The sequence below is a fragment of the Sesamum indicum genome, linkage group LG2 (assembly GCF_026168435.1).
Source record: "Sesamum indicum cultivar Baizhima isolate 11 linkage group LG2, ASM2616843v1, whole genome shotgun sequence".
Classification (NCBI taxonomy): Eukaryota; Viridiplantae; Streptophyta; class Magnoliopsida; order Lamiales; family Pedaliaceae; genus Sesamum; species Sesamum indicum.
The window spans coordinates 23,047,541-23,172,673 of NC_142658.1; the positions used below are offsets into that span (position 1 = coordinate 23,047,541).

The window sequence follows — 125,133 nt, forward strand, 5'->3', positions numbered from 1 at the left end:
AGTAACCAGGTTTGTCTTTTTAAGAAAATTCAGAATTATATCTCCCGTATCTCATCCTTTGTGTTTTAGACCTGCAGGCAATAGTAAGCAAATAATAAAAAACGTAAACCTTTGGAAACCCCCTTTTCAAGCTTTCCTCGTTTAAGGACCTGAATTCACTTTTCATGTCCAAACTCTTTATATCTTTCCAATCCTATTAGGTAGGTGGGTCTATGTGTGCGTATGCATTCTTGGATTGGAGAATGTATGGGTAGGAACAAGTTCAATCTTGTCTTTATTTAATCTATATTTCTATCTAAATACTCTATGTGTATATTTTCTGAGGGGTTAAAAATTATCATGATGTGTTTTTATATTGATAAAATTAAATTTATCTGAAAAGATGATACCAGATTAGTTTTCTCCTCATTCTTTTTACAAACATCTTATATATTTAATCATGTCCTCCCTCTTCTTTCATTTTACTTTTCTTGTTGAAGATTTTATTTTTTTTTTTGTTTCTTTGTTTTAACGAGAAGAAAAATAAAGAAGTTATTAGTAATGCCTAATTGCTATAAATTGTTTGAATTGTTTTGTTATAAATATTTTCATTTACACTTAGAATATATTTTTTGGACTTGAATATTTGAGTTAGGCCGTGAATAATATTATTTGTAACTGATATGATAAATTTATATATATATATATATTTGAGAACAAATAAAAAAAATAAAAATAATTGGGTTTATTGAGTTAGACTCGCCTAATGGATTTTGTATCGGGGCGAGACAAGTGGATTCCAAATCCACCTCATTGCCACCCCTATTAATGATTCAATAACTGAATTAAAATAGTCGGAATATATTTAATTTTTTATGCACAATTTAATAAATATTTTAAAAAAGTTTAACCACCAAGGAGAGTGATTAATTAATTAAGTTTTTCAGAGGAAACAAGGGGGAAATTATTTTTTAAATGCACAGAAAAAAAGAAGAATTATGAAAATGGTACTATTAGATATAGGCAGAACTGGGATTCGAAATCCCGGTTCTGGCAAAATGTAAGAGAAAACAAAAATGCGACAAAACTGGGACTCGGTTTTGAAATGGGATTTCAAAATTGGCCAACTGCAATAGATCTCAGATTTGAAATTCCATTATGTACAAAGTTGATTATAATTATATTATGTAATTTTACTTAAAATAATTATATCAACTAATAATAAAAATTTGACAACAACCATATTGTGTGACTTTATTTGCACCAAGCATTTTTAAAATAATTATTATTAGAATATATTTTTATAAAAAATAATTTTAATTTAATATTTTTTATTAATATTGTGTACAAAAAATTGACAAAATTTGTGTTTATTTATATATATTGTGCATAAAAATTAACAATAATTATATTGTGTGACTCGAAATAACTACACGAGGTAATATTTTGTACTCGATATTAATAAAAATATTAAACTAAAATTAATTTTTTAATTAAAAATATCTTTTAATAATAATTATTTTTTGAAAAACGGGTTGGTGTGGTTGCTTCCAATAAGCCACGTAATATAATTATTGCCAATTTTTTGTCAATGAATATTAATAAACATACCGTTTTTATAATTGACAAAATAATATTGCGTGTTTATTAATATTTTGTACCAAAAAAAATGGCAACAATCATATTACATGACTTACTCGAAGCAGCAGCGCCAACCTATTTTTTTAAAAAATTAATTATAATTAGAATATATTTTTTAATTAAAAAATTAATCTTAATTTAATATTTTTATTAATATTGTGTATAAAATATTAGCTGCATAATTATTTCAAGTAAAGTCACAGAATATGATTATTGCCGATCTTAATGTACACGACATTAATAAAATTGTAATATTATTTTTGTCAATTTTTTATTATTAGTTGATATAATTATTTTAAGTAAAATTACATAATATAATTATGATCAATTTTTTGTACACAATGGGATTTCAAATCCCATATCAAAACTAGGATTTGAAATCCTAGTTCTGTAGCATGTTTTTTTTTTTAACATTGTGTCAGAATTGGAAATGGGATTTGGAATTTCGGTTATGTAGAGGTTTTTTTTTTTTTTTTTTTAAAAAAAAAAAATAGGATTCAAATTTCAGTGCTGCCTGTATTAGGATTCAAATTCAAGGCTAGTGATTATTGTGTATTGAAGTTGGAGAAAGTTCCAAGAAAACTTTAAAACTGAGCTATCGCTTCCTGAAGTTTCTACTGTCCCCTCGCAAATCGCAATTGTGTCTCTTTAAACGTTCTCCATGATTCGTAGCGAAGATTTCCAAGTCGCGACACGTGTCTTCATATCCATTGTCATCGACATGAATATCCCAAATTACCCCTGGAGCTCAGACTCCTCAGCTCCATTATAAATTCCTTCTCCTATTCTTAGATTGTAACGCCAGAAAGAGAATAAACCCAGAAGAATTGAAGTGCTCAAACAAAAATCAGAAAAAGTAAAAATCCTCAACACCAGAAATGGCAACATCACAGGTAACTTACTTGAGTTTATTTGTTCACTTAATTATCTTTTCGTGTTGATGTTTAATTTTTGTTTTTCTTCTGATTTAGGTTGAGGTGCAGGGTAGTGAGATGCAATTGGAGCACCTAGGCTTTGTGAGGATTCTGGCGATAAACGCTGCCGTCTTAGTGTCGAATCTCTACATCTATGCCAAGCAGAATTCCGGTCCCCTCAAATCCACTGTTGAAAAGGTCGAAGACGCCGTTACGACCGTTGTAAGCCCTGTTTATGAGAGATTCAAAGGCATTCCTACTGATATCCTTGTTTTTCTTGACAAGAAGGTAAATTTACTTCTTTTTTACCTCCACAGTTTCGTGGTAGCTGTTCTAGCAATTTCAACTTATTAATGCATTTTTTTTATACCTTGCTACTGCCGTCTTTAGGATATCTCCAAGATCCATATCTTGTTGATCGGGCTTCTGGTTCTTAGTCATGAGTTAGAGTTTCTCAATTAACTGGATCTTTTAGGGGGTGAATGATTTTATAGCGAAAATATTCATGCAGTATGTTGCATGTTTTAGTTCCTCTGCTACATTTTATGCTCTACTGCCAGTGGTATGTTTGGTCTTTGGTTTAGATCCGTTATAGGTCTTTTTTTCTTTTTTACTTTTGTGGTCATTGATCCAATCTAGGCCTTCTGTTAACGGTGTAATGATATTATGCTGCTCCAACTTGTGGTGGCGGCCTTGAGTTGTGAAGGAATTATCAATTTTTCTGTGCGTCTGATTAGAAACAATTGATTTAATTTTTGGCACTAATACTTGCTGATTTTTTGTATCCGTCTTGATCACTCTGCTGATGTTCACGTTGGGTCTTATTTGAAATTGTTTTCTTATTGTAGGTGGATGAGGCAACCTACAAATTCGATGAGCGGGCTCCACCGGCAGCGAAGAATGCAGCATCCAAGGCACACTCAATAGTGATGAAAGCATCAAAGGTATTACAAGACTTGGCAGAGGAAGCTAAAGTTGATGGTCCACTTGCTGCCATTTCTCATGCTGTTGAAATCTCCAAGCATTTTTCTGTGGACAAACTGGCTTTTTTGTGGTACAAAGCTAATCAGTATCCTGCTTTGCATGGAGTGTTTCAGATGGCTGTTCCCACCGCTGCTTACTGGTCAGACAAATACAATAAGTTGGTTAAAGACATGAGTTCGAAAGGTTATAGTTTCTTCAACTATGTTCCATTGATTCCAGTGGAAGAAATGGCCAAGGCATATAAGCAGGTGGAGGCAGCTGCCGGTAAGAAGGCAGATACAGGCAGCTCCAGTGAGAGTGAATCAAACAAGGAGTAGGACAGTGTCCTTTGCTGTGTAGTGTGCTTTGGTGTGAAGATAAGGTGTGTGCTGAGGTGAAGTAGGCCTCTCTGGAGATATGGGTGTTGTATGCTACTTGTAAATGAATCTCGAACAGGCGTGTAGTGTGATGCATGCTTCCATGCTTTATGTACATCCCTATGGTGTCAGTTGATGGTTCAGTATTTTACAGTTGGAGGACGTCTATTTTCTTGTTCTAATCAGTCATTTGGCCCATAAATGAACTAATCAGAATATGTTTAAGATAGGCACGAAGCTCAGAACCAATAAAAAAAGAATTGCGTTTGGAAAATAAATATTAACTTTAGCTACTTTGGGATTTGCATTCAATTTCGATTTGGCGATTTTCCGATGATTGTAGTTCATACGACTTTTATCTATTTTATACGTTAGTTGAGTTTTTACTAATTTAAATTTCTTGTGAATCTTTTATTTTACAAATTATCACATTACATTCAAAATAATTCTAGCAAAAAGTTAATTTAGAGTTGTCACTATAAAAATAAATTTTGAAAACTCCAACAAATTTGATAAAAGCATCAATCTGTAAAAAATTGTAAATAAAAAACATGTACAAAAATAATAGTAAAACATCCACCCAAATCCAATGATTTACATTAGGTCAAAACCCGGTTAGAGTAGTGTGAGTGCAGGAGTACCCATTGGTTGATTGATGGTTGTGATTTGAATGAATGGAAGGAAAATAAGGAGAGAGGTGAGTTTGGTGGGCAGAGGGTGTAAGCTGGTTTTCAATGTGTCATTACAGCAGAAGCGAACTAAAAAACTTACGACCAATATTCACAAGCGGAAACAGACAAAACAAAACCTCACCCACATTCTTCATTTTCTTTTTATACGCTAGAATCAAACATGAAAACTATTTTTGATGCCCTGCTTATTTCATCGTTCCTACTATCCTTCTTATTTCATATTTTGTGAATTCACTTTTGGAGTAAAGTTCCTTTGGTTTATCTCTCTTCATGCGGTATCCCTCTTTTCTCTGGCCGCTTTTCTATATTTCTTTCCCTTTATCATCCAACTTACACCCCTATTAATGCATATGCCAAAGCCTCTAACGCATTAATAGTAAGAGTCTGTCTATTCTATTCTCTTAATTTTCTTCCTCCACAGGCTCACACGCCTAAACCCCCCCATGGGCCGTTGCCTCTGCTACTCCACCAAGAACCACAATCTGATCCTCCCACTTCTGTTCACCAGCTCTAGTTGCACCACCATCGCTGAACAAAAGAAGATAAATATATAACTCAAGTTTGAAAACTTGGGGCATGTGGTTCTCCGTAGCCTCCTGATTCTTCGAGTTTCATCCTTTTGGTATAGGATTGTCAAGTAGTTGGTTTGGAGTAAGACTGCACCAGCCTTGTCACCGGTTCCAGAATTAACCCATCAACCATCCAGTTCAGTCAGGTCTGAGTCGTAGTATATTGTTTGTATAGACGATTGTTCATACCCCATCACAGAAATACTTTTTCGGTCATCATCACCATTCCACCAACAAAGGCACAATAACAGCTTATTTTAGTTATCAACTGCTGAGCAAAAATTCCTAATGTTTTGATTTCCAGTGCTCAAATTTGTCCTCCGAAATACTTTTCACTCTCCCAAGGAATTTTATTGAACTAAAAAGCCTATACAACATCTACTCCTAAACAAGTTACAAACTCTCAAAGTATATCAACTGATGTACTTGAGACACACACATGTTGATGCACATCTAGCTGTATACAGAAAGCATTAGAAAATGTGAGAAACTAACCGATTATTTGGAGGAAGAAGCATTAGCATGATCCTGGAGGAGGTCATCTGAGAATCCCAGAATATCTGGCATTGTGGCGCTCAAAGGTCCAGAAGCCATATGGACGTAGGGGAAAGCTCCACATTTCCTTAGTCTTTCCTGTACCAGTCTTTCAGTTCGTACAAATGCTCTTGAATCCCCTGTCTCTCTCCCTTGGATCCTCCATCAATTCTAGTATCAAATTCTCCCCAAACTCCATCATGAACCCCATTTGTAAAAATCACAAATAATAATTCAATTTAACCATAAAAAAAGAGGATCAACATGAAAAAAAGAAAAAAAAAGAGTAATCTAACAGAACATAACGAACTAAACAATGTAATAAATTAGATCGATAATAAAATCCTTGTTCGCTTTTCTTCTAGACTCAACTTTTTACTTTGAGGTTCTTATACTTAAATTCTAGGTGATATTAACATACATACATACTCCTTTACTAAAGACCCAAATCATCCAACAATTATGTTGTTAGAATAAATGAAATGGGCTTATCTTTTAGGCCCAATTAGAGTAGAGGTGGAACTGGGAATGCAGGTGTTGAAGTCACGGATTGATGCCCCTACCTGACATATGAAAAATTTGGGCATATCATATGTTACCGCCTTGAAATTAGATTTGTCGACACCACATAATAATAATTAGTGGATAAATTGGTCTTGTTGACTTTTTTCTCATTGACAAATTTAAGGCTGCCTGCCTGCCTGCTTGCCTGCTCCTATCAATCAGAGACATATATATAATTTTGCAATTCATAGGGAAGTAGTTGCCAAACACACTATCCAAATGAAAGAGAAAGGTAGAAGAGTAGCTGAATTATTTATGGTGAGACGTGAATGGGCATTAAATATTTGAAGAGGTTTTTCCAGCAGAGGTAATAAATGACCTAAGGTACAAAGGCGTCAACATTGGCCTAACCCCCACAAAACTGATTGAACAATACATGGCCCCATACTTTTTCATTTCTCAACCTAATTAATCTATATCTTAATTCCAAACGCTATATAAGAAAGGTAATCAACCTGCAGAATTCTGCAAGTTAGGCATTCGCCAGTCCAAAAAATTCACATCTCAAAGGAAATTTGCAAAAATCCTTAATGGTGGGTCCATTGCGTTAGGATGAAGCATCACTGATAATTGTATTTGAGGGGTAGGGGACAGATTAGTGATGAATTATTTGCCGTAAATGAAGAAAAACTCAAAGAGATGGGAAATAAGCATTGTTGCGCCCAGAATGGATGGATCACTCACTGTCCTTCACATTCTCAACCAAAAATTAGTTGCACCTCCAACCGACAAAACAAGGGGATGTGGGGGTTTAAATAGGTGTATGGGGTCGACCACAATGAGGGGCAGAGGGCTATATTTTGTTGTGTGACTACTAGGTTTGAATTTGTGGAGGTGATGTTGTTGTTGTAATAATGATAATAACAATTAATGTGCAGTGGATGCTTTTCCGTTGTTGGTTTCTTTAGGAGAATGGGGGGCATAAAGTAGGTCTGAGTCTGAGACAACTTCCACTCTTCCTTCCTTTACCCTCTTCCCAATCAATTCTTTTTTGTGCTTTGGTCAATCTCTTTACTACCTCACACATTTTGACTAACCCAAAAAAGGAACAGTAACTTGCCTGGGAATTACTTGCTACATACCTACCTCTAGCCTAGGATCCTCTCTGTCCCCCTCCATCCCCTCATCCAATTCCACTACTTTTTCACAAAATATTGTAGATTCAAATGAGCTTTCTTCTTTTCAGTCTTTACCCTAAAGTTAAGGCAGATTTCAAGCGAGGTGAAAGTGGATGTGGTTGCTTATAATTCTGAATGAATTTCACATTAATCCTCTCTTCACCTAATAATTTCCACTCCCCACTCCCAATTAATAATCAATCTGTCTCACTTTGTTTCCAAGAAAGAAATTCAATAACTCTACTCTGCCAAGGCAGACAGAGCTGACCCTCACCCACATTTCATGCTGTCTTTCAAAACATCAACAATCCCCTTATCATTTGGTCCCCCCTTTCCCTTCATTTACATTAATCAATAACAACTCACCATCATTATACATGTTTGTTTGTATGTATGTTCTTCCACCCCAATTCATTAAGCATTTCAAAATTAATATTTTGTATAATTTTGAGATATTGAAATTTTGATTTCTTACCCCTCTCTCTCTCTGGTTAAAGCCCCACTAAACTACCTTATATACTACTAGTACAGACAGACTACAGAGAGCGAGAGACAGTAAAAAGTTTTTTTTAAAAAAAAAAAAAAAAATCTCTCAGCTCGCATCACGTTTAACATTCCCTATACAAAAACTGACCATAACTAATACATTTTTAACTCACTTTTTCCCACTCCCACAAAATTTTGCCTCAAATCTTCCTCTTTTTTTCATTTCCACCCCTCAACTTCTCTCCCCCACTAGACTCCCGTGCCGTTACCGTCACATTCACAGTCCACCATCTCGCCGTTAACTTTCCTCCATTGCTTCTTCACCGTTGACATTACCGCCGCCGTTCAGGATATTGTTACCCTCATTTTCTCCATCCTCATCTGCCCACCTCTCCGCCGGTGTGCACTCCACCTTATGCCGGAGTTTCCAATCCAGCGCCTGACAAGCCCGCGAGCAATAATTCACCGCTCCACACACTGAACACCGACGAAATTCATGCCTCCTTGTCTCCGGCCTCCCGCATCCCGAATGAGAACATAATCGGAGCCCCGGACCCGGAATACCCCCGTTTCGACCCGAAAACCACTCTGATAAGAATCGGTTCGCGGGGTGAGCTTCCGGAGCAGGCACATTACAGCCGAAATCACTCAACAAAGGGCACCCGCCTCCCGCCGCGTGACGGTGGGTGTTACACGTCAGCCACGACCTGGGCACAACTGCCGATGGATTAGCGGCTAATACAATTGCCAGCTCACGCGCGTTGGCTTGGACTAAGAATCGGCGACCCTCGGCTATATTTTGCTTGACGCCGTAGCCGTCTTGCAGGCAGTGGCCGAGCTCACGAAGCGCATCGACGTGGCCGAGAAACGCGGCGCGTGCGCATAAGGCGACTCCGGCGCGGAGATCCTTGTCACTCTTAGTGCCGCCGCTGCCGTTGAACTGAATAACGGCGAGGGAGTAGAGCGCCGAAGCGTGTGAGCTAATCGCGGCCTTCGCCATTAAGGATGCCCCGCTTCCTCGGTTTTGCAAACAGTAGAATCGAATCTGTCCAGTAAATAATAGAAAATCTCAGTGATTAATTCTCAAGTTGTGTATTAAGCTTTGCATGTATGCCTACAATGCACACATGCATCGATTCTCATCTTTTGCTACCACAAGGAGCAACGATCAATATAACGGACGACATGAGAAAATTTCTAAAATTACTAACCATGCCGAGAGTGTAGCAGGCTTCCACATTTCCGGAATCGGCGCAGAGTTTCAGGAATCGGTGAGAGGACTCGGACCAGTTTTGGGCTTTGACCGCCAACATTTTCTGAGAGGCTCTTGATAAAACAAGAGAATGGAGGCCTAATCCGTTTAATCTTTTGCACCTGTTCACCCAGAATAAGCGAACAAACATTAGATTCAGATATGTATAAACCTGAAAAATGAAAATTTGAATCAATTTTTCCAAAAGATTACTCTTTTTTTTTTTTTCTGCATTAAAAGACAAAACAGATTAAAAAGTATCATCTTTCAGGGCATAAACCGATGGAACTAATAAATTAGCGAAAATAGTTGTCAATACAGTTCCCCTTAATGCGACAGTTTATGGGCTCAGTTTTCTTAAAAAAGCAGATTACCTTAATTTGAGTAAGAAAGAACTGTCAAAAATGAAATAAACAAGGGATTTACAAGATGTACAAACTTTTTCTCTCAGGAAAGAACATTTTATGGAAATTTCGTGAAATAAAATCTATTTCACAAAAAGAAGACGACCCAAAATAGGGGGGGGGGGAATTCCATACGTGATGAGGACATTGATGAAATCGGCAGGGCAGGCAGCGGTGGAGCTGAGCTTGCAGAGAATAGAGAGGAGAAGATCATCAGGCAAAGCGTCAAAGAAATCACATTCTCCGGCAACCACCGGGGAGGTTTTCAGCCTTTTCCGGCAGGCGAGGTTGTCTCCGGCGAGTTCCACTTTCCTTCTCTTCACCATTCCGATGTTGTCGTCCACACACCTATTCATCAGTTTAGGATAACACAGGCCTCTCCTGGTTCTCATATTACGTACTCTACAGTTGTTTGTGTGATTGTTCTTTTTTCTCTGCGCCCGTTTAACAGATAAATGAGAAAGGGGGGGCCTTATATATATATATATATATATACACACACACACACACATAGGGGGGAGAGAGAGAGAGTGAGGAGAAGGCAACAGCAACAGCGACATGAAGTGTAAAATAAAAAAAAAAAAAAAAGCAAAAGTTGGGGGGGTTAAGTGAAATTAGAAGAAGGGGTTACAGATCTGTGTGTATTTATTAGTTACCTAAATAAAGAAGGTGGTGAAACGGCGTTGACCAGATCCTCCACCTCCGCCTTTCTGTGTACTACTTGTCTCTCATCCCAATCAACAACCTTTCTGCTCGAAAGCTCAGGAAAATACAATAATAATAGTTTGAGAAGATGAAATAATAGTAAGGCGGTGAGTAGAGTAGAGTAGAGTAGGTCTTCCAAACTCTTCTTCTCATCCCATGCAATTCTATTACAGACACACACTTTAATGTGTTTAAATGCATATGCAGCAGAATTGCAACCAAACAACCTTTTATTCCATAAACCAAAGGTTTGTTTGAGAATCAGTTGTAAAAAACCAACTTCAGTTAATCAAGAATTGGGGTAGTTAGTTGATGTGAGGAGGACGCGTTGTGGTTGAGAGTGGGGAAATTGTGTTGAGTAAGTAACAAATTCAGGTAGCAAATTCTGGGCTTCTCTGAAAGGTCAAACCACTGATTCAGCACTAACACAGGTTCAGTTACTCAATGTTTGTTTTTACTTGCCATTTTTTCCACTTTTTTCGGATTCCTTTTCTGCCCTTCTCCATTGCTTCCACCACACCCCATCCACTCTAATACTAATACTAATACAACCATTTTTACATTCTTATCCCAAATCCAATTTTATTCTTTATAACTATATAATCTTACTTACTTTGTAATTCATTATTTTTTTTCAATTGTACGAAAAATATATTGCACTTGTCATATAAATCTTGATTATAATTTCATAATAAACTTAAACCCCCACCATCACCTTCACAGTCACACACCTCCCTCTTTTTTTATTTTTTGTAAACTAAATGTATATAACAAATATTATCTTTTTTAATTTGTGAATGAAAATATGTATCCATTTTGTATAATAAAAATAGTTATAAAGGAGAATAATGAATGAGCAGCAGTTTGTGGTTGAGGGGATTGAATGTGAATTTGATGAAGATGGATCATCAGAAACGATTCATTCATTCTTCAATAATTTGGTTTTGGTAGTGACATCACACACTCACACACATGCAATTAGTGGGAAAATGTTTAGTAAATTGGAATTGAGGATAGAGCAATAATTAAGACAATCTTTTATTTTGAATATGAATAAATACAATACTTTCAATTATTTGCGATTTCTGTAGAGACTGTTGATCAAGTTTTCGTATTAAACGCAAATGTATGAATTTATTGTGGAATTACATATTCTCTTCATCCCATATAAATGGACACTCACATTCTGAATCACCACAATTACATACACATTATTTAAAGTTTATATATATAAAAACAAAAATCAATTTTTGTAAGTCAGACTACTAACTCATCACATAATCATACTTTATACAATAAATTTTTAGAAAAATTTTGTATCATGATTACAGAGAATTAAATCTAGCTATATGTTTTTAAAATATCAACAAGTTCCAATATAATAATCTCTTTAAGTTAATATCAACTCTTATATATGTAGCATTAGAAACATATAACTTTCAAAATATTCTAAATTTTACCTTTAAAAGCTATGAGAATTTATAGTTTATATAGAAAAATAATTACACATTAAATACTTTTATAAAATACTACTCAACAACAGAAGACAATCTTTTCTTGTAAAAAGAAATATAAAGATAAAGATATTATTGTGTGAAAGTTGTTTGGTCGATTGTCAATTATATATATATATACCAAAATTTTTTTCCTTATAATATAAAGATTCAGAAGTTTTAATTTAGAATATAATTATTAAAAGCATCCACGAAAAGTTCCACTTGATTTTTGGTAAGCTGAATATAAGTTTGTGGTTGTGGTTGTGGTCGCCCATTAATCTATCCACCTTCCTCACATTTAATACCACAATATATTCATATAAACCATTCCCAAAAAATATACTTTTTCTATTTTATTTTTTTAAAGTCAAACCCACAAGAAAAGAGCTTTTGCTTTCATGTTATTTTGTTTTTTGGGGGGTTATAAATAATTAAAAATTTGAATACACAATTAATTATCTTAAGCCGTGTTTGTGGTGGGCATGAAAACATAACAATAATAAACGGCGTGAAGAAAAATAATCGCGGTGGCGTGAGATAGCTGAAAACGCCGGCTTGATGTCACGTCGCCGTTAAATTAACAATTCCGGTCACATCAAGGAGAGACGTGCTTCACTCTATAACATTATTTGCATGCCACTCACATTTACTTTGCCCGCCCCGGATTTTTTTTAAGCTCATCTACAAATACGCAGCTTTCATTCAATTTTCCAAACTGGTTGCGTGAATGATTTTAATTTAAACCCCGGTTATATATTTATTAAACATAGATTTGACTCAATCAACCACCACATATTATGTTCTTTTGTTTACTTAAAATATATTAATTGAATATATATATATATATATATAATATTTGAAATTTATAGAATAATTTTTCTCCATGTCTAAAAATATGATATATATATATAATCATTATTGATTTGCATAAAAATAGGTTAACCCAAATAGGTCCAAACAATCCAAAAAGAATAAAGAAATGAGAGGTGCGTAACATCCTAGGAGACCTACATCATGAGGAATGTATGCTGAAAAATTACTAGGCTCAACCCAAGAGGGAACACAGTTCGATCCAAGAAGGAGGCTTCGTACAAGGCCTACTGAACCTCAACCCCACCTTCTAAACCCAGCCTATAAAAAGCGAAGTGCGCCAAAATGCTGCAATCCTTTACCTCGAAAGGACTCCTTGAAGAAGTAGAAGTCCTCATTTGAAAGAAGTGCAGGTCAAGTTAAGGAGGAGATAAGACTGTGCCTTATCTCCAGATTTTTGCCTTCTTTTTCGGAAATGCAACGCATAAACAGAGTCACTACGAAAAGGGACCCTTCCTTATAAATACAGGCAGCATCCTCCCAACAGACAAACTTTCAAGCAGTTGGAAACTGCCTTGCTATTTCACATCAACTCTCTCAACTCGTGCTTTTGCCATATTTTATTCACGAAATCCTTATTTTTATTTTTATTTCTCATTTCAGTACCCCTCAACAGGGGCAATTTCAGTCCTCCAAAAAGCATACTTTCAGTCCTCCAGCGGGCATATCTTCTGCCCAACAATAAGGACACTTTCAGCCTGATGAGAGCGACACCTTCAATCCCTCTACGGGAACTCCCTCCATAATTTGAAAAATCACTCTCTATTCTTGCTTTAGCATTTAAATTGTACACTTAGCACAATTTCTATCACGAAATTGCTTACTCAATCACGATTTCTCCATACATTTCATTTCTTACGATTATTTTTCTTCTAAATTGAATACTAACTTGACCGTCGAAGTGTTAATACTTTTTTTGCAGGTCCCCTTTCAGGATTTGTATTCGTTTCGACCTAAGATTTGAGTATAGTGCATATTAATTGGACCTGTGCACTTTTTGAACACAACAGTTATTTATAAAAGTATTGTTCAGTATATACTTCGATATTGAGTTTTATATAAGTTTACATATTATATATAATAAGACTATCACTAAAATATGGCATATCTTTATATAATTCCAAACTTATAAAAATATTATAAAATTTATAAATTTTCGTGCAGGGCATGGGTTCATGCTAGATTCATTATACATTTTTTCAATGATAGGAAGATATATTAATTAATTTCCAAATTATGATTGAGGGAAATGATTAAATATTATATAACTATGTATATACAATGTAGGTATATATAGTTCTTGCGGGGGTCGACCTAATTACCTTATAATTATATAGGTCTTTTTGTTCCCTTTAATTTAATTTGTATGCTTAGATTAAACTTTATTAATGATTATGAGTTCCAAACAAAGCAATCTCAAACGTAAGTATAGGAAATAAATAAATAAAAAGTGATCAAGTTGAAATTAATTAATAAAATTGCTAAAACTAACAACTGCAAAATCCATGAATAAAGCTTGGTCTAATTAATACAATCTAAGTGTCCTAATTCTCCTAACATATATATATATATGTATATAATAATGAGAGGTAATTTTGGTTTTGGTGTGAATGAATGTAAGCTAGTCTCACATGCACCGGCATTGTCCCAACTAGACGAAAAACCGTTGAGAAACGTTTATCATCATCTGATTGTGCCGTTTCTTATTTGGTTAAATATGTTTTCGTGGCATTCATATTACTCACTATAAACAACATATGAAATTTAACAATGGTAGAGTTAAATATTTTTAGAAATTTAGGTATTGGTCTCATTTACACTAGATGAAATATAAACATGGATAAGTTGGGAAATGACATGGGTCTCAAGGACCACTCATGTCGTACCACCTGGGACCCATGTGTCCAAACCATGTTCAACTTCTTCTACAATGCATGAATAATAATAATTCAGTCGTAGCTAGGCCTATCAACTTATCATATCACTATTAATTAAAACACTTGTACATTTCTGTATTTAATATATTTTATGTTTATAAATCTATATATATACATATTATTATCATCGATTCATAAATTAATTATTTTAATGAATGAGGCCAATAAAATTCAAATTAAGAATTGAAGAAAACTAATAGAAAAAAAATGCACTTCAAATATGTACATGCCAATCTCAAGCTCTGAATTCTCTTATTCTAATTATTGACAAGTCCTTGTACAATGATTTGAAGGTACGTATATATACTTGTATATATTATACTGATCAGGACATGTAATTTATATATATATATATATAGGAGGTAGGTGTAAAAATCTCTACAACCATGCATATATATATATAATTGGCTAGAGATGCTTGATCCAACTCCAATATCTCTTTCATCCACAAAAACCAAAATATAAATCTCTCTTTCAAAAATATTTGTGATTTCGTAGTCAATTAGGAAACGTTTCAGATTATCAAAAATTGGAAAGCAAGTATATATATACCAAGTATTTTAACATTACTTAATAAAGTTTTAAAATGACATATAGTACGTAATTATGGTTGTAGTATGAATTGTAGGTACGTATGTATAGTGAAGCAATGAAGGATATATGTGGAGGTAGCAAGCTTAGCTTCTGAAATTAATTAAAAGGTATGAAGATAACTTTCCAGAATGGTCGGCAATAACAATTATTATATATGTACACAGCAACATGATGTTGATGGTGATTCTGACGACTTTTTGAGAAATTAAGATATATTAATGATGTTGACCACGTTTATGTATGTGGTGAATTATCGTATAACTTAGGCATCTTATTCTTGATTTGTTTTGGTAGTTGGTTCCTTTGCTTAAAAGGAGGGGAGTTGTACACTACTTATATACTTCTCCCTCCATTCATCCATATACATCTCTTTCACTCAATCAAAAACACACACATATAATTTGCATTCTGGTTTTGAAATTAAAAAAGGGGTTGTGTTTTTGGGACTAAAAGTCCGAAAATCATCATATTTTTTAAATTAAAAAGACGTGATTAAGTAGATTTACACAAGGTCATAATCCTGTTTATAAGCAGTAAAAGAAATTGATTAGAGGTAATTGCAAAATTACAGTAGTGATTAGATATTTAGGCGTGGTTAAGATGTTGGAAAGCAGGTTGGTGGGGTCACTGAATACGAGGGTAGTTCCCATTTGCGTGTACGTGCATGCATATGCATATGCATATTGTTGTTATGGAGGAAAGTATATATGGGGTTGCAAGCATTGGGTATTGGGTATTATTGGGTGATGTGATCTCTCTCACTTTACTACTGCAGATGGATCAAGTGAATGTCACACCTCCATTTCCATTCTCCTTAATACCTTGAACATGAGTATGTGCAGCAGGAAAGGAATAGAATAGAGAAGATCCTAAGCGCTAGTAGCTATTAATTGGTCCTGATGAACACTGTTGATCACACGCTTTTAAGACAAAATTCTGATTGATTTACTGAAAAACACATGTATCTACGACAACAGCATGCGAAATTGTTAGGTGGATTATGGGGTGCATGGGCGTGTAAGCAAGGTGAGTGAGGTTGCTTTATGCCTGCCTCTTCAGGGACAAATGTTAATTCGCCTTTACGTGTATGGTAAGTGAAGTTCCAACAAATTAACCCCGGCCCTATTTTGGTCCTTTCATTATATATATATATATATAATCATTTTCTTCTTTCGTTTCAAATTTGTGATGGCTCATGCATGCATGCATGGATGTCTAATATATATATAGATTTTTATAATTAATTAAGACAGCTAGGTTTGGATGATCATCAATTGTTGTAAGCAAGCAAGAGATAAGGTTGAAGATGAGGAGTTGGTGGAATACATATCTATCTCTAGTCTCTCTCTCTAAATATATATATATATATATATATATAGACACACACACAAGATGATGATGATGATGATCCTTTCACCTATTTATATGTGGACCGATACTTTCTAGCAAGTGGATATTAATTGTTACATGACTACGTACTTTTACTTGTTAAGGAAACACGAAAAGATATTTCAAATTCACTAATTAAATTAGTTATATAAAATAGGGAAAAAAATATAAGAATTTCCTTATGATATTGTAAATGAGCAAATTATCTCCTTATGAAAAAATAAATAGCAATTTACCTCTTATAATTTTTAAAATACAACAATTTATCTCTTTATGATTTTTAAAAATCAAGCAATTTAGCTCCCTGTATAAGGAGGTAAATTGCTTATTTTCAATATCACAAAGAGTAAATTGCTATTCACCTTATAAAATAGGAAGGAAAAGAAAAAGGCTGATTAGCTTTAGTTAGCACATTACTGAAAAAACTTGGAAATAAAAAAAAAAAAAAAAAAGTTGAAAAACTTGGATATAGATTTGAATGAAAGGAAAAAGGAGAAAAGGGGAAAAGAGTATTTCTTATTGAGAAAGAAAGCAATTGCAGCCAAACAATTATCATCATTTCTGGCAAAAGTTGTGGTACAGAATTACCCGAAAAGGCAATTTTTAAGATTAAGGTATGCAAGATATGTTTATCTTTTATAGAAATCTAAGGCTGTAACGTTATGATGATATATATTTCAGCATTTGAAGTTTCAGTAATTTTTTTATGTGTACGTACAACTACAAACATAATATTTTTAAATAATAATAATATGAATACATTAATTAATTAATTAGGATAACATAATAACAATTAATAAAAAAGTGGTGCATGGATTAGAGTTGGCGCCGTCTACCTATTTTTAATATCTAGTTGATACTTAATTTGTTTCTGCTATATCTTAATTAAAACCATAAGTATTATTGTGTTTTTTGCATTTTCTGTGGTTGGCAATAAACAGTACTGGTGCCCTTGACTTTAGGCCAAAATTACAAAGTAGATAATATATATGTGAATGTTTTGGTATTATATATGTAGGGAGGGAGGGAGGGAGGTAGGTTGCGTAAAATTCTGTCATTCTCATTCTCATTCTCATTCCAATTGAGTGGAGCAGTTAAAGCAATTATAATTAATAGTTAATCGGGATTTGTGAGGATTTAGCGTAACGAACCATAAATCACACTATATATGCACAAAAACACAAGTAGATGATTGTTGCTTAACGTTTTTAGGAACCCTAAACCTTCTTCTTCTTTGTTTTTTTAAAATCAGCTGGACCTGGGGAGTGATGCAGAATCCCAGTGAGTGGAACCAAATTCCTGCACCTGCCCCTAAACCTTTGAGTATTTCTCAAGCTATCTTAACATTCTCTTTTAATTTCTTCCTGAAGAGGGGTCGGGTGGACTCGTCTTTCTCTATCCATCATATTACTCAAACTCACCCACCTACTATTTCATGCTTAATATTTTCTTTTCCAAAACCTAAATTTTCCTTTTATAACAATTTATTTTCATCATTTATCTTTAACAATATTAAATTTATTTCTTTTATCTATCAATTTGTGATTCTTTTGTTCTTTTGATGATGGATGTTAATACTTCATCTTTATGATTTAAATATAATATAAATAAATATTTTTTCAATAAACCTAAACTCTTATACTATTTTAGACGAGTATTAGCTATGAGATATAAAATAAATAGAAATATTGACTAAATTTGATCTTGAAAAGTTATGTACGGGTAAAATTATCTAAACTTAAGTCAAATTACTAAAATAAACAATTTGAAAGTTATCAAACTAAAATTAAAATATATAAATTTAAACGACTAAAATGAATAACAAACAAACTTAAAGAACTAAACAAATAATTTTTTCTATTTGTTTTACACTGCTAAAGATAAACGTACCAATCCCTCTTGTAAAACTATTATGGCCCAAACCAAATGGTTGGGCCTTACTCAATGGACGGCCGAATCTACTTAGGCCCAGAGACCCGCTATCCACCAACCCGGCATTGAAAGGTTCAACCCGGTTGCCTTATACTTAATCCACCTCTTCACTTCTAAACCCTAATTTCCCTTTCACCTTCTCTCTTCCATTTGCTCTTCTCCTCTCGTCTTCAAACGACTCTTTGGGTTCTTTCCCAGCCCTTTGTCTTCTGTGCTTCTTACCTTCTCCAGAAAATGGCCGTTAATGAACCCTCCTTGGCTAGCCTCTTTAAATGGCTGGTTCTTGTCGGTTTATGGTTAACAAAATAACAAGTAAGTATTCTGTCTTCTTCTTCCCTTCTCTGAAACTCGAAAGCCTTTGTGGCAAACCCTAAAAGCCTCTGTGGCATTTCCTTTGTGGTAACCCTCAAAGCCTTCTGTGGCATTTTTTTGGTGGATTTCTGAGGAACCTTTGTGGTTCGAAAGCCTCTGTGGCTTTTGTGTGATTTGTGCAACCTTGAGTAAGATTATGGCCTTGGGTCTTAGGCCTCTGAGCCGATAACTGCAAGTGTTTTATGTTCCCCTTTATACCCTTATGTTACATTTCCCCAATTTAGTTATTGTAAGTTTATTTCTGTTATATAGGGCCATTGTAATTGGTTATAGAAAGGTTTGTAATAATTTTTAAAGTTTATGTAATTTCTTGTATTGTAATGCTGCCGGAGATCGATCCACTCCTCACACCTGTTGTTAATTAATGAAATTCAGCACTTTGTTCTCAGAATTTAAACTACTTGTATTAATTAGTTAAATCTGTTTATCTTTTTATTATTACAAAATTAAGAAAGACACACATTCGGAAGGGTGGAGGGAGAAAAGATTAAGAAATAATGAATGTGTACATCAGCAAAACCGGGATCCAATTACAGATGAATAATTGGACAGGTGAAAAAGTGTGACAACAATTTATAATATATATATTATGTTGGTGAACAACAGTTGCATTAAGCATAATTAATGTATAATTAGAGAAATAATATGTACGTAGATGGTTATTAACAGCAGGTCAGATGTCGTTGTTAAGAATAAGAGCTCTTTCTTATCGACATGAAAATTAAAATAAGGGTAGCTGTTCAACAAAGATTAATATGCGACGTTCAATGTGAACAGTAGTGTAGTGATTTAGGAAAGATGGATGTAATTAATTAGTTTTGAGGTGCAGGTGATTGATGCAAGAAATTAAATTTTAATAGAATTAATTAGGGGCGTCCAAAAGAGCGACATGCTCAAAGTTGGTCGATTAGGTGGTTCTTATTTCTCGCATGAATTCAATTAAGACAAACATTGTGATGTTAGGCCGGCCGGCCGGTATCTAATTGTGAAGCCGAGTGATTTCTATTACACAATTTCAACATTTCTTGTGATGCACTCATCAACAAATTAATACTAGCTAGTTATTAATTAATATTGCCGGTTCCTTAATAATTCTTGTCAAATTTGAATTTCTTTTCACAATTTGTCTTAAAAATTGAGGGGGATTGATGTTGATGCCTCAAAATTTAGTACAAGCACTCCAGAATTTATTTTATGAGCAGAATACAGTTGAATTTGGAAAGTAAATAGTATGTATGTATATATATAGTGTCTTTAATTTGAGAGTGTAGATGTGTAAGGATGGCAGTGGGTAGCTAGTATGTGAAAAAACACATAAGCAGTAATATTATAATTATTAGGTGCTGCTGAGATAAACACAAGCAGATAAACAAAATGATTGTTTCAGTTGGGGCCAACAATTTTTTGCCAAATTACAAACCTAAGTAATTTTAATACATATGCTACGTATTGCACTATATACCTACATACATACATATCTTTAATTGTATCTAGTAATTTCAGAAAAGCAATCGATTGTGTTTTGGGCATTCTCTTCCAATCCATAGACATGAATTATTATGTCAAAAGACTGCGCCCCTTGCCTTGTTGACCCAGCAACCAGGGTCTGGTCAGGGACGACATTCACTTTATTCTTTCTCTTGTCCGTAACCATCGACTTTTTGATTGCTACCTTAATTTCAGGTGGAGCACATGAGTACGTAGGATTGTATATATGACCAAACACATGCCTGGTTCGAAAAAGTAAAGCAGGGAATGAATCTTGGGTTGGCTCTCTAGTCTCTAGCATAATCATATATATAGGGTAACACCTCAACCCTCCATCATTCATCTAACATCATCTGCCTAACTGCTCAAACGGATCTCAACTACAAGTTCATATATTATTAATGTTTGGTTGGTCTCAAACCATTTCATTTATTACTACTCTCGTCTCCAACCCTACTCTATTCCATTAGACCCACTTAATATCCATATGTCTCTACACCCAATCAAAAATCATGAATTTCCAGCCATATTGTCACCCCTGCTATGCTCTAACGAAATTAAACCACCTGCTCCACAACACGACAAGCATTTCAAATGGACTTGGCCTCACATACTCCAACCACAACATAATTTGGGCCAGGCCCAACCTAAGCACCAAAAGTTTAAGTTACAAAAATATGTACAGGGCCCAACACTCACCCTTTCATTTCTCAGTTTCTCTCAATACTTGGAATTTGAACATGTTCAACTAATTTGAATGATTACTTAGCTTTCTGTCTTTTGTGTATTTAATTTGTGTATAGAAACATGGGATCATGAAACATTCGGTAGATCAAGCCGACAATCGAAAATTTTATTTGGACTAGTAACATAAGAACTCATATCTAGGTCTAGGCCCCATTCAACCAAAAGAGAATAATTAATTTGTTGGGCTTATATAGCTTTTTTACTTGTGTTGGGCCCAAATTATACTAGAGTTGCCCAACTGTTTGATACCCGCAATCCTTATGGCATCATACACCATCCCGCATCCTAGCAAAATTCACTGTTGGGATTGGTAACCGGCGGAATCTCAAAATGCCATAGCCTTCCCTCAGCCTTCACCAAATTCCTCTTACACAAGAACATTTCTGCATACGTCTTCTCCACCTTGCGGTCCACGTCGTGCAAGAACACGTGCGTCACACCCGAACCTTTCCGGTTCCTCGCCATAACCGCTGCTGAATATATGGCGGCCATCCTTCCCGGCGCCTCCGGGAAGTACCCGCGCGGAGCATCGATCATTATCAAATCCCATTCTGTATCATACACCTTATCCGATAGCATGTTTAGTGCTAACCTGCACCACCAGCGCTAATATATTAATAATCACGATTGACTACTCCGAGCTAGCTGTATTATTGTATTACAGTATTATTTGGTTTGTTGAATGCAGTTAATAAGTTGAACTTGCTGAAAAAATTTACATACAATCACATTTAATATAGTAATTAATATATAGTTTCTTACCAAAATTTGTTATGTAATAAGAATTTTCGCGTACTAGCTAGAGTAGTATTTTATGGTGATTTTTGTTTTATTAGAAAAGCGGCAGTCGAAATTGCGATTCTCTTCTCTTGTATAAAGACATACTATACAAATAATAATAATAGAGGAATTAGTAAAGATAGATAGACACACCTGCATTTACTATTGCCACGGAGGAAGGAGTTGGTCGGCGAACAGAGGGGTTCAGTTCGGTAGTGTTGGAGCAGTTCGTCAGCCTCTGAGAGTTGAGTTCTATATGCCACCGTTTCGGCTTCAAGGGCAGGGGCGTCTTTTAGCACCGCCTGGTACCACTTGGGATCCTCTTCCAGGAATAACGTCCTGCCACGTGGATTGAGTGCCGCCCACATTAGGGAATCATGCCCCAGCCCGAACACCAGGAAATTGCATGGCGCAGTGGCTTTGAGAACGTCGAATGAGACCGTGACCTCGCCCAACGATTGCTGCGGCACCACCTGTGATGTCGCATAGTGCCGAATAGCTTCCATCTGGATCGTCGTCCCTTCTTCAACAGAACCCGCCCTACCCAATCCCCCACCGCCGATGCAGAAGAGAGGGTTAGAATTTGGAGTTCTGAGGAAGGAAGCAATGAGAAACGCTCCGCCGAACAAACACACCACCAGGAGGCCCAGACGCCATGGATTCTCTGAGTTGAAGTTTTTGCGTAGCATTTTTCTCCACTAAATAATTAATGTAATGATATTATTATATGTCCTTCTCGGACGAGGAAAATTGTTTGTATAGAATCGATCTGTACTGTGTGTTCAGTAAGTGATGATGATAAAAAAAGAAAAAAAACACAAGGAAGTGGTAAAGAGGTGGATAAATTAAAAGCATATGTAATTACACTTGTGTCGATTCTGTCTCAGATTTGTTGTCTGTGTCTTCTTGTTTTGCGGTTTGTTGTGGTTGACAATGGGTACCATTATCCGCCACTGAAAATTGATTGGCAGTCTGTACTGTACCCCTAAAATAGTGGAATTCGTGTTCGTACGTAGATTGATATATATACATATAGTATGTAGGTAGGTAATAATTTTGTTTATTCTTTATCCTTAACTTAATTGGGTTAAGAATTTTGTTAATGGTATTTCTATATATTGTAATTATTTGTAAGATATGAACTTCACTTTTTTCATGTACTCGTCCTTCAGTCTTTATTTATTTTATTTTCATATTAAACCTAGAAAATAAATTTCTTTAAAATCAGGGCTTGGGATATACATTTCCTCTTTAATTTTTTTGTGCACATACATCGAATATGTCACATACAAGTAGAGTGAGAACATTATTGTGACATCTTATTTAATTTTTAAATCTTAAATTAACTAATAGAATGATGAAGCAATAAAGTAGTTTTAATTTTAGAAGAGGGTTTTAATTTAGTGAAGAAAATCCTCTCACAAGAGTTGGATTAATATAAATAAAAATGAGTAGGGAGGGGCATGAGTATGACTCTGATTGAAAGCCCAAAGTGTTCCTCAGCCCATATCTACGAGCGGAGCACAATAAAGGGAGAGTGTAGTAATGGGCCCCCAATATTATAGCCTGCGTATTTACCATCCACACTCCCCACTGTTGACTGTTTGACTTTTTTGCTAGCGATATATATATAAAGGGAAAGCCTTTTGTTCAATCGCCAAACTCTCGTCTTCCATTCCACCCTCCCGCCCCCGCATTTTGCCCTACTGTTAAATCTCTCGCCTCTGGCCAAACTCTTGGAGCGGTGCAAAAGGAGTTTTTCATTCGTTTGCCATGTCTCAGGTAATTTTTTCATTAGTCGCATGTTCCATTTATTACTTTTGCTTCGGTTTTTCCCTAATTTTTATCCGAGTTCAATTTTACTATGTTGTTCAGTCGCGAGACTCCGAATTGTTGCTAGTCACCTCTGCAAGTTTCTGAAATGATCGGGAGTTCTGTAGTCCCTTTTTCAAACAAAACTGCTATGTATCCCCCCCCCCCTAATTGTGTTGATTAAGAGACAAGTTAGATCTATGCGCTGAAATTGTTATATATTTCAGGTTGATAACAGAAACTCTTCAGCAGCTAAACGTGCACGAACGGATGGTATGCTAGTAACCACTATTGAAATACCTAGTTTTGGTTCTTATGAATTGTGTAAATTCTGTTTGTGTGCTAAATATGCAATGAAAAAGTTGGAATATGGTATTTACAGTTTTGTTCTTATAGTGAATAATTGCATAAATATGGTTGGGTAACATTGTCCCCGGCACCAGGATTCCTGTGATAGTACTTGGTATGTGGGCCTAATGAGGCACACAATGACATCAATTGTGCATTTATTAAGATTGTTCTTAATTCTATTCAGTATAATCCATTCAATGTGGAGGATACAAACAGTTTAGTACACATGTCTAAGATGTACTATTTTTGCAACGGTTACTGGGCATCTGAAAGATGTCAAGTCTTCTCATGTAAGGAGCAAGAGACTGTGGGGTGCTGCACATGCGGTTAACTTATCTGCATGACAGAAGATTTGCACATTTAAAAGATGTTGGGTATTAGTATGTTCCCATTGCATTCTGTGCAGGTGAAATTGACTTTGTTCCTAATGTGTTCCTAACATATCTGACACGTCATAAATATTCATAAATGCTTGGTATCACTATATTATTGAATTTGAATACTTCAAAGTTTAAGTTTTCTTCGCAAAATAGTTGCTGATGGTCATAATGTAGTTAATTTACACCTTATGTGTCAAATAGTCTACGTACAATGGAATAGGTTGTGTGCCTCTGAGATTGTACTCTCAAATAGTGACAGCTTACTGCATAGGAGTTATTTATAGCTTTTGAATGAAACTTGTGATGTTCTAGATGAAATTGTTGTGTACTCGTTGAAATTTTTTAATACCATATGAGTGCCAAACATGTATTTGCATATCCCTAAATGTATTCAGGCAGCAATATAATACTTTCCTATGATGTGATAATGCTCCTGCATGACGGTTCCGCTGGAATTGTTATCTTGTCATACTATGTGTACTTCATCTTGATATTCTTTTTGCATGTCTGCTTATAAACACTTGGTCATTTGTGTCACATGTCAAAGAGACAAATTGGGTAACCCCTTAATGCATCTTTTGTGTGTGTGTGTGTGTGAACCTCAATTGCACATATCCTACATCGATAATCAATAGCTTGATACCATCTTCAGATGTATCAGGGCAGCAATCAATTTGAACAATTTATTATCTTGCTGGATTGTTATCATTCTGTCAGATTGTTATCCATTCCTGAACTATAGCCTTGTTTTTGGTATTTATTTAAGCTTGTGGATTTGTAGGTGGCCGCAGGGAAGATGACTGGACGTGCCCTAGCTGTGGCAATGTGAATTTCTCGTTTAGGACAACTTGTAACATGCGTAACTGCACTCAACCTAGGCCAGCTGACCACAATTCAGTAAGAATCTGGCATACTCAAAAGTCAAAACTGAAAATTAGGTTTTGCTGTTTTTTCTGGATGTGGATATAATTTTCATATATACTACCTCCTTTTCTTTTGCCTTTACCAAAATAAGAAAACCACATAAAAATTAAGTGCTTAAATTACCAAAAGTTTGGTTGTATATATTTATACTCATATCTTGCTTGTCAGGATACTAGTGTCATACATCAAATGGAGGCCATGGACAAATTAACTTCCTTAAATCTCTATCTAGCCTTCTATAGTTGACCTATTTTTTTATGTTTTTAGCAAATTATTATTATTTTTGTTTCAGTATGCCTTTATTTTCAGATGTCTTAATCAGCATGTTAAACTTATGTAGTATTTGACAATCTACTAACAAAAGTCACCTATATTTCAGAAGTCTGTTCTAAAGCCAGTGCAAGCACCTCAGGGCTACTTATCTGCAGCTCCCTATGTAGGATCTGGTGCACAGTCCTCCATGTATATGGGCGTGCCGCCTTATGGCTCTTCTGTGTTAAATGGGACATCTATGCCTCCATATGATGTTCCATTTTCTGGCGGCTCAGCATATCATTACAACTATGGAAGTCGTTTTTCTGGAGGCAGCCCATATCGACCCTTGCATTTATCAGGACCCCCTCCTTACACAGGTGGACCAATTATGCGAAATGGTATATTCTCTATCTTGATATTTATTTGGTCATTTGTTACCAATTATAATATCAACATCAGTACTTTCTTATCATGTCTGCTGCCAATTGTTGCGATACAACTTACTGATGTGGTATATTCTCGTATAGCATCTTCAAGTACAGTTGTTTGTTGTTGGTTCATATCCCGTATTTTTTCCACCTTTCAGGTGGGATGTATGGTGTGCCACCAATGATGGATCAATATGGCCTGGGTTTCCCTATGAGCCCTGCCATGGTAAGTTTGCATTGTGAAATATCTTTTGTCTATTTAATAGGAGTAGTAAAATTTATTTTGCTACATGATTTTTGTCATTAATGTTATTTTGCTACATGAGTTTTGTCATTAATGTTATTTTGCTACATGAGTTTTGTCATTAATGTTATTTTGGTACATGAGTAATTACTAATGACTCAATTAGTACTCGAGTTTCGCCCACCAATATCACTTTGGTACACAAGTAAGTACTAATGACTTAATTAGTACCTGAGTTTCACCATAAATGTCGTACCCAATTCATATATTTTCTGTATGTTTTTATATAATGGCCATTCTATCCTTAGATATTAAAATGAAAAATAATAAATTCACAAAGAATAATTTGCATCTCTATCAATGTATCTTGTTTTTATTTGAACCAATTGACTTTCATTTTCATATTTGGTTATCAAAATTATTATTTTTATTTTGATACTTTCTACTATCATTATCTCTCAATATATATAGAAAAACCGATTATTAAATAACTTATATTAATAGTGCCAAAGAATCAAAATTTTCATCGTCAAAGATAACTTTTTCCATTTAATAGAGATATCTAAATTTGATAGTGAAACTCAGATATAGACTCAGAAGTTTCTATTTTTGATTATAAATTTTCAAAATTTAGAATGCAAATCCAACCTCTCTATGGTTGCGATCCATTTTGTATTTTACTTCAAGATAATTAATTACTAAGTAATGAGTTTTCTTATAAATATTGATAAATAAAGTGAGTAGAAAAAAATAAATTAATGAAATATTATTATTTAGTATAATACTCAAATATAGAAAATCAAAGTCAGAAAATATTTTGATTACATTTTATTCATTTTTTTAGTATATTTATTATTTTTATTTATTATCTAAGAGTAAAATGGTCATTATATACAATGATAAATAGAAAAAATAAATAAAAAGCATCAATTGTGTACCAAATATTAATGGTAAAACTCGAGTACTAATTGTCATTTGTAATTACTCAGGTACCAAAGTTATATTAATTACAAAACTCCGATGTCAATATGAATTTACTCTTAATAAAACTCATGAAAGGTTTAAGATGCATCATCTTTGTCTTGCTTGTGTCTGAGACTTCAGTGCACACATAGATGTCTTCTAATAATAGTTATGTGGTCTACTAATTCTAATATATGGTAGATGTTTGAGGTGCTTGTCCTGGGTTAATAACCTGTATCCTCAGAAAAAAGTAATGCATTATCGTTCCTCATTATAAAGAATACATATCTTCAACCAACCTGGGAATGAACTTATGTAGTTATATTTGTTATTCTATGCTTGAGTGTCTTATGATTTTAACCTCCTACAGGGGCCAGGACCTGGTTTTTTCCCAGAGGGTAAATCTCAGAACAAATCTGGTGGTATGTGATGCCCATTGTCATTTCTGAACTGAACCGTGATTGTGTACAAATTACCAGTTGCTATTATGTTTTGTCAGATGGAGCTCGTGACAATGACTGGGCATGTCCCAAATGCGGCAATCTGAATTTTTCCTTCAGAACAGTTTGCAACATGAGGAAGTGCAATACAGCTAAGCCTGGATCTCAGGTTGAATTCCTATCTTTTGTTGTTCCACATAAATCTGTCAATGGTGTCATCTAATGAAGTTATTGGGATCTGCTGCTGCCGAATGCATTGTCTTCAATTGGTAGTTCAGGATTGAATATGTATTGATGTTATGCAAGTTTACCTGATCTAAGACTCTTTTGTTTCCAATGTATGTTCTGAAATTCTATTATGTTTAATGCAGGGTGGCAAATCAGGCAAGAATCCAAGTAAGTATTATTTCACAAATATAGTTTTCCATCATACCAGAGATAAAGAATGAAATTTCTTTCTTAATTACACAGTGTACTCATAATGTTGTGATTTAGGACCAGACATGCCAGAAGGAAGCTGGAAGTGTGAGAAATGCAACAACATCAACTATCCTTTTAGGACCAAGTGTAACAGACAAAATTGTGGGGCTGATAAACCTTCTGAGCCAAAGAAGTCTCCTCCAGAAGCAGCTGACACAAAAGATCAGGTCTGTAGTACAATGTGTTTACTTTGTATGGCTCTTTTCTTAAGACAGTTTGTTTCTTCTGCTCCACATATCTGTAAGAAACCAAATTCAATATACTCTCAAAGTTTCAATTTAAGAAATTACTTTTCATTTACTATTCTTTCTTTCGATTCTTGAAGTGCCTGTTTGTCAGTCTTCTACTTATTTTTGTTTGCGTCTTTAAATGTATTGATGAGAGTTGTCTACTGTTCCAGTGAGTACTAGGCATGTTTGAGAAGGTCCAGAGTTGTCGTCCAACATTGCTCAGTGTGGGTGTCTGAAAGTCAGTCATGTCATCTCCCTGTTGCTGCAGTTATCGAGTTATTCTGCCTTCTTACAATTCGTGTCGAGTTGTTGTACTAACTCTCCTGGTATCTTGTGGTCTTTATCCTTACAAATTATGTGCCAGATTACTCTGGCTAGATTATGAATCTGGTTGCTTTTGTCTAGGAATCTGTACTTTTGGTATCTCATATTTTAGTGGTATGACGTACATTTCTAGCTATATTTTTTGGTCTTCAATTATCTCTCTGCTCTTGAAGAGCCGCCTTCTAGAAATCGGTCTACAAGGTCCTAATACTTTAAGAGACCTCATTGCCAGGCTAAAAGGTGTCTGTCCATTTTTAGCGTTGCAATAGCTTTGGAAATTGTTTTGTGAACTTTCATGGTGGCTGCAGCCAATTTACAGAATTGTATGGTATAGAAGGCTGAAGGCCTACAGATAGGATGGTATCAGTGACAGTTTGGTTGTGCTTCGTAAGTCTTCATTTTGAAATTATATTGCTTCTCTGAGATCATCCTCAAAGGTATGTGCGTCGAGATGGTAGAGTCTTTGTTGCTTTTTCTTTCTCCATGTTATGGTGAAAAGGTGCAATATCTTAGATGCCGAGTCCTAACACAAGAACCTAGTGGTAACAGCAACATTTAGTTAAGCATTTGAAGTTTGTGTTAACTGAATCCTTAACTCGAGCATCATTTCATTGGAGCTCCAGGTCTTGCAACTTGATAATTATGTGAATTGATGCATAGATCACCTGCTACATCTTTTGATTTAAGATCACTGATGATGAAGCGATCTAAGTGTCATTGTGTATGGAGTATGTGGAAGTAGATTAGAAAGGTTGCTTTGTTTGATATGCTCTTCTTGGTGGCTTCAATTTGTAACTCTTCTTGATGATACCCTTTCACATTTATGGTTCTGGTAATGTTTGAGTACCAGAAAATCAAAGTTTCTTGGTTATGGTCTCTTCTATTTGGGCGACATGTCCATTGTTGCAAAGATTAGTTCTGAAGCCTTCTTGGAAAATTCTAGAGGAAGTGCCATTTTGCATATGTCTCAATGTGCATACTTTAATAGTTAGTAATTTATATTTGGTTAGCTTCCAAATTTGTTTGTTTATCCATTTAAAGTCTGGTCTTTGTCAAGATGTCATTTCTGGAATTATCCATTGGTTCAAGTAATGTTACTGTTCTGGTCTTTCATACTAAAAGCAATACCGTACAATAAAATCTAATGTATAATTATGTTAAAATGTATAGTGGTACAAGTATTAATATGACGAGCAATTACTGATCGTATCAAAATAGTTAAGACTCTGAATCTGCTAGCTACATGGTTTATACTCTGTAATTTTAGTAGGTTCGTTCTCTGTAGCAACTAGCAAGACATGAAGCTGGGTCGGGTATCTTCACTTTGGTATTTTCTCGAGTTGGAATCAAAGATAAATGTAAAAAGTAATTATGTGAGCGATATAGCTTCTACCTCTTGCTGTTTTCAACAGGGTAGGCCACATGTTATAGTGGGCACAATTAATTCCGTCTTGGCTGTATTGGGGTCACGTTCGGCTGTCAAAAAACTGGCACAGGTTGAAGGTGTGGCCCAAAATGAGCTGTGTAGGAGGTTTATAATGATGATGTAAGTCGTGCACCAACAGCTGCTATGGGCCACTTACCCTGCCTCAGTTTTCCCAGGTCGTATGAAAGCTACCAACATAAGTAACAAAAAGTGTCGACAACTGCCAAGACATGATTGTGTTGGACACCATACAGGAACATGCCGCTCAGATGCAAGTTTTTGGCAATGTTTATTATATATCTAAATGGTACGAGATGTGACTGGAAAATGCATCAAATATAAGTGCACTCTTCTTGAAATTTTGTGAAATGCCGGATCTCCACTTGCGGTTTTTGCTTAATGAGTTGACCTGCTTGTGGTTTTATCCAAATCGCTATCTTTTAACAGTTCTGAGCATGGGTATGGAAGAGGGTTCAGGGGTAGGCATAGAGCGCTCATCAAGTAACGTCCCGCATTTTCCACTCATCAACCCTTGTCTAACAAAGGAATCAAGTCAAGTCAATTGCTTATTGCAACTGGGTGCAGAGATTTTAAGTGCGCCAACCTGCCCCATGACTGTTATCCTCACGTGTTTCTATTACCCCCAGATGACTTCGTATGATGAGGAAATTCCGAGTCCCCACCAGTGACTTTTTCGTGCACGTATGATGAAATTGTTGAATCATATATTGACTGGAAGCAGCCAAGTGGATAGCATTTAATGGCTCCGTTTCAAGATACAAAGTATCTTAACTCTTAGCGCTGCGAGAATGCACGACGCGCATTGTATCAGCCAATCGAGGTATAATGATACGTTGAGGTCTTCATGTACATACATTGATTAATTATTTAAAACAAGTAAAAGATAATATCTCATCGATAGCATCCTTTTCAGGGAGTTCAATAATAAATGACCAACTATGATCTGAAAACAAAGATGCTCGCTACCAAATTGTTTGATTTGCTTGCATGCCAAAAAAAGCATGTCATGGCTTTATTAGCACCAAAAGAAACCAACGGTTAATAGGCAACTGCATGACCAAAAGAAACCTTCCGCAATGAGTCATCATCTACAGCTTTTGAAGTTTAAACACTAAACAACCGTTCGAATGTGTACGAGATCTATGACATTGTTCGAGAAAATAGATAGTTACTAACCTTAAGACATGATGCGGCCATGGACACAAACAGAATGGTCAATTTAGCATATTAGAATAGAAGTCGGCATCATAGGGTGTTTTAAAAAGCTGAATTTCCTGGAAGTTACTGTTTGTGGCCAATGATTGAACGCGGGAATAGGTTGAATGCTGTCCGCTCAGCCAGAATTCAGAGGAAGAGAGGGGAACACCTTCTGGGATCATATGAATCATAGGCTGATTAATGCTGGAGCCATTTTCATGCATTGGTTGGTGTAATGGGATGGATACTGGTTCACATGAATCCCAGGAATTGCTTGACAGAAGAGAGAGAGCACGTCGATACTCCGGTGCTGCATCTAGGGAGGAGATTAGGGATCCCTTGGAACCTAGAAAGCATATGAGAGATATTATAATGTCATTGAGTTCCACTGTAAGTGAAAGTAGCATAAATCTATCACAGTAGTCATATTTTCATTTAGGAAACAATGAAATATGAATCTGCGATATAAGTTTCAATTGAATAACTTGAAATCAAGTCCAGCTACATGAGTGCTCTTACTCCATAATGCTCTATCATCGGCTTATATAAATTTGCATCTTGAAGGCCACAAATAATTATGTAATCTTGTTCCATGAGATTATAGTTCATACCCTGTTCCTAAGTTAATTATTAAGATTATTTACATAAACTTCCCTTACCCACAGGCGTATAACAATCTCATAGATGATGAGCAAGGAGAATGGTGAAGACCATTAAGCCAAGACAGATTGTCGGCAACAAATCTACTGGCCATAGTCATCCTAATAGTAGCAATTTAAATTGTTACTGATGCTAAAATATTCATGATAACATTTAAGTATAACTTCTAAGCCACATTCATAACGCAAATAATTTACAATAAATTGTCCTTGAATAAAATATAAATGCGACCTTAAAGAAACTTTTTAATTAGTGAGCCTTTCTTCTACAGAGTGTGTGTAGTAACCCAGCAAATGCACTCCCACTGAACATGATATATGCAGCATGCGATGTACTATTGTGGTTGACCACTCAAGAAAAAGTTTGAGCTTTTTTCTTTTTGACTATCTTATCCACACAATTTTCAGCAAGTAATGTGCTCAAGTAGAACTAAATGGTTTATCATTGTATTAGAATGAATCCCAGAAGGAGAATATTGTTGGGAAATAAGACTAACCATAAGATAGCCTCTGAAATAGGAAAACTAACCTGGATTTGGAACCTCAGATGTGGGATTCTTGGATGCCAAGAGCCCATTGCCTGCAATCTGCATATTGATAACATGTGGCAGTTTTATTCCTGGCATATGCAACTGTTGGTCAGTACCTCCATCTCCATTAGATTTCGAAGGAAACCCTTTTGTAAGTGTGAATTTGGAGTTGCATGGGTTATCCCATGAAGAATTTGCAGGAGTTCTAGAATGAACAAGTGGAGAACTGTTCAACAGAAAACTCATCTGCTGGGTTCCACCTGTGCGGGTAACAAGAAATTTGACATGTATTATCAGTGGATCAAGCCAAGAATAAATGTTCGACAGATAAAATGCAAACATCCCGAGTTCTGAAACCATGTTCAACTTTTCACATGCTTATTTTCCATTTTATTTTGGATCTTCAAGATTGTTGGTAGTGTTCAATTTGGGATAGGAAATCAGGGGTAGTGCACAAAAGGCACAACATATGACGGCACAAAAGCAGTTTAGCTGAAAATAACAACTTGTTCTGTTGGACAATTGTGTTTCAAGACTTCCATAATTATCTTATGTTGGTTGCCCGTAAAGTTCTCAGGTCTTATCTTCCTCAATTGAGCATTATGCCTTCAGAACGCAATGTAAGAATCTAAATCATAAATTGTTTCTTGTGGAATCAGTCAAACTCCATTTTCATCGAACTGAAAATTTCTGGGAAAGGGACAACAGAGAAATTCTCGTAAGGTTCAGTAGTCATCTAATTTTTTGCATGTCAAGTCTAATTAGTGGTTATAGGAAAACAAAAGTTACTTACCCAGTATTTTACATGTATTTTCTCCCCTTTGGGTGGAAAGATATGAATACAAGGTTGTGCAAGGAAGCTAGTCAACCAAGATAGATTACAAAAAGTAACAAGCATGCTTCACATCCGTGATCTGTGACTATTCTAATTCTGATAATGGGAAATCCAGCAAGGTGCAAGCTGAAAACAGGAATAGATAAAAAGTAGGCGGAAGTAGATAATGTACCATAGAATGGCGATGGGAGCCTAGTTGAACTAAGCTGTATAGTTTCTTGCTGTGGCTTGCGGCGACGTGCGTTATGATCACAAAGTCTTCTTCGACAACTGCGTTTTTTTTCATCAAATTCCGACAAACCATGGAACCTTCACAAAGAAACAGAAGCATTCGTTCAAAATTTTCACACTAGCCACAAGGTATTTCCATGAAATGGAACAGGGCGCGGTCATAAGGATGTCATACTGGAAGTTATATGTGGACAGAGATATCTGTAATCAGAGTACAAATATGGATTCTCTGGTAGAAAGTTACCTGCTACACTGTTGGCAAAATCGACGTTCAAGGCCTCCAACAACCACCTTAGGACATTTCGAATGGCTATCACAAACTCTATGCTTTCGGTGATATTCTTTAGCTGTTGAAAGATCAATGTTGCATCCCTCAACCTGACAATGAACAGGGGCATTTTGACCAGATGATTTGGTTTTCTTGGGTGTTGATGGGGATGGCGTAGGCATCACAGAAAAGGATGTGCTCTTAATATTGCTTCCCCCACCGCTATTCTCAAAATATGTCCGCTTCCCAAGCTTCAAACCAATCAATGGTTCCATAGAGCCAATAGAAGCCTCAGGGGCTGGGGAAGTTGCAAAAATTTCAGCTCCTTTAGTTTCTATTTTCTTGCCAAAATTGCTAGAAGAGCCCTCAAATTTACTGAACATGAAGTTGGGGGTTTGCATCCCATCCCTGGTGGAAGAGTCAGTAGAAGCTGATATCGAACTCTTGGCTGAAGAACCATGCCCACCGTCAGAGCTGGAAGCGCCACTATTCCCACCACACCCTGACAGATTGAAGGATCCAGTATGAATTTCTCCATCATCAACAAGCATCCAGTCTGCTAATTGCAGTTTCTTGGGACTTTCAATTGGTTTGGAACCAAATGCAACAAAGTTCTCCCAATCCCACTTTGCATTCCAATCCATCTCAGAAAAATGGCTCATAGAACAAACTAGATCAATTATCGTTGTGAGCAGAGTGCATTATAAGCTGGACACTGGATCTGCGAACCATTAAATGGAAGGCCAGTAAGAATATGCTCAAGGAGAAGGAAACTGATGAGTAGCTGTACGTAAAGGAAAATACACAAGTAGCTTATGCAGCCAATTTTTCAAGTAATTATCAAGAAGTGTACCGTATTGATACAAGAATTAAGCACCCAAGAAGGAGCTATAGTAACCAATTTTCAGAGATGTTGGATGATGAACATATGTACCATGCCATCTATGATTGGAAGCAGAGTATTTCTTATTTTCGGTTGAGAGAGGGAGTAGAGAGTGAGATGAGACGGCACTCGCTATCTTCTCACCACTTTACTTCACCAGATGAGAAAAGGAAAAAAGATTTAGAGGACTTACTGCCCACTATTTAACCTCCTTTTTGAGTAAATAAAGTAAAAGTAAGTGCTCAGTTAATCTCCATGACATGAGATCCTCCTTTCTCTCTTTCCTTATTCGCAACCTTCTTGATGTTATACCAGCTCAGTTTATTCTGTTGCAAAATATACAAGTGTGACTGATTAGACCCAATAAACAAACTCGTAGCCAGAAAACCAATAGAAATATAAAAATGTGTACTATTCCATTCCCATACAAATATGGTAGCATTCTTGTATGTACGGGAAACAACAAGTCAGAAACCTCGCTTTCAATGCCTTTCCACACCCCCGAAACAACAAAACAAAATAAAATATAAAACCATATTTAAAAAGTTGTTTCTTCTAAAAAACCTAAATATACATACATATATATATATCATGATTCATGACTCCTCCTTCGGGAATGTTTACCAATAACATAATCTGCTGATATGATCTGAAGTAGTAAAAAACCGTATTCAGTTGCTACAGTAAACAAAAACATTTCACACGAAACACATTAGTTTTTGACTTCTGAAAAAACAATGGGGAAAGATAAAAAACGGTGGTTGATGGGGCAGTTATGGTCCCCCATCTAGGGTTTTTTTATTGGAATCAACAACCGAAAGCAGAAGGAAAAACTTTTCCCCACTGAACACAGAAAATGTTTTCCTTTTCCTAGGGAAACCATAAAACATTACCAAACCAATTTTATTATTATTATTATTATTTTAAAAAAAGAGGGGGGAAATGTAAATCAGATGCAAAAGCAGTAGAGAGGAAAGCATCTTTATTCCCCAATTTCCAAAGCGTAAAATTTCTTGCTATATTGTGCGCATACTCAGGAAGCATCAGCTAATAATCCGTTAGAAAAAATTGCTCTGCTGTTTATCCAAAAATAGCAAGTAGAAAAATCAGAAGTAATCATGAAGGCTGCTGGGCTAATCAATAACTAGGAGCAAATATATAGGTAGTTCATAAGGTGAATAAGATATATATATACATATATGATGATGATGATGATTGAAAAGAAAACTAAAAAACACAAACACAATCAAACAGGGAAGAGGAACAGGAAAATCCATTTATTTACTTGATAAGGAGAAAACAGGGAGCTGCTTGCTGCTTGCTGCTTGCTCTACTTGCTGCCTGCAGCTTGGATAGTGAAAAGGGAGGGGGGAATGAAGGAAGGGAAAGTGTGTTTGTTTTACTATTTGAAGAAAGTGAGAGAGAGTGGAAAGTGCCAAGTGAATGACCACCAAATCAAATTATAGTAATAAGCTGTTCCTGTTCGTGTTCGGGGGAGGAGTGTTACGCTGTGCTAGCGTCCAGGGGACATGTAAACTTACCTGCCCTGCCCATACCCAATTTTTCTATGCCTATTCCACCCCTCAAATATCAGATAAAAAAATTTAGTTATATATATGCCAAATCAATTATTTAAAAATATCGTGTTATAACTAAAAAATATATAAATATTTATGAAACAACTATTAATTATTCAAAAAGGAAATCAAATGCAATAAGTATATTCTATGTTTGGGTATATGTAACAAGAAGTTTTCCTATTATAACTAATTGATTTTTTTTATTGAAATACATTATATTTTTTAAATATTGATAAATTATTATAATAAATGAGTTTTTTCAATTTTATAATTTCATTCAATTTAATTATTTTTTTAAAAAATTTAACTGTCAAGAATTATAGTATGATTCTTTTAAAAAATAAGGAATATGCATTTAAGAGATAAAGAATTAAAACAAAATAAAAAATAAAAATGATGAACTAACGAAAGGAATTTGGTGTGTGTGGGTATATATATGGGATGACTATACTCTTCTTTTTTTAGATTTTGCGTAATTATATATAAATTTTTTGTGATTTAGAAAATTATATCTAGCACCCATGAAATTTGCTTTCGTCTAACAAATAAATTCCTCTGTTGATCAAATTAACTGAATTTATTGATATTAACAAAAAAGTCGAATGAAAATTGATATTACCCTTGATTGACTTATTACTAATTTATTGTAGGTCAAATATTTTTTTTTATGACTAAACTGCTCTTATAACAGTGAAAACATACCTCTTCATAAAGTTTAATCCGTGAAAATATATGAAGATAATTTGATCTTAAAAAGATTTATTTGATATGCAATAAGTCAGTAATAAGTCAATTAGGGTTCTATATTTTTTTATTAATATCAGTAAATTCAATGAATTTTGACTAACGAATAGATTTATTTATTAGATAAAAATAAATTTTAGAAATATTAAATATAATTTTTTAAATAATAAAAATTGATGTGTTACTATACTAAATCATATGAAAAGAGAGTGTAATTATTTGTATAGAGAGAGAGAGGGGGGGGGGAGAGAGTTTGAAGGTTTTTAACAGTTTAGATTAAACTTCACCCACTCTTACAAATAATATTAAAATAACAAGAGTTTTGATTTTTGAGTTTCAGAATTATATTATTTTATTTTTAATGTATGGGAGCAGGGGCATTTAGGTCCGGTGGGATGAGAGAGAGATGTAGGAGGGTTGGGGGTAAAGGACATGATTTGGGGGTGGCTGGCTGGGTGCTGGCTTCTGGCAAATGGCAGAAACAAGTGGAACAGTTGAAAAGAATGGACGCGTGTCCGCCCTCTCCCTTTTGTCTCTTTCCTTGTCATTTTTTCTTTAACAACCAACATTCATTATATTTATTATAATTTAAATATTTTTTTAACAAATATTCTTTGATAACGAACTGTTATGAAGGGATATCTGTAAAATGAAAATTAATTTTAAAAAATATTTATAATTATAACAAATGAATTCGTTGGTGTATATCATTTCTTTAACATCAATTCACCAAAAATCCCAAATATGATCATGCCATTTTGATTATTTTAGTTTAATTGATGTGGTAGGTCGCACTTTCTCCTCAAAGAGCATGACTTGACACGGGTGTGTAAACAAGTTGATGACCTTCAAAAGATATGGAGGAACTGGGCTTTAGCACTTTGAGTCTCTAATAATCAAATTAGTTGGAGGGTATAAGTCTATATATTAAAAGTGTATAGTAATAAATCAATAGTAAAGAATCCTAGAATTTCTTAATTCAATATATATTAATATTTTTCCCCAATGTACGCTATCTATCTGTGAGTCTTAAGATGATGCATGTGTTACTCATCTGGGAGTAGATTTTCCCTAACTCGAGACCCGCCCCGGATAGCCCCACTCCGCACCACCTCTCATCCCTCCCCGAATAGCCCCACTCCGCACCACCTCTCATCCCTCCCCGCCCCCCTTAAGAAAAATAATTTCATTAATGAATTAATTGAATAAATGGTAAATTTAAATGAAATTAGAAAAATTACTTTTTAGTTTTATTTTTAATTTTGTATCTTATATAAGTGTCTCAAATTATATAATACAAATAACCATCAGTTTAGATTTAGATAATTTTAATAAAACATAGTTTTCAATCTAAATTGAATTATATAAGACAAAGTATACGTTCATTTAAATACATTAACATAATTTTCTATCTAAAGTAAATTATATAAGACAAGTATACATTCATCTAAATTATTAATTTTCTCATCAAATAATAGCATTTTATAATTTACAATGAATTATATAATATAAGGAATACATTCAAGTTATTTTATTTTTTAATAAATAATATCAATTTGAATTTAAATACCTTAATATACATTCATCTAAATTATTAGTTTTCTCATCAACTAATTTTTATTTTTTGTATTTCTTATATAGAGTTAGATATATACAAAATAATTTAAGGATTTATATATAATACTATACTTTTTTATTATTAATATATTACATATGAATAAAAAATAAGAAAAGAATAAATTACATAAAACCCTCATGTGTTTTTAAAATTTAGCTAAAAACACTCTCTGTTAAAAAAATAGAAAAAAAAATTCCTATATTTTTCTAAATGATGCATACTCTCTCCTGCCGTTAGGTAAACCCTAATGGCGTTAATTTTTTGTTGAATTAATTGTTATACCTTTCTTATAACAATCATTGGTTTTCAATTGTAAAAAATAAATAGTTTAAATTATAAGTAATTTAAATATATTATTTATTTATATATATATATTTATACATACACTATATATAATATAATTAATATATATCTATAGCGGTGACGGAGCCAACTTACAAAGGGGCGAGTTCGAGTTCGCCACCACCTCGTGTCGCCCCTTTTTTGTAGCGGCCGTTGTCCTTTCCAGCCAGATTTTGGTGACGTGGTCGTCGGCCACTACATGTCGGCGACGAACAAGAAGTAAAGAAAAAAATTCTATTTTTTAAAAAATAAAGTAAAAATAATTTAATTTTTTGAAATTTAAATATTATTTATAATAAATAATATAATTTAAAATAATTAACAGTATTTTTTTAATATTTTGATATTTAATCAGTATTATTTATAAATAAATAAAATCTATTTAAATTAATAATATTTAATTGGGTTAATAATATATAATTATTATAAGTAACTTTTATGTTGCATATAGATTTTAGTTCGAAATTTGAATTTTAATATATAAATTTGCATTGTGTTTTTAAATTTAAAATTTTAATTTGTAAAAAATTCATATACTTTTAGGTGTTTTATATTAAATTAATATATTTTATTGTAATATATTTGGACTCAATAAATCCTTTAAATTAATTAAATATATTTAAATAAAGTAATCTAAAAAATACATTTAAATATAAAAAAATAATTATAATGGACATTATACACTTAAAGTAATTGCCAGAAAATGAGGCCCACTTGCACAGTAAGCGAGCATGACACATTCTCCGTTAGTTTATAAGAAAGATGACTTTTTTTGCTGTATTTTATAAAACACAGAGATCTTTTTACCTATAAAATTAACACAGAGATTTTTAGCTAAATTTTAAAAATATAGGGTTATGCAATTTACCCATAATAGAAAGTAGGAAAAAATATTTTTTTAGTCCGTTAAGTATGCCCAATTTTAATTTTAGTCCTATAAGTTTGCTCGTTTTTTATTAACTCCAATAACTTGCAAAATTAATTATATTTAGTCCTCCGATGGATTGAATTTATAATTTACGCAGGAAAAGTGATATGGTTGGGCACCTAGATGCATTTTTGTTGATTTATAATCCTATGTGGCTAAAATCATGAGGTGGAAGACAAGTTAGCCATCTTTTGGAGGGAAGAAATATGACTTTTCTCTCTAAAACACTTTTCATATCCAACAAAATATAATTTCTTCTTTCCATGCTTGCACAAACCCATTTCTCTCCTTTATCTTTCGACTCCAATGTCTTCTTCCATGGAAGGACCACTTTTTTGTTACTGTGGAAAGAAAGCAATGGTTCACACTTCTTGGACTAATCAAAATCCAAGAAGGAGGTTTCATTCCTATCAAGATTACAAGCATATATTTCAAGTTTGATGCCATCAACCAATTTCATATTAAATCTATATTGTCCAAACAAATATTTTCAGATTAATTTTTTTCTATCAACTATGTGAGCTCCAATAGAACACTAGAATTCAGATTTCTAGATCAAAATATGATATGCACATCAACCTCAAATCTCATCACATTGAATATGATATAGATGATGATGATGTATGTTTAGGGCCGCTACTCTCAGTCTCAGCCCACACAAATACATATATAATCAAACCAGGTGATTTATGTTGGGGCTTTGAATTGTCAATTGCTTTTTTTTTTTTCTCTCATCAACCTCACACCAAAACCCCCATTCAAATCACTAAATCAGGAATTTTGGGGAGTTGTCTTCTCTTGCCCTAATCTAAATACATAATGCATATAATTTTATTAAGAAAAAGTATTATATAATTTATTTAAGTTTTTATTCAATTACATGTCCACATAATTAAAATATGGCATATCATTACTCAAAAAATTATAAATTAATTATATTATAAACTTGCATAGTTTGCAGTGCACATATATATATATATATATATATATATGTATGTGTGTGTGTTGGTTGAGAATTGAGGTGGTGACGTTGCAATTTGCATGCATAAAATTAGATTATATGATTTGTTGACAGCCAATAACAAGTTTACATTTATTATTTGTTTTCTGAAATTAATGTTTGTAAGTTTATGTGAGTTAGGGTAGGAATGATGAATTAGGGGAAGCCCAAGAATTTGTTTACTTCCAAGTGTAATGTATATGCATGCATGGATCACATGAATACAATATGTGGCATGAGATGATTGGATGGTGACTGTGATGTTATCATTTTATGAAACCAAGTGGGCTTAGGAGTTGAGGCTGTTGCTATTTCAGTTTATCTTATGTTCAACATAAATAAACAGCCATGGCCCATTAAGTGCTTACTATCAGATTCAGATCCAAACTCCAAACTCACACCCTATTAAAATGTGTTGAACAGAATGCCAAATTCCAACCCCTCCCATCAGGGGATCGGACAATGACAAGCCTCATCCATTCTATTCTTGCTTCTCTCATCTCACCTCCTCCCTTTCTTGAAAAAAAACAAAACCCCTCTCTCATTAATTACTACATATGTATATGTATTTATTTAAACAATCTCATTAACTAATCACTTAATAGTTTTGGAATTAGAATGTTTATGTTGATTAGACATATGTGGTTAAGAAAAGGTGACTTCATCATTAAAATGGGAGGGATGATCACCACATCAACTACTACTCATTATTAATTAACCCCTGAGATTAATTAAGAAAGCTCTTGAAACGCGTTTATCCTCAATCTAATAAACTATAAGACAACCAAATAAAATGTAGTAAATTTCACATACCATATCAGTCAGTCAGTCAGTATAACATGAATTTTACTATTATTAATATCATATTATGGTGTGATGATAACAACATTCATTCATTAATTAATACATTATTAGGAATATATCATAAAAAATACATACTCTACCATTCAATCTTTCTTTTGATCGCTGCTTTTATTTTTCATTTTATGAAGCCTCATAATCATTCATTACTAATCAATAATTACAATATCATATGATCCACCAATACCTAATCGATAATTAATAATTAATTTGATATATAGTATTTTAGATTATATATGTTGTATGGGTAACTGGGCTGCTGCTTTTCTTCATCATCAATTTCCCATCCAAACTCTAATTAATATAGTAGTCATTGATCAATATTGGAGGCGTTCAATGTGAACACTACCCACCATTTCTTATTAGACCAAAACATTATTAATGCATAACAATTATTTATTTTATTCTAATTAAATATACTTTACATTTATCTCAAAAATCGTCTGCCTCAAACAAAATTTTTCTATTCTTATACAACATAATAAAAATGCTTACTAATTAAAATCCACATTCAGCAGTAATATATAAATATATATATATATGTGTGTGTGTGTGTGAAATAAAGAAATACAAATATTTCTTTCTTCTGCGGCGCCTATAATATATAGACAAAAAAGAAAAAAAATACATATATGTTGATATATATACAGGCACTATACATATATATAGGTGGGTGGGTGGGTGGTCATACATATTCAATTAACTTTATTTTAAAAATAAATAATATTTTTGAAAAAGGAATAAGGTTTGGCAAGTTCCCACATCAATCACGTCACGTGGATGAATCGCTATCACACAAGTTTCAGCAAACCCCACGGCCACCATTAAATTGTTCCCTCATGAGACGTAATTAATTAAAACGAAAAAAAAAAACAAACTTTATATATATATATATATATATGTATGTACGTACGTATAGGGCTTAATTATTATTTAAATAAGCAAAGTGATCGATTAAATGAATGTGGAAATGCTAGTCATGTTTTATTCCTGGCCATTCCCCCAAATTTAGCTGAAATGTTGCCACCAATAGTGCAATATATATTACAAAATATTTAATAATTAACTGTTAAGGGGAAAAAAATAAAGAGTAATTAAGAGTAGGTGCTAGATTGTCAATAAGAGCTAATTTAAATGCTCAAACCCTATTAAGTACATGGGATGTTGTTTGATGTATAGTAGAAGTTGATCTAATACATAGTATGAGTTGTTGAGTTAATCTACTGCATAATATGATTTATTAATATTGGATGTTGTCTATTATATAACATGATTTGTTGTCTATTATATAATAGGATTTGTTGTCTACTGTAATAGTATGTGTTATTGAGCAATATATGATTATTGTAATAGTTGATGTGGGATGTTGTCTGTTATATATCAGGAGTTGTTGTCTATTGTAATAGTAGGTGTTATTGAGTAGAATAAAATTATTATTATAAATATTTTTATTAAATATTAATATCGATATGAATAATATACTTATAATCAATTTATTTAAAAAAAAAAAACAAATAGGTGCTAGGTTGTACTTGGAATTGGAATTGGAGTTGGAGGGATTATTATATTATATTAAAACTAATTAGATGAGTAATGATGCAAATCAGTTCATCTCAGCTGTCACTCATCACCTTTCAAAGTGTCTGTCTAGCTAGCTACTACAATGTCTTAATCATGTATTTATTTTCTACTCATCTATATATTTTTGTCAAGCTACCCCTGTCCTTATTATTATTATCATTATTTAATAATAATAATAATATATAAGAAATTGTCCACCATATTTCTTTGTATAATTTGTTTGGAGGGTTATCAACAATTTAAGTTCATTAAAAAAAAAAAAAACTCACACAGACACACAGACACACACACAGAGACACACAATGATCTTTGCTTGTTATTCATTTGAGAAGAATGATGATAATGGGTTTGGGTGGGTAGTTTAGATGATGATGCAAGCTCACAATGAGCTACTTTGTGGTCTCAAAATCAATCCAATCTGAATTTATGAAGAGCTAATTAATTTATAGAAAAATTTTGAAAATATAAAATTCTACTCTTATTAATATATATGAAGGGGTCCTACTATATATAATTAATGAGGAGCACCCAAATTATATTAATGATGGATTTGTAGGGTACTTGGATGGATTTATAAAATTCTAAAGTATCTTATGAGATCATATATATTTGGTAACTTACAAATATTTTATAAAATTCACATGAAAAGTTGAGAAAAAGATTTGTTATATATAATCTCTGTACTGCAAATTTTCCTACTTGTGAATTTAATGAAATAAGAAAATATTATAAATGAATATTTGAATGTTTTTGTGGGTAAAAATCATTATTTGAATATCTAATTCCGAATGCATATTCTTTGATTTCTCAACTTTAAATCAGAAACTTAAGTTTTTATCTCCTTCAATATTGATTTGAGTCTTAAATAATATTAATTTATAGGTGTTTCAACTTATTTTTACATTAAACGCTATAATAAATTTAGAATATTTTATTTGAACTTTAGTATTTTTTGGTAGATAAATACTTCAATCTTCCACTATGATTGAGTTGTGCTTTGATTACGTTAATTCACGGACTCCACCTACATGAACTTGAGAATTAATATTAATACAGATGTAATTAAGTTAAATATTAGTATTAACGATTCATTTTCTAACTCTTTTTTTCTAAATTATTATATGTATATATATTTAAGTCCATGATCAGTTTACCACCTGATATATATATAAACTTTTTCAGGTATCAAAGTTAGCAAGGATAATTTTGTAATTTATGACTATATTTTCCAATGTTGTTGATTGCACCATATACTCTCTCTTCATTGATTACTTCCTACCTGCTCTACTTTCTCTCTTAATTAATTGCAATTAGTTTGTTGAAATGAACATGCATGTATGTATATATATACGATCATGATGAGTTTGAGTCACACAACATATGATATTTACGCCTTATTTACTTTACTGATCATAAGTTAAATAAAGTAATAAACCATTGGTCACTTACTTACTTTCTTTATGGAATTAATTTAATTTGCGGTTATTAATTCTATCCTATTATCTAATATACGTAAAATAATTTTAGAAAAATAGACAAGGGCTTGAAGAAGTCATTGATTGAAGATAAGCGATTGTGAGAGCGAGAGAGTGTGGCAGAACGACCCCATTAAGCCACGTGTCACTCAGATGGTCCTATACATTTGAACACGTAGCAATAGCATCCCCATTAAGGGGGATGGATGGATAATGGGCTGTGTAAGGCGGTCAACGTCATTGGTCCGTCTAACCGAACAACTGGTGGGCTGACGTGGGCCGTCGCTTTCAAAGCCCAGACCTACAACCAAAAACAATACTATTAAAAAAAAAAAAAACTTGAAAAAAGAAGTGGGCGTCGTAGTGATGGCCTAATCACTACCTTCATCACAACCATTGCCAATGCCCCATATCCCATACCCCACACCCCACACCCACCTTAATCCTTATATCTTTCTTACCATATTCACCATATTGCCACTACTTCTTGATGCTTCCCAATAGTGCCCCTCCACTTTTTTCTTCTTTATTTCAGAATTTTTGTTTTGCTTTTCTTTCATCTTCATGTTTTGTTTAATAAAGAAATGCCTATTCCTATTCATTAACACACCACACAACAATATATAGGTTTGTTGCTCTTCAAATCACATGCATGTTGAAAAAATAAATTAACAACTATCTACTTAATAATATATACTACATACATATTGAAATATAATGACCAATAACAATATTATTATAGACAGTCTTATTATTTTTTATATACAAATTATATTTGTTATTTAAATAATAATTATGCGAGCTTTATGGGGTGGTGTCTACAAATACAAACATAGTGGTGTAAGCCTCTAGACACCACTTTATATTCCATCTCAAAGAAACAAACATAACACCTTCAAGTATATATGGGGCCTCACTTTTTTCTTTTCTTTTTTTTTTTTTTGCCTTCTTTCTTACTTTCTTATATTCCCTCCCGGCTCTCCTCTCCTTTGCAACTTGCCTCTCAACACTTGATCCAATCAAACTTCTTCATCACCATGCAAATGTCAAAATTAATAAACAAAAAAACCCAACTAGAATTCTCATCTATGAATATTATTATTTTGTAAAGGGTAGTTGTGACTTTGAACACCAGATGCATACAAAAGAGAAGAATAGAGTTAACTTCTTGGCGTGTGGGACTTGTCCAGTGGATGTGAACACCAAGCAAAGTTGCAAAAGCAGTGATTTTTTTCTTTTTTTTTTCTTGGTGAGTGGGAGTATACCCTTTTCTGCCCTCTTCAATAAATTATTATTTCCCATCCTTTCTAATAGTTTATTCCTCCAATTATTAATGTTAAAATAATGTCTGAAAGTTTTATCTTTTCTTGCACCATTATTATTATTATTTCTTCTTTTTCTTTCTGGGTTTGGATGGAGATAGATGGATGGATGAAATGGGATAGAGATAATGGCCCTTTGCTAGCAGACATTTCTACCACCATATTCCCTTCATCTTGCTTTCACAGATTCTTGTTGCATAGTGTCCATATAGTTTTTTTTTTCCTCTAGATGCTTTCTCTCTCCCTCTCTTTCTTCTCATAGTGGGAACATTATTTACTGCAGCAATCATTAATCTTTCAAACATATTATTACCTCACTTGTCTACAATACCAATAGTTGGCTCATTTCAGAGTCAAACTCTAAAACCCATAATCCCACTTCTCCGAGTTAGTTTGATTTTCAAGAATTTAAGGCTAACTGACCATCTTCAAGACAAGTTTTTCTGCTGCAGATTCTTTGTTGGGGTTATGCTATTGTTTTTGCTTTAGATATGCTTGTGGGGGTGTTTATGATTTGATTTCTATTATTGGGAGAATCTTTGCTTGGTTAGTTTTGGAGCATTTCTCCGGCCGAGTTTTTGGTTGGTAGCTAACAGGATAGAAATCGAAATTCTGTTTTGTATTTGAAAAAAAGTTGGTATCTTGGTGATTCCTTGATTCTTCCTCTGGTGGGGGTGTTTGAGAATTCCTTATCTTCCTCAGTTCTTGGTCTTGGAGCTCCAAGTTTGAAGCAATTCGCTGGATAAGATAGCATCATTGTCCGTATTCTCCTACCATTCTCACTCATTTTTTTAGGTGGTTTGTTCATTTGCTTTCTCCAAGAACCATAGATGGGATTTGGTGTTGGTGGAAGTCTAGCTAGGCATTTTCTGTAGACTTGACGGCAGCGTCGGTGTAATAATATCCAATAAGAAGGTAAAAACGGAGTATAGCTGAATCTGGTACTGTTTGAGAAGTGTTCCTTGTTATTATCTTGGTTAGATGAATTTACTTCATGTAATTGGATTTGGCTTGAAGGTGGGCCATCTTCTTTTGTTGCTGTGTTGCTGGTTTCTATCCCTGATCTCTTTGAATTGGCTGAGTAATGGAGGAATCATGACCACCAAGGCTGGTTTGCTTGGTGATGGAGGGCAAATATGGATGAAGTTGTGGGATCAGATCTCAGATTGTGGTTGTAAGATCCACCATCACTATTCCCACTATATTGGCTCCAGGAAAGTGAGGAAAAACTGGTCGAGGAAGGTTTTGATAGCCTGGATAGTATTTTGGATTATAGCAGCTTTGTGGGTTTTTTGGTACATGAGTTCACAAGCTGTGGAGAAGAGGAAAGAGACACTTGCTAGCATGTGTGACGAGAGGGCCAGGATGTTGCAAGATCAGTTTAATGTTAGCATGAATCATATCCAGGCAATGTCTGTGATGATTTCAATCTTCCACCATGGAAAGAACCCATCTGCTATTGATCAGGTAAAACATCTCACTATCTGGCTATAATTATGTTTAAAAAGGAGTTAGAGACAGGGGGCTGCTGAAACTAATTGTTTCATCACATGGCTGTTATGGATGAATTTCCATTGTTTGGTTCATTAGGAGTTGGTATTGTTCTTCTTGTACGCTGTTAAGCTATCAACTCTCTCATATTATGCTGTTAGTATCCATTGTCCTCGTGTACTCACGTATTTATACTGTACCCAATTTATTTTTGATCAGAGGAGAGGGGTTTGTGAGATCAAGAATATGCATAGACCTCCTTGAACTCAGTGAAATTTCTTGTTATTTGATTGACTGATGTAGCATTTACAACCAGATTTTTTCTTCATATTCTAATTGCAAGTGCCTTTTTACCTTATTGTTTGCCTACAAAAACTTGCAGCGAACTTTTGCGAGGTATACAGAGAAAACATCATTTGAGAGACCTCTTACAAGTGGAGTGGCATATGCAGTGAGGGTGCTCCACACCGAAAGAGAGCAATTTGAGATTCAACAAGGATGGACTATTAAGAGAATGGATAATGTTGAACAAACCCCAGTTCACGATGATGAGTATGATCCAGCAGACCTCGAGACATCCCCCGTGCAGGAGGAATATGCCCCCGTCATCTTTGCACAGGATACTGTTGCTCATATAATATCTGTTGATGTGCTGTCAGGAAAGGTAAAGTTTTTATGCAGTGAGTCCCTATAGTTTGATATTTGTTAGTTTCTCCACCGATATGCTTTATAAATAGAAGTAGTTTTATTCATAACCAAATCACATAATGCCGACGCAGAAAGTAGGGTAATTTAAATGATTGGTCGTCATCATGTCTACTTTCATAAGGTCATTGCCGTGAATCTTGTGATTACATGTCACATATTTACTCTAATGTTTGAAGTTCAAGATAGATGTATGAGGAGGAGGAAATGTTGAATCCTTGTGCTAACAGGAAGATCGTGAGAATGTATTGCGTGCAAGAGAATCAGGAAAAGGTGTCCTAACTGCTCCATTCAGGTTACTGAAAACAAACCGCCTTGGAGTGATACTTACTTTTGCTGTCTACAAAAGAGATCTCTCCCCTAATGCACCCCCTGCTGAAAGGATCCAAGCAACTGCTGGGTATGTCGCCTGACCTCGAATTTATGTATCCTGGTAGCTCTGTGTTCGAGTTTTCTTCCCGTCTAGATTGAATGGATATATGGTTGATTAAGAACTTTTCTCTCTGCTTCTAATTCTTTGAATAGGTATCTTGGTGGTATATTCGATATTGAATCACTTGTAGAGAAACTGCTTCAACAGCTTGCTAGCAAACAAGCTATCCTTGTGAATGTATATGATACTACCAATATCTCCCACCCTATCAGCATGTATGGTTCGAACGACTCATTTGATGGGCTGCATCATGTCAGTCCTCTTAACTTTGGAGATCCATTCAGAAAGCATGAGATGCATTGCCGGTAACTTGAGCTCTTTTCAAAGTTTTTCTTTCTTACCATGACCTTCCAGGTTCCTGAGTACTTATTAGTTATAATTTGAAACTTATAAGTTTATACTTCTGTTCAGTTGGATTGCTTTGTTTATACTTGTTTCTCATTGGCCCCAAAAGATGAGCCTATACCAGCTGTTTGTAGCAGCCCCTTGTTGTAAATCTGTTAAGGGGATATCCTATTGATGCAGATTCAAGCAAAAGCCACCATGGCCATGGATTGCGATAACTACGTCAGTTGGCATCCTTATAATTTCGTTGCTAGTGGGGCAAATTTTCCATGCTACGGTGAACCGAATAGCCAAAGTTGAGGATGATTATCACGAGATGATGGAGCTTAAGAAACGTGCTGAGGCTGCTGATGTTGCAAAGTCGCGGGTACTTGTTTGTTTTTTGCTTTTTTAGGTTAAAGTGCTTTAAAGTCTTAGGTAGAAACGTAGTCACAACTGCGTCTAATGAATTTCTTTCTCCTGCAGTTCCTTGCTACTGTTTCCCATGAAATCAGAACCCCAATGAATGGTGTTCTTGGTGGGTGATTAAGTTAGATTTTTGTTCAATTTTCCGTAATCTAATGCCTAGTTGATGACATCACATTTGAAAGTGATCTGATAGTCTCTGTCATTTATTTTATCAGGAATGCTGCAGATGCTTATGGATACAGATCTAGATGAAACTCAACAAGATTATGTCAGAACTGCGAGGGAGAGTGGTAAAGCTTTAGTTTCGCTCATAAATGAGGTTTTGGACCAAGCGAAGATTGAATCTGGTAAACTTGAGCTCGAAGCTGTTAGCTTTGATTTGAGGGCAATTCTTGATGATGTTTTATCATTGTTTTCTGGAAAATCACAAGACAAAAAAGTGGAGGTAAATTGTATGTTTTGCCTTCTGGTTTCTTTTTTCCTTCCTGTTTTGTCAGTGACCTAAATTATATCTTGTTTATCTTTTATTTGCTTTCTCTGGGCGATTGCAAGAGCAGTTGGCAGTTTATGTCTCTAGTAAAGTCCCTGCTACACTGGTTGGTGACCCCGGAAGATTTCGGCAGATTGTTACCAATCTGGTGGGCAACTCAATCAAAGTGAGTTTTACCTAGAATTTGATACATCTGAACCATAGATTTTGGTTGGACGTCTTCATTTTGATTTGTTTATTATCTTTAGGTAATAAGTCACCTTGTCTAGTTGTTTCCTAAAAATCCTGCCTCCACTTGAAACATAGTGCAACTTATTAGCATGGGCATGGATAGTCTGGAAACAGTTCTGCAGGCGAATATGGTAGCAGAAGAGCCAATCGACTCCTATGCCTAAATTAAATATTTGATTCAATGTTCTTATGTGATTTATAGTTAAAGCTATTTCATGTTTGACACGGTATATATAAGAAAAGAATTTTATGTTTTTGCTTCTTTTGCTGAACTTTAATGTTTACTGGCTATATTTCTATCTGCAGTTCACAGATAAAGGACACATATTCGTGACTGTTCATCTCGTTGAAGAAGTGGTGGAACTGGAAGACCCAACTAGCTCTTTAAGTGGGTTGCCTGTAGTTGATAGAAGGCGAAGCTGGGCCGGATTTAGAACTTTCAATCAAGAGGCATCCACCCCTTCTTCAGTGTCGTCCTCAGCTGACCAAATCAATATAATTGTATCAGTTGAGGACACAGGTCAAGGCATCCCACTAGAAGCTCAATCCCGTGTTTTCAACCCCTTCATGCAAGTCGGCCCCTCCATCACCCGAACTCATGGTGGCACTGGTATTGGTTTAAGCATTAGCAAGTGCTTGGTCCACCTCATGAAAGGTGAAATCGGGGTGGCAAGTTTGCCACAGATTGGATCTACCTTCAGTTTCACTGCTGTTTTCACTAATGGCTGCTCCAATTTCAACGACCAGATTAGTCAGCAAGTCAATGATCAATCCAACTCTGTTTCTTCCGAATTCCAGGGAATGAGAGCTCTGCTTGTGGACCCCAGACCTGCCCGTGCTAAGGTCTCCAAATATCACATCCAGAGACTTGGAATCCACGTTGAAGTGGTTCCTGATTTGAGCTTTGGTGTCTCTAGCTTAGTCCCCAGAAATGCACCTATAAACATGGTTTTTATTGAAGAAGAAATCTGGGAAAAGGATCTAGGCATGTCCGTTCTATTGTTGAACAATTTAAGAACGGATTACAGGGTCTCTATTAAAACGTTGCTTCTATCCAATTCTACAAGTGCTGTCCGGTCTGGTTTTTCAGCTCCTGATGTTCCAACTCCGTTTGTTGTCATGAAACCACTGAGAGCAAGTATGCTTGCTGCATCCCTACAGCGTGCCATGGGTGTTGGGAGCCGAGGAAACTATCGCAACGGAGAGATTCATACTTCATTGTCCCTCAGCAATCTTATTCATGGTAGAAAAATTTTAGTCGTAGATGACAATCCCGTGAACCTCAGGGTGGCTGCTGGTGCTCTGAAAAAGTATGGTGCTGATGTGGTCCATGCCGACAGGGGGAAAGACGCCATCTCCTTGCTAACTCCACCACATCCTTTTGATGCTTGTTTCATGGATATTCAGATGCCAGAAATGGACGGGTAACACATATCTGGCTGATTGATTTTCTTTCAAACTTGAGGGTCCGGCCTTGCATGTTAAAGCAGCTTCTAGCTACATCATATCTTATTACGGATAGCTTTTTAGGATGCACTGCTCTTGTTATATTATTGCATTTGTGGTTACTGTTTTATGACAGTAGGAGATTGTGCAGGTTTGAAGCTACAAGGAGAATTAGGGACATTGAAGCCAGCATCAATAACGGTATCCAGGGTGGGGAACTCTCTGCGGAAACTTATGGAAATGTGTCAAACTGGCATGTGCCTATTTTGGCCATGACTGCTGACGTGATCCAGGCAACAAATGAAGAATGCTCGAAATGCGGGATGGATGGTTATGTGTCGAAACCATTTGAAGCTGAGCAACTTTATCGGGAGGTTTCACGTTTCTTTCAAACAGTGTCAGATGAGAATCAGTAGAAGAACATTGTGGTTGATGCCAGGAAAAGGCCTGTTCTTTGATGCACCACACCACAGAGTCTTTAAATGGGTTGTGGATATTTCCAAATTGTGAGTATCCTGCTAACATGATAATCTCTTGACACGTGCCACAACGCTTTTTGCATAGCATGATTGATGTGGGTGAAATTATGCAGGAAAGTGTTTTACTTCTTCTTCAGTGGAAAGGAGAATGATGTATATATAAAGTTGAGAAGATTCTTTGTGGACACTGTACAAGATTGGTGTAGCATTAAGTCTGTTTTTTCTCGGGAGAGTGTGCAGTCAGGTGTAGTTTAGATTGGATTCGATTGGACCCTGTTTGAAGTGAAGACAAGCTTCATTACTTGAAGCAAGAGATGGAGAGACGATATTTAGCAGCGAAGTCATAGGCGGGGGCGGGTTGGAGTTTGATTTGTACGTATGATAGGAATTAGATTAGATTAGATTAGAATATTACATGATGATGCACACAATGGAAAACCAATGTAGCATGTAGAAAATGTATGATAGTATATATATATATATATACATATATGTTTTGGAGGTTGAATAAAAAAAAGTTGATGAGGGTGGTACTGCAACTGCTGCTCATTATTATTATTATTATTCCAATTTAGTGTTTGGATGTGTTGTGGGGGTGGGAGATGTTATGTTGATTGTGTAATGAAATGAATCTTGATTCTTGAACAACTGCCTGCCTGCCTGCCTTCCTTCTTTTACCAACACAATGCTACAGCCAAACTAAGGCTTATTGCAGCATTCAATTCAAAGGGATACTCTGTATTTTGTTCACATATAACAAAGAGTGGGAGTCCCATTCATCTCAATTCTCATGCCCTGCTACTACTACTGCTGATACAAGTTACAACCCCCTCATTATACGCTGCATTGCTAAATATTATTTTACTCTCAATTTAATTTATTTATTAAATCTACATTGAAATTGATTATTCTAACCACTTCTTCCTTAATTAATACAAAAATCCACCTCATTGCTATGACAATAAAATATAAATAATATAAGAGAAATGAAAGAAGAACGACTATGCGTTGAAAAGACGCCACCGTCTGCTGTGACACCTCCCCCACCATTTCTTAAGTCTTAAGACCCGCCCTGCTTCCCTTCTTTCCCTTGCACCGCCCCAACCAAGCAACACCGCCTCCGCCCCCTACCCTCCCTCACTACTGTCGCCTCGGCGGCAATGGATCCAGACGCGGTCGCCAAGGCCTTCGTTGAGCATTACTATTCCACTTTCGACACCAACCGTCCGGGCCTTGCCAACCTCTACCAGGATTCATCTATGCTCTCATTCGAGGGCCTCAAAATCCAGGGATCCCAAAGTATTTCTGCAAAGCTCACCAGTTTGCCGTTTCAGCAGTGCCAGCATGCCATCACCACCGTCGATTGCCAGCCCTCCGGTCCTGCTGGCGGAATGCTTGTCTTTGTTTCTGGTAATCTTCAGCTTGCTGGCGAGCAGCATCCCCTCAAGTTTAGCCAGGCAAGCCTTGTTATTGTTGCTTTTCAACTGTGATTGAGCTTTTTTTACTTTTGTGTCTATATAGTTGGTTTACAGAAAATATCCACATGAAACAAAATTTTCGAATGAATCTGTCCTAAACGTGGGGAGAAGATTGTATAAGTTCCAAGTGACGGGATTAGATGTTTGTTTTTAGCATCCGTGCAAATTCTTCTCAAAACTCAATGGTTCTGTGAAAGTATTTCCGGATCTTGATGTTTGTTGTTTGACTTGGGATGTACGAGTAAATGCTTATCACAGTGAACGGGAATAGCCATATTCACAAAACACTTTTTGTTGTTCGGTTGATTGAGACTTCTTAACTGTTGCATCTATATGGTACGAGTAATTCATGTTAAATCTCCCATGAGTATCTAAATTGTTGCAGTTTCTTATGATTAGTTTGTTTGTTCGTTTGTTGTTGGCATTGAATTACTGATGGCGTCTATTGATTGTTTACAGATGTTCCATCTAATGCCAACGCCTCAGGGCAGCTTTTACGTGTTGAACGACATCTTCCGGCTCAACTATGCATGAAGAATGTATTGCTCCAAGGTGGTGTTGCTGTTGTTCCAAATGTTTGTTTTTGGTGTACGTTTAAGACAATTCCTTAGATATGAATACCAAAGATTGCTTTGCCATTGGACACATTTGTTTGTCTCTCTTTCGCTTGTGCTTTATTTATTAACATCTACGTCATGATGAGTGAATTTAATGTTCATGGCCTGCCTTGTTTTATATGTTGGTTTAAGCTTTTAATTAATTATGCCATTGCCAAACATTTCTGGACTGACGCCCTGCAGTCTGGAGTTGAGCGGATAAGAATTACAGATTTTTAGAGCTAGTTGATGTGATTCCTCAGCTCCTCGATGATTCATATGGTGTGGTACGAATATGACAATCATGTACAATTCTTGGTGTGAGTTACATCCGCACTTCTTTAGCCTTCTTCCATCAGTTGTAAAATGATAGCCAGATTAACAAGCAAATACGGTATAAAATTCTAGACGGCTACTGCTCCTCGTCGTCGCTCGTATCAAAACCCGGCAATTCCAAGTGGGGAAGATCTGGAATTTTGAGGCCGGGGAGATAGGTAGGTTCAGTAACCTGTTTTTGCATCTCAGATGCCTGTTTGATAACATCTTGAACAACATTAACACTACGGCGGCCTTTGAAAAATCCTCCAATGATTCCACCAACGGATCTGAGGGGGTTGCTCAATCCATCTTTTATTTTCAAAATGAGAGACACCTCAGACAGTTGCCAGGCTATGGTCAGTACAATCATGACAGTGAGGAGGCAGTGAGTCATGAGATTCTGCTTCTTTACCTCCTTCAGCTCTTTCACTATCTCTTCGTTGCCAACTCCATTTGATTCATCAATCGCCGAACATAATTTATCTTCTACGTTAGCCTCTGGTTTGGATTCTTCAGTAACATTTTTCTCTTCTTCTAATGACTCTAACTGGTAATATGCAAAAACGTAGAAATTCCAGTTTACTTGTATCAAAGTTCAAAAAGAACGGAACAACCTAACCAACTGTTATTTAGTCTATTGATATGAATGATACGGTACCTCAGACAGAAGTCTGGAGAGGAGCTGTCGCTGGTGGTGGCCACGGCCGCCGGTTTTTTCGTTATCATGTACACCCACCAAGCTTTCTTTGGATAACGATGCCTCCATGTCGGCTTTAATTTCTTCCTCCTCCATCAATTTTCTTATTGCTTTCTGTATTAACTCCAACTTTTTGTCTGATTCCATCTCTCTCTCTCTCCTCTCTCTCTCTATAGCTGCTTCTATCAATAAACACGAGAGGGCGGTATCCAATTCAGAAGCCCACATCATGCACTCCTGAGAGATGGAGCTGTTGACACGTCATACTCATAATTTTAGATTTATGCCTCTTGATTTTCAAGGGACTGTTTGTGGTCTTCCCAATGGTTGCAAGTATTTATTGTAATCCTTTAAATTCGGAGAGCTGATCGCGGACGCCTCTTGCGATTAGCTCAACGGATTGATATTGGCCGTAGATTCTTGGAGGGTCGGTCTCTTTCTTGACATCGCCGTTTTTGCAGTTTCACTGACATTTGCTTTAGGATATAATAATCAAATAAACACACTGACACTGACACGGCCCATATCAATATCCTAATTCTCCATATTGATTTCTCCAATTAAAATAAAGTTCCAATAATACAGTTTGTGTGTGCTAATTAAAAAGGTGCAAAGGAGCAAGAACGACAGGTCGAGTAGAAGACTTTGGGCAACGTCAATGTATGCCGTATCGTATGCGTATGATTTCCTTCACACTCTCAGTTTTTATACCCGAAACTGCCTTGGGCTTAGCCATGAATTTTAGCATGACATCCACCAGCGAAAAATACATAATCACTACATCCCTCTAGCTGGAACAAAGCAATTACAGAAGGAAGCAAACTTTTGAATGACCAGCAACTGCAACTACGTTAACTGGTAATCTCATCATTTTCCATATGGGAAAGTACGCCCTGATATGATGAAATGTGAGGAGCAGAAGAGGATGCTGTGTCTGACTCCGCACTTTCAAGCTCAGCCTGCCAGAATTATACATCAGTAGGAACAGATTACGAAGCTATAGGCATGAGATTTCCGTCACTATGAAGCTTTGATTACCTTGGCTTGACGATACTTTTCAAGAATGCGATGATATTGCTGACGTGCATCAGGAGATTCAACCATAGACAGCACCCTAGAGACAGCTTCATCAATAGCTGCATCCACTTTCTGCTTCCTGAACACCTTAAGGATGTCTTCGTCCTCACTTTCATCGATAGATTCTGAGTCATGTCGAAATCCTCGCAAACCAACTCCTCGTCTGCGCCACCTTAGTATAACCTTGTCCAGTATGCCAACTGCCCAGCAAACCTTACTATTCTTCCTCACCTGATAGCCCCTCACATGAGCCTGAATGACGAGAACAAGATATGAGTCTCATCTTCTGCCTTAACTGGTTTGTTCAACTTTAGTATTTAAATCCAATTAAAAAAGAAACCCAGACTTAAAGTTTAAATCAGTCTAAAGCAAGGTTCATGTTGCTGTCCATGCTCGTGTTAGAAAAACACACCTTATTTCAGGAAAGCAATGTACCAGCGGCAAATAGATAGCATGATTTAAGGTGCATTTTCTTTTTCATCAGTTACATAAGACATAGGTCGTACAAAAGAAATGCACATCCATCCACCGATTTTATCAGAGTTTTCTAGATTACTTGATAAGAGCCTTTTTTCTCCTTTGGTTTACCTAATAGATTTCTGGTTTGTGATCTCTCACATTTAGATTTCTTTACCTGGAAAATCATCTGACTCCTTAGTTTTTTGTCTAAAATCTTATCCTTGCGTCCAAACATATTGGTTATTCTGCTTATTAATGTCCTTATAAGACGGTAGACATAGAGAAGACGCTTTTTATGAGAAAACAACAAGGCTAGGTCAGAAAATGCGCCAGTTAATCAGTGGCATTATAGCCATCAAGTTTTCTCTTGATCACAAGGCAGAATGACATACCTGTATCTTTACAACTTTCTGGCGGAATGCAAGGAAGTCCTTCCTACCTTTCCAGCCTCTATATTTCTTCTGAATAGATAAAGCAGCTGAGTTATAGTCACGTACATTGCGGAACGCCAACTTTGAAGCCTCTGAAATCCTCCGAATGTTGTGTGCTAATATGCAGTATTCATCTCTAACAGCATCACCAATGGCAACTGCAGCTTCTCTCTGCTGCCTCTTCCGAAATGAATGAGCACGAAAGGCAGACTGTATACGTGCAGCAGCCTGAGCAGAATTCCGAACCGCAGCCAGTGTATGCTTAAGAAAAACCTGATCCTCATTGGAAGAGGAGCTTTCCTTTGATAAACTATTCACTGTTCTTTCTGCTTCGACGGCAGCAGATCCTTTAGATAGTTCACTTTCCTCCAGTGTGAGGGATGACAGGTGACTAGTTAGCGCAACTTCTGAAAGATAACCAGCAAGTCCCATATGGCCCCAGGTAGCAGCAATTGCTGCTGCTGTCTTACCAGTAGGGTCCTGTGAATTGGGATCTGTAACTGCTCCAGCTGATGCACCCGATGCTATCAGAGCAGCAACCATCTTTTCCCTGTCACAAAATAGCATTTGAAGTTGATATGTTCTGGCAAAATACATGAGTTTATCAGTGAACGGCTTTACCTATGGTGATACTAACAGGGAGCTGCAGATATTGGGTCCACTGTTTGGGAACTCAGGGAAGAAATTGAAGATAAAGATGGTGTTATAAAGCTGGTTGATCAGGGCAATATCAACAACTCTGCTGAATGTCCATCAGTTTCTGCTATATGTTTCTTCAGGTCCATGATTCTCAGAAATTCAAGAAAAGAACAAAAAAATGTAATCTTTGTGATTTCACACGAGTCCGCTTCAAATTTTATTGTTGTTTTGCAAAACTATAAAATAACAGTTTAACTGGACTTGGATGCAAGTACTAAAAGAGGCTTGAAGTAATTAGAAGCTGCGACTAGATTTCATTTTACCTTTTCCAACGGGAGGGTTTTGGATAAAACACAATCATGGAATGCCCACAGCTAAACACCCTCCCCTCATTCTCTTCCTAGACCATCAATGTGTAGCTAATGACTAAAAAACACTTCTACAGAATTAAGCTCGCCCAATACAACAAAAGAAACATGCTTCCAGGAATTAGAAAGAAAGCACTAGCAGGGTTTGCCGCTATAGATCAATGTCACTGTTATGTATAGCACTGTGGAGCCTTCTAGGGGCTGCGCCAAGCAACTTCATGTAATATGTTAAAAAGTATAATTATTCATTTGTTTTCCTGTAGTAGTCCAGTACCACTTGTAATAGGAAAGAAGTTGACTAAGAAGTTTGCAAAATTCAGAACTTCAGGTTGGAGACAAGGAATGTTATTTCCCCCTATATTTCAACCGAGTACAATCATATCAGCTTCTTTCGGAGATTGATTAGCCATCTAGTTACAATGTCTATTCCATCTGGGTCTTCCTTAGGCGCTTTTTTTACCGACTCAGTGAAATTGGCCATTGCAAGGTTGTTGACCAAATTCCCCAATCTTATTGCTTTTGTGCAGCCCACAAACTCATAGAAAAGTGAAAAATGAAGAAGTAGACAAGCTGATCACTGTTATATTCTATGGTAACATGTTAATGCAATGGGATAGAATTGCACACATTGATTAGCCTGTTCGTGATACCACGGCTTTCTGTTGAAGGAGATTAATGGCGTAGAACAATCAATTGCTCAAGATAGCAAATAAATTTAGTTGATAACATCTTCAAACTAGAAGATGCCAAACATCATACTGCAAGATACCACATGGAAATGAAATGTCCGAAGGAAGTTTCTGGAAAACAAAAATAAATATACCTCCCAAATCGTGCGGCCCAGTGAAGTGCAGTCCACCCATTAATGTCGCGGAAATTAATGCTTACTCCAGAATTCAGAACTGGTTTCAACGCCCATTCCAACCCCAATCCAGCGGCCATGTGTATGATACCTTGTTCTTTCTTTGATAAAGAGCAGCCTCTGAGGTTGTTCTTCTGTAATTTGCATGAAAGCCACACTTCCAACTTGTCCTTCAGAAGTTCTTGGAGAAGCCAATCAAGAGTGCTTGATGATGTTGAAGTGCCAACTAAAAGTGAATCAATGATTTGGCTCCATGAGTCCTCAGACATCCTTGATTTCCCCAACAAATTAATTCTTGATCTAGAGACATCTCCTTTTGGCAGGAGATCAGATAGTAGCATTTGCACAAATCTGACAAGCAACAAGAGTTCCTCGGAACTCTTATTAACCTCTGTTTTAGGTAGATTACTGTGTGTACAAACATTAGGCTTAGCACGATATTCAAACTCCCTAACTTCACTACAAGATTCCTGATTCCCAGAAGTGATGCAAATATTGACTTTTCCCTGAAAGTGAGGTGGAGAATGGCAGCAGAGGACACCTTCCTGAATAATCTGAACTGGAACTTCAGAGTCACCAATCATACAAGCCCATGCACACTCTGATGGATCAGAGAGGAAAGACCCAATAATGATGATCTGCAAGTTGAATTCAAACCTTGAATTTCTACATTTGGAAGTCAATATGAAACTAAAGAAACTCGAACAAATTTAACAATGAATTTGTTAATATTTGGTTGTGCTAACATAAGCAAAACAACGTACTTTTCTATTGTCTACTCCGAGCAAAAGGACATAAATCATGACAATTGTATCTATACAGGTCCACAGGATAAGCATAATCAAATCCTCGCTAATCTCAGCCAAGAATTTGCCAAGAAAACCCAAGATTTTAAATCCCAGGCAGGGACGATCAACATATAAAATTATGAAATATCTGCTACTAAATTTTATGACATATACCTTTGCACCCTCGGATGAATAACACCAATCTGGAGATATCTCACGGATAGTGAACTTCTGCTTTTGGGCACAGGTCAAACTTATGTTACTTTCAAGAGAAGTTCCCGAACCATCTTGGTCAAATAATGATGAATAGTAGTGTTGAGTGGTCCCATACGCATGTGGTACAGAAGAATATGCATGGTATTTCTGAGAATCTACATGTTGTAGACTTGAAAGAACTGCCAGAGTAAGATGGTTATCAGAGTTCTTGTCAAATCAAAGATTCGAAAAGTTATAAATGAAAAATAGCTAATAAGAAATCTTACTAGCATACTCTGCTCCAAGTTTTGTTTGCAACTCAAGATTTGGCAACTTCTGGGAGCTGTATAGCACCTCATTCCAAATGTCAACTTCTACTGCTGGGAGTTGATGACGTTGTTGAACTCCGTCACCTTTAAAGTCATGCCCCATGAGCACCCCCCATGCCGCTTTTGGTTTCGCTCCTAATTCTGTTAACACATCAAGTATTTGACATGAAAACAGGGAAAAAAAAAAAAGGAGCTCATTAATGGTATACCTGATTGTTCTGGAAGAAGATCTGGAACATTTGGTGTCTGACCAGATAATTCATAATCACATAGCACGTCTTCTAAATCATTTGAATCCTCATTCTCGACATAGAACGTCTTCATTTCTTCCACCTCCTCATCATTTAAACTCAGTTGCTGTTCAATTCTTCGCAATGCCCGACTTAAATCCGGCACTGATGAACTACTGACCTCATCAGTTCTCTCTATAATATCGAAATGATTTGGCACAGGATCCTTCATTTGACTAGAGCTAATCTCCACGGAGCTGGGACTTGATTGATTATGATTCAATTCATAAGATTCACCAATGTCAAAAGAAGAGTCTGGTTGTTGTGTTGGTAAAGAGTTATGACTAGGATTGACGGCAGATGAACAAAATGTTGAAAACTGAGACGTTGATCCAGCATTCTGCTTTCCCTGTAATACACGATTAAATTGCAGGAAAGCTCATGAAGTCATGGAATACTATACAAACAGACAAAGCCTATATATAAAGGATTGATTCGTTTGCATATACTGATTGCAATGAAATTTAGCTTGGACCACAAGTTGGTGAAACAGAAAACCTTTGTCTAAGAGATATTAAGGTAAGAACTTCAACATGAATGACAAGACTTTTGTTCCATCCAGGAAGTCAGTGCTACCTCTAGTCAGAGCCTTCAATATCTGATCAGCAGAATAATGAACGAGAAAACATATGCAAATGGGCAGTCAAAGTGATTGTGATCTGAATGATAGAAGGACAACATTATTATAACTGTAGTTAAAATATATCTGCTTTGCCCAAATTGAACTCAAGAATACTTACTGCGCCAATATCTCTGTAGTGAACAAGAACGATGTGCTCGTATTTCCTGGTACAACAAAAAATTTATTTAGAAGATAAAGGAAGAGGGGAGAGTGATTGAAACAGGTAAAATAATAGTTAAAAATTTAAAATTAACTTCAAGCCAATAGTCTATCTTGAAATAAGTCAGAACTGGACGCTTATATACAGCTGTATCCATAAGTTATTATCTTCTATTTTTAAGCAGTTTTAAATTTAAAGATATACAAAACCATGTAAACTTCAATGCTACACTGTAACATATATTTGAGTTACTGCTCAACCAAGAGCTAAGGCAAATACCGATATCAACTAAATCTACAAACTTACGGATCCAACATCCAATAGCTGCGCCTTTGAAAGTTAGAATTCTCCTCCCCATGGGCATAATAACAGTTTAGGGCTTCTACATTCCCAACCTAGTAATAAGAAGAATGTCAGGAAAAAGTTTCACATAAACTAGCATCCCATCCAGTAAATTCCATGGTTAACCATGTCTGCTTGCATAATGAATACGGGAAGATGACATGTTAAACATCAAACTTGAGATGCTGTTCTTCATTCAACAGCCAAAAAGACCTTGTAGGTTGGTTCCTCTTTAGATGATTGTTCTATGGATTACATAACAGTAAAAGTACATTAACACTTTTAAATCAATGCATGATTGTTGTGAACCAAATCGAGCTGGTGCAGACTAGTGATGGTATTTTTGAACATTTAATGTGCATATATTACGCACCAGAAATACCAAATCCAGAGGTTATGCTTTGATAAATTAGATTTCCAGATAAATTCTTACCAACATCAACAAATAGAGATGAGGAGGCCTTTCACAGAATGGTGATGGAAGAAGTTCGAAGGAAGATTAAGAATAAGAACAAGAACAAGAAACAGAAAACAAATGCAATAAGTTAAGTGAACCCAACAATCAGAATATCACCAACAACCTTAAGCCGTTCATGTGCTTCAGCAATAGTTCTCTGATCCCTCCTTCTACGCCACCTATGACCATCTTTGCGAAAAAATCTTAGTACTTGCTTGTTGAACAGATACAAAGATCCACCTGTTAAGCAATGGTTTGCTGAGATGGAAGATAACCGATGACCATTGGGACCATACAGGGGGGTTCCTCCCTGGTCCGATATATGTCAAATCCTTGAACACAGATCATATGAAGCACTCAATAAAAGAAAGAGAAGAAGCTAATATCAACATTACTAGGTGGTTTTTGAGGGATTTGGTGGGTGAGCTGGTGCTCCTCATAATTCTGTAAGATGAGAAACACTTCAACTGGCTTGAGCCACCGAGTTTGAGCTTCCCGAACAAGATGATTGATATCATATCCTGAAGAAAATTTGCATATAACAGAAGCAGTTGGATGAGTGAAGACAACATCATGGAATAATTAAGGCATTGTTTTGGATCTTAGATTCGATTGAGGAAACTTGTGAGAGAAATCAATTTCTATTGTTTTGTTTTAGAGGAAACTGCCAAGAAAATAATTGGACATATATGATGAACCAACATCCTAGCTAATCTTTCTAAGGTAATTTCATTGTTTTCATGATAACCAACTGCCCTGAACACTTTTATGCTACACAAATTGATGCTTCTTCTTTTGCTAGAAGGAAAAAATGAGATGAAAACCAGTTTCTAATAAGTATAATCTTTCATTTTATTTTTCTATACTAAACACGGTAAATTCAAAAGGTAAAAGAATGTATGACGAAGCACAAAACATATCCTAACTATCCAGCTGTAACAAAGTCTTGTGTTTTTCCAGGGAATCTTAACACCATTAAATCTGAAAGCGAGGCAAACAGCAGCGCTGAGCTGTATTACCTCAATCAAAACAAAAAGCAGCCCTGAGCTGGATTACCTCATTCAAAACAACAAGCAGCCGGAGCTGTATTACCTCATTCAAACAAACAAGCTACCTATTAAGATTGAGTAGACCTCAGGGGAAGCTTAAAACTTTTGAGATTATTATTCATCGGTAAATGCAGGGAACCTCGCATGATTAATTAGGAAATTAAACTCATAAATATGATTTAAGAAATGAAAATGGTAGAAGTAAGAGCTAGTTTGGGAAATTTAAAAAAAAAATAAAAATAAAGAGGAAGAAATGATGTGAACCTGATTGCATCATGGGAGCGCAGGGGCGGAGCAGTGAGCAGGAAAACTCGAGAGCGAAAGAATGGTGGTAGGGAAAACAGTAGTTAAGCAGCAGCGTGAGTGATGATGGGTAGGGAGGAGAAGATGGATGGATCTGAGGACGAGCAGAGCAGAGCAGAGTAGAGAAGAGTAGACAGCACACACATAGGCACAGCAGGTGCAGTGATCAAAACTCAAAAGTGAAATAGGCATAGCAGAGGTATAGCGTTGACTCACACTCAACCTCAACCCCTATTCATTTGGTTCATACTCAAAACTAATTTGTGGTCAATTATGCTTTCTAATTACATTACAACAACAATCTCATCTCACTTTGAAATAACTTTAATGTACGTCCTCCAATCTTCTTTTTTAATTCTTATAAATAAATAAATCAAGGATACAAAAGCCAAAGCAAAAGAAAATATTATAAATCTTTTAAGTTTTAAGATAATTAAACCATAAAATGAAAATTATAAATAGAATTGAAGATGTATTAATTACTGGATTTAGATCCAGGCTCTACCGCCCATGCACCCAATCTTAATTAATTATTAATTATAGAAGAAGATGAAAGAGTGGGTGGAGAGGAACAATTCATCATTACCCCTTCACCTTCACGTGCTTTCATATATGTTTGTGTAATGTAAAGAGGCGAGCATCTAAGTAACTTGATCCCCTCCCTCCCGCCCCACTCTCCATATCTCTTTTTAATTTCATCAATCCCACAACTACCTTCCTCCTACTTATATAATCCCCCTCTTCATCATCCCCGCATAATATTAATTCATTTCAACATATTTACGATCATGTCGGATTGGGGCCCCGTGTTTGTGAGTGTCTTACTCTTCGTATTGCTCTCGCCAGGACTGCTTTTCCAGCTGCCGGGGCACCGCCGTTGGGTGGAATTCGGGAATTTCCACACCAGTGGGGCTGCCGTCATGGTTCATGCTTTGTTTTTCTTTGCTCTCATTTGTGTTTTCATGATAGCAATTAGAGTTCATTTGTACCTTGGCTGAATCTTACAGTCTTTTCCTTAATTACGTAATCAATCATGGAATATTATTTGTTTCTTCTACTGCGCTACGTACGTACTGCACTCACTATGATCATACAATACCCTATCATGATCACCTAACGTCTGATTTAATTAATTATTTTAAGACCATGTATGATTTATATATTTTCTTCTTCATTGAAAGGCCATCAATCCATTTATAATTACAATATATATATATATATATATATTCCTTCCTAGATGTACACATGGCAAACGTTGTTTAAATAAGTGGGGGGAATTCCAGAATCAACGATTAAGACTATTCATTGCTCATTGTTAATTCTTAATTAATTCATCTGTTCCACAAAAGAAAAACTAATGCTAAATCTAATTCAACAAGTGTAAGATAAAATTTTCAATTTGTTGGGTTTTTATCCCATCCGAATCAGCCCATAATTACAAACACTAATGAACCATTATGAAAATTAAAAAATTAGTGGATTACAAAAACCCTTAAATAATTACATACCAATATTATAATAAATTTTTAATAATATAAAAAATGGATTACAAATCTAATAATATTAATATAAAATAAACCATGGAGCCAGATGTGGGAGAAGTTCACAGCCACTTAAGCCTGCAACAACACACGGTTGCCATATCCAACTCAAAGCCACAAAGGCCCCAACTATGCAAGTCACCAAAAGCTTCAACCGCTCAAGCCACAAAGGCTTCAAACACCCCACAAAAATTAGCCTTCGTCACAAAGACTCCAAACCACAAAAGTTTTTCATGGAGAACACTGTTTGGAGAAAGGGTGAGAATATTTTGTTTTGTTATCTGTTAGATTGATTATCATAATCATGGAGGAATATGTATTTATAGTGCGACAACATTAATGGCGGTGAATGATTAGGGCTGTGGAAGAAGAAAATTGAGGAAAGATGACAGAGAGAGAGAGAGAGAGAAGAAGAAGAAGAGTGAAAAGATGGGTTACTGCAGTAGATTAGGGAAATAAGAAGCCAAAAGGAGCGGGTCGGGTAAATGGGCTTGGGCAAATGGAGTGGGTTGAGTGAAGAGAGTGGGCCAAAGATGGTTGGACAATCATCCAAATGTATGTGGGCTTGGGCCTACAGTTTTGGTCTTGGGCCAAAAATAATTTCCAACATAATGGAGACTACTGCAGTAAAACATTTCGATGATCAGTTTGACTACTCTAATAGACGTGTATGTATATATATATATGCACGGGGGATTACGTATTTCTAGAAGATTATTGATGGATTGAAAATCAATCAATTCATTGATTTGGTGTGCATTCAGTAGTAGTACTGTAGTGAGATATATAGATGGCAAATCAAGGAACTAATTAAGAAGTTGGAATGCCTGAAAAAAATTCACTTTTATTAAACGTTCTGATCCCTACACACACCATGCACGCATCTGCGATGTCTAACCCTAACCCTAGTGATAGCAGATATGGACAAGCAACGGAGGATAAGGCTAGTGAGGATGGTGAATAGGCGGGAGATGAGGAACTTCACTCCATATTTGATTTCAAACAGTTCCTGGGGTTAGTGAAGCATGTCTTTGAACATGGGGACGCTGAAGCGTTTCAATTTTAGATCGTCTGCGAACTAAGTGGGAAGCCCGATCTCCAAGAATGATGAGCACATACTTGTGGACTTGGAGGTTGATGCAGCTGACCCCCAACAACCATATATGGCGGCCATGCAGGGTAATACCCCTACTTCTGTGAGGGTTTCTAGCCCTAAACCTCTGACAGTGGAAAGGGAAGGTCTGATGCGCTTACTCCGGCTATACATGATGGCAACAAGACAGTGGGTGGGTTGCTGACCCAAGAAATCTTTATTGACAACATATTATTACAAGAAATGAGGGACCGATTTGCCAAGGGGTTTCACAACTCTTTCAGAAGACGCTAAAGTACATTCCCCATTTGTGCAAAAAGGGGAAGTGAAGGTGCATCCAACGATTGAGATGGTGCGATTTGGATGAAAAAGATGGAGTACAACGGTGGTGGATTACTTTCTTGGATGCAAGCCATACTTCCCCCAACTTAATGCATATGTCTGATCTATTTAGGTAGATATCACAGAGGTGTCCACCACTTTCAACGGGTTTTAATTTTTCCAGTTCAAGACGGTAGGTGCTATGGAACAAATCATAGAGGGTTGTCCGTAGCTGTTCCAAGGTCAACCAATAGTCTTACGATGATGGGAACCGGGACTGTCTCTTAGGAAACATTGTCATATACATGTTGCAATATGGATCAAGCTCAAACATCTACTAGTGGAGCTGTGGACAGATGATGGACTTAGCATTGTGGAGAGTGTGGTGGGTAATCCATTGTACCTGGATGCTATTACACACATGTGTGCTCGAATAGATTATGAAAGAGTATGCGTCATGCTGGAGTATGATGCAAAATTGCTGAAATATTTGGTGGTAATGATACCAAATATTGACAAGGGACAACCAACTCCATGCAAAGTGGGATGTGGAATATGAATTGATTCCTAGCAAGTGCCTCAAATGTAAATCATCCGGGCACTCCCAAGTTAACTGCCCCTTAACCAAGGGACAAGGGAAACCCCTGTTAATGTCTATGTTGTAAAGAAAGCGCATGAGTTTCATTCAACAAGGAATGACCAAAGGAATAGTAACATACGGGTGACATAGATGACTCAAGTCAGAGCCATGTTGTAGTAGCCACTTAGGTAACCATTGTGCTCGTGGGGGCGGACAACCTGAATCATATACCGAACCCACTTATGTACTCCCTACACTTGGAGAAAGGGAAAGATATAGTGCTATACAATCATTTTCAACCTCTGCTGTTGGACGGAGAGTTGGGGGAGTCATCCAAGGGCCCTAATGAAAGCAACCCTAAGGAGGATATGTCGAGATTCCAGCCGCTACTTGGAATGTTAGAGTTCTGAATCGCAAGACCCATCAAATTGCGGTGGCAGAGCTCGTGAAGGAGTTTCGGATGAAGTTCTGTGGTTTACTAGAAACGAGAGTAGCTAACACTAATTTCCACCGTGTGCAGGCTGCTACATTGAATTGGGAATGGTTCACTAAGGTGGGAAACATTTAGGTTGTTGTGGATTCAAATGATGTTCTTATCGAAATTTTTATGGTGCATCGACAACTCATCCAGTGCCAAGTGATGGCCCTACAAATTAATTCCACATGTTTGATAAGGGTCACCTATGGGGATAATGAAGCAGGAGCGCAAAGGGATTCATGGCATAACATTTTGCAGATTGCCAAGGGCATTGATCAAACCCCATGGGTGCTCATAGGTGATTTTAATATAGTGCTAAATTAAAGTGAAATCAGATGAGATCATATAACGTCCACCTCAGTCATGAGTGAATTTCATGAATGTGTTATAGCAGCAGGCTTTACCACCCTACCCATGAGAGGTTGTTTGTATACATGGTTTAATCAAAGTGAAGCACCACGTGGACTGTGGAAGAGACTGGATAGGGTCATGGCCAATGAGACTTGGTTGAGCAAGTGGAGGAGAGCTACTATATCAGCTCGAACCCAAGAACTTCTAACCATTCACCGCTCATCTTGCAAGGGGAACAAGTATTGCATGGGCTAACCATTTTTCGATTTGATAACTACTCGGCGAAGCACCCTGAATTCTTATAAGAGGTGGGGCAAATATGACAACATAACATTCATGGTGCAATTATGTACGGGGTGGTAAAGAAGCTACAATTGCTAAAACGAACATTTCGAGCTTTGCGTAAGAAGAAGAGGGATCTTACCCAAAACATTCAAATGGCTGCAAAGTTGCTTGCCAAAGCGCATGAGCTAACACTTGTTGGAAGGTCTATGTAGATGCGGTGGGCCCGGAGCAAGCTATGCTTAAGCAATGTGCTAAACTACGTTGGCTAAAACATGGGGATCAATGCTCTAGGATTTTTTTTTTCAGGAGGGTACAATAGAAAAAAAACATGCAAAGGGTCTTTCATATTACAATTCCCCAAGGTGACCTCGTTACTGACAACATTGGGGGTGCAAGAGGAATTTGTGAACTTCTTTCAGACATTGCTAGGTGTTGAGGCTACGTATAGATATTAACCTACAGTACCTCGCACCCTGGGTTCAACATAGACTTACCATTGATGAGGCTGATGAACTAGTGAGGTAGATACAGAGGAGAGAGGTGTACGATGCCTTATTAAGTATTTCGGATGACAAAGCTCTAGGACTGGATGGATACTCAACTTGCTTCTTTGAATTGGCATGGCCTTGAATTGGTGAAAATATTACTGATGCAGCGTTGGACTTCTTTCGCACGGGCAGAATGCTGAAGCAGATTAATGCTACCTTGCTAGTGCTCATCCCCGAAGTACATAGCCCAAGTACTATGGAAGATTTTCGACCAATAGCCTGCTGCAATGTCCTCTATAAACTCATAGCCAAGATATTAGTGACACAAATACAAGGGGTTATGGGAGCATTGGTGCATGTTTCTCAAAATGCATTTGTTCTGGGAAGGAAAGTTGTTAACATATTACTGGCTCACAAATTACTTGTAGCTTACAATCAGAAGCAATTACCTCTTTGTTGCGCTGTTAAAGTGGACTTACGAAATGCCTATAATATGATAGAGTGGGACTTCTTACTAGCAACTTTTGAACTTTTTAACTTTCCTCCCAAGTTCATAGGTTGGATCAAAGAATGTGTAACCTTGACAACATTCTCCATTAATCTGAATGGGCTAGTACATGGTTTCTTCAAAGGAGCTAGAGGTCTACGGCAGGGGGATCCCTTATAGCCTTACTTATTTGTACTTGTCATGAAAGTTTTTCATACAATCTTCAAAGCCAGAATAGCCCAGATGACGTCTTCAGATATCATTGGAAGTGTTCCCATACGCAACTATAATGCTCTGCTTCGCCGATGATCTGTTTTTATTTTGTGAAGCTGAAGCAGGCTTGGTCATAGTGGTCCACCAGGTGCTGGAGCGATTTGCTTTGTTATTTGGGTTACAAGTCAATCTCCAAAACAGTCAAGTTATACTATCAAAGTCTACTGAATATATTAAGCCGCTGCTGCTTGATATACTTGGCTTCTAAGAGGGCGAGCTACCAGTAAAATATATAGGCCTTCCCTTGATGTCCACCAGATTAGCTATTGCTAATTGTCGACCTTTAATCCTGAAGTTAGATAAGAAAATTCAGGGGTGGGGTCAATTTCAGCTTTCATTTGTAGGGAGGCTGCAATTGATCAAGTCCGTCCTAATGACGATGCAACAGTGTTGGGTTTCAACGTTTTTATTACCCAAGGGTGTTGTGAAGGCTATTGAATCGAGACTTAAACAATTTCTCTAGAAAGGTAGCAATGCTATAGGACTTGCTAAGGTATCTTGGGTACACCGGCTTCTCGAGGAGGGTGGCTTGGGAATTCCTGACATTGCTGCTATGAATCGTGCCCTCATGCGTAAGCATCTCTTTGAACTGGTGGTCAACCCCTCTTCTATTTGGGTGCATTGGATTGCACATTACAAACTTAGGAATAAGTCACTTTGGACAATGAGTATGGCAATGAAAACTTGGAATTAGAGGAAGATTGTTAAGCTTAGAATGTTCTTGCTATAATTGATTGAATACAAAGTGAGTAATGGAAATAAGTTCCTATTGTAACATGACCCTTGGTCCTCAAAGGGTCCCCTACTTCACCAGTTTCCTCAAGCACCCCTGCTCACTGGTTTGCCAGAGGACTCACCACTCAACATGATTATAAGATCTGGAGAATGGCGCTGACCATCAGCTAGAAGGCACATAGCCGAGCTAATGAACTATATTGGATGCATGCCACCTATTCACTAGGGCGATGACCAGATTCTATGGAGGAACAACAGGTAATTTCATCACATCAGACGTATACAAGTTTTTTACACCATAGATGCCAAAGGTAGCGTGGAGTGCTCTACTACGAGGGCGCCTCAAAACTCCGAGATGTTCATTTGTCTTATGGCTTGCTATTCTTGGACGGCTAACCACTATGGATAAGCCTTAGATGCGGCGAGTACACCAAGATTGCATCCTCTATGATGCACATTACTTGGAAACCCATGACCACTTATTTTTTCACTATGCATTTTCCTCTGAGTGCTTGCAGATTGTAAGGAGGAAGGTCAAATTGCAATGGCTATTTAATGATTGGAGTAGGGGGATTCTTTGGGCTACAACGAGATGGAGAGGGAAGCCCTACATTAATGCTGCTTATAAGGCTCTACTAGCGGCTAAACGTTTGGAGAGAACGGAGTGTACGAAGGTTCCACCAAAAATCACAAACACCTATGCAAATTGCTAAACACATATTAGAACATGTGAAACAACGCATTCTTAGCGCAAATGTCCCTTTTAGTTTGCAGTTTTCAGTCCTATATAGACTTTGGAGGATCCCATGGACGGCAGAAACTAACTCGGTAGTTGCATATTAATTTTTATTTCATTAATGCAAATTACCTTTACCTAAAACAAAAGTTGAAAAAAAGCATGAGTACTGTTAATTCATGTGTGCTTGGAGTCTGATCATAAGTAGATGGCAAATAGCAATGATGATCAAGTTAATTCAAGTTAGAGATAATTATACCATCCTCTCCCGAGATTTTTTGTAACGATAAATATAATTTTTTTGTAATTTAAAAAATTATATTTAGTATACTTTAAAATTTATCTCTTTTCAACAAATGAATAGATTTAAAATTTATCAAATTTAATTATATTATAAAAAAATAAAGAAAAATTCATATTTAACCCTGATTGACTTATTACTAACTTATAAAACATATATTTTTTTCACTAAACGATCATTATACATTTTCCCACATTATAAGGATAATTGATTATAAAAGATTTGTTTAATCTGTTACAAGTCAAATTTAAATAAATATAATTTTTTTTTATTTTTTTTACCAATAGCAATTTTTGACTAATGAGAGATATATTTATTGGATAAAAATAAATATTATGGATACTAAATATAATTTTTATAAAAAATTTATATATAATTATATCGGAGATGAGGTAATTATCCCAAAATTACATACTTTGCAACAGCAATAATTGAGTTGGATCCGAAGTTGTCATAATCATCATATATTTATGACATAATTAAGAGTTATGCCATAATATATAATATTATTAACTAGTACTACAATTCACCAAAAACGTTTCACCCTCAAAGTCATTACGTGTTTTAATTGAAGAGTTAAAGACTTATATAAGATTCGTGTCAGCAATTGTGCCCCAATCAAGTGTGTGTGTGTGTGTGGGGTAATTAATAAAAATTGGGTTTGAATTTTATAGCTTTAACTGAAGAATTGACTAAATTTAGATTTATTTACTTAATCCAAAGTAGTCTAATTTGTTAACCACTCCAACTCCATCTCCACATCTCACCATTTATGTATACAACAAAATGTTACATGGAAACGTCAAAAAGCATTACGATAATTGGGAACTCAGTTGACGATGACGGAATAACCCGCAACTCAATCAAAATTGTCGGTGCAAATTAAATAGGGTTAGGGACTTGGGGGTGGTGGCGTCATGTTCAAGATGATTCTGCCACGTACTTACTATCCATCTATATATTATGTGGGTGCAGTACAGTTTGGATAGATCATTTGAGTTGTGTCATCCTCACCTCTCTCTCTCACACGCTACCTCCCTCTTTGCTTCCCTACAAAAAAAAAAATTGTTGTGTATTTATTCTTTGCTTCGCAGTAGTGATCATCTCGTAGTTTGGAATAATAATTAAAGAATCTCCCAGGCAGGCCAAATACTTTCACATTTATATATAGCCATATACGCACACAGTGAGTGAAGGCATACCACAGCAGCAAGTAGAAGAATTTCTAGAGAGAAAGTAACTAGTTTGAGAGAGAGAGAGAGAGAGAGATAGGAGGAGGTAGGTATAGGATCCGCAGGATGTCTGCAGATTGGGGACCGGTGGTGATAGCGGTGGTGCTGTTCGTGTTGCTCAGTCCGGGGCTGCTTTTCCAGTTACCTGGGCGTGGGCGGGTTGTGGAGTTCGGCAACATGCAGACAAGTGGGCTTTCTATTTTAGTCCACACAATCATTTATTTTGGGCTTATCACTATTTTCCTCATTGCCATTGGCGTCCACATCCACACTGGTTAACCTTCACTGCTTGCTTCCTAATTTGTTGTTTTGCTGGTTGTCATGAGCTGCTGATTCATTACCAGGTTTTTACATATGTGCTTACTGATTTTCATCTGTCTACCAGACTTGTTCAACTACTTTTCTTGTATCGGATTCCGACTACTACTCTTTTCCACTCAATCAATCAATGATTTAATGAATTGAAGCGTGATTAATTAATTATTGAGTGGTGGGTCTTCTATCTGCTAATATAACAGAGAGGAGGAATGGATAATGGAATGAGTTTGTGAGCTTGTTTTTCATTATCCAAGCCCAAGTTGGATCTCAACAAATTTCCTTATCTTTGTTCCGCCCAATCCCACCATGCACTTTTTCTTTATTTCTTTTTGTTCAACTACACACACACAAACGTCGTACAATATATTCTCTGCTTGTGAATGAATCTGTGTTATCATCAATCAGTCTTGTGAACAAGATTAATTCATTCTTCACAATATATATATATATATATATATATATATATGATGATGAATCATTTCCCACTGACCACTTTCCAAACTTCGTCTTACCATTTTCCAAAGAGGAAAAAAAAAAAAAAGAAACACAAAGGAAAGGGCCATTGAATATGAAAACAATGATTTATATGCGTTGGATGGATATGATACATTTTGAAATTGATGTGTAATAAACCACAAATTAAGGCAGAGAAATGGTTTGCAGTAGTTACACTCCTAAAGAAGAATCATACAAACTCTAATGGCAATACCAACGTATTCAGAATCAAAAGATATGTATGTGGCCACAGAAATTGATTTTGGTGCATGTTGGGTCTTCCCTTCTCCTTGACAAGAAAAAATAGCAGATCCGCTCTTCTTCTTTTCCATATCACCTGTTGGTGTAGTATCCTCAAAACACAGAGAGAAATATCCACAGTCGTGCAACCAGACAGAGCCCTAAGTATGTATGAATACATAATATATTGCAGGTTGCAGGTGCAGCACCAAAACAAGAAGCATGCTCATCCTGCTTATCCCACCTCCTGCAGCCATCTAAATCTTCATCATAAAAGCTTCCACGCTGCGATGCAATGCAACCCAAAACCAGGTCAACTCTTTCCTTACCACAACCTTCCAACTTCCACAAAAACAACCACCAAACACACAGCACAGGCAACAACCTTGTTTCAGTGACAGCGGAATTCAACATAGTCAACAATCCAGAGCAACCAAAACTCAACCAATCTATACCCCTCACCAATGTTTGATTCAACCTTCTTAATCAACAAACCACCAGTCACCCAGAAACATGTGTGTATTTCTCTATTCCCCTACAACTACTCACAATAAACCTTCAACCGAGACAATCTCCATTTGCATCATAAAAGCAGAACCAAGCTCCAAATTAACATCCATTACTCTACCAAAAGACATGCTTTTTAATTTTTCAATAGAAACATAATCCTGCAAAGAGGCACCTTTTCTTATCATGAATGATTAGTTCAACATTCAAATAACAAAATTCTATGATCCCCCCCCCCCCCAACAAACATCTCATAAACACAACAAGTTGACAAACAAAAAACTATTTTGCTAATTTATCGAGTCTTAAGCCAATCCATACGATTGACTATAATCCACAAAGGCATATATATTTACGAAAAGTACGATTAGATTTATGAGACAATAAACAGAAAAACCAAGTCTTGATTGAACAATCAACCCGACCTCCCAAAAACTCAATCTCAAAATCCTACCAGCATTAGGAAAAAGGAAAAAGAAAACCAGAAACAGAAAAAGAGCAGTTAAGAAAGTGAAATGACATAGATTCAATCGCAACAAAATGCAGTCTTGAACTAAAAAGACAAAAGGTAGGGCAGAATTCTTACAAGGAGCATCTTTTCTAGGCGGAGGCGCTGAATTACAGCACAGAATAGTTCTGCCAATCATGGAAATGCTGGAAACCACTCCCACAAAGTAGAAGAACATCGTCAAACCGAGAACCCAAGGCATCAAAAGAAAGCCGATAAAAAAAGTGAGCGATCCACACAGCATCAAAGCTAAAGATATTCCCAGAAGCAAAGAGGCGAAGCCCGCCGGTGTTATCTGCTGAAACGAGGGGGCAGAGGTCCTGGGGAGGTGGGTGGGCGGGGTTTGGTCGGAAAAATCAATGGGCGGCGATGGGGAACGTATAATATTCAAAACCAAAGCTGAGAGCTCGCAGAAAATCTTGGATTGGTAATCTTGTCGATTCCTCATAATTTTTGAAGAATTGTAAGTTAGGGGCGGGTGATTTGAAAAGAGGGTTGAGAAGATGGAGGGAAATGGATATACTCTAGTCTCTATATATTGGGAATGGATAAACAGAGTGAAGTGTTGAAATGATATGTAAAGTTGGTGGAGAGAGAGAGAGCCAAAAATTGAGAGCAATAAAAGGTAAAAGAAAAAATGAGAAGGGAAAGGGAAAGATAAAGGTGCCGACTGCTGAAGAGTGAGGAGAAGTGAAGACCCTCTTTCTATTTCTACTATTATTTGTTTGTTTGTTGTATTTGAAGGAATAATAGTTAGAGATGTTATGGTAGGACAAGCGAATGCTTAAGACTTAAAGAGTGGGTGTTGGTAGGTTTTGAGCTGTAGTTGTATTAAGTAAAAAGGAAAGGAAAGACTGATATGCATTGCGTGTAACAAAGAAAGAAACAAGTTCATGCACGCGCGCCTATATCTATAGAATAGTCAGATGTGAGAAAGCATCGATAGACTGGAAAGAGGTGGTGGTGGTGGTCTCAAAAAGAGCAACTTCATTCTTATTCTTGTGTAACGTTTACAGTGGATGGGGTGCAGACACAGTATCCATCAACGACTGACTTGCTGGTTTCATTGATTATTATTATTATTATTATTTATTGGTTTGAAGAAGATAAGAGAAAAAGTTGCAACACCAACACATAAATATCCAGTGCATTTAATTAGATTAATGTGGTCTAAACTCTTCGTTTGCATCACATTATTATATTGTATTTTCTCAGCTGAAAAGAGGTCAGGATGCAAACACGTTGTGTCCTCCCTCACCCACCTATATTATGTCAAGCAACCTGCCTGCCAAACACTAATATCATCATATATGAGACTCATCCTAACCTTTTCCATTTTAATATTATATACATACAAGTTTGTCCAGTTGGGCCGTCCATTTCTATTTGCATTGCTGCTATACCAATACCACCCATGAATAAGTAAGTGGGCTTGCTTCGTGTCTTGGGGCCTCTCATGTTTTGAGACAAACACACCCTTTTTTTCAAAAACCAAAAGGAAAAAAATGAAGGGAAATTCAATATTGTGGCATCAAACAAATGGATATCATTATTTCCAGGATTAATAATCTGTTGTTGTTTCCTCTTAAACGTCCCACCAGGATTCATTGTTATAATTAATAATGCTAAATAAATCAGTTGCTCTTCTCATAATTAAAGATGAAATAATGCTCTACTGATTTAAACTACTCATATTCTCTTCGAAAGTGAAGTGTCTATTTAATCTTATCGTAATATATAATTGGAAAAATGAGAATTCATGGTTAGGTGTCTGAGGTATAAAAAATTTGGCATGCTATTTGTGGAGAAAGGGGCGGTCACGTGTCACTGAGAAATGCTGACAATAGATACTAAGATTCAATGATTGTCCTTGTTGTCCACTACGTAGGCTCCCTCCTCTCCCTCCATTTCCTTTGCTCTGGAGCTCTCTCTTTCTACATGATAAAGCCCAAAAAGTAATAATTAATTAATAATTCCAAAGAGGGCGCTTAATAACCTGCATGTGTGCGTACAAATCTGTCATGCATCTTACTTGTGCCGCTCAACCATTGTAGTATATATACCAATCTTACTTCACTGCATTGTCTGCCTCTGTCTATTAATTTTGCCTTCTAATTTAGTTAGAACCAAACTATTGATCATCACAAGACCTACGTCTGTTTCTGTTGAGAAAAAAACAGAGTCCCCCTTGCCACCACCAAATCCACCGTTCTTGCTTTTTCCATTATATACATATATACACCATTAAGAAGATCGAGGAGGCCACCAGCTTTGAATATCTCCAAACCCATATATTTCCCATGGAAATCTAAGCTTGAAAGCAACCCCACTAGTTCACTCGAATGGTCCAGCTTCCAAACAACTCCGCCCCAGGTACGAAAAATTGGTATAAACCACCAAATCTTCCCATTAAACACAGAGCTAGGTCACACATGAAAAATACAAGCTTTTCATTTGCTCCTACTTATTGTTGTACAGTTGCACGTATAAGAAACCCACAAATATGCAATAATTGAATAGTGGTAAAAGGCTTAGGCAGCTCAACTTTGCTGAAATGAGCCAGCAGGCCATATCAGCAGCAATTCATTTGTACACAAGCTTCCTCCACTTAAGCTGTGTCACCAGTAGGAGGAAAATTAAAAACAAACATAAATATGTTGCTTTAAATTCATACCAACATTTGGGCATCAGGAATGATGTTAAGGTCCAGTATGACTTTCTTTGTCCTCCCACTTGTCATGCTTCCACCAATCTGCAACCGCAGTTGGAGAATAATCAGGTTACATTATTGCACTGCACGAATTTATTCAAACCTAATTAATTGAGCTGTTAGTTGTTTAAAGGTGGGAATTTTCAATCTCGGGTCACCTTCTCCTCAAGAACCCCCTTTTCTTCCACCAGCATCTTTTCCTGCATGCGCACAAAGGAATCAAGTAAGTACCCCTAGAATCAAGAGGTAATACATCATATTTCGCACTCTGCCATATTATTTTTGCACTTGTCTAATATTTTTTTTATGTCATTATCTCATCTGATACAACACTCATTTGGATAATCAAAATGCACTACCGCTTGGGTTGCATGGATGTTGCATTAATAGCCTTTTATCTTATTTTACATGCTGTCCTTTTAACGTTTTAGCTATCATTTCCTCTTCTAAGAAGAGTTTGCTACATTAAGATACTTTCTGAATTTGATAAAAAGGGTTCATAACTTTCGAGGTGGTAGTAGTAGTTTCAGGCAAGCTTCTCTGGTCTTCTTTACCACAACCTGATTATTTCAGAATCAGGTTATAGAGCCAAGGAAATTTTAACCAATCAAAAAACTTGTGGACAAGCCAAGATTGAGGAACACATCTACTCCTTTGCAGCAGTTCCTGAGACATTAGGATACTAAAGCAAAATACAACTTGTGGCATCAATCCTTCAAAAAGTAATGGAAAAAGTAAAACTGCATACCTTTTCATGAAGGCTTGATATAGAATCAAGAAGCAGATGTGTCTGCACAAAATGAGGGAGAGTTACTGACTTATGCAATAATCCATATACAAAAGATATCACAACCAATCTTACTGTGTACAGATAGAAAGCAATAAAGTAGGAGGCCTGTATACATACAATGACAATCCATGATACACATGGAAAAGGAAATAGGAAGAAGAACAAAAGAATTGATGCATGCAAGCAAAGAATTATTGTCTACCCTCCCTATATGTTTTAGGGTTGACAAGAAAGTTAGTGAAGAAACAGATCGTCTCTAATTTGAGCTTAACATCCTTAAACTACTGCAGTTATTTGAGCTCATAGTAGTCAGTGGTGCAAGGCACACAGTGGCGCCAAGGGCTCCTGGAGCCATGGCGCGTGGAGCACAGCGAGGCGCGCACCTCTTCAAAAGATGGCGCACATATAAGAAATAATGTATATATTTATATAATTAGTATTATTTTGACTAAATTAATGTATAAGGAGTTAAATAAGACGTATAAAACAACAAATTCGACATAACAAAACTTCATAAACTTAACAATACATATATAATTAAATTACTGAAATTTCATAGCATAGTTATATCATTAAAACATATGAAAAACTGGTAATTTTAATTTATATGTATACTTAATTAAGAAGTAAATAACATAATCATAGACTACTAGTCTACAAACAATTACATAATTAAATCAAAACAGTAACAATCTAAAGTTCTAAACACTAAACAGAGGAAAAAGAAAAAACCCAACAGGTCTAGTCACGCAGCAGCCGCTCAACTCAACAGTGAACGGCAGCGACAGACTACTATGGAAGAGAAGAATAAGAGAAGAACTGAAGAAGAAGATGCAACCTCAGAGGAAGAAGAGAACCGAATATTTATTTCTGCTGAAATTCCCTAATTTATTAGGGGTTTTTTTTATTGATGGGCCGGGCCACCCAGCCAGCAACCAGGCTGCTTAGGCCCGTCTTCATAAAGGCACGCCTGGAGCGGTCCATTAACTACTATGTTTGAGCTTTGCTTGATGAAAATTTCTATGCTTCCTCATGTAAACACCGAAAAGTACAAAGTGCTTAAACCAAATAGACGAAACACACACACACACACATAAGTGATAATAACACTGCATTCCTAAGGTTTGATGTAATTACATGTGGTTTGGAAAATTACATTTAGTGTTTCTGTCCAAGCCTTTCGTTATCAAACTATTCTTATACATTTTCACAAATGCTAACATTACCAATATTAGCAATTCCATAAACTTTGACTAATAGAAAAATCTATTTGTTATACATAAACAAATGTCCAGGACACTAAATATAATTTCCGAAATCATATGGGGTCCAAGTATAATTACACCAAACTTCAAGGGAGGGTGGTGTAATTATTCCACAAAAAAAGGATGCAGAGAGAACAAAGACAACCTAACAAAAGTGTAATTTCGGGCAGAATATGATTTGAAAGAAGGGTATCCTCTACGCTAAATTTGTTAGCGAGAAATTAAGCTCGGTTTCTAGGAGAGTAAATGGTGCCTCATAATCAGCTAGAGACCTACTGTTTCTGATGCCAGCAGAGTTTTCGAGCTCTTTCCAGGCTTTCCCTTTTTTACCCAATGGCAAAAGAGACTTCAGTTGACTTTGCAATGGAGTGTCGGGGGGATAAGATCAAGAGGCTCAATCCTTCGCAATCATCCCTCACAAGTTCTTACCCATGGGCTTCCACCAGAGCTTGCTTCCTTGTTTCTGACATCCTATGGGTCCGAGACTTACCATAATAACCAGCCAGACTGTATTCTCTATAGTCAAATACAGCTGACTTCTATCCTAATATACCTGCAACTGTTTCCAATTCCCTCTTATCCCTTCTTAAGATATTTCCTGATTTACTTGAGCAAAAATTTCAAGTCAATGAGACAAGTCCTATTTGTTGCTGCTCCTGAGGAAATTGTTGGAGCCTATGTCACCCATTTTCAGCAGATTCTGTATCAAAAAAATTTAGACGTTTCTGAACTTTCTGAAAAAGGTCAATAAGACTCCTTTAACTGTTAATTACATATTCAAGTTACACCAGATTCACTAAAAGAAAAAGAAATCCAGTAGCTCTATTTGAGATCACCTCAAATTTCACCAGCAAAATAGAAATCTGATATACTGACAAAATGAAGGAGGACGAGCGACACAATGAAGAAAGCAAATAGGAAAGTTCTAGCCGCTGGAGTCAATATGCCACAATCTCAGATACTAGAGGGGATGTGAAGAGAGGAAACCTTTGTCGTTCGTGTTTGCGTTAATGCGGCCTGAAGTTCGTTTTCCAGATGTAGAAGGTCAGTAACGCTAAGCTGGTCAACTAATGGTTCTTCAAGATCCCTGCAAAAGAGAAACTTACGTTACTCCAACCTGACAATGGCAAGTGAAGAAAGTAAGAGGCACAAAGGCACTACCTTTCAACAATTTGGAGGAGCTCTCCACATGAGACGGAACGTGAATGTTTGGAGCACTCGACCTGACATGGGAGCAGGACAGCATCCAATACTCTCAAACATAATTGCTTCAGGAATAAGATGCTCCACTTCTTTGTTTTAAACAGTAGAGTTCCAGAATACTGGTCTAACTAACTAAATAAGTATGTTAAAATGATAGAATTCTACAAGACAATCAATTCTAGAATAATGTTGGTAAGGGACTCTTATTATTTTGCAATCCATAACATTCAATATAAGCGTAATAATGACGATGACATCATTAGATTATCATTTAAATAGACATAAGTACATGCAATGTTTTTACAAAGTCTCATCTACATAAAAAGGAGATATTTTCAACCACCTCTATATGCTTTGATAAGATTGCAGAGATGGTTGCCCAGTAATGAGGAAATCATAATAATACTTTATGGCATCTTTCTACTATCCCCTTTGCCAAGAGTGCTGGGTAAAGAGTTCTCAAGTGAAAATGCAGTATCCCATGAATGGAGCCATCCAAGAAGGGTTTTTGTAACAACGCCTAGCAATATTGCATCAATTTTCTAATGCTTTGCAATATCTACAGTACCTCTACCTAGAGGAAGTCCACTTAGAATTTGACTATGAAGATAAACCCTAATTTGAAAATTCAGCATGACTCTAATGTTAGCTAATGTTGACCCTTGACGTTATATTGTTCTCAGCAGGCTTTGGCAATACAAACAAATGGTTATGTCATAATAAATTACCATCTTGTTTTTCTGTTATCCACCTAGGTATTGACCTGAAAAACAGGATTACTGCAGGTTCGCCTAGAGGATTCACTTACCAGTGACTCACATACCGCTGTAGAGGGGCTTGATTCTGCTTCAATATGACTATGATACCGTTCCAGGATCTCAGTCAGACTGAAATATTCAAAATGATTGATGTGTCATGCCCATATGAACAAAGAATTAGTGCACACCACAGATATGCAAGCGCATCAAAAGTTGCAAAAAGAAAACAATAGTTAAAGACAAAAAGCCAAACCCAAAAATAGGGATTTTGCAAAATGCAACTGAAGAGAACAATGAGAAAGACCAAGGGTTAACATGGATAGAAATCTCTTAAGGAATTATTGGTTGTTCTGTTTCTTACAGGTCTTACCTATGCCTTTTGGAACCTTAGACAGATAACAGACTTAACACCTTAAACCATGCATAAACTCGGATACACAATAATTATAGTGTGCCCTTTTTTTAAAGGATATGAGTTACGACTCTTCAGTTTTACTTTTTTAATTCATTTGTCAGTGAACTAAAGTGTTCTCGGAAGCAAGATATCACCATTCTGTTGGTGTGGTGATAGGTTGCGCCTTGCATGCGCCTGAGCGCCATTTCGGCCCTTGCCAAGGCTTGCATTGCTAGTCTAGGCTTAAGCCAAAAAATAAAACAAAATAAATAAATAAAGAATAAGAGTCCAAATTGCAAATGATTAAAAACCCTTTGGATTCTGGATGCATGATCCCTTTCTTCTTGAAAAGGTTCATAGTTCTCTTCTATTGTGTGGATACCCTTCTCTCTCTCCTTGTTTTGGTACCTCATCCCTACTTTTCTCTATGCTACTTGAACAACATCTTTTTATGTCTTTTTTCTTTCCTATTCTTTTCTTATTTCTTTGTTTTCTATTTGTAAATTACGTTGTATATCAAGATGCAAAGTGGGCTGAGCTGGGCTACAGAGCCCAGAACCGGATTGAACCAATGAAAAGGTTGGGTTGGCCCAGACCCGCTTGGGATCAGGCTAGCCCCAGGCATTTTAATACTTTTGGGACTCTAAAAATTTACCATTATTGGTATATTTCTAATTTCTAGAACTTTAATTCATTAATTTTTTTTTTCAAAATTTATTATAAATCCTTTTTGAATTTATTATCATCTAAGTTTATTATATAATTTTAACTATTATTGTTTCTAGTTATTTTTTTGTGTGATTTAATGTATCAAGGAAACTTCTATTTCATAAAAAAAAAAAAAAAAAGAAATAGGCAAGTTCGGGACTGGTATGGTCCTGGTCTGGGCCTCAATCTGGCCTATTGGGGCCCGTCTAAAAACCCAGGACCACCCTAGGACCGGTTATGAATAGTAGTGGACTGATCCTAGGCCGGCCTTTTTCGTGCTAGTTCAAGCCGGCCGACCGACTATGCAACTTGAGTTATATATTAGTAGGACTTAATGAATGCAAATGGGCAAATTACCCTTATATGATAAAAAAATAGCAATTACCTCCATGTGTTTTTAAAATGAAGTACATCCCTTTTTAAGGAAGTAGATTGATTCATTTTTAAAAAACACAGAGAGGGTAAATTACTACATTTTAAAAACACAGGTAGGAGATTGTTACTTTTTTCATATGGGAGTAATTTGCTCATCTGGAATATCATAAGGGGTTACTTGCGCTTTTCACTATTTTAAAATAAGCAATCTACTGTAATTAATTACTTATTGTTGTTGAAATTGTTATATTAAAATAAATGCTATATTTGGTCCCTTAAGTTTTCTTTTAGAATTGATTTTAGCATCCCTAAATTTTACTTTTTATCTCAATTTGGTCCCTCCGACCATTTTTCGAGCAAAAATATGATCGAATTTTGACCTTTTTGAGGGTAAAATGGTCGATGTAAGTTTGATTTTTTTATTCTAGTACCTTAAGTTTGTAAAATTATAAAATTAGTCTTTTTAGTCGATGTAAGTTTGATTTTTTTATTCTAGTCCCTTAAGTTTGTAAAATTATAAAATTAGTCATTTTAGAAAAAACTATTCTTATTTATATTTTTATGTAGTGAATATGATGTAATTATCTTGTGTGAATAATGAGAACATTGAACTCTTTTGAACATAATAATAACATATTGCTTAACTTAAAATAAAATAGTATCTTTGTTTTTTCATTTTCAAAAGTGACAAAAAAATCAAAATTGTGAATAAATTTTATAAAAAATACCTAATCTAAAAGTACAATACATAAATCTAAATCAATTTTTTATTCAAGAGTTAAAGATGAGTCTAAAAAAATTAATCTTTAACAATGTTCATTAAATATTAACAGATACAGTTTTGAAGAAAAAAGTTAGTGGAACATACATAATAACCAGATTATTCAGTGGAATTTAAACATATATAAAATTCATTTTGTGTCATGATACACTATGCGCCTTTAACAACTACGCAATTAGCAACAAGTGCATTTTTCTCAAAGATATTTAGTTAATAACACTAAGGGGAGACCAAGATTTTTCATCAACTTTTAGCCAATGTGGACTTTTCTGTGATAAATACACATGATGTGTCCAATTTGTTTAATGTAGGTATTAGTATGAGATTTGTGCTTCAAAACTTAATTAATTTTTATGCTTTTTGGCCAAACTCATAAATATTTTGCTTTCAATACATTATTCTCTCGATGTCTCTAATATGCCTTTATCTTAATCTTTTTTGACATATTTATCCTATATCTCTTAATTTGATAATGCTTAAAATAAGAAACAAGACCCCCACCCTAAGCATAATAAGTTTTTGAGTTTTTATGATTTGAGTACAACTAAGTTTCTCATATTGCACATGAGATAATTGAGTTTCAACCATCAATCTTACTTGTCAGATCAAGAGGATAGCTTGCACTAAAACTTCAGAGGAGCGTGAGCAAATTGGTGGCTGGCTGCAAATAGCTTTGTTTAAGGACTATATTTCATGCAAGACTATTTGTTGCTATTGGTGTTGTTGGATAACTATTTCATCAGGCAGAGAGTACCACTAGCTAAAAGTGTTGGAATATCCCCTGATGATGCTAGTTCGAGCTCTACTGCAGCCATATTCCTCCATCAATGCACTGAAGACACTGCAGGTGCTGAAGATGATCTATTAGATCAAGATAGATTAAACGTAGCTCAAAGTTGGGTTTTAGCTTATTACATTTTCTCTTGGTTTATTTACACTTTCTTTCCCATCATTTATTCGCGCTGTGATTGGTCCATGTCGTGTGACTGGGCACTTGCTGATTGGTTGATTCTTTGGCGGTGGTTTGTTAATTTAAACACCCTTCATCCTCCTAGATAGTTCTCTGTAACAGAATTAACAAAAGAGGAATGAAACTCATGGTGGATTCTCTGATGTTCTCTGTTTCGTATGGTATCAGAGTCATCGTCTTGAAGGTCTCTTCATACTTGTATTTGCCTTTAACGCACAAAATCGCTGTAATTGCGAAAGAAAATTATGGCAGATTCGTTGGTAATGGAGGCCGAACAATACGAGAAGGAAGTCCTCTATCTGCATCCTTCTGATAACTCCAGCTTTGTGCTAGCTTCTTCATCTTTCAACGGTTCTAATTACTTGATGTGGAGCAGAGTCGTTTATGTTGCACTAGGTTGCAAGATGAAGCTTGCGTTTATCGACGGAACCTTTCCTCGTCCTCCAGCAAGTTCTGCTCTGTTTGAAATAGAAGAGAGCAGACCTTTTGGTCACTTCGTGGCTCTGGAATTCGATCTCGAAGGACATCATGGAGGCTTTCATGTACATGAGTTCATCGCGAGAATTATAGCTAGAGATTCAAGCACGATACGTTCGCAGCAGTGCTCCTATGATCTACCAAATACAGGGAGAAATATCTTCCATTTCGCAAGGTGACATGACGTTGACTAGCTACTTAACGAAGGTGAAGAAACTCTGGAATGAACTGCTTTGTCTAGCTCCGTCATCGAAATGCACATGTGGTGGTTGCACATGTGGAGTGAACAAGGCCATTGGTGAGGTGTTCTCCTCAGTGCAGCTTATGCAGTTCCTCATGGGGCTTCACGAAAGCTTCGACAAAGAAAAAAGCCAACTGCTTATGATGGATCCGTTACCCGATCTAGAGAAAGCTTTCTCCATGATATTGTGGTGGAACAACAGCGTGCAGACTCAAATCGTTGATACTACTAATAATGCGGCGTACCAAGTATCCTTAAGAGACAACAAGAAGCAAGGGAATTATAGACAGACAAAGACGTAGAACATCCATTGACAAACGATTTGTGCTGTGTACACACTGCCACAAGTCAGGACATCTAAGAGAGACTTGTTTCCAACTTCATGGAACACCAGAATGGTATAAATGGCTAAACAATAAGAAACAGGTTGGGGGAAATTATAACTTTACTGGTAATTTGAAAGTAGCTGGTAATGTCTCAACAGTGAAAATAAATTTGAGTCGAAGTTGTTGATTTATTGGCTTAATTGTTAAAGCTGGTAAAAAGCAAGGAAACACCTTCAGATCCTATCTCCAACTTCGCGAACTACGTTCATACAGAAGAGCAATTTGTAGGTAACTCATTTGATTTAAGCGTGCTCAATGTTGGTGATTGGATAATTGATACGGGAGCAACAAGTCATGTGTGTGGTCATTTGTCGCGTTTTGACACATTCTGCTCCTTCACACACACACTTTATTCATTTGCCCGATGGAACGAAGAAGTAGGTCGCTTACATTGGAATAGTGAGAATATCAGATAAGTTAACGCTTAATTCAGTGTCTTATGTTCCAGATTTTTCTGTCCGTAAGTCAGATATGTTATGGGGGTTCCTTCACTTTTTCTTTCAACAAGTTTGGGTACATTTTGCAGGACCAAGTGACTAGAGCAATTGTGGCATAATGAATGCTGAATCTGTATATTGTGCATTGCTCTGTTTTCAAGCCGTTGGTCACTTTGATTGTGGTTGTTCCTAATTTGTGTACTGCCGTTGTCGATTATAATGACTCGTTGTGGCATAGAAGGCTCGGGCATACCTCTATGACAGCAATTAAACACATTCCGGAGTGTAGTATTTCAAAAGAATCTTTGGAATTGAAGTGTGATATCTGTCCAAAGGCCAAAGAGTGCAGAATTTCTTTTAAAGCAAGTGAATCACACACTGCGGCACCTTTCGATTTGGTTCACTTAGACGGTTGGGGACCGTATAAAACACATAGTACGACAGGGTGTCCCTATGTTTTGATAATTTTGGATGATTTTAGCAAATCATTATGGACTTATCTCATCAAATATAAGGATCAAGTAACCACGACACTTCACAATTTCTCAGTTATGGTTGAGACACAATTTGGGGTCAAAATAAAAGTACTTCGGTCTGACAATGGGTCTGAGTTTGTGAACTTGAATTGTCAAAATTTGTGTCAACATTTAGGAATCATACATCAAACTTCTTGCGTTTAAACTCCCCAACAAAATAGGAGGGTAGAACAGAAGCACAGACACTTGCTCAACGTTGCTAGAGCGCTTTTGTTCCAGGCATCACTCGCACTTAAAATCTTAGGAGGTTGCATATTAGCTGCTACGTACATTATCAAAATGGACATCCCCCCACATACACTCATCTTAAGACATTTAGATGTCTATGCTTTGCAACGAATCTCAATCCACACAAGTCGAAATTCCACAAAAGTGCTCACAAGTGCGTATTTCTTGGTTACTCGATGACGCAAAAAGGTTATAAAGTCTATGATTTAGTGGATCATATCCTTTTCACATCTAGGTATGTGATTTTTGATGAACTTATATTTCCCTTTGCTCAAAGGCCAGTCGACAGAATGCTTTGAATGTCCACTTCCCGCTCCCAGTAGACACTGATGACAACACTGAATCACTCACTGTGCCTTCACCTTCACATGTTACTAGCCCTGAGACTGCACCTATTGTTCAGCAAACTGATGTTTCTACTAGCTCACAGCAACCTACTCGAAGATTCACTAGAGTGAGCCTAAAACCCCTGTGGCTCAACGATTTTGTATGTCAACAAAGTTCATCAACTCTACACTGTAATTCTCTTACATACTCTTCTTTTGTGGCGTCCATTTCAGTGGTAAAGGAACCTTGCTCTTTTGTGGAGGTTGTCCAATCTCCAGAATGGAGAGCAGCCATGGACGCAGAGATTCGGGCATTGGAGACTAATTACACTTGGAAGCTTACATCGTTGCCAGCTGGAAAGCGAGCTATCGGATGCAAGTGGGTCTTCAAGGTAAAGTTACGAGCTGATGGTAGTGTGGAACGATACAAGGCGCATCTTGTTGCTAAAGAATATAATCAAATCGAAGGGATCAATTACACAGAAAGCTCTTCCCCTGTGGCGAAAGCAGTGACAGTACGCCTCTTTCTCACGCTTGCCGCTGCTAATGGTTGGGCTCTCCATAAACTTGACGTAAATAATACGTTTCTTTACGGCTATTTGGATGAGGACATCATATGATTCCTCCAGTTGGTTACTAGGTTGCATCAGGCCTTGTGTGCAAATTGGAAAGGTCTTTATACGGCTTGAAACAAGCCTCGCGTCAATGGAACGTGGAGCTAACACTGAAATTACAGGAATTCAGTTTCACACGCACATGACCACTGTTTGTTTCTTCTCCATACTGCTTGTGGTCTGGTTTCTCCCTTGGTATACGTCGATGATATTCTTCTCGCTGGACCCTGTGTTTATGAACTTCACAAGGTAAAAACTTACCTTCATGATCTTTTTACTATTAAAGATCTTGGGGAGGCACACTATTTTTTGGGCTTGGAGATAGCATGAAATGTTGATGGGATTTATTTGGCTCACACGAAGTATGTGCTAGATATCATAGCTGACACTGGTTTGTCGCATGCTAAGGCAACCCCTACGCCTCTTCCTTTGGGGCTTAAGTTGAGCTCAGATTCTGGTGTTTTGCTCTCAGCCCCTAATTCGTACAGGCGTCTAGTAGGTCAATTACTCTATCTCAGTTTCACTAGGCCTGACATTTCATACTCGGTGCAGCAATTGATCCAACATTTGAGTCGACCTTGTGATACACATTGGAAGGCACCTCTCCATATGGTTAAAAACCTTAAAGGTGGCAGCTCTCCATATGGTTAAAAACCTTAAAGGTTGTCCTACACTCGGTTTATTTTGCCTGCAGCTAATGCCTTAGACCTTCGAGGTTACTGTGATGCCGACTGGGCATCATGCTCTGATTCTAGACGTCCTTGACTGGATTTTGTGTCTTCCTTGGTAAGGCTCTCATTTCTTGGAAGACAAAGAAACAATCAACGGTGTCCCGTCCTTCAGCAGAAGCGGAATATCGCAGCTTAGCTGCTACTGTATGTGAGTTGCGATGGCTTTCGTACTTACTGGCTGATTTTGGTGTGACAGTTTCCTTGCCAATTACTCTCTTCTGTGACAATAATGCGGCCGTGCACATTTTAGCCAACCCTGTCTTTCACGAACGTATGAACATATTGAAATTGATTGTCATCTCGTTCGAGGTGCGTACAAAGATGGCTTTGTTGCCCCTGTTTTGATTCGGAGTTTTGCCCAGATCGTTGACATCTTCACCAAAGCTCTCCCTTTGCAGTTGTTTAGTTCCTTTCTCTCCAAGTTGGGACTTGTGCCTTTTGCCCCTAGTCCCACTTGTGGGCGGGTTGTTGGAATATCCCCTGATGACGCTAGTTCGAGCTGTACTGCAACCATATTCCTCCATCAATGCACTAAAGACACTGCAGGTGCTGCTGTTGCTAAAGATGATCTATTAGATCAAGGATAGATTAAACGTAGCTCAAAGTCGTGTTTTAGCTTATTACATTTTCTCTTGGTTTATTTACACTTTCTCCAGTCATTTATTCGCGCCGTGATTGGTCCACGTCGTGTGACTGGACACTTGCTGATTGGTTGATTCTTTAGCGGTGTTTTGTTAATTTAAACAGCCTTCATCCTCCTGGATAGTTCTCTGTTTCATTGTGTAATTTTGCTCTGTTATTGAACTGGATTCTTCACAAAAAGATGTCGGTCAAGGAGGTTTTTCAACTGCCTACATATAAGTTTAGATCACCTAAATACACATCAAGCAAAAACTTATCGAATTATAAACATGTACAATCATGTGCATACAAATTATGGAAACTAAACCAGTAGTCAAAAAGAGAAGCTATACACAAAATAATACACCTAGCAAATGTTGCAGTTGTATAACATATATCAATCTAGGGAATCATAACAATAACTTATAACCAAGATGCACAGTCGATGAAAATATTTACATATATACACATATATATATGGGGGAAGAGAGAGAGAGAGAGAGAGAGAGAGAGAGAGAGAAAGAGAGAGGAACGCAAGAGATTTCCAGTGCGTTCATGCTTCTCCATCTAGGATTTCAACTGCGTGTTCTACTAAGCACGTTGGCTATATTACGGAAACTGTGAACCACCACGTAACACCAAAAGCAGGCACCCAAAAACGGCACGTCTCACAGTCCTCTGGCGATATTTGTTGGCAAACAAACAAACCAAAACCAAACCCAAACCAAACCATTATTATATTGATTGATTAAATAATCAGAAAACGAATTGTCGTGCGAGGAGGGGAACACTCAACTAGATGCACTGCATACCGTAAACTTGTACGTAGTGAATTAACCTGAAAGGCAGCAAGTTTCTCGAATATCAAGACTCTCAGGGGTGGATAAAGCTGAATCTTTTTCCATGACATAATTAATTACCCACTGAATTCCATAATGGATAAAGCACATGGGATGGAACGGATATATACGAAAGGGACTGCAATTACGTAATACTGAAAGTTGAAGAAAAAGATAAAATCTTTTTTGCCAAGTTAGGCCCGGCGAAATTTCCTCAGGAGGGGCAATAACAAGAAAAGAGCAAGAAAAACAGGCAAATTACTGCCATCATGAAAACTAGAAAACAGAGGTAATTAGCAAACACGAGATCTGAAAAAAAGAATGAGAAAAATAAATAACGTACAAGGCAAAGAGGGTGAGGAAGCGTAGGAACCTGTTATTGCTGGAGAAGTGGTGAAGTTTTCCATGGCGGGAAATAATAAGGAGGGCGACATCCAGATCGCAGAGAACAGATAATTCTTTGGCTTTTTTGAGCAATCCTTTGCGTCGCTTGGAGAAAGTGACTTGCCTGGCGCTGTTGTCCTCGATTCGTTTCATCTCCAGCTTTCGCCTCCCCATATTTGTTATTGTGGTTTCCCCCAAATCCAAAATGAGATGCTTTTATTTTGATCTCTATTGTATGTATGTATGTAATCCTGTTTTAATTTATTATTTTAGGAAGAAGAATGGGATAAGTGTAATAAATGTTGATTTGTTGAATCTTTTTCTGGAAGGTGATTGACTAATTTAAACAAAGTTTAAAATGAAATTGGGAAGGAGGAAGGGGATAAGTGTACAAATTGGTGGGGCAAAGCCTGTGGTTGTGGCAAGAGCAAGAGGAGGAGGGTGTGTACGTGGCTGATCGCCGCCGACCTACCTACGTGGCAGAATCCTTCTTCTTTTGTTTTTCCTTATAAGGTTATAATACAATTTTCACCTAAAGTATGATGTAAAAAATATATTTACCCCAACTTTTCATGATATAGCCGGTACCTTTATCCTTAATTTCCTTTGGGTTTTAGCTTTTATGGAATTCTCCGCACTTGGGTTTTATCCTAACCATGTACGTAAACAAACCAAGTATGAATTGAAATTCATGTAATTAATGTGATGGTGTAATTAATTATTGTTTTCATTCAAAAAAAAAAAATTAACAAACTTTCACATAATTTTGTAAATATAATCTTAGTTATGTTTAAATTTAACCTGTGCGTAGCTTGAGTACATACTAGTATGTATGTATATATTGGAAGGAAATTATCGTAGTTTTTAGGTTTTATTTTTGGCCCATCTTCGCATGGTAAATGTTTGTCTTGATTTGTTTTGAAAATTTTGGTGGTGTTTTGAGATGTTTTGAAACAGTGTTTCATTTATTTTTTTATCAAAATAAGTTTACACTAATTATAGGCTCTATAACTAAAAAAATTATATACATACTCATACATATATATAAATATATATAAAAGAGATATGATTTAACAATGAATAGTAATTTTTGTCTCCTACAAAATAATATCAAATATACCATATTTATTTTATATTATTTTCAAAAATAAATCCAAACATACACTATGAGTGTTAAGTAGCAATGGATAAAGGTGTATGGTGTATCATATCAGCTGTACGTACTAGTTACTACTACTACTACGCTACGTATGGCATTTGGTTGCATCTCATATATGCCACACTCTTTTTTGTCCGTGTCAGGATATATATATATATTAATGATAACTTAATCATTGTTGGTGTTGGTAAATTAAGGTTAAACGCATATTAATTGGCCCAAACTGCCAAAATCTACATCATGAAAACTTATCTATCAGAGCTCTAATGAAAAAGTTATAGCTCATTTTAATCAGGAGCTCAAAAAGATTAGAGCCCCCAAAAGGATTGGAGATTATTTCAAGCTCTAAAAAGTTAGAGCTCATTTTACCAGTTATTTGCACCAATCAACAAAAAGCAAGAAGTCTTCCTTACTCCTATAAAAGGCTAAGTGAGGAACTAAAAAGGGGGACTCTACTCTTCTATGTCTCTTTATAAGTTTGGACTTTATTCATTATTATAAGGAAGGAAAAAATTATATGCCCTCATCAAGATTCCTCAAGTGTAAACAACTGAATATTCTTCTTCTTATTTTATTGGTGCAATTTTTATTTTTACCCGTATCAAAGAGTAACTTCATCAACATGAAGATGAAGATGATGATGATGGCAAATGACAAGTTACATCGATTTCATAGGTTTCACTTTTTTTGCCACTTGCTAGTACGTTAGCTCTATTCTCTTTGCAACTATATATATACACATTAAGTATTAGTCTCTTTCACATATTTCAGTAATTAAAATAAAATGACGATGAATAGTAAATTTCTAAAATAACAAGTATGGTAAAAAATCAAGAAAAAGAAAGTGCGAATTGATGATTCCTCTTCATGTTATCAACCTACTCATCATCATATATAACTGCGAAAGTAATTACAAACCAATTACTCCTTATTCCATGGTTACGTACCTATAACTCTCCACAGTTACTTTCAACCAACTAATTTCAACAACATTATATTAAAATGTTCCTAATTTTACCATTTATAACATATATATATGTGTGTATATGAATTGATTTTGTAAAATGTAATATAAATATGTTTGCGGGTATGAGGATTGAGGCCAGCCATGCACGGGCGGATATAGTTTTCCTTCCACCATCAATAATTAATATATATTGCAAAAATTCATATATAGCAGTGCAGGGTGGTGGGGTCAACTGAGATTCAAAATTTGTGGGTGTTCTGCATGCAATATATGAATATTTGATAAATATAATTTGATTTGAAGTGTATATATATAAATATATATATATATATATAGTACTACATGCATGTACATGATTTTTTGTCTCACTGCTAATAATATGATAAATTAAATTGACACACTACTAGAGGCTACTAGCTGCGTACCAACAAGGTGAAGCCGCCGCCGCCACCACCACCCATTATATATATATATATATATATATATATATATAACTTTAATTTGGGTTCTATAAAGCCCAATATAATTCTTCCATCTGATCAGGCCCAATCCCATGCAACCACCCTTTATTTACTTTTCTCCAACCACGTTAATTCTAGAGTTAAATACACTTTACACCTTTGAATGATATATTTTAACTCATTTTTACTCTTAAAATATGAAAGCTAATAAAAACACCATTCAAAAAATACTTTAGCATTAATAAGCTAAAATGCACTTCTCACTTACCCCTATAATTTTTTATTCTACTTCCTAAAATATATTTTATTAAAATATCTCTCCTAAACTATTTTTAGTGATTTAAAATTTTAATCACATTTTATTTTAAAAACAATACTTATAATTTATACTTTTGTATAAATATGAAACACAAAAAAATATTTATTAGCTCAATTGATAAGTGCACAATTTACCATATTTTGATAATGATTATACATTTTTTTTTTGAGCTAAAATACTCATAATCATATAAATTTATTGCATTTCCAATTTAAAAGATTTGATGAAGAGTAAAAATGGTAAATTTGAGCTAAAAAGGGCAATTGAAAGCATTTGAAGAAGGAATGAGTAAATTGTGTTAGATTTGTTGATCTAACTAGACACGCCCATGCTTAGTGGTGCACTAATGCGATTTATGTTGAAGAAAAAAGAAATGATTACTCTATAATCTTAAAAAGAATCCTTTGGGATATTTGACTGATGCAAATGAATAATTTACTAACTTTTTAGAGGCAATTATGTACCTAACCATTTTCTATGTCTATATTCGTAGGGTGTTTATAGTATAAATAGGAGGAGATCTCAACTTCATGGGACATCCATTATTCTATCCACTGTTCCACCTTTTGAATTCTCTTTAATTTTAATACATTGTCTAATTGTTAATGGAATTTCACTTCTTTTTAGTGTGTCTTCTATTAACATGTTAGGCTAATTTTTTTTTTTTTTTTTTCTGGTTAAGGCTAAGGTGATTGCTTAATTCTCAAATATTGTGGGATCTAATTTATACTTACTACTCTCGTTAAAATAAGTATTCATATTATTTTCTGCGGTCTTACTACAAACATCCGATTTATGAATAATGTGGCCACTTGTTCGTTATCAAGAAGGTTTGCTTTGCTAATTGCACTTTGCAAATCCCTTTTATTGTTTGTTTAGTTCAATAATTAGTTGTAACATAGCATAATTAATTGTGTCACAGTAGTTAATTATGTTATGGGGAATGCATGATCTAACTTAAATGAATCATCGTAGGAACTTGTTAGTTAGAATAGGACCTTTCTAATTCTTAATGTTGTTGATGGATTAAATCTTGTGAACGTTCACAGGGTTGTTCATTGATTAGGAATTTAGCCAACGGTTGTACCTTGGCTAACGGAAAGGTAAGGAAATGTGAGATCATTAGGTCGTACCAATAACCATAACTGGTTTATTTATTTAAACGAGTGTTATATTTGCCTTGATCATCAATCAATTGAATCAAGCATGAACCCGATCTGAACCAGAAAAGTCTTCTCTTATATTTCTCTTTTAATTTCATAATCTCTCTAGTTTAATTTAATTTTTATTCTCTTCACAATCAAACTCTTCCCCTCTATATCTTTAAGAAATTAACTCTACTCTCACTTCTACAAAAGTGTCCGTAGGAATTATTTTTTATGGTTTCGACACCCATCATCAATATATGCAAATATATTTTATAAAGTATATAAATTATGTTAAAAATTATATATAAATATGTGTCAATACATAATGCATATAATATTATAGAAAAAGTGTGTTACATAACGTATAAATTTTTATTCAGTTACATGTCCACATAATAAAAATATAGCATATCATTACTTTAAAAAACATAGAATATTATATATTAATTACATTATAGGTTTGCATATTTACAGTATATATATTCGATGTAATATTTTAAAATTGTATAGATAATTTGGTTTTAAAAAAAGTTCAATATATATAACAACCCATTCAAAAATTATGTAAATTTTTTACCAGTTGTGTAAAAGATATAAGGAATTGTAAATTTATGGATTTATATAGATTATATACTTAATATAAAAAATATAAATTTTGGAAGGTGTTTATTTTAAATAAAAAATTTCATTATAGTTTAGATTATATTTGAAAGAATGATAATAATAGAGATATTTGAGCGGTATAAATAATAAGGGTATTTTCATCATAAAAAAATAGTGTAGATCATGAGGGGCCATCTTGTTACATTTTATAATTTAGGGGTATAAATGTACTTTACACATAGTTTAGGAGTGCAAAGTGTATTTAACCCTTAATTCTATATCTAATATATATATATATATATATATATATATATTAGAGTAGTATCACATGGATGAGTTGCTGATTAATTAGTAATTGTACGTCCTTGGATGACCTAATTTTACTGATATCTAAAACCAAAAGAGGATCAATATATACTTTATATATAATTTGCTGCAATATTAATTCAGATCCAGGCCGCCCACTCTCAAATTATATATATATATATAAAATTTCAAACCTAAAATCAATTAACTAATATAATTCTTAATTTTTTCGGTCGAGAGAGAAATTAGTACGTCATCTAAATTAACAAACATTCTGTATTTACGTGTTTTTATCAACACATTGCATGCATGCAGGCCAGTGTACATGATTAATATGTATTCACATTGTTAATTAATGATATGAGCGCACAACAATTTATATATGTAACCTGGACTAAATATGTTTGATCACAATTGAAAAGCTGCATCTACAGACCACTATTAACTAGAACAAGAAAAGTAATTAAACCAGCTTATACCAGATCTAATTATTGGGCTAGCTAGTGCATATATATACACATATATTTTAGGATAATTACACGTCCTCCTCATATTTGGTGTAATTACACATAAACCCTATATAGTTTAAAAAATTATATTTAACTGCATGGAGAAATTAAATATTCATTTATGTAGGTAGTTTGCTCCCACATTACAAAAACTTGCCCCAGCTTTAATTAATTCAATTTAAACAAACATATTAATACAAGCTAGCTACGACATAATTAATTAATGCTATATTCATTTGGACAAAATGCTAGAAAATAAAATCTTTTAATTAATATTTTATTTTATATATGTATATATACCTAATTATCTCCATACATATATTTATATATATAGTATAATCCAATCAATTATTGAATCCGGCTGACATGATGCATTAATGTAGCTAGCTAACATTGAGTGTCGATCTATGTTCTTGAATTTCAATTTAACCAAAACTGCATGTATGAATAGAGTTAGACAGAGGCCATATAGTATTTTTAGTCTTATAAGTTAAGTTGACGTTATTTTTGATCTCATTTATTATGGGTTTAATATTTTTTAATTTTATAACTTATAAAAAATTAGTATTTTTGGTCCTTAAACACTTTTTCATCTACAATTTAACAATGTAAATTACGTGCCTTGCACGTTGCCATAAAGTATTTTAGGTAGAGAAAAAATTGATCTTTTTTCCAATAGAACATATGGGTGTTTAAATTATTTGATCTACTTGATTCACTTGTGAAAAACATGATTCTTAATGTTGATTCTATTTGGCTTTAACTTATAAAAATATGGAAATGTAGAATTCAATTTTTGTGGGAGAAGAGAAAAAATAGCTATTTTTTTTGCCCAAATTTTCTTCAAGAATTATTTTTTCTCCCCTCAAATGTAGTTATATTTTTTTCCCAAAAATGATCCCAAGTTGGAAAAATGAATTTGCTCTCAACCAAAAACACTTAACGATCACATGCTAGGCACGTGCTCTACACAGTTAAATTGTAGATAAAAAAGTGAATGAAGACAAAAAGTGTCAATTCTTGTAAGTTACGGGACTAAAAATGCTAATTCCGTAATTAATAGGATCAAAAGTGAAACATATTATTTCCCCTTAAACAGACAACAAATAATGATTGTTATAAGTATCTCGTAATCAAGTTTAATTTGTGCAAATAATTGAGAAATTAATCAGATGAGATGTAGACAACTAACTGAAAGAAAAAAATGAATTAAACCATGACATGATTTTACAGAGAGTCAATATATATATATATATATATATATATATATCTAAATGAATCCATTTATGAGGTACGCACAATTTATTGTAAGTGATGATAGTACTCTTGCATGTCCATCTTATAAATTAATATATATATATGTATAGGACCTTAAATTAATTAAGGATTAAATATTAGCTAGTGATAACTAACTTAGAAAGAGGTGTAAATTTGCATCTGACTGAGAATGTGCTCGAAATTGTCGGTAGATTTCTGGATTGGATGTGAGTGCATCCCTTCGTAGGTTGTCACTACAATCCCTTCATCCTTAGATAACCTCTGAATCTGCTTTTTAACATTGCAACCTTGGTGTGTGCACCTGTAATAGCTTCTGCATCAAACAATATTAACAAACAACATAATTATTTTTGTGTACTAGTACCCATTTTAATAATTACGTCTCTATATATATGTTTCCTAATTTGATCAGCTTCCAAATAATTAACTTACACAATTAAGCCATATATGTATAATTGAAGAGCTTGTATATACATAATTTAAAAGAGAGAAATTAATAGAGGAAAAAAATAATTAATAACCAACCTTGGGAATTTGTTGTTCTTCACTGCCTTTTGACCATATTTCCTCCATCTGTACCCATCATCAAGTATATCAACTTGGCTTCTGGTCTGAAAGGCGTACCTAGGTTTTTTGCAAGACTTCTTCTCCCCCTTCTTCTTGCCTAAATGGTTTGCATTGGAGTTGGAGCACGGATTTTCCATGGCAGTCGTCATCTCATTCTGTCCGCCTACGTACCTTCCATTATTATTAGGCTTCTCATCATGATCATCATAATTATCATAATTTTGTGCTTGAGAAGTCATCACCGTATTGTTGAATAGGGTATGATGAGAATTTTGTGGAGTTGAAGATGAAGAGTAGTGAAATATGGTAGGATGATTCTCATCCATCATCATCATCAGAAACAAAAACTAATTTAATTTTATAGAAATAATTACAAGAATTTTTGGGTTTGTGCGTGGTTATATATACATATATATGTATATAGAGAGAGAGAGAGAGACGAAAAAGAGAGAGACAGAGCTCGCTAGCCAGGTGGGGATATTATATATATATAGAAATTATTAATTATAATAATTAAAGATATTGGATCATTAATTAAAGTTGAAAGGCGGCTATATATATATATATGTATAGTAGTAATTTAATAATCTCTCCTCCTCAATATGCAGTGCTTTGAGTCGTAAACGGCACGCAAAGTCAAAAAGATTTTAAGTGATGATGATAAAAATGGTTGGTATTTTAGCACAATCAGATTTTGTGGGGTTGTGGGGCCCTAGAAAACATATTAATTAAGCTGCCCGTTCATCATTCTTATTTTGAATGTGATTAATTCCACATTCATCCTTAATTTCATACCAACTCATCCATAATAATTAATTTTTCCAAGATATATTCCATTTCTTTAACGAATTTTGTTTGCATGAAATTAAAGGATTTTTTTAAAACTGAATTATGAGAATATTATTTTTTAAAAAAAATTATTTGAACAAGTTTCCATGGATAATATAATAAAAATTACAACAGCTAGCTAGGAAAATTCCCTACACAATCTTGAGAAAAGAAAAAGAGGATTGAATTAATTTCTCCCCTTAGCTAATATATATATATATATATAGAGAGAGAGAGAGAGTGGTCGGTAGGGAAGGAAATTAATTTATAGGAATTGAGTGTTTGGAGTTGGAGGCGGCCAAGCACAGTATGGTCAACGGGAATCCATTTAATCAGATTCAGAGAGTCAAATATAAGCACAGGCTGCACTGCACGTGTTCCTCCTTTCTGCCCTCTTCAAATATTTTTTCCAATTCATCTGCAGCTGACCAAATTAACTTCCATTGCTTAAAAACACAATTTCAGATTATGTTCTGATATATATATATATATGTCTTAATTATATTTTTTTATTGATAATAATTGTAGTTAATTATATAAGTATGTATATATCCAAGACCAATATCGATCTTATTCGTATTATATATATATATATGTTGGTCTCCTATATATATGTATGTATGTATGTGTGTATTTTGTTCAACAACGTGCACTAGACTTTGTAATATTTAAATGCCATAATTGGAGAGGAATTCAAGGGATGTGGAAATAATGCAAGTAGTGCTACTATTCATAGTCCACATTGGTGGACTGTTGCTCATGCACTCAAACCCCTATGTTGATTTTTCTACATCAAAAGAGCTTGTCACAAATTTTAATCATCATATCCATCCATTAATCAACACATGAAACCAAAATAATTATACAACCACTTAATTATGACGCATTTTCAGTGCCTACATATATATATACACATTTCATATTTTTATTCATTTTCAGATGGATGTATATATGTTCAATTTCTCCTTTGAATTGACTAATCCCATAATTTCCAAAGGACGTCATTTTCCAACATAAGTTGATAGGAAATTTTGTTGCAAAGGACAAAAAAGAGTTCAAAGCCTATTCAATTCATTCATTGGCCTCAATTATATATAATTGACGTACGTTATTAAAAAATGCTCACAAGCACCTCCGTACGCCTCCATCGTCTCAATATATATATATAAACATTTAATATGTCCAAGTTATTATAAAATATATCAATCATTGTTGCATCGAGCATATAAAAAAAATCTTGATGTGAGATGATATTTTTTTTTTTATAAATTGTAATAAATGTAAAGAAGTAAGGTGAGAGAGAAATATGAAGTAATGGTAGTTAAGAGAAAAAAAATATAATTATGAAATTATTATAAAAATATTAAAATTACTAAGCTGATCAATTTTTTTTTAATAAAATAAAAGGGTAGATTTGGCAAAATATATATGCAGGCTGGAAATGAATTTTAATATCATGATGAAAATAACTATTTATAGTTGAAAATATAAAAATAAATCTCAGGCTGAAGTGCGGATATCTCGCTCTCTTTAAGGAGATTTAAGCTCACTACAGCAAGCTTCTCACTAGCCAGCAGTATCACTTTTGACTTATCTCCTCCAGTATACAACAATCCGACAACATCATACAACTCTAACTCACCTTAGATAAGTAGTAAAGTCCAAAATTCCACAAAACCAGAGTACCTTCGAACAGTTAATATAACTCTCTCTTTTAATTGTATGTAGTATATGTGTATATTTGTATCACAAAACAAGTAGAATGATCTCCTTTTATAGGTGTAGAAATCATCCACCATCTTAATGTGAAATAGTGGACAATTATGTAATAGAAAGTGGTGATAAATGGGTGGTAATATGTATGTATATGGTGTAGTAGTGTGATGATGGTATTGAAGAAATATTATTACAAACATTATGACCATAAACATCCAGCAACCTCAACTTCAATAAGAGGAATATGAAGAGATATACATTTTAATTTAAATATTAAAATGCAATATATATTAATATATACTAACAATCCCCCGCTCATTTTAAATTTAAAATTAAAGAGAGTATACTAGTTGAAGGGAGACTATTATGCATAATGAAGGTGTGCTCCGTATTGAACCTCCACTTAGTGAAACAGTAACCTCTACTCCAGAGTTAGAGTGGTCTCAAACTTGAACTATGATTGCTTAGGGGAAATAAAGTATCACTACTTACACATAATAATCAAGGTGCTAACATGAGTTTTATTAGCCAGCACATTACGATCATGTGCTATCTCGATTTTTATGAGTGGTTTTTAGAATAGTCCAATTCTCATAGGAAGCGGCCTACTTCCATACTCATAGGAAATAAGTGAATACTTGGATCAAAAGGAGTTGTAACATTCTTATAATCAATAAAATTGTACTTTTTCAAAATTTTATCAACATAATACGACTGGTCAAGGAAAATACCATCACATGTTTTGGTACTTTTCATACCCAATAAAATTTGCCTCACCAAGATCCTTCATGTCAAAGTGACTACTAAGCAATTTTTTGTCTCTTTAATAACATGCAAAGATCAACAAATCATCCACATAGAGGCCAACAATTACATGTGAATAATTATTCCAAGACTTATGATAGATGCACTTGTTACACTCATATGGTTTAAAATCATTTTCAATCATGCATGAATAAATTTTTTTATGCTATTGCTTGGGTGCCTGTTTTAAGCAATGTAGAATTTAGTTAATTTACACATCTTGCTTTCTTGATCTACTTTCACAAAACCCTCAGGTTGGTCCATATAAATTTCTTCATTTATATCCCATTCAAAAATGCAATTTTTACATCCATTTGATGGATATGCAAATCAAATATTGCAGTAATAACAATTAAAAGTTTAATGAATGTCACTCTAGTTATCGAAGAATACGTATAAAAAAAACTTTAGACCTTCAAGTTGCTCGAAACCTTTAGCAACTAGTCTATCTTTGAATTTGTTAATTGAACCATCCGACTTAATTTTTTCTTGAGGACCCATTTACACCCAATTGTTTTACAATCCGGTGGTAAAATCCACTAACTCCCAAGTTTTATTTGAAATTAGAGATTTTATCTCATCATTCACGGTTTCTTTCCAAAAAATTGAATCAGGTGATGAAAAAGCTTCTTTCAAAGTAAGATGTTCATTTTTAATATTGAAAATATAAAAATCAGGACCAAAATCTTTTTCTACTCTAGTTCTTTTACTTCTCCTTAGTTAAATATTATTTTTCTTATTTTCCAAAACTGAAGTGGAAGAGCTAGGTAAAAATAAAATATTCTTTTCAATAATTTGAACCCCACTATTTTTAAAATTAAATGGAAACTTTTCTTCAATAAATATAGCATCGCCTGATTTTTTAATCACATTATCTTCCAAATTTAAAAATCTGTAAGTTGTACTATTATAAGCATAACCAAGAAAAGCACAAGTTGTAACTTTTACTCCCAATTTAGGAATTTTAGGATCTGTTAACCTTACATAGGCTAAACAACCCCAAACTCTATGATATCCCAATTTTGGCTATAACCTCTCCACAATTAATTTAGTTTTATTATGTGGCACCCTATTCAACACATAACAAGCAGTTAAGATAGCTTCACCCCAAAGATTTGAAATGCACAAAATTCAATAAGCATGACATTTGTCAAATCAATCAATGTTCTATTTTTTCTTTCAACTACACCATTAGATGCAAGAGAATATGATGGAGTAACTTCATGAATTATTCCCAACGATATAACAAAATAATTAAATTCATCTGACTCATATTTTTGGCTCCTATCATTCTAATTCTTTTTATTTTCTTACTGAATAATTTTCAACTTCATGGAAATAATCTTTAAACTTTTCAAAAGCATTTCTTTTATTTTTTATCAACTAAACGTAAGTATATTTAGGAAAATCATCAATAAAAGTGATAAATTTATGATTTCCTCTATGAGTTAAAATTTCTATTATCTAAGGCGCGGATATAAAATTAATCTTCAGGCTAAGGTGCGGATATGTCGCTCTCTTTAAGGAGATTCAAGCTCACTACATCAAACTTTTCACTAGTCCAACAATATCACTTTTGACTTCTCCCTTCAGGATACAACAGCCCGACAAGGTACAACTCTAACTCACTCTGAACATGTATAGGGTCCTAAGCTCCAAAAAAAAAAAAAAAAGAACACTTTCCAACATATAATATGGCTCTCTCTTATAGTTACGTGTAGTATATGTGTATATTTGTATCACAACAAGTAGAATAGTCCTCTTTTACAGGTATAGAAATCATCTACCATCTTAATATGAATTAGCGGACAATTATGTAATAGAAAGTGGTGATAAATGTGTAGTAGTATGTATGAATATGGTGTAGCATTAGGATGATGGTATGGAGAAATACTATTACAAATATTATGATCATAAACATCCACAACATCAACTTCAATAGGAGGAATATGAAGAAACATACATTTTAATTTGGACAAAATGCATAAATCCCCCTATGTTTTAAAAAGTCGGCTAAAAACCCATTTCTGATTTAAAAATAGACTAAAATCTTTCTGTGTTTTGTAAAACTCAACAATAAATATCCCTTCCGTTAGTAATTAACGGAAGGTGCAAACTCACGTTCTTTGTGCATCTGGGGGTATTTTTTAACTGTTTTTGACTTTTTTCTTAGGTGTTTTTTTTACTAAAATGTCCTTTTTTATTTTTGTATTTTTTTATAATTTAAATTGAAATATTAATTTATATTTAATTTATTTAATATTAAATATTAAATTAAATTATATTTAAATTCAAGTAATTTTATAATTTTTAATTGTTAAATTTAAAATTATTTTTAATTAATTAAAAAATATATTTAATTACAATAATTATTATTATAATTATTTTTAATTAGCTAAAGTATTTAATTACTATAATTATTTAAAATATTCTTAATTAACTAAAATATATTTTAATTAATATAATTAAAATTAATTAAAAAAGCTATAGATATAATAGGAAGCTCTGTAAAGCATGCAACAAAGCCAACGAGAAGCTTGATGGAATCAAAACAAACCCAGCCAGCCTTTTAGGGTTTCTGTTGAGGTAGACTCATCTGAGTCTGAACCCGCTTCGAGAATCAGATCTCATTGGGAAGGAAAAAGAGGATTCTCTAAGTTTCCGGCGCCGCAAACTCATTTTTTGGCCACCAGTGGTACCATTCGAATTCTCTCTTTAAGAGAAATATTCATACCTTCAATTTGAGTTTTCGTCAACCGTAGAGATTGGGTTCAAGCCACGACCTCTGAATACGTTTGTTGTTGATTCGTCACTGTCCGGTCGAAGGCCTCAGACCACCACCATCAGACTCGTCTCTTCAAAGCGATTCTAACGAGACCGATCTCACTTATGTTGGTAAAGTATTTGTGGGGATGGTGGTGGTGGGGGGGGGCAGCGGGGGTGAGGTGAGGGGGTGGGGTGGGTTAATTAGTTTATATATATATATAACAATAATATATTTTTTTAATTTTAAATTATTTATATGTAATATAAGTTAAATAATTTGTTAAATTAGACCTTTTATTTTTTAAAATTTAACAGTTGAAATTAATTAATTAGATTTAATGATCAATTGATCAAAAAAGATTCAATGGTCATTAAAATAAGAAATAATATATATTAAGTAAAGGTATAATGGTTATTTCTTAAAAAAATTAACACCACTAGTTAGATTAACGGAGAGGGGGCGATTGAGCTATGTTTAATAAAATATAGGGAGATTTTTAATCTATTTTTAAAACATAAAGGGGTTTTTAGCCGACTTTTAAAATACAGAAGGTTTTATACTTTTTGTTTAATTTAAATATTAAAATGCAATAAATATTAGTATATATACTAACAATATATATATAGATGATATATATGGTTGAGTGAATACATGGTTTGATACTGTAACACCAATATATATATATGGGAAAACATTAGAGAAATTAAGTTGAAGGGTGCGATATATATGCATGTGATGTACGTCTTGCTTTTGATAAGTCCCAATGTGAGGCTACTGTATATATAATCACTCTTTTAAATTATTTCATGCATGTTTGTTCATTAATTAATTGCTGCTCAGCTTCAGTTGAATTCGCTCCATCGTAACTAGTCATGTATGTTTTGGTACAGTCTGATGTGATAACTAGAGATTAATTGAGAAATTTATATATATGAATCAAAATTATTGCAATTATAATTATTGGCTTAGCGTGTTATGATCAATTTATTAGTAGTAGCGTTGAAGGAAGGAGATTGAAATATAGGGTGTTCACATTTTATTTTATTTTTAAAAGAAACCTTTTCAGAATGGTGGTTGAAGTTTGTGATCTGAGTAGCTGGGTAGAATTTTCCATATTACTAACCTTTATTATAAGTTAAAGACCGAAGGAAAATTCCAATCTAACAGCTCACAGCTGTTGTGAAAGACCATATATAATCAATTAGTCAATCTCTCTAGAAACTCATATATTAGCGTGATTGCTTATTCAATAAACATATATATATATATATATATGTTTGAATAATTAGGACAGCAAGTGATGATGATGATGATAACCCTTTTAACAAGAAATTAAACTTATTGACGCGCCAAATTCATAAATTATATATAATAAAACATGTTAATTAGTAAATTAAACCTCATAATATGTAATATATCATTGTATGATTTACTTGTTTTAATGTGGCTGATGGTCTTGAATACCGTGTGGGCATTGGAGGAAGATTATTTGGGCCTTTGGGTAGGGGGAAAATGGGCAATGATCATTCATCACCATCTACTATTTTCAGTTCAACATCTTCCCAACGAGGATGACACGACTCATGTTTCTTCAACTCAATCAATTAATAATCCAATACTTTGGAAACTACCTACTTCCCATCCATTAAACTACAAACTAGCCCAACTAATTTTGTCCACCCAAGACAAACAAAATTCTCTTGCCCAAAATCAGTTACCTAGTACGTTGATGCTACTACCTACTGTCTACTAATACCATCATTTCACTCTCTACTTTCCCCCATCTTCATCATATGTATGTCAACTTCCCAAAGCAAAATCTGCACTCAACACAAATTTGTTTAAACCACTGAACTATATATTTCCCATTAAACTATTCAACTAACAATTTAATTTTTGTAACTGAAATTGGAGTGAAGAAAGGAAATGAAAATGTCTAAGATGGATCCCAAAACTCGTGCTTTATTTTTATTTCGATTAAAAATCTATTTAGCTCTTTTTTTCTTATCCTTGTTGTGCAAGGATTTTTTTGTTTTAAATAAAAATATTATCCAGGTTCTCTCTAAATCAAAAGGACATTTTATATTGATAGTGCTAGACCAGACTCACAAGTATGAGTTTGTTTGCTCGACCAGTTACTACGAATATCAAGTTTTAGAATCTCTTTGGAAATAAGCTTATTTGCCTGATATTTGTAAATGGTGAAGTTGTTGATGATATCTTTATTTAAACCGTCATCAAAGGTAATCGAATTGGGCTTAGAGGTGCATCAATCACTGCGACAAGGCCAAGGTTGGTCTGGAGGAACTCGGATATACAAAAGATCTCACACCAGTTTTCGAGGTTAGAAGGAAGGTCGATGACAAACTTATAATGTGGTCTAGTGGTTAGGTAATAAAAACCCTCACCCATTTTTTCAGAAGCAGTTAAAGAATATCGCAAAAAAAGAATTTCAAATCTAAGATTGAGTTTAAAATTCTCATTATTATGACAAAAATAATAATATAGTGAATTTTGTCGGGAGACAATTAGACAGGACAAATATCAAGATCATTCAAAAAATAAGCCCTTGAGCTCGGGGAACAAAAATCTAATGCCTCCTTCTAGCATGGATACATAAAATGCCCTGCACCTCTAAGGAGATACATGTAGCATGTTATGAGTTGTGGGATGATAACCTCGAACTCAAGAGGATTGTGAAACTTCGGCCTAATTTTGAGAGGGATGGCTTTTAAGGTTGGAGTAGATAAGAACCGAAGGGCTGATAACCTTGAGATTATGCATATCCAGGAGAACCTCGGGATTATCGTCTGGAGGAGGGGCCCCGACCTCAATAAGATTGGGATCCACCTACTTAATAGCAGGATTAGATCGAGGGAATGTACTAGAACCCTGTAGAATCTTCAGAAGAGGTTGAGGTTAAGGTCAAACTTGACCTAAAAGTGCTATGAGTACGTTTAGTGGCAACGGGAAAAGATATAGTAAAAGAGAGTTTGAGAAAGATTACCTCAAATACAGGATCGAGGTCGAGGTGGTAAAAAATCTGGGGGGTATCGATCCGATCTCCATGTGCTCTCAAATAGGGGGAAGGAATTTATGATGACATGAAATGTGAGGGGTAAGCTCTTAGTATTTATAGTATCTCGTTATGGAGATTCGTGATAGATTCAACGGATACAGTGGTGTAAGGCTAAAAAAAGTGGGCGGTCAAAATTAAAGACCACCACACTTTTTGTTAAGTGTTTCTTCAAATGCACTAAAAAAAGTGGGAGATTATGATAGGAGTAATAGTAAAAACCATCATAAAAGACCAAATTACCTTACAAAAAGTCAGACAGTCCCTAAATAGGCAAAGGGTTTATATCTTGTTGCGTGAGTTAGGTTCAAGTCCACCCACCTGATTCGGTGACCTGACTTGCTAGTCGTGGATCCTTAGTCCGTTCGATGGTCCTAGGTGACGTGTGGATCGTACAGACTCTAACATTTGAAAATTTATAAGTATGTTGGAAGCTCCATTTTTGTATGTATGCATTTATTACATTGAGATCAAGCTTTACAACCCCATAATTTCAGCATATATGAATTTTACCATTGGAGGGTTTTAAAGTATGTTTGGTTGGAGTAAAAAATTGGGGTATAAGAGAAGTAAAAGTAAAAAAAATGTATAAAAGATAGTTTGGTTAGGCGAAAGAGATGGAGGGGATGTATGTATATGAAACATCTCCGGAGTTCTATTTTCGTCCAAAATTTGACGAAAAAGTGAATACATAAAACCAAATATTTGAAATTTGTATCCCTTTAATCATATCAAACAATATAAAGAAAAAATATTATTTTTTTCTTTTCCCTCCCTCTCTCTCTTTTATTTTTTTCTTAATTGAATCACATGAACTCTTAATTTAAATTATCTCAACAAATCTAATATATATGTGAAAGCCAATCATTCCACTCAAAGATGTCAAATGGACCCATTCCGTGAAAGATATCAGGTCATCACAAATTTTGACCCTAATGTATATATGACTTAAACGACAATATTGTTTGCTTTAACTACGTGGAAACTAAACAAAGTTGGTAACTATATGTATATGATTATTTTTAAATTGCTTTTACCTTCGGACTAGTTGCTACCAATTCGGAACGGAAGCCCGTCTGTCCACGAGCAAAGCCAACTACCTCGAGAGCCACCCAGAAAACTAACGATGTCTTTCCAATCATCTGGTTCCACGTTTCAATAGACATTTCTTGCCCTCATTTCTAGCTGGTCCACGCCGGCTCACGCTACCCTCTTACATCCCCCCACGTGTCCTAAACCCCTCCCGCCCCGTAAAAATCTATCCGTTAACCCTAATCTCTCTGTCTCTCTGTCTCTCTCTCTCTCTCTCCCCCCCCACCCACTCCTCCAACGTCTCTTTTCCTGAAAAAATAGGAACAAAAAGATAAAAAGAAACCCCAACCAAAATTCATAAAACTTAGTAATTAATTAAAAAAAGAGATAAATGGGGAAGCTGATTTGTGATTCGACGGCATCCTCTCCGGTGATCCCCTGGCGTGACCCCACCGACACCCCATCTTCCGATCTAGTTGACCAAACCCTTATCCCACAGCCGCCTCTCCAGACCACCGCCGCCTCCTCCTCCTGGGAAAATGTGCCCGGATTGGAAGAGCAGCAAAAGAGGCATTTGGCGCGCCTCTACAATAAGGGTGTTCTTTGGAAGCATCCACAGGATAAGAATCAGAACACCGTCTTCAGGTTGATGCACGGGGGAGAGGTGGAGGCGGATGGAAACTGTCTGTTCACGGCGGCGCGTAAGTCCATGGGTGTGGAGGCGGCGGCGCGTGAGCTCAGGATGAGGACGGTGGGTAGGTTTGTGGCGGATCTTGGATCGGTGGACGAGGAGACCAAGGGTTTGATTGAATCGGCTATTAGGCATATGTACTCGCCGGATCTGAAGTCGGGTTGGGGCATCCATGTTGTACAGGAGGTTAAGCTTTTGGCAAAGAAGCAAGACCGTGAGGGTTTGGAGTCGGCCATTAATGAGCTCGTTCAACTCGGCATGCAGAGGTAAAAATCAAGATTCGTTTTAATTTCAATTTTAATCTGTTATGTCCTTCAGATCTGATACTGTGGGCGAGATTTATGAAAGAGAAGCGTTCCTCTGCTTCTTTAGAGTAAGGTTTTTATTTTTTCCTTGCTGGCATCTGGAAAAAAACGATTATACATTTCTTATGTTCTTACTCATGGAATATGCTCTTGCGTAAATGAGTTTAAAGATTTTTACTTGCTGAATTAGATTTTGGTTTTAGTGGTCGCTTCTGATTTTTGAGAGGATAATGCATTCTTGATTGAAGATTTGGTTAATTTTCGGGGTGGTATATGACATAATTTTTTAATCTGGGATAAATTTGCTATTTTTTTTTTATCATAACTAATGCAATTGGATTGCATTATAGAATTGTTACACGCCATTATCTTCAACTATACATGAGGATTGCTGGATTATTGCTACAGTCCCTTGTACTTTAAATTTGTGTTCATTTTCATTCACTTTTGCCCCTTTGGTGGATTTACTATTAGATGCTTTATGATGTAGGAATAATGAACAGTAAGGGTGTGTGGCGGTCTCTGTTTTGTAATACTTTCTCTTCTTCTCCCCCAAATCCCACGTTCAAACATAGCATATATGAATGTATTGAATATATGGCCAAATGTATCTTCTATTGCTGCCTTTGATTGCTTTCTGGAAAGAGGTTTTCATGTTTTCAGCATGAATATATGCATGTCTTTCTTGTTTCCTGATTCCTGCTTTTGTCCTTGATTTCTTGAAGAGAAATTGCTGCGGAGTCGATATACAAAGAAAGGTGTATAGCAGTGGATGATGGTCCGAGTTGGGCCAAGTACATGTCAGTTTCTGGTTCACTTGATGATGAATATGATATCATCAATTTGCAGTATACTGAGGAGGGTTTATTGACTGTAGATGAGAATAGAGATGGCCGAGCTGCTGCTTTTGGTGATGATATTGCAATAGAGTGTCTTGCAACTGAGTTCAAAAGAGAAATTTATGTGGTAAGTGGGTTTTGTCCTTTTATATTCGTGTTGTTTCATGTTTTTGGATTTGGTAACTTTGGTGCTGCATCACCTTCGTGTTTTGGCTCGGTCACATGCTGTTAATAATGGTGAATGCCTTCTGGTTATTATACATTTAGTCATCTTGAAAGTTATGGTCCTTCATAATGATATTCTTCCTGATGTCAATGAAACATCCATGTCCGAAGTATCCAAATCCAATCAATTCTCTTGTGGAGATAGGTTTAATATCTATATTTATTTGTGTATATTATCCTCATCTCACCCTCATTATTTCATTTCCAAGTAAATATCAGTAAGCAGACAATGAATTGACATGTATTTCCATTGCACTTTTCGGTCCTTACCTAAAGTATAGACTTTGACCAAAACTTCTTGACTTATTTTCTTATTAACTCAAGATAAATGAAGAAATATGTTGCTGAGTTTTGGCAATCATCATGATCTTGCACAGGTGCAAGCGCATGGATCAGATGCAATGGTTGATGAAGAAAATTGTGTTTTCTTCTTACCCCATCGTCCAAGGAGTGAAATCTGTGAACCTCCATTCTTTCTATTCATGAAAGGAACAGGTAAATTAGTTTTTTTCTGAAGTACTACCCAATTTTGCTGTCTGAAGGCCTGAAGGAGTACTTTCTTCATTTAGGAAATGCTTGTCTGTCAATTTGTATGTCCGTTTTTTCCCCCTCCACAGAAGATCTGAGTAAAACCAAGTATTTCCTACTCGCAGGATGGTGCTGTGCCGGCGCTGATCATTATGAGCCTCTTATTGCTCACTGCTCAATTCCTGTCTCCCAAGAGAAAGTGGCATTGGTACTCTAAGATAGACAATTTTGCAATTATTTTTGTGGGTTAGAGTTTGTAGAAGAGTAGGTATGCAAAAATTTTCCCTGAGAATTCCAAGTCCAAGGTTTTTATGGATTCCCTTTCTAGGATCCATGGAGTCATTTCAATTTTTGATTGAGGAAATGTGCATTTGCTTGTGATCCATTATTGAGTAGCAGGGAGGAAGCCCTGTTGTTAAATTTGGTAATTTTAGTTGGTAGGCCGGCTTCTGTTGTGTCATTCTTTGAGGTGAGAGTAGCTGTTTTTTCTGCTTTTCAACTGATTTGAACGGAGCACCTCTTGTTGTACGTGGTACTAATTGGATCCATCTGCCTGTTGAGAGATGGAAATCACCTTATTCTCATCTCATCTCTTTCTACTTTGTGACCTAGCTGTTGCTTCTTGAGTTTATGACAATATTGGTGGGTTATTTTCCGTTCTTCTTGTGTTTTGATCTGTGACATGAAAGATAGTTATTTCTCTAAGAAGTTGGAAAATATCGAGTCACATGAAAGCAATTGACTATGTGGACTCGTTTATTGTTCTTATATAACCTCCTAAGAAATGGACTGCGGCCAATTTCAGATGGCAAAAATTGTGAAGACTGTAAAGGGGAAGAAAGAGGAGCAGATTTGCACACATAAGGAGGGATTGGAAGTTTTTGCTGCAAGAATTAAAAGTTGGTTTAAGAATATAAACATTTTAGGAAACTAAAAGCAGCGTTCAAGTAACGAGTTGAGAATAGCGTTTTTCGAAAACAGTTCCAACAAACAAAAATTCGATTTTTAAAAAATATACATCCCGTATTAGTAGTGCACCAGGTTCAACGTAATTTATCCCAGGATAAAACGGTTGCAGTTCTTTCGATTTTAGCACTATACCAAAAAACATTTCGATCAAACACTCACAAGCTCGTTACTGAAACTAAATTCAAATCTATAAAATATTTTTATAAAGAAACCGAGAGAGATCTTCAAGAAACAGTGAGGAATTGTTCGAATTTTGTTTTTGGTTTCTCCGAACATGAGGAATGGCCTTTATATAGCCGTGGCCACACCTCATCTTAATACAACCAATAATGGCCTTAATTTTACCAAATGAAACAACCAATTTTGGTCAAAGAAAGAATTCTGTAACGGCAAAGTTATTAGGGGCCATAATGAGACGTAAGTTGATTCAAATCAAAATTCAATTCTATGGACGTCTGTAAAAGCAAGGCAATTGCAAGGGACATAATGAGGTGCTGTGAATGTTTCAAATCAAAATTCAATTATATGGATTTCAATTCAAATTCAACAAGAGGATAGTGCCAGAGAGTATTTTATCCATATGAAAGTTGAGGTCGGTCGACACAATGTTAAATCTTAAATGAGGTGATCTTGGGACATGACATGTACGTACGTCATATATGGTTCTTGGATCTTCATATGTCCAGTTCTTAGTCTGATTGTTTTCCACATTTTGTTGTGGTTCTGAAATTGCAAAAAAGCCAATGCGCATTGGCAGACTAGAACCCCATTTTCATCATATTCATAGGTTAGAACAACTTAGAAGGCACTCTTCAACTCAACAGCACATCACTTTTGCACTCGTTGCTTCTTGAAACGAAGGTTTAAAGTGGCAAAAAGAGCATCCTCCTCACACAATAAGTTGTCAAATAAAATGTGCATATCGGCGCAAACCCCGTTTTTATAAACATTAGGTTTGGCTCCAAATTAAGAATTTTTATTTCTCAAACTACAAACAAGAAAAGAAAATCTGAAATGAAAATGCTTTCTTGTTGGAGAAGTCCTATTTTAAAATCTGATATTCAGACTTTTTAAGACAATTCGTTCTTTGCTCTTCTTCAATTCCAAATTCCATTTATTCAATTAATTTCTTTTATCTAATTTCTTTCCTTTTTTTTTTTCTTTTTCCTTCTTCTCTTCTTCTTCTATTCTTTTGTAGTGGAACAAAAACACACACACACACACAAATATAAGAAAGTTATAAAATTAAGGGTGAATTACAACCACTTCCATTGAGATTTGACATAATTACAAATACCCCCTGATTTTAACGTCTTTCTAACAACGAGCGCATTTTGTTAGATTTTCATTCATTTTTTTTGTGGTGAACTGATCAAAATGTCCCTTTTAGATTATAATTATAGTTTTATTTATTTTTAGAATCTTTTTAAATATTTTTATGGACTAATATTCTCTATAGATTATTTATTTTACTGGCCCTCAATTTTTTTTAATATTTTTTATATTATTTAAAAAATTTCAACAAGGGTAAAATAGTGTTATTTATTTTATTATTTAGGGCCTACATAATTATTTTTCATGTGAGGGAGTATTTATAATTTTCAAATAGCGAAAATATATTCGTAATTATACCAAACCTCAAACGAGAAATTTTCATTAGATTTGAATACGTATGTATGATTAAATATCTTTTTTCTATTTTTGTGAATTATTTTTGTTTTATTTTTGCTGATATTAAGTTTTCTATTTCTCTTATATATAAATTCATTTTGGTATATTAGATATTTTTTTAGTTGGGAGTTGGTTTTAAAATACTTTTACGGATTTTTAGTAGAATTATGTCTAGAGTCACTGCGCATTTGACTTTAATTTTTAAAACTTGTCACTTCAAGATGCTAGGTGGATTAAGTTGGGTTAGCTCAGCTCAGAATCGAATTAAACTAATAAAAAAATAGATTGGATTGGCCAGGCCCGCTTGGAACGGAGTCGGTCCCAAATATTAAAATCTAGGACAATCTCAGCCCAGTGGCCCAAGACCACTTGATCTTGAGCCGGGCCTGGGCTGAGTCTGTTGAGCCCTTATTTTTTAATAATAATAATGCTTGATATATAGGTTTCATTTTATTATCCTAAACTAACTATTTTAACAACTTTTTTCTACTTTTGAAATTCTAAAAATTATTATCATTATTGTTCTATTTTTAAATTTTTAGTACTTTAATTTATTAATATTTTTTATTTTATTTTTTTAAGTTTATTATAAATCCCTTTTGAATTTATTATCATCTGAGTTCATTATATAATCTTAACTAATTATTTTTTTTAATTATGATTTTTTCTGTGATTTAATTAATCATTTATTTTATTTTATAATACTACCATAAATTTAAGTAATTGTTCAAAAGAAAATTTATATTTTATAAAAATATAAAAAAAAGCACATTCGGGCCTGATCCGGGCCTCAATCGAACCGATTCATGGGCTGGGTCTGGGTTTATAAATGGACCCAATTAGGACCCATTTAAAGGCCCAAGACCACCTCAAGTTCAGTTATGAACAATTGTGGGCTGGTTTAGATTGGGCTTTTTCGAGCTGGTCTGTGCCAGTTCTGACCGGCCCAGCCCATTTTGCACCTTGACTGTTACTCTTTGTAATTTAAAACCTTTTAGCTTTATATGTTTCTAAGATATTGTGTATTGGATTTCAATAATTTCGATAACTGTTGGAGTACAACACCTTCAACAGTCACAGCAGCAGCAACACAATGATCAGAATCAGCAGCAACAGAGCCTTGCAATTGCAGACGTTGAGGTTGACAATGTTGAGTTCCTTGATGCTGGATGAACCCTCGCATTTTGGAACCACGTTTTCTTTGTTCTGTTACTTATTTCTGACGTGTCCGCTGCGTCATTTATTTGTATTTCTATTGATCCACGTCTTTACCTACTTTTGGTTAGTTAGTTACATGGAGTTAGTTGGCTAAGCATTGTGTATATATAACTGGGTCGTCTTCTTAATTTCTCTGTAACAGAAATTATACATTTTTCTGCATCAATGGAAAGTTTATCTTCTCCGATGGCATACTTGCTGTTTTTCTCCTTTAATTGCAAAATCAACAATAACTTGTTATTTTTTTTATCAATCAAAGAGTTTTAACTATATACATTTTTTTTTATTAGTATCAACATCTTATTTTTGTTGTAAGTGTTAAAATCGTAAAATTGCCCAAAAACCTTAGTTTTTATTTTGATTTTGGAAGTGGCAATTTAAAAAAAAAATATTTTATAAAACTGGGAATAACAATTCAGTTTAGAAATAATTTAACAAAAAAAAAATAAAAATCGAGATGGAAATCGAAATGGAATGGTCACTCCCAGTTCCAACACATATATACCAAGAGAAGCTCATTTAAAGGAATTATAATCTCTGAGATAACTAACGGGCATATATATATGTATTGATTTCTGTAGGTTTCTGCATTTCCATAATAGAAAAGCAACAATTTCTGACGCAGAAGATATAATCCTTGAAACATTGCACAGAAAACATACAAAGCTATATGTATCATTTTCAACTGACAGCATTGTCATGTTACCCGAGTTTTGGGAGGCAGATGGAAAAGTCAATAGAAATGGCTTGAGTTGTTATTTGCAAATTTTCAAAGCATTCTCACTCCGAAAGCTTGTCAAAGAAAATTCAAGAGTGTGAAGTATAACTACTACTTTAATATTGATTGGGCTTTCATGCTTTTTGGAAAAAATGGGATCCTATACCTACTCTTTTTTTTTTTTTTAAAAAAAAAAAACTTTGAATTCAAGCGATACGTCAACAACTTTGCTTTAAAGGGGTCCCCATATGTCCTCAAGCTGGGCAACATCTCACAGAAACCGATCATCACGGCCACCTACCAATTTCCTATCATCAATTACTACTAATAATGCGCTAAAATATCTCAACAAAACCAATCACAAATATCTGCAAAGGTATGGAATTAAATGGTATTACACTGTAAATCCAATACCATCACAATTTCAGATTTGTGAGACTGTGGAGTAGAAATAAAGACATACATTTCCAGGAAGATTTGAGGAGAATGATTGGCACTTGGCACTTGGCACTTGGTAGATACAGACAGGATTATATATCTGCTTCCAAGAAAATAAAATACCAATTACATATGATGGGTTAGGTTGATGATGGACGAGGTAATCATCTGCTGGAGAGTCTATTCTTAAAATTGAAGAATCGACACTCTCTCTCTCTCTCAAAGCATTTTGCTACTGACTGCTAACAGAGGCCTGTAAAAAGTCATCTTCCCACCAAGAAAAAGGGGGATCCCCAAAGTGGCTTTAATCATGGATATCATTTCATCAACCCTTGATAAAATACCACTAATTCTTCACCACAATGCTTGTCTACTGCTCATATCAACCCCCACAAGAAAACAAGCACCAAAATCCACTCATCATTTCAAGAAAAGAAAACAACTTTTCTCTACAAGTATTGCTACTAACAATCTCAACACCTTTTTAAGCAGGTAAATGGGATAAGATAAGCAAGTGTTCAACTAATTATTGGTTACACTTTCACTCATCATTTTAAACGCTCAAATCTTACAGAGTTGGAATTGCAGTAGCAGTAGCATACAAATCCTAAAGACCACCATGTTTTATTCCCATCTCAGTCAATGTAAAATTCTTGATGACCAGTAACTGGTTATAGCCCATGAAACTAACAATTATTTTTTTTAACGGTTCAAATATTACAATAATATTGTTCATTTTGTGTTCATTTTGAAACGATCGATGGATCAAGACACCCCCCAACCCCGCTCCCTCTCCCCAATAAAAGAATATATATATAGGGAAAAAACTGAAGAAAAAGAAAGACACCTGATTTGGCATTTCTTCCAGCAGTAAATCATGAAACAAATCATTCTTCCCAGTAAAAACACGCAACGAATTAATATTGACGAAATCACAGTGAAAAGTGATAAGTTTGATACTTGTACATGTCCCCTTCATCAATCAAGAGGCCCCATTTCTCGGCTCTTCTCATGGAACGCAAGTCCTCCAAGCATCAGCAGAAGATACCTCAAGATGTGGCCACCAGTTTTTCACAAAAAAACATGGCACTCGACAAGCTAGAAGATGATAGTAAGAAGAGGCAATTAGCCCCCAAGAGGAGTTCAAACAAAGACAGGCACAAAAAGGTTGAAGGCAGAGGAAGAAGAATAAGGATTCCAGCACTTTCTGCAGCAAGAATATTTCAGTTGACTAGAGAATTAGGCCACAAAACTGATGGTGAAACCATCCAGTGGCTTTTGCAACAGGCTGAGCCATCAATTATTGCCGCGACGGGCACTGGAACTATTCCAGCTTCAGCTATAACAGCAGCGGGGGCCTCCGTTTCTGAACAGGGTAGCTCCGTTTCATCTGGTTTCTATTCTAGATTGGGTGAAACTGTGCCAGGAGTGGGACTCAGGCCTAATTTATCTATGATGGGCGAAGATATTCTTGGCAGATCCATGGGGGTATGGCCTTCTTTTAGTGGTTTTGGATCAGGGATTTTGCAGAATTCTAGTGTTTTGAGCTCAAATCCAGTTGCCAATCTATCACGTGTGAGTAAACATGGGTTTCAGGCGTTTGAGTTTCCAGGTTCAGTGAGTTCAGGCCAAATGCCAGGTTTGGAGCTTGGTCTTTCTCAGGAGGGGCAAATTGGAGGGCTAAATCTTCAAACATTTACCCAGTTTTATCAGCAGATAGGGCAGACTGGAGATTGTGGCGGTTCAACTAATCATCAGGAGCAAGATCACGGTAAGGAAAATTCTCAAGGATCAAGACAATGATGATAGGTTTGAAGATGGGTGTTTTGGGCTACTCTTGGATTGAACATGAGTAGCATTACAAGGAGTTGAAGGGTGCTTGCTTGAGGTTTGTTTTTGTTTCATATTATATAGTAGTACAATTGAGAAACGATGGAGTTGAGAGAATTATTCTGAACTCAGTGTTATGTCTATACACTTGGAGGCTCCATTTTGCTGCAAGATTTGCTTCTTGTTTTGCTGCACGGCTCTGTTGAAATGTCCAGAAACAGGTAAGAGAGGATTCGCAGATTTTGCACCTAATCAATCTTGTACGACTTTTTCCTTATATATTTCATGTTTCTTAAACGTGTCTTTGGTTTTTTCAGTTGCAGTGTGGAGTAAGTATAAGAGGGTGCAATGAAGACTCGTTGTGATTGTACTCGTTAATATCCAATTTTGAGGCGTGTTGTCAGTTTTGGGAACATAGTTTGGCTTGTATTTAATAATAGATGCACATGAATTTTTTAGTGAGGTTATGCCTTGTTTGTTAAAGCTTTGGAACTCGCTTGAAATAGAAGACCTACAGTTTATTACAACATGTTACATGGAACAAAAGATGACGACTTCGTTGTATATCAGTCGACTGATAGTTGATGCAGCAAATCTTTTCCATATCTGGAAATTTCTGATTTATTCTGTTTGTAATGTTTTTAGCATATTGGAAATGCGTTTGAGATTGATACAAATTGCATACCACAAACTTGAAAATATTACTGATAGATGGTGTCTTACCCTGTACAAGTGTAGATACACAGAGTAATCTAATTTAGATGCAGAGGAAGGGAGAGGGCAATATCATATTGGCATATTGCACACCACAGCACAGCTATATATATATATATATCTTTTGTTTCTCAACTAATTAAAGATAAATGCTTCTTCACATGAGTTGATAGCTGAAAGGGAATGATTAAAAAGTTGTTACCCATGAGAAATTGGTGGTTTAGATTTGATACAAGGTGTCAGAAAGATGTCAAGAAGCAGTAACATGCATCTGTTTCTCAAGTTATTATGTCAAGAAGCGTGAGCATGTATTTGATCATGAAGAAGCAATAAGGTTATGATATGAGCGACGCGGGCTGCACAGTCCACAGAAGAGCTGCAGCTTGAAGACGATGCTGAGCTGGACGCCACCATACCACGTGGTGCTGAACTGGACTTCCAGTACTTAAGTTTAAAGTCGTGGCGCTTCTATGTATTTTGCGTTTCTATTAGTTAAACGCGCTTTCTTCGTTATTCAGTTTAAGAGTTAGTTAGTAACAGTTTTGTTAGTTTCAACTTCTCTCTTCTTCTGGTATATAGCTTAATGTACATCTCTGCTCTTGAATGATGGAATACAAGTATCTGAAGAAGTGTTCTTCTTCCTTGAGCTTTGTGATGTTTATGGACTTCTTCTATGCAAACTTCAAAGTTTTACATGGTATCAGAGCCTTCATATGAAGGTCTCTGCATACGGCAACACACTACTAGATCTGCAATCAATCTGATATATTGGAGGAATCAACAAGAAATGGCAGACGTCCCATGCCAGGAGTAATGGAAGCAGGAGAAGCAGCGAGACAACCAATTCCTGAGGCATTGCAGTTACATGGATCAGATCATCCTGGAATGATCCTTGTAAGCACACAACTAACGAAGAACAACTACCTCACTTGGAGCTACGTAGTGAAATGAGCATTACGAGCAAAATTGAAGCTAGGTTTCATAGATGGCACGACTGTAAAACCTTGTGTAACTGATCCCCTTTTTGAGCAATGGATACGTGTAGACAACATGGTCACTACTTGGATCCTCAATTGCATTTCAAAGGAAATTGTTGGGAGCTTCATGTACGCAACATCTGCGAGGACTCTCTGGATGGATTTGGAGGAAAGGTACGGCAAATGTAATGGACCCCTACTGTATCAACTCCAACGACAGATAACGTTACTAACTCAAGGAAACAAATAGGTAGTTGAGTATTTTTCTAGGCTGCAAATGGTTTAAAATGAATTGGATTTATTAATGCCTACTCCTCAGTGCACATGCGGGTGCACTTGTGGAGCCTTCAGGGCTGCTATAGATCAGGCAATTTTCACAAGACTGACCCAGTTCCTCATGGGGCTGAACAAAACTTTTGATCACCTGCGTGATAAGCTTTTGGTGATGGACCCAATACCTATAGTCAATAAGGCGTATTCATGATTTTGAGAATAGAGAAGCAACGAGAAGTCAGTATGGATGGGGCAGACACTATGGAAACTGTTGCTATGCAGATCAGCAGGGGTGAAGAAGGACTTTGTGCCCAGACCTAGACAACATAGAACTTACATTGACAAGCGAGGTCTTCAGTGCAGTAATTGCAATCATGCTGGGCATATAAAGGACACATGCTTCAAACTCCATGGAACTCCAGATTGGTATAGGGATCTAGTGGAGGATCAAAGCTATCAACAACATAAGGGGAACAACCAAGAGACTTTGTTGCAGGAATTGATACGTTTGATGAAATGTGAAGATCATCCAACACAGATAGCAAAAGAACCCCTACAAGCCAACTTCGCATAACTTGAAAATTTTGCTGGTAAGAGTTGTGCATTTTTTGGCCTTCATAATTTGTTTTTAGATTCTTGGATAGTTGACACAGGAACAACTAACCACATGTGCATCAACAAAGATGCACTCTAATCCATCATACCCTCAACTCAACCAACTCTTTTGTACCTCCCAGATGGCACTACACAACCAGCAACTCATAAAGGAAATGTCATTCTACACTCTAATCTTACACTCACAGATGTCTTATATGTGCCTCATTTTCAATACAACTTGTTGTATGTTTCTAAACTTTGCTTACATTCATCCCTCGAAGTGAAATTTTACTTCTCTCACTGTCTCTTACAGAACCTGAAGACTAGCAAGATAATAGCTATAGGAAAGCTCCACAAAAATCTGTATATGATAGACAAGTCCTCTTTCAATCCAAATATCATAGCATCTGTGAACTCTATTCAGCATACTCCATGTACTAATTCTAGTTCCTGTAATAACACTTTGTGGCATAGGCGGCTGGGACACCCATCCTTGACTACTTTGAAACATATTAACAGCATGTATGATTCCCCCTCTTGAAAAACAAAGTAGATTGCTTTTCTCATCTTGTGAAATTCATACCAAACACACCTTTGAAATGCCACGTATTGATCTTTAGGGGCTTTACAAAACTTCAACACTTGATAGCTGCAACTATTTCCTCACAATTGTGGATGATTTTAGTAGGGGCACATGAACCATCCTTCTTCGTTAGAAAACACAAGCCTATCGTACTTTAGATTTGTTCCTTAAAATGGTACACACACAGTTTGATTGTAAAGTAAAATTGATCAACACAGACAATGGTACAGAATTTACAAACTTTGCCTGTAAAACTTTGTTCCATTCTCTTGGGATAATACATCAGAGATCTTGCCCCTACACACCACAACAAAACGGTGCGGTAGAGAGAAAACGTAGACATATCCTTGCTAGAGCCCTATCCTTTCAAGCTCACCTTCCTTCAAAATTCTGGGGGGAAGCTATACTTGTTGCTACATTCTTGATAAATAGGCTTCTTACTCGACTTCTGCATTGGAAATTCCCCTATGAGATACTTTTCCATAAAGCTTTGGCTGCCTCTTTTTGGATCTAACACCTCAATTCCAGATACAAATTTGCAGCACGAGCATACAAATGTGTGTTATTGCGTTACAGCCAATCACATAAGGCTTATAAAGTTTTAAACTTGTAAATTGATCTTATTTTCTACTCTAGGGATGTTGTGTTTCATGAAAATATTTTTCCTCTGCCCCTACTCATCCAGTGCCTGTTACTACTTCAAATGACTTATATTCTTCCAATAGTGATGACTATGACCACACCTCACAGCCTACCCCTATTTCTAATTCATTCTCCAATCCTCCAGATTCCCTGCAACCTCACACAACTCTTCTCAGCCTTTACTGATTTCATCTCCATCTCCCTCTTCTGCTTGTCATTCCTTTGATGTCCTTCCTCTACGTCGGTCTCTTTGAATTATTCACAAACTTGCTTGTCTTGACTATTATGTATGTCATTGTGACACTAATTCTCCTACTTGTTTACCATCCATTTATAGGCCTGTACATACTGCATTTGTTGCTCTCTTGTCTTCTGTTCAGGAGCCTAGGAACAATTCAGAAGCCAACAAAGATACTAAATGGGTTGAGGTCATGGCTAAAGAACTTGTTGTGCTTGAACACAAGGGCACTTGGACACTAGAACCTCTGCCCTCATGGAAGAAGGCAATTGGCTGTCGTTGGGTGTTCAAACTCAAGCTAAATCCAGATGGTAGTGTGTTGCGGCACAAGGCTCGCCTTGTCGCCAAGGGCTATAATCAAGTGGAGGGTGTGGATTACTTTGACAATTTCTCTCTTGTAGCCAAGGTTGTCATAGTGCGAGTTTTCTTGGTTGTTGAAGTGACAAAGGGCTAGTCTTTATAGCAATTAGACATGAACAACGCCTTCTTACACGGTTATCTTGACGAAGAGGTCTACATGACACCACCTGAAGGGTATCACTTGGCTATTCTTGGGTCGGTTTTGTAGGTTGAGACTCTCCCTTTTATGGATTGAAGTAGGCATCTCGCCAATGGAACATAGAACTCACTGAGGAATTGCAGTCCTTTGGCTTTGTCCAATGTCCCCATGATCATTGTCTCTTCCTCAAGATTACCTCTACCTGTTTTGTAGGCTTGTTAGTCTATGTTGATGACATCCTGTTGACAGGGGACTCTGCTGACGAGATTGCTGCCCTTAAGAACCATTTCCATTCCCTCTTCACCATCAAAGATTTGGGGCTTGTGAAGTATTTCTTGGGGCTTGAATTGGGTCGTTTCCCTCACAGTCTCTTGTTCCATAGCACAAATATCTCATTGATATCCCCCATGACACCAATCTTTTGAATGCCAAAGCTGCCTCGACTTCGCTACCGCCTGGGCTCAAACTCTCTGCAGACAGTGGTTCTCTTTTGGCTGATCCTGGCCCCTACAAACGCCTAGTGGTTCGCCTCTTATACCTTGGGTTCACTAGGCCTGATGTATCCTTTGCCGTCCAACAGCTATCTCAATTTCTCCAGCATCCTAGGAACTCACATTGGGAAGCTGCTATCCATGTTCTTCGTTATCTCAAGGGTTCCTCCACCTTGGGTCTATTTTTCTCTGCCACCAGTACACTCCACCCTTCTGTCCACACTGACGCTTCTTGCCCAAATTCTCGCCTTTTCATCACCGGTTACTGCGTCTTCTTGGGCTCTTCTCTCATGTCTTGAAAAACCAAGAAGCAAATGATCGTCTCTGCTCCTCTGCTAAGGCAGAATAACGCAGTATGGGGACTGTAGTCTATGAGCTTTTATGGCTCTCCTATCTCCTGCGCGCCCTCCACATTCCCTTATACACACCTATTCCTTTTTGGTGTGACAATCAGGCTACCATCCACATTGCTGACAATCGCGTCTTCCATGAGTGCAACAAGTACCTCGACATTGATTGTCACCTCGTCAGAGATCACTTCAAATCTGGTTTCATCCATCCCTTTTATGTTCTTGGTCGTGAGTAAATGGCCAACCTCTTCACTAAGTCCTCCTCTGCTGCTTATTTTGCTCGTATGGTTGTCAAGCTAGGCTTGGGTCCCAAGTTCCATCCTAAAGGGGGGATGTTATGATATCAGCAACGCAGGCTGCACAGTCCACAGAAGAGCTGCAGGTTGAAGACGATGCTGAGCTGGATGCCACCATATCACGTGGTGCTGAAGTGGACTTCCAGTACTTAAGTTTAAAGTTGTGGCGCTTCTATATATTTTGCGTTTCTATTAGTTAAAACGCGCTTTCTTCATTACTCAGTTTAAGAGTGAGTTAGTAAGAGTTTTGTTAGTTTCAACTTCTCTCTTGTTTGTGTATATAGCTTATTTTACATCTCTGATCTTGAATGATGGAATACAAGTATCTGAAGAAGTGTTGTTTTCTTCTTCCTTGAGCTTTGTGATGTTTATGGACTTGTTATCTGCAAACTTGAAAGTTTTACAAATACTAAAATCACAATTGTGTTTCAATTGATCTTTCAAATTCTTACGAGTAGCTGCCGGGCTTTAGTGCAAACATGCAGCTGACAGCAGTGGACATAAACTGAGGTTTGGAGACACATAACAATTGATGTTTGTTTTTTAATCAATCAACAATCAGAATACTCCTCCACACTACGATTAATCCTGTTGGTTCTTGCTGGGTCATTGTTGACAATGCATCTGACAAGTTGCAACTTTGATGGAGGTATGAGAATTTCCGGTTAGTACGTACGTTGGTTCAGCTTTGCTGATATTGAATTTAGCTGAATCAAGAAACTTTTTATACAGCTATAGCATCACTTCTTCTATAACTTTTGGTTTACTAACGACACACCAGGTGAGGTGGACACTGCAAATAAGGGGTACAACTTCTTACCTACCCATCTCAATTTATATAATTCCAAGGGGAAGAGCAATATATATGTTGTTTTATATGTTAATCACAATATTGTTTGTTGGAAGGTGTTTGTTCGTCAGAACCAATCCAAAACTTCAGTCTTGTTATACTTTGCACATAAGCTGTGAGAGACTCTCGCATTATGGATTATGAATGACATAACACAAGTTATGCGTCACACTGACAACATTGCTTATCTGGCTTGTTTGTTTTCTATTTTGCTTTTACTAAAGCACAAACTTCCTTTTTACTGATTTTCGATGACTCCAATACGGCATACGGGAGAAAAACAATACATAATGACGAAATCATGTGCTAGTTACATTACTATTTTTTGGCCACTTTTTTATTGAAAAATGGTTAGAGGGATAGGTCTGAAACCAAAGTTTTGGAATGCTAACATTAAAATGAATTTTAGGGATTAAAATAATTTTAAATATAAACTTAAAACAAACTATAATATTCACTTTTTAACTACTTCCTTTTTTTTTCTTTATATTAAAAAGAGTACTTTTGTATGAGTGTACATGTATCTTTCCATGATAGGATTAATCACTTCAGAGATTTCACTTCGTATTAATAAATTTTACCCACAGTATACTATGATAAAAAAATAAAAATACTTGAAAGTACATAATTTAAAAATAATTATTTAATATTAATATTAAAGTAAAATCAAATAGTTAGAAGTTACTTATATTAACTTGTTTTAAAACACCTCTAATTTAATAAGATTGATAACTTTTACTCATTTCCATGATACTTATTCTTTATTTCTTTTTAAGTTTGTATTAGTATTTAATTTTATATATTATTCTCACGCTATTTCATTTTAAAATTTATTGTGCCCTCATAAATTAAATTTTTCTTAAAGTATATAAAAATCTCTTCTAACAAATTAGTCGCTTAGAAGTATTATTTATCTATTTTATTTTTAATGTGATATTTTTATTATTGTCTAAGTAATTTAGAGGTATTAGGACTATTTAAATAGTCTTTTTGTTTGGTAGAATTTTATTCATCTATAACTAAGTCCGATTTAATATTTAAAAGATTACTTATGTAAGAATACGAGTGCCTTTATACAATGAGGAACAAACAGTTAGATTTCACAGTTTTAATACTAGTCGTTGTGGCATGTCGTTTCTTTGTGCATATAATAAACAGTCTTTTACGCTTTAAAATATAATATATAAAAGTAAAATATATAAATCAATACATTACAATAAAAAAAAAATTAATTTATCAGTTAACAAAAAAAATTTGAAAAGTTGATAAAGTTAATTATCTTATT

At 35.6% G+C, this 125,133-nt stretch overlaps 16 protein-coding genes across 31 annotated transcripts; 8 read left to right on the forward strand and 8 right to left on the reverse strand.

Moving 5' to 3' along the window:
• The first annotated feature begins 2,357 nt into the window (after nt 1–2,357).
• On the forward strand, nt 2,358–4,056 carry LOC105156705 (REF/SRPP-like protein At1g67360). Of its 2 annotated transcripts, none has more exons than XM_011072922.3 (3): nt 2,358–2,513; nt 2,592–2,822; nt 3,383–4,056. In XM_011072922.3, the coding sequence occupies exons 1-3, from the start codon at nt 2,499–2,501 to the stop codon at nt 3,833–3,835; spliced, it is 699 nt and encodes a 232-aa protein (XP_011071224.1). In that variant the 5' UTR covers nt 2,358–2,498; the 3' UTR covers nt 3,836–4,056. The 2 variants fall into 2 exon arrangements, with proteins under 2 accessions (XP_011071224.1, XP_011071225.1); XM_011072923.3 differs by having other exon boundaries at nt 2,385–2,513; nt 2,604–2,822.
• A 3,709-nt stretch (nt 4,057–7,765) lies between these two features.
• Nucleotides 7,766–10,397, reverse strand: LOC105156706 (HCP-like superfamily protein with MYND-type zinc finger). Its single transcript, XM_011072924.3, has 4 exons — nt 10,150–10,397; nt 9,629–9,927; nt 9,049–9,211; nt 7,766–8,882 (listed from the first exon to the last, which is right to left on the reverse strand). The coding sequence occupies exons 2-4, from the start codon at nt 9,883–9,885 to the stop codon at nt 8,136–8,138; spliced, it is 1,167 nt and encodes a 388-aa protein (XP_011071226.1). The 5' UTR covers nt 9,886–9,927; nt 10,150–10,397; the 3' UTR covers nt 7,766–8,135.
• A 9,894-nt stretch (nt 10,398–20,291) lies between these two features.
• LOC105156708 (arabinogalactan O-methyltransferase 1) lies at nt 20,292–22,589 on the reverse strand. The gene is made up of 2 exons (XM_011072925.3): nt 21,957–22,589; nt 20,292–21,615 (listed from the first exon to the last, which is right to left on the reverse strand). Exons 1-2 carry the CDS (start codon nt 22,490–22,492, stop codon nt 21,309–21,311), a joined length of 843 nt encoding a protein of 280 aa, XP_011071227.1. The 5' UTR covers nt 22,493–22,589; the 3' UTR covers nt 20,292–21,308.
• An 845-nt stretch (nt 22,590–23,434) lies between these two features.
• Nucleotides 23,435–28,772, forward strand: LOC105156709 (ranBP2-type zinc finger protein At1g67325). Its single transcript, XM_088877476.1, is given in 10 exon segments — nt 23,435–23,585; nt 23,843–23,888; nt 25,128–25,243; nt 25,650–25,923; nt 26,112–26,179; nt 27,531–27,582; nt 27,660–27,769; nt 27,972–27,996; nt 28,096–28,460; nt 28,462–28,772. Coding segments are annotated over 10 exon segments (1,104 nt in total). The 5' UTR covers nt 23,435–23,576; the 3' UTR covers nt 28,501–28,772.
• Nucleotides 28,773–30,958: 2,186 nt separating this feature from the next.
• LOC105156710 (squamosa promoter-binding-like protein 3) lies at nt 30,959–36,129 on the reverse strand. 3 transcript variants are annotated; one of them, XM_020691841.2, is made up of 6 exons: nt 35,970–36,129; nt 34,878–35,010; nt 33,778–34,522; nt 33,475–33,611; nt 32,467–32,727; nt 30,959–31,624 (listed from the first exon to the last, which is right to left on the reverse strand). In XM_020691841.2, the coding sequence occupies exons 3-6, from the start codon at nt 34,461–34,463 to the stop codon at nt 31,296–31,298; spliced, it is 1,413 nt and encodes a 470-aa protein (XP_020547500.1). In that variant the 5' UTR covers nt 34,464–34,522; nt 34,878–35,010; nt 35,970–36,129; the 3' UTR covers nt 30,959–31,295. The 3 variants fall into 3 exon arrangements, with proteins under 3 accessions (XP_020547500.1, XP_011071232.1, XP_020547501.1); XM_011072930.3 differs by lacking the exon at nt 34,878–35,010 and having other exon boundaries at nt 35,970–36,125; XM_020691842.2 differs by lacking the exons at nt 34,878–35,010; nt 35,970–36,129 and adding an exon at nt 34,655–34,871.
• Nucleotides 36,130–46,177: 10,048 nt separating this feature from the next.
• HK3 (histidine kinase 3) lies at nt 46,178–52,733 on the forward strand. The gene is made up of 11 exons (XM_011072931.3): nt 46,178–47,602; nt 48,009–48,290; nt 48,562–48,731; nt 48,857–49,069; nt 49,290–49,476; nt 49,575–49,626; nt 49,733–49,962; nt 50,075–50,173; nt 50,545–51,662; nt 51,836–52,190; nt 52,277–52,733. The coding sequence occupies exons 1-10, from the start codon at nt 47,117–47,119 to the stop codon at nt 52,098–52,100; spliced, it is 3,102 nt and encodes a 1,033-aa protein (XP_011071233.1). The 5' UTR covers nt 46,178–47,116; the 3' UTR covers nt 52,101–52,190; nt 52,277–52,733.
• Nucleotides 52,734–53,166: 433 nt separating this feature from the next.
• On the forward strand, nt 53,167–54,359 carry LOC105156712 (nuclear transport factor 2B). The gene is made up of 2 exons (XM_011072934.3): nt 53,167–53,620; nt 54,101–54,359. Exons 1-2 carry the CDS (start codon nt 53,324–53,326, stop codon nt 54,173–54,175), a joined length of 372 nt encoding a protein of 123 aa, XP_011071236.1. The 5' UTR covers nt 53,167–53,323; the 3' UTR covers nt 54,176–54,359.
• Nucleotides 54,360–54,522: 163 nt separating this feature from the next.
• Nucleotides 54,523–55,600, reverse strand: LOC105156713 (uncharacterized). The gene is made up of 2 exons (XM_011072935.3): nt 55,214–55,600; nt 54,523–55,102 (listed from the first exon to the last, which is right to left on the reverse strand). Exons 1-2 carry the CDS (start codon nt 55,481–55,483, stop codon nt 54,650–54,652), a joined length of 723 nt encoding a protein of 240 aa, XP_011071237.1. The 5' UTR covers nt 55,484–55,600; the 3' UTR covers nt 54,523–54,649.
• A 176-nt stretch (nt 55,601–55,776) lies between these two features.
• On the reverse strand, nt 55,777–64,124 carry LOC105156714 (calmodulin-binding transcription activator 4). 6 transcript variants are annotated; one of them, XM_011072936.3, is made up of 12 exons: nt 63,585–64,124; nt 62,667–62,792; nt 62,396–62,511; nt 61,779–61,867; nt 61,431–61,476; nt 60,610–61,039; nt 60,359–60,541; nt 60,051–60,271; nt 59,050–59,726; nt 57,181–57,769; nt 56,291–56,581; nt 55,777–56,211 (listed from the first exon to the last, which is right to left on the reverse strand). In XM_011072936.3, the coding sequence occupies exons 1-12, from the start codon at nt 63,595–63,597 to the stop codon at nt 56,104–56,106; spliced, it is 2,889 nt and encodes a 962-aa protein (XP_011071238.1). In that variant the 5' UTR covers nt 63,598–64,124; the 3' UTR covers nt 55,777–56,103. The 6 variants fall into 6 exon arrangements, with proteins under 6 accessions (XP_011071238.1, XP_088733706.1, XP_088733709.1 ...); XM_088877580.1 differs by having other exon boundaries at nt 62,396–62,581; XM_088877583.1 differs by lacking the exons at nt 62,396–62,511; nt 62,667–62,792; nt 63,585–64,124 and adding an exon at nt 61,267–61,288 and having other exon boundaries at nt 61,779–61,869.
• A 3-nt stretch (nt 64,125–64,127) lies between these two features.
• On the forward strand, nt 64,128–64,680 carry LOC105156716 (uncharacterized). The gene has a single exon (XM_011072937.3). It carries the CDS (start codon nt 64,412–64,414, stop codon nt 64,619–64,621), a length of 210 nt encoding a protein of 69 aa, XP_011071239.2. The 5' UTR covers nt 64,128–64,411; the 3' UTR covers nt 64,622–64,680.
• A 7,595-nt stretch (nt 64,681–72,275) lies between these two features.
• On the forward strand, nt 72,276–72,985 carry LOC105156717 (uncharacterized). Its single transcript, XM_011072938.3, has one exon. It carries the CDS (start codon nt 72,591–72,593, stop codon nt 72,801–72,803), a length of 213 nt encoding a protein of 70 aa, XP_011071240.1. The 5' UTR covers nt 72,276–72,590; the 3' UTR covers nt 72,804–72,985.
• A 419-nt stretch (nt 72,986–73,404) lies between these two features.
• LOC148789283 (uncharacterized) lies at nt 73,405–75,608 on the reverse strand. Of its 2 annotated transcripts, none has more exons than XM_088877587.1 (2): nt 74,671–75,608; nt 73,405–74,245 (listed from the first exon to the last, which is right to left on the reverse strand). In XM_088877587.1, coding segments are annotated over exons 1-2 (372 nt in total). In that variant the 5' UTR covers nt 75,041–75,608; the 3' UTR covers nt 73,405–74,243. The 2 variants fall into 2 exon arrangements, with proteins under 2 accessions (XP_088733713.1, XP_088733712.1); XM_088877586.1 differs by having other exon boundaries at nt 73,405–73,862; nt 74,671–75,604.
• A 678-nt stretch (nt 75,609–76,286) lies between these two features.
• On the reverse strand, nt 76,287–90,744 carry LOC105156718 (agamous-like MADS-box protein AGL70). 6 transcript variants are annotated; one of them, XM_088877584.1, is made up of 8 exons: nt 90,326–90,744; nt 81,369–81,447; nt 80,519–80,679; nt 80,345–80,444; nt 78,051–78,092; nt 77,461–77,502; nt 77,267–77,344; nt 76,287–76,526 (listed from the first exon to the last, which is right to left on the reverse strand). In XM_088877584.1, the coding sequence occupies exons 1-8, from the start codon at nt 90,538–90,540 to the stop codon at nt 76,473–76,475; spliced, it is 771 nt and encodes a 256-aa protein (XP_088733710.1). In that variant the 5' UTR covers nt 90,541–90,744; the 3' UTR covers nt 76,287–76,472. The 6 variants fall into 6 exon arrangements, with proteins under 6 accessions (XP_088733710.1, XP_020547792.1, XP_088733711.1 ...); XM_020692133.2 differs by having other exon boundaries at nt 80,519–80,688; XM_088877585.1 differs by having other exon boundaries at nt 90,356–90,734.
• Nucleotides 90,745–97,018: 6,274 nt separating this feature from the next.
• On the reverse strand, nt 97,019–98,144 carry LOC105156719 (putative WRKY transcription factor 75). The gene is made up of 2 exons (XM_011072940.3): nt 97,642–98,144; nt 97,019–97,429 (listed from the first exon to the last, which is right to left on the reverse strand). The coding sequence occupies exons 1-2, from the start codon at nt 98,016–98,018 to the stop codon at nt 97,252–97,254; spliced, it is 555 nt and encodes a 184-aa protein (XP_011071242.1). The 5' UTR covers nt 98,019–98,144; the 3' UTR covers nt 97,019–97,251.
• Nucleotides 98,145–108,152: 10,008 nt separating this feature from the next.
• Nucleotides 108,153–111,149, forward strand: LOC105156720 (Gap junction beta-4 protein). 2 transcript variants are annotated; one of them, XM_088876106.1, is made up of 4 exons: nt 108,153–108,863; nt 109,628–109,868; nt 110,344–110,461; nt 110,536–111,149. In XM_088876106.1, exons 1-4 carry the CDS (start codon nt 108,298–108,300, stop codon nt 110,709–110,711), a joined length of 1,101 nt encoding a protein of 366 aa, XP_088732232.1. In that variant the 5' UTR covers nt 108,153–108,297; the 3' UTR covers nt 110,712–111,149. The 2 variants fall into 2 exon arrangements, with proteins under 2 accessions (XP_088732232.1, XP_088732233.1); XM_088876107.1 differs by having other exon boundaries at nt 108,157–108,863; nt 110,620–111,149.
• Nucleotides 111,150–116,286: 5,137 nt separating this feature from the next.
• Nucleotides 116,287–117,962, forward strand: LOC105156721 (transcription factor TCP20). The gene is made up of 2 exons (XM_011072942.3): nt 116,287–117,559; nt 117,656–117,962. The coding sequence occupies exon 1, from the start codon at nt 116,475–116,477 to the stop codon at nt 117,309–117,311; it is 837 nt and encodes a 278-aa protein (XP_011071244.1). The 5' UTR covers nt 116,287–116,474; the 3' UTR covers nt 117,312–117,559; nt 117,656–117,962.
• The last annotated feature ends 7,171 nt before the right edge of the window (nt 117,963–125,133 follow it).

Bases quoted from the DNA above. Each gene is read 5' to 3' on its own strand.
- LOC105156705 (XM_011072922.3), top strand. The intron at 2,823-3,382 runs GTAAATTTACTT...TTCTTATTGTAG, and splicing joins TTGTTTTTCTTGACAAGAAG to GTGGATGAGGCAACCTACAA.
- LOC105156706 (XM_011072924.3), bottom strand. From the start codon at position 9,885: ATGAGAACCAGGAGAGGCCTGTGTTATCCTAAACTGATGAATAGGTGT. The intron at 9,212-9,628 runs GTATGGAATTCC...CTGGGTGAACAG, and splicing joins TTCATCAATGTCCTCATCAC to GTGCAAAAGATTAAACGGAT. The intron at 8,883-9,048 runs GTTAGTAATTTT...TTTACTGGACAG, and splicing joins CCTGCTACACTCTCGGCATG to ATTCGATTCTACTGTTTGCA.
- LOC105156708 (XM_011072925.3), bottom strand. From the start codon at position 22,492: ATGCTACGCAAAAACTTCAACTCAGAGAATCCATGGCGTCTGGGCCTC. The intron at 21,616-21,956 runs GTGTGTCTATCT...CTGGTGGTGCAG, and splicing joins CGTGGCAATAGTAAATGCAG to GTTAGCACTAAACATGCTAT.
- LOC105156710 (XM_020691841.2), bottom strand. From the start codon at position 34,463: ATGAGCCATTTTTCTGAGATGGATTGGAATGCAAAGTGGGATTGGGAG. The intron at 33,612-33,777 runs GTAACTTTCTAC...TTCTTTGTGAAG, and splicing joins TTTTGCCAACAGTGTAGCAG to GTTCCATGGTTTGTCGGAAT. The intron at 31,625-32,466 runs GTTAGTTTTCCT...TATGCTTTCTAG, and splicing joins ATCTGAGGTTCCAAATCCAG to GTTCCAAGGGATCCCTAATC.
- HK3 (XM_011072931.3), top strand. From the start codon at position 47,117: ATGAATTTACTTCATGTAATTGGATTTGGCTTGAAGGTGGGCCATCTT. The intron at 47,603-48,008 runs GTAAAACATCTC...AAAAACTTGCAG, and splicing joins ACCCATCTGCTATTGATCAG to CGAACTTTTGCGAGGTATAC. The intron at 49,963-50,074 runs GTAAATTGTATG...TTGCAAGAGCAG, and splicing joins CACAAGACAAAAAAGTGGAG to TTGGCAGTTTATGTCTCTAG.
- LOC105156712 (XM_011072934.3), top strand. From the start codon at position 53,324: ATGGATCCAGACGCGGTCGCCAAGGCCTTCGTTGAGCATTACTATTCC. The intron at 53,621-54,100 runs GCAAGCCTTGTT...GATTGTTTACAG, and splicing joins ATCCCCTCAAGTTTAGCCAG to ATGTTCCATCTAATGCCAAC.
- LOC105156713 (XM_011072935.3), bottom strand. From the start codon at position 55,483: ATGATGTGGGCTTCTGAATTGGATACCGCCCTCTCGTGTTTATTGATA. The intron at 55,103-55,213 runs GTACCGTATCAT...GCATATTACCAG, and splicing joins TCTCCAGACTTCTGTCTGAG to TTAGAGTCATTAGAAGAAGA.
- LOC105156714 (XM_088877580.1), bottom strand. From the start codon at position 62,789: ATGATATCAATCATCTTGTTCGGGAAGCTCAAACTCGGTGGCTCAAGC. The intron at 61,868-62,395 runs GTTGTTGGTGAT...TCTTATTACTAG, and splicing joins AAGCACATGAACGGCTTAAG to GTTGGGAATGTAGAAGCCCT. The intron at 56,212-56,290 runs GTAATCAAAGCT...TAATTCTGGCAG, and splicing joins AAAAGTATCGTCAAGCCAAG to GCTGAGCTTGAAAGTGCGGA.
- LOC105156716 (XM_011072937.3), top strand. From the start codon at position 64,412: ATGTCGGATTGGGGCCCCGTGTTTGTGAGTGTCTTACTCTTCGTATTG.
- LOC105156717 (XM_011072938.3), top strand. From the start codon at position 72,591: ATGTCTGCAGATTGGGGACCGGTGGTGATAGCGGTGGTGCTGTTCGTG.
- LOC148789283 (XM_088877586.1), bottom strand. From the start codon at position 75,040: ATGAGGAATCGACAAGATTACCAATCCAAGATTTTCTGCGAGCTCTCA.
- LOC105156718 (XM_020692133.2), bottom strand. From the start codon at position 90,540: ATGGGGAGGCGAAAGCTGGAGATGAAACGAATCGAGGACAACAGCGCC. The intron at 81,448-90,325 runs GTACGTTATTTA...TGAATATTTCAG, and splicing joins TTCCTCACCCTCTTTGCCTT to TCTGACTGAGATCCTGGAAC. The intron at 80,445-80,518 runs GTAGTGCCTTTG...TCTCTTTTGCAG, and splicing joins CTCCTCCAAATTGTTGAAAG to GGATCTTGAAGAACCATTAG.
- LOC105156719 (XM_011072940.3), bottom strand. From the start codon at position 98,018: ATGATGATGATGGATGAGAATCATCCTACCATATTTCACTACTCTTCA. The intron at 97,430-97,641 runs GTTGGTTATTAA...TGTTTGATGCAG, and splicing joins AAGAACAACAAATTCCCAAG to AAGCTATTACAGGTGCACAC.
- LOC105156720 (XM_088876106.1), top strand. From the start codon at position 108,298: ATGGGGAAGCTGATTTGTGATTCGACGGCATCCTCTCCGGTGATCCCC. The intron at 108,864-109,627 runs GTAAAAATCAAG...GATTTCTTGAAG, and splicing joins GTTCAACTCGGCATGCAGAG to AGAAATTGCTGCGGAGTCGA. The intron at 110,462-110,535 runs GTAAATTAGTTT...TTCTTCATTTAG, and splicing joins TCTATTCATGAAAGGAACAG to GAAATGCTTGTCTGTCAATT.
- LOC105156721 (XM_011072942.3), top strand. From the start codon at position 116,475: ATGTCCCCTTCATCAATCAAGAGGCCCCATTTCTCGGCTCTTCTCATG.